Source organism: Danio rerio, chromosome 14, assembly GCF_049306965.1.
Source record: "Danio rerio strain Tuebingen ecotype United States chromosome 14, GRCz12tu, whole genome shotgun sequence".
In the NCBI taxonomy this organism is placed as follows: Eukaryota; Metazoa; Chordata; class Actinopteri; order Cypriniformes; family Danionidae; genus Danio; species Danio rerio.
The window spans coordinates 26,157,846-26,275,752 of NC_133189.1; the positions used below are offsets into that span (position 1 = coordinate 26,157,846).

Here is a 117,907-nt window from a genome sequence, read left to right on the forward strand (position 1 = left end):
CTATGAAAGACCCTTTCAGAAGCTGCCCATGTGGTAGTCCATGAAGGGAAGCTGAAGAGGACAGATATGGACTGATATGGAGCAGTCAGTTTCTCTCTCAGGGTTCAGATACACAACATATCCTTCAGCCGCCAGCTACACACACTTTTCCTCCATCCGAAAGAAAATCACGGTGTAGATCTCCAGAGCTCTCTTACACAGTTCATCTTTTAACAGTGAGTGTCTTTCTCTGTGATGCTTTCCTTACTATCTCTCTCTCTCTCTCTCTCTCTTCTGCTCCTTTTTTTTGCGTATTTGTCGCACTGACACCTAACAACACAAGAATGAATGTTTTAATAGAACTGCGTGTAACGTTGAAGTTGGGAAATGTATTTTTACAACATGTGAACTTTTTATTCCTTTCTCTTACCTTTTTGTTGTGAATTGATTTCCCCCCCCCTCCATCACCAGACTGCAAAAAAAAAGTTTTAAAAAATGACAAAAAAAATCCTGTAACTAGGCTCTTAAGCTTTACTTTTGTTTTTGTTTACTTTTTTATTAGAAAACAATCATGTTTGTGATGGTAACCTCTGATGGTAAATTCCACAAGGTATTTTAATAAAATCCTAAAGATTAAACCTTTGGTCGCTCGCTCTTTCATCACATGAATTGAAAAGACGATTTTTAAAGTCACTGTAACTATATTTGAGATGTTTTGCTTAGACTTGCCAATTTAACTGTTATGCAGGACAAACTCGCATTAAAGAGTCACATTAAAGAATCTACAAATTGTCATGAAGTATCCAAATAAAGACTTATTGTTATTATTATTATTATGGTTTCTACGAAATATTAACAGCTGTTGTCAACATTGATAATGTTGCTTGAGCCCTAGATCTGCAGCATATTTGAAAGATTTCTGAAGGATTATTTGACTACTCTCAAACAAAAACCGAACTGTTTTCATTTTGCCATCAGATTTAAAATTTATTATTGAGCTATTTTTAAAAATGTAATATTTCATAACTAAACTATTGTTGTTATATTTTTATTTAAATAAGTAAAGCCTTGCAAAGTGGAGGAGACCTTTTACCAAAAACATTTCAGCCCTGGATGGTTAAAGGCTGAAATAAATATTTTGCTCCCCCAATTTAATTCAACAAAAACATTCCACACTACCTGACAAAAGTCTTGTCACCCATCTAAGTTTTAGGAACAACAAATAATAACTTCTAGTTGATCATTTGGTATCAGGAGTGGCTTATATGAAATGCAAAGGCCTCTAGATAAAGCTTATTTTACCAAAAATATAATATGATCATGCCTTGATTTTTAATTACTTAATTAGGACAGTAAGGTCTGGCTTTGTTTAGACAAAAGGCTTGTCACTTAACAGAAGTTATGTACTGTAAAGAATAAAAAGTCATGGTGCTGTGCGGGTGCCAATAGGTCTTCTGCAGTATTTGTGATGAATGGGATGCAGTTCAACAGATGTTTCATTGGAAAAATCTACCTTCTGACACTTACAAATGATGAACTAGAAGTCAAGTTATTATGTGTTGCTCTTGCAACTGAGATCGCTGACGACGTTTGTAAGGTAGTGTACATGTTCACTTGATTTATTTGAATTGTTTTCAGTTCGCAATTTTGGCAAACGCTTAACTGAAAGGTGTTGGCTAAATTCTAAATTGTGGCTACTGCTTGCTAAAATATTTTTTTGTTGCCACAATAGTTGTGATAATGTTATGAACTTTTGGCTAAACTTGCATGAACATATACACCAAACCTGGCAGTATTAATTAGATTGTTGGATTAAAAAACATTTGCTGCTTTAATTTTTTTGACTTGCAGTAATTGGTTTTGTCCAATCAACTAAGGCAAATCGTATTTGATCCTTAACTCCAACATTGCAATTTAAATAGCCAGGTTTAGTGTAAATGTTCATGCGAGTCTAGCCAAAAGTTCATAAGTTTTCCAGACGTGCTCTTCAGGTGTTAGTGGTTTGTGTTCATACAACATCTTTGGCCTCAGGGGAACAAAACCACACTGGCTGAGGTGATTAAAGGAAGGAAAGTATTTTGCTGTGTATTTTTAGCAGGGTTTTCCCTCTGAATGTGTCCTGATGGTTGTTTATCAGCTCATGTCCGCGGGTGCTGATGTCTTGCCAATCAGGTTAATGAAGTGTTCAGGGTTTTTTTACCCCCTCTACCTCCTGCTAGCTTAAATCGTTACCAAATGTCTGAGAAACTCCCTCTGCTATATATTAAGTCCCGTTGTCTTGGATTTAGAACAGAAAAACTGTTTTGTGTGCATAAATGAACTATGTAGGATGCAGACTGTGGTTTTTGGCGCCTGTTGTTTGTGCCATTTAGGTCGTTTTTGTTGAAAGCTGAGGTTTAGGAGTGAAAGGTTAGCCATAAAGGTTTGGCAGTAAACATTCTTTATGTCTTGTAAATGATGGAAACCCCTGTGTAAATAGGCGAAATGGTGTAGAAAAATAACTGTGGGTTCTACTATATAGTTGAGTAAAATGGAGTTGTAAGTTTATGCATGTTTTACGGTGTTTGGATAATAAGGTTGCTCCTTTCAGCTGATGTCAAAGTCGAAACAAATGGAGAAAATACTTTACTGCAGTGATTCACTATTATGTCTGAATTCCCGTAAGGATTGTGCAACATTCTTTATGGAGTTGCTGAACTTTTAAAAACATTTAGAGAGTTTCCTGAAATGGCGTCATTTCTAAAACTCCTTTATTGTTCAAGTTTTTTTATAGAGTCGTCAAAGACGAGACATCAGATTTTAAATGAAAAATAATAATGTGTAGAAATTACATTAAATGCAGCTTAAAGTAAAATTTTTTAAGTAACATCAGAATAAATACGTCCAAATAACTTGAATATTTAAACATGGGTGAAAATCAAATGACAAAAATAAAGCTACAGAATTTAAAGCAATATTAAACTCTTTAATAGATTCAAAGCAATGCTTGACCTTTTTTCATACCGTTTCCCACAGTGAAGTGGAGAGTGAGAGTTTTGTAATATGAAAAAATGTCCAGTCAAAACTAAAACGCATCACAGAGAAACAGGTTTGTTGAAGTCACTCTCAAAAATAGTTTTCCAGCTGATGAAAACATTGTCAATAAGAGGACTTTAGTTTAGGTCTTTAAGGTGCTTGAGGGCAAAACTGCAGGGAGTTTGTAATAAACATTAAAGACATTGTCAAGGGTAATACATCAAATATTTATTAGCTTACTGGTGTAAAGAGCTCCCCTTTAAGCTACAGTGTGTAACTTTTGATACTTCTGCGGACCCAAACACTTCATATATGCTATTGTTTGATTCAGGATAAGACCCTTAAATGAAAATGATGGACTTGAATTCGTCTTTCGAGCCAAGTTATATTAGACTTTACTTTTTAAAGGATTTTACGATTAGATTTTAAACTTTATACAACTTGGTACATTCTAATGTTCATTCATTCATTTTCTTGTCGGCTTAGGGGTTGCCACAGGGGAAAGAACCGCCAACTTATCCAGCAAGTTTTTACTCAGCGGATGCCCTTCCAGCCGCAACCCATCTCTGGGAAACATTCAAACACACACTCATACACTACGGACAATTTAGCCTACCCGATTCACCTGTACCACATGTCTTTGGACTGTGGGGGAAACTGGAGCACCCGGACGAAACCCACGCGAACACAGGGAGAACATGCAAACTTAACACAGAAACGCCAACTGAGCTGAGGCTCGAACCAGCAACCCAGTGACCTTGCTGTGAGGCGACAGCACTACCTACTGCGCCACTGCTTCGCCCTAATTCTAATGTTCAATATTAGAATATTTTGCAATTTTGCATTTTATTGTGTTATGCATATGTTGGAAGATGGTTGTAGCTGTTTTGTGAATAATTGAATTGTTAGTAAATGATGAAGATCAAGCGGAAACTATTTGCACTACAAATTTTAGACTTTAAATTATTCATTTTTTATGTTTTTAAGTTGAGTGTGTGAAACATGTTTTCCTAATCTGCATAGGTAGTTTGGCCAGAGGAGAAATGGTTGTGTTTCTTTCAAGGTTTTTTTCTTTCACTTTCATCAATTGGTGAAATTTTGTTCCTCGCCACTGGCTTGCTTGGTTTGGGTCTTGTAGGGCTGCGCATCAATGGATTTGCTTTTAAGTGTTTGAAAACTAAACCACACTGAACTGAACTTCTACTTGAAACTGGACTAACAGTTTCATTTTACTAAAACTTCTATGAAAAGCTGCTTTGACACAATCTACATTGTAAAGGAGCTATAGAAATAAACATAAATCAAAGTGTTAAATGTCCTAAAGTTAACCAATTTGGCCTTACAGACAACATCGTTTTCTCACGTATCCGCATTTCATTCAAACCTTCATCACTTTCTTTCTCTTTTGCTGGTTTGTTGCATAAGCCTCATTGATTGGACAAACGCAGCATGTGATCGATACATGCTACAGCATCCACAAATGTCACGGAGTCTTACATTTCTCCTTAATTGAAGTCGAAAGGTAAGAAGAAAATGGCTTCTTTAAAACTGCCTAGTTTTCTGCTCGACGTTTAACATTAGCGCGTGGAAATGAGGCACAGGTTTGGCGCTAAAATTCGGGTCATTTGAGACGTTACAGTTAAAGACAACATGGCTTTTAAAAACAAACGATGTTATTTTTTTATTGTTTGGGTTGTCTTCAATCTGCCTGTGTTACTGTTCAAGTCTTCTGCTTTATATTTCTTGAAGTCTTCTATTATTGTTGCTTAGGCTTTTATCTGTATGTTTCTTGGGTACAAGTGTGGTCACAGATGTTTGATAAGTGTTAACCCCTTGGTTGCCTATGGCTTACGTGTGACAATAGATTTATGTAATTTTGTAAGCTTAAAACAAACAATAAGACTACCCATTACCCAACACCATAACTGAATGGAAGTTTCAAATTTAAAACTACAATTGTGTTCGTCTGACAAGCATTTCTGAATTTTTTTTTTAGAATTGCCTACTCCTAATCAATCTGTCAGAGTCTGTATTTTGTTTAAAATAAGTACTATTAAGTAAAACACATTTACAAATAAAATGTATACAAGCAAGAATATCACACACCAGACAAATGGAGGCCAGACTTGAATGTAAAGCTTGTCATATTTGAGAATTGTGAGAAATATCTCCAAAAGGCAATAAACTTTAAAACACCATAAAACAAAACCACACTGCCACTCTAGTACTACCATAATGAAGCATTAAACATACAAGTGTCTGAATTAGTTTTTATAAAAACTTTAGGAAATAGAGTAAAAAGAAAATGTACTAGTTATATAAAATTATTATTTTATTCTTATTTACCCCATACATACATACATACATACATACGTGTGTGTGTGTGTGTGTACATATATATATATATATATATATATATATATATATATATATATATATATATATATATATATATATATACTTTTTTTTTTTTTTACCTGGAAGTATATGGGGGAAAGGATTTGCCTAACCTTAAATATGAAATCGGGAGTTAAACGGTTAAAAGAATAGTTTACCTATAAATAAAAATTGACCCATAATGTCCTCAAGGTGTCCTCGGTGTTCAGTACAGGACTTTCTTCTGTCAAACAAACACAAGTTAGTCATAAAGTTTATTCTGATTCTTCCGTGCAATATAATGGTGTTTAATTATTGGCCATTTTATTTATTTAATTTTTTTTAATTATTATTATTTTTAAGCTTCCAAAAAGTGCATAAATTCATCACCAGGGGGGCAACCATGAGACTGTCTAAAACGGGTTGCCCAAACTTTTTTATTAGGAGCCAAAAACCAAGCTTGATTGAGGCTAATGGGCTGAAGGTAATTATAGTTGATATGGGTAATTTCCTAATGTATTTACTAATGTTTAAAAATTGCTAGAAAACATTGCTTTATATTAGCTAATACAGTTTCTTTTACATTTTATAGTGAATTTATTACAAAACAATATCTCATTTATAACAGAATTAAATTAGTTTTTGCATTGATTTGCATGCCAGTCTATTCTGCTTAGTCCTCTATCCATCGTTTTTACATTTTTAAAAATCAGATTTATTTACAACATTTAATTGAAACATTTAATTTCAGTTTGCTTATTTTTTTAGCTCAGCAATAAGACAAACAAAAAAGGTTACGTCAAATTAGAAATGACGATCTCTGTGTTAGAGGCGTTCTTCCCAACTCTCTTCATTATACTCGCTTCTCTTCTCAGATAGGATATTGGGCCAAATCAAAGGTTATAATGGGCCAACTTTGGCCCACAGGCTCTACTTTGGGCATCTCTGGTTTAGAACATGCAATTGGCAGCCAGTGCATGTCACTGATTTCAGTTCATAATTAAAATGTGTGAAATTTTTTGTAATAAAAGCACTTCAGTCTGCTTCATCAGAAATTTGTTATTTTGGTTCATATTTTGGTTTTTGGCTTCATGACATATTTCTGAGCTTTTGGAAGCTTCAGAAAATGAGCCACTATACCAACACCATCATACAGCATGGAAGACCCATAAAATGTTTAACTACTTCCACTATGTTCGTCTGACAGAAGAAAGTCCTGTACGCTGAGGGTTCCTTGAGGCAATGGTTGAGTAAATTGTGGGGTAATTTTCATTTTTGGTGAACTGTTACTTTTAGCACAGTGTGGAAAACTTTTCTAATTTAAGTTGCACTCAGTATTCTGTAACGCAGGTGTGATAAGTGACCCAGACGTGATGTTTTATCATACGGCTACGTTGAACCTCCAGACAAGAAGGTGACCATATATTATGTCTAAAACCGTTAGTTTTCCTCAGACAAGACGTAAAACTATATTCCACTGTTTATGGGAGTCGGTCAGCAGTGAATGACTGTTTATGCTGCTCTCTGTCCCCATGTAAATGTTTTTTCTAGATGATCGTTCCAGAGTTTGCCCAGCTGGACATTGCCTGTTTATTTGACATGGTTTCATCTCCACTCGATCCCGCAAAATAACGTCATGGGTCTCCCTGACAATTTGTCAAAGGTGAAATGATGGGAAAAAATGAGCTGTTGACGTAGACAGCTGCAGTTGAGAAATGCTGAACAGAAACGGGATGCTGAAATTGTTTTATTGTTTTTAGATGGCTAAGCATGAGCTCATTTACCTTGCGTCACTCTTTACCCAAAATCGATCATTGTTGTGGATAACAAAACATTAAGATGGCTGGTTTTGAAACCACAATTATTTCAACAAAATGAAATTAGGTCACTTAATTAAAACCAGAGTTTAAAACGTTTGAAGTATTTCTTGGTGTACCAGTGAAGTATTGTCAAATTGATTGAGCTTTACATATACTGGAAGGCATGTCAGCTTCCAACATCTTAACTCATTAGCCGTTTCCATCAACATTTATCTTCAAAACTCGAATATGACATAAAAGATTTGCGAATAAAGCACCATTTCCATCCAAGAAGTCAAAATCAATTAGGCTGCACGGCGGCGCAGTGAGTAGCACGTTTGCCTCACAGCAAGAAGGTTGCTGGTTAGAACCTCGGCTGGGTCAGTTGATGTTTCTGTGTGGAGTTTGTATGTTTTTCCCTTGTTTGTGTGGAATTTCTCCGGGTGTTTCGGTTTCCCCCAGAAGTCCAAAGACATGTGGTACAGGTGAATTGTGTAGGCTAAATTGTCCGTAGTGTATGTGTGTGAATGAATGTGTATGGATGTTTCCCAGTGATGGGTTGCAGCTGGAAGAGCATCTGCTGCGTAAAACATATGCTGGATAAGTTGGCGGTTCATTGTTGCAGATTAATAAAGGGACTAAGCCAAAAAGAAAATAAATGAATGAGTCAAAATCATCACTTCCTGATGAACTAGCACCAAATTTAAAAAGAAAAAATTACATTTGCTTTGGTTTGAGAACTACGGGCACCTATTTTAGCTTATTTATGTAGAATCTGCACATTTTAGTGTCTGAAGACTCTAGCTGTTTTTGTAACCTGTGGCTTTAAATCCAAATAAGCTGGTTCTCTCCGCTCACTGTTATTTCTCAAGTGTTACGTCCAGTGCTTAATTTGTAAATGAATAATTCCCAGATTAAAACCAGGAAATACCTTGGATACCTTGACCGCTATCCACCAAACAATTTTAGTTTTCCCGGAACATGACATCAATAAAAGATGAAATTGACAAAAAAAAGAGCACATTTCTATCTTTTATTATTTTGTGCCATATAATGTTATAGGTCAGTGTTGGATATTAAAGACATGTAGCTACAAACATAAATTGTATGAACAATCACTATTCAGTTCACCACTATTATGTGCTAAGTAAAAAAAATAATAATAATAATTAAATGACTCACTTATGAGTTCACTTATTTTCATTCTAATTTTCAAGAAGAGCCTACAGTTATCTCTTCTGTCATGTTTTCTGGCTGACTTGAGATTGCTTTGCTTCTGTCTCCTGCTATCCTGATCCATTTATGCCGTTTCACCTTCTCGAGATCAGGCTCATTATCAGATTTACTCGTGTTTAAAAATGACAATATGCTTGTCTACCTCTGCCATTTTAATAATACTACAGTGTTTCCTCTAGGATTTTTTCCAGCTGTGGCGGCAGGCCTTTTTTACTCAGATCTACCTACTACCTGTGGCTTTATTTGAATAAATGTTGTGAGCGCAGTATTACAATTCGAGATCGCATGCGAATCTCTGTGCTTGCACGTCGATTTCCTCGGCTCATGCACAAAATTTCTTGCATGCGCCCTCAAATACACGCTGCTAAAGCGCAGATCTTCTTGCTCACTCTCAAGTAAACGCTGGTGAAGTGCGATTTAGTGCGTTTATGTAACAAGTATGTCCCCAACATTTATTAGATTTGCTAGGAATATTTGTGAATGTCTCTAATAGACCTACAGAGCGACATTAATGCGTCCTGAAGTAAAGTGAAACGGCTATACGTTGTGTTTACTGGCCTCACGCTGCACGCACCTGTCAGTCAGCCAGTCAGTCAGTCAGTCGGCACTTAACCTTAAAGAGTTAAACAAACAGCACACAGCACTACTACGGTTTAATATGTTGTGGTGCAATTATAACCCGCTTTTTAAAAAAAAAAAAACACAACAATGTTTTGAATGAGCAGCTGTAATGTAGCCGTGGTGGGATCAATTTTGGCGTGGTGCCCCGCCATGGAAGAATGAATGTAGCAGAAACCATGTATTATTTAGGTAGGCCACTACGCCATTATTTATTTTCACTGTTCACTGCGCGTGAAATAATAACTAATTAATGAGAGGGATTGTAAACATAAGAAAGCTGATAAGCTGAATATATTGTTGAGGGCCAATAGTTTTGCATTAACTTGTGCCAATCATGAATATCAGACATTTTCTGAAACAGGATCCAGAAAGATCAGACTCCAATTAAGCATTGGTTATGTCGGATAAACAGCAGTCAGTAATAGAGTCAGACACAGATGCAGCTGAAATAAGGTCACTTGTCAAAAATACCAAGTAGGTTTATTTCATGTATTTGTGGTGGAGTCTATTCAAGCCTTTCTGCAACGATGAGTCACACGCAAATAGTGTTTGCAGTACACGCACACACACAAATATATGCTCATTTACTGACACCCTGTGACAGTGGGGATGATCAGTTAAGAATTATGTAGCGATTTTACTGTCTTTATTACAAACATGCTCTGTTTTTAAAACGTTTTAAACTTATAAAACATATTTAAAACGTCACAAGAAGAGTTGGATCAAATATTTTAATCCCAGTTTATTTGCAAAAAAAAAAATTATCTATGGACATGTGTATACGTGTTATTTTAGAAACATGGCGCTTGTCAATCAATTTTGTGTGCTGGGAAAACCGCACTCCTACGTCACATCATGGTGGGCCTCAGAATCTGCATCCTATTTTAATGTAAGTAAATTTTAATCAAGACCTATTGTGTTTATATCACTCCTCCAATATGACAGTGGACACACTATAAATACACACAGTTCTGTTCAAACAGCTTTCAAAAGTTGATTTTCATCATGGCTGCCCTTTAGAACTGAATAAAGCACATAATCAGTACCTGAGCTGGTCATAGTTTTAGGCTGTTGTTCAGCTGTGAGAAAGAATCATGTCCAAAATAGAAATTTCAGGTGCTGGTTATTATCAAAACACCTTTAACATGGTAAAGAGCTATTTTATTGTGTGTAGTTACATGAGACATGCTCATGTTGGTGTCAATCTTGCAGCCTGTGTTTGTGTGGGGCCAGGTGAAAAAGTTTGATTTTGGACTACAATTATTTCAACCACTGGGTGTCTTACATACTGCATCTTTAATAAATAACTTTCTACTCAGAAGATGGATATGAAATGCAATGAATGGCTTTTGGAGGCGTAAGACCACTCTTTGGGAGCGCAGACTCTCAACACAGTTGTGGATGTATTAATACCAAACTATTTTGATAAATGACTTTAGCTAAGTGGTTTTAGAATGACCAGAAGAACATTTGATATGTTGGGCAGTCTAGTCGGTCTGCTGATTTGCCCATTAATGCTATCCCATCACATGACCTGTTAAAAACAGAATCTCGTGACTTTTTTTTTTTTGGATGTGCATGCTGAAATTTATTTGGTAAATGGGTTCACATTTTTTCAAATTTTCCCCAAAGGCACATAATAATTGGGGTATGGAAACAGTTGTAGAAATTGCATCTACATTCCCTTAGGTTGCATGTACTCTCTTTTGTCTGTCCATTGACAGATTTATCTAGGGCTTTTGTCCAACGTAGGTTCACCTTAGGGTCAGTGTACTCAGTGTACATAACACTCATCGAGACACAAACCGATCACTAATTCACTGTAGTTTGCGGCGTCCAGTCCCATCTGCGTCAGTGCAAACTATTCATCGTTCAGTCTGGGCTTTGATGAAGTGATGACTACCCGCTCCTGACGCAGTAAACATTACCAAATTTGATGAATCGATGCTTTTAGATTGGACATTTCCTGTAAATGCCAATCATGATTTATGGAGCCTGGTAAAAAAAAAAGCAACTTTCAGCTGGGTTTCTGCTAGTGTCATTTCGTGACGGGCAAATCAGTGACAAATGTGTGTAATGTTGAGTTGACGTGAGCTCTCACAGGGACTGACTGCTTTCTAACCAGATAACTCCCAGATGTCGTTCACATTTATGAAAACCAATCTCACTGTGCCTCTTTGTGCTGGAGTGCTGCTGGAGATCAGCGCCGTGTAGCTGAAGGACTCAGTGGTTTCAGTGTTCAGATCGTTACTGAACATCAGTGATGTGCATCTCAGATGGGTTGAGCTCCTGAAATAATAAATCATATGGTTCATAGAGTTTTAATATCTTCAAACTCTCATAGACTGACAATGCAGCAGTTTTAAAATGACATGCAACAAATATATAATTTACAGTTAACTCAATCCATTATGAAATGTGATGGGGAACATTTGATCCTGCTGTTGTAAACAAAAAAAATGATGAAGAAGAGAAGAGAACCCAGTCCAGGAGACTTGAACAAGCAGAAGAATTTCTTTATTAAGACGTGTTGGTTAATCTGCAGTCGTACAGCGTCTTCAAGAAGTCCATGTGTCTGCAAGAGCCTACTGGAGGTCTGCAGTCTGCAAGTTTTATCACAAGTCTTTTTGTGATATTTTGACTATTTTAACTTTTAATAATTGAGACTAAAATGCCCCATATATAATGTTCTTAGGAGGATGGGGGATGGCTAAACAAAGTATGCAAATAAAGTTTTTGAGTTAGCATGATAACTGGCATACAGATGTTAAAAACCTGCCCAACTACTGACCACATCAGTTTATCAACAAAAGGTTTTTTTTTGGGTTCACCCGAAGACAAAGACAGAGTTGTTAAAAGCCTGTCCGTAGCATTTGCATCACTTTGGCTTAGCCAGTTAGAAAGACAAAGCTGCGCTGTTAATAAAATGAAATAATCAAAAAACAAAGAATATAACTTTCAGCTATATGTAGATTATTGTTCATTTGAAATTTGATTAAATAAATTTAGATTTCCACACTGCTGCCAATTGTTGTTTAACTTACGTTTCAAATTAAACCACTAATAAAGTTGGCAATAACAGAATTGGCGTTTTTTCACCATTTGGTGCTAGACGTTTTTATTTAGCTCTTTAGTTTGATGCTAACCCTGAACCTCATGGACGTCTAAAACAGATTTGTATGTATTTTCATCAAATTGCTGTGTTTTTAAAGTATGAATGTGAAATTCCTCAAAATATTACAACAACAGATTTTTAAAAATATCTGCAATAGGTGGGTTAATCATTTAGTAGAAATTTAGGAAAATGATCACTGACATGCCTCAACTCTTTCCTGAGATTCCCAGTGATTTCACTTGAAGCGAGTCACATCAGGCCCGTAGCCAGCCTGGTGAAAGGGGTGGTTCTTTTTTTCATAAAAAGTGGACATTTTTGCAATTATTGACCTCATTTTATGTTTAATTATGTTTGTATTTATTAGATTTTTCACTTGTAAAAAAGTTTAATTGAACATTAATGGATAACAATAGTCTGATTAGTATTAAAATTAACTTTAATATGGGCCACCTTTGGTGCTTCACACCTTTTATTGGTCTTCTGAACCACCCGAATCCCCCTGTACATGTTTTTTTTCTATCAGCGATTTAAATAAAGAACATAGGTGGAATTGGTGGAAAATGCCAACTCTGTTTTTGTCAACTATATTATTGGTTTAAAACGTTGAAATGTAAGTTAAGAAAACAATTAGCAGCATGATCAAATGTTTCCCCATCAAATTTAAGCGTTTTACATTATTCTACGTTAATAATGGATTGAGTTCACTGTAAATGATATGTGTTGCATGCAGGGGCATTTAACCAATAAGGAAGGTAAGCAGCCGCTTAGGGCCCTATGAAATCTGAGGACGCCCAAATAATTACCTAGAAGTGTAAATAATACCTATAAATTATATATAACGTTGTTTTGTATCATATTTTGTACGATGGGGGTCGAAAAATTTTTATTTTAATGTAATTATTTAATCAGCGCAAATGTGTCCCCACCTTCAATCCTGGGCCAGTCCAGCAGTCAAATCAGTCAAGATTTAGTTTTAGAAACAAAAGAATTCATTTATTATGTTTAGTTGTGAATTCATCTTAAGAAAACAAATAATTTCGGTAACACTTTAAAATAAGGTTCATTAGTTAATGCATTTACTAACATGAACTAATCATGAACAACACATGTACAGCATTTATTAATCATAACTGAACATTTACTAATGCATTATTAACATTTAAGTCCATGCTTGTTAACAGTAGTTAATGCACCATGAGTTAACGAGCTAACAATGAACTACTGTATTTTCATTAACTAACATGAACAAATACAGTAGTAGATGTATTGTTCATTGTTTGTTCATGTTAGTAAATGCTTTAATTTACATTAACTAATGAACCTTATTGTAAAGTGTGACCATAATTTCAAAAGTTTTACAAGGTGATTTACATTAAGTTAAAATGTAGTAAAGGAGATTGAATTATACAAGAAATAAAACAGTAAAATAATAATAATAAAAAAGTACAAAAGGTGCATTTTAGAACTTTTGGGCCTATTGACTGGAATTGTTTATGTGCCCAAAATCACTAAATCTATCCCTGGTTGCATGTCATTCCAGATAGCGTTGACAGAAAGTTTCTCTGTTGTTCTGAAACTGCTGCATTGTCGGTCTATAAGTGTTTGAACATGCTAAAACTCTTTGAACGGTATTATTCATTATTGCAGGAGCTCAAACCATCTAAGATGTATGAAAATGATGTTCAGATAATGTTGAATCCTTTAGCTGGAAACAAAAAATATTTTTTGAAGTAGCTGAATATAAAAAATCTAGAGGTTAAAGACTAACCCTGACTAGATGGAGCGATTTTATATATACAGTTGATGTCAGAGTTATAAGCCCCCTTTTGATTTTTTTTTTTTCTTTCTTAAATATTTTACAAACATTGTTTAACAAAGCAAGGAAATTTTCACAGTATGTCTGATATTATTTTTTCTTCTGGAGAAACTCTTATGTTTTATTTCGGCTAGAATAAAATAAGTTTTTCATTTTTTTAAATTATAGTTATTAATATAACCTTTATTTTAACAGGAAAGACACATTGAGAACAAACAAAAAAAACAATTAACATGAATCACACATTTACAAACAAACTATTCAAAACATCAACAAACCTGTTTCAATTTTTAAATCGTTTATACTTTTTCTATTTTATTTATTTATTATTCTTTTTTTAAAGCATTACAACATTACTATAACTTTGTTTATAGATTATTCAAAGCAAAAGGTGATGCATATTTAAATGATTTTTCCCCATCTTAGTTCGCTCTTAAGGAACAGACAGTAAATAAATATCCTATGACCAAAGGCAGAATTTACAAATGTAGTTCTGGAGATATGATCTGAGTAAACCCAGTATAGATTTGTAAACAAAGATATGCCAATGCTTGAGCCTATGAATGGACAAAGCAGACCAACCTACCCTAGTATACAACACAAAATGATGAGTAAGAGATTTAAAATGGTTTAAAAGTGCACTATGCTAAAAAGTATCCAATGCATGCAGACTCTGAGATGAAGCATGCATATAGATAACATCATCGTAGTCCAATATCAATATAAAAGTTGCATCAACCAGCGTCTTTTTACCATAAAAAGAAAGGCAGTTCTTAATTCTTAAATAGAAGATTAAAATCCCTTTTAATGTTTTCACCAACTGCTGAATGTGAAAAATAAAAGAAAGTATATAATCATTTAAAATTCCAAGATATTTTTTACTGTATAACTTGCATTTTGTAATTGTATAACAATACAATAACTTGCCTAATTACCCTACCCTAACCCTACCCATTATTTACTGTCATCATGACAAAGATAAAAGAAAACAGTTATTAGAAATGAGTTTTTAAAACTATTATGTTTAGAAATGTTTAAAAATGATTCTCTCCATTAAACTGAAATTGGGGGAAACGTAATGAACCGAGTAAACCAAATGTGAGAAAAAGAGATAAAACTGACAGAGGACAGGAGAAAGAGCATGACTGCTGTGTGTGTGTGTGTGTGTGTGTGTGTGTGTGTGTATACCCTTGCATAGAGAGGTGGGGGTGTCAAATGGGAGGAGAGAAAGGAGAAAAAAAGAGAGGAGGGGAAAGAGAGCATGAAAATGAGGTGTCTTGATCAGTAGTGCACATCTCCACCAGCCCTGTCCTGCTGTCCACCATCACAGACAGGTAAGAGTGAGCTCTTCTCTAGCGTTTGTGTGCGAGTGTCTCTCATGCCGGCTGCTGTGGCAAAGGTTAAGACAAGGGTTGCTTTTCTGCTTCTCCCCTTTTCTGCTGTGCCTCTATATACCACAAGCTTCCCACATTGCTCTTCAGCAGGTTTGACGTCTCTTTGAGGAACAATGCTGCAGTGCTTAACTGTTTTAACACATGTGCTTCTCTTAACAGTTATTTAACCATTTTCCCTGTCTTCTCATTCATTTCTTGCTCTGTCTTAGTCTGCCGGTGTGGTTTCGCATTTGCATGCGACTGAGCCGCATCATTTCTGACCTCTTCTGCAGTACACGAGCGCTGTGGCTTCATAATTGCTCTCCCTGTAAGTTTAAGCTTAAGTGGCAAAAAAGCCGCAAGCTCTTTTCTTTGGCTCTTTTCCGTCTCCCCTGGTTTTATTGTGTCTCGTTCGTGCTGGGAGCAGGGGTTTGCTGTGTCTCTTGGATGTTTGAGAATATGTGAGTGTGTGGGGAGGGCAAACACAGGAAGGTTTGCTTTAGGTCGGTGTTCAGCAGCATCTGCAACCACTGGCAAGTGCAGCGCTGCAGAAACCCATCCCAGCTCAGGACACTGTCAACTGATTTAATTTCATTTCGAGCCCCAGAGATAATGTGGAAAACGTGGGGTTTTTTGCATTTGTACGCGTGCAAAATGTCAGCACAGATGGGAGATCAAAATATTTATAAAGTTTTAATAGTCAGCGGATGATTTTGGGGATTGCTGACTGTGCCGGATAGACAGGGCATTGTTTCTTCAAAGGTCTCACATGAACAAACACGTTTTTGTCGTTTTTGTTTTGAAAACAAGCTTTATTGAGTAATTGTAGCACGTTTGATGTGATGTTTTCATTTTGTTGTTACTTTCACTCACAAAATCTTCTAAACTGCCTGTTTACCTTTTCTGGTGAATGCCACATCTGCTTTTCACACTTTCAGAAGCCTTTTCAGTCCTGTTTACTCATCAGCGAGAAAAAGTTAAAAGTCTGTGATTGGCAATAAGTGGAAATGGCTTTCAAACAATGACGCCAGAAATCAAGAATCTCAAACTGTTTCCAGACCTGTTGACAGGTTATCTAACTTTCCAGATGAAGAGATTTTATGAAATGTATTTGCAAAATGTACACTGAACAAATAACTGCAAACAATTGTTGAAATGTTCAACCTAAATTGCTTACAGCCACTTTTTAACTTAAAAAGATTTAGTAAATCCAAGAAATCGTTTTTGAATATTTTTTTTACAGTGTAGATATTCTTAGTTTTCATGTTGTGCATGGGAAAAAACATAAGAGAACATGATGTCAGAGACTACAATGAAAAAATGAGGTCTGCAAAATAGATGCAAACAATTTATGTGTTGAATTTAAATAAATTACATTTAGTAATGTTCAACTTAATTTGTTTTATTTAAATTCAGCACAAATAAATTGTTTTCAACCACTTAACTTAAAGTTGTAAATCCAAGGAATCGTCTTTAAATAATTTTTTTTTCAGTGTACCCTTGCAGAGCCCTGAGACTCATTATGTCTCTTATAACAAACATGGGTAATTTGATGTTATGATAAGAAAAGATTTTAGGCAGGTGCCAAATGTCATGTGGTGTAAAAAACTAATAGTGAAAAGAAATTATAAATAATATTATGAATTAAAATGTACACTCATGGATTTAACTTGGTTAAACCACATGACATTTACCTTAAAGGGCTAGCTATCTCTTACTGAACAACCATTTGTTCCAAAAACAATTGAGTTACTTATGATGAACAGAAGTAATATTTTGAAGAAAGTTGAAGAACAGTAGCCGTTGACGTTCATAGTATTTCTTTCGTACTATGGATGTAAGTGGCTTCCAGTTTTCAGTATTCTTCAAAATATCTTAATTTTGAGTTCAATGGAATGAACCACGTGAGGCAGAGTAAATGGTAAGTACATTTACATTTTTGGGTGAACTGTCCCTTAAAGGCTAAAAGTGTGTGGTTTGTACAAAAAAAGTCCATAGTATAAAATCAAAGAACAAACTGATGTGACAATTTCAAACTAAATCTGTTTTGTAAATCAGTTTCATGTGGTCACAACAGCTGGCCAAAATGAACTTTGTGGGAAAGTTGGCTGGTAAACATTGAGGAACAACTGGTCTGTGGTGATTTTTCTAATAGGTGGGAGTGGCTCTAAGGCTCCACCTACTCTGAGGAAGAAATCTTCTTTCCCATTTTCTCAATCCCTCAAGGTCAGAAGTCTGTGAGTAAAAGCATTCACACTGAAGAGATGCTTTAAATGACAGTATATCAGTGTGGATTATAGTATAGTTATAAAAATAGCACTTATTTCATGATTAATATGGTAAAGCTGCTTGTGTTGAAGCAGCCTATTTTGCTAATGAGATTTGACAATGTAAGCGAGTTTCCGTAATATTTTACAAATTAGCTTTAAAAAATTACCAAGATGAAGAGTTTAGATGGAAAAACCTCTAAATGGCGTCTGAATTTCTCTTCTAAAATTAGCATTTTTATCAGGCTCCTGAATGTAGGTTCAGGAGCTTTTATGGCAAAGAATAATTCCCTTCCATGGTCTTTGATGGGAAATAACTCAACATAAACAAATTTTCAATGGAAATTTCAGACAACACTTGAACTTTTCATATATTAACAAACTCCTCTATAAAAGCCTTCATGAAAAAGGAACTTTTTTTTACATTTGTTGCAATTGAAATTTTTAGATGCAAATATATTCATTCATTCATTTTCCTTCGGCCTAGTCCCTTATTTATCAGGGGACACCACAGCTGAATGAACCACCAACTATTCTTGCATATGATTTACGCAGCGGATGCCCTTCCAACTGCTACCCAGTACTGGGAAACACCCATGCACTCTTGCATTCACACACTATGGCCAATTTAGTTAATCTAATTTACCTATACCGCATGTTTTTGGACTGTGGGGGAAACCGGAGCACCCGGAGGAAACCCAAGCGAACACGGGGAGAACATCCAAACTACACACAGAAATGCCAACTGGCCCAGCTAGGACTTCAACCAGTGACCTTCTTGCTGTGAGGCGACAGTGCTCACCACCGAGCCATCCCATGTGAACATATATAATGTAATAAACTCTTAAGAAAGGTGGTCTCCTTTGCATATTAGTGATAGGCACAAACACTTGAGCAGATTTCTCAAGTCATAAATCATATGCTTTTTGCTCACAAGTAGCTCTCAATTGTGCACTTTTCTAGCAACGTAGCTTCACAAATTGCCAGGGCTAATTTCTAATCGCACACCGTTTGCTTCAAAGGGAAAAAAAATCTAGTTGGAAAAGTCTCCATGTGTGAAAGTTCAGCAACACTTCAGATTTTCCAAAAGATGCCGAAACCCGATCTGTCAAACATTGCAGAAAGAGACTGTGAGTTCTGCAGGAAAAAGAAAGGAAACCGCAAAGGAGTGCACGCTCAGTCCTCGCTCGTAAGATTTTATCCATGTCCCATTGAACTTGCGGTCTAGCCGGCTTTAAAACAAGAAGCGCTGAGCTGCTCTCTCACTCAGGAACTGTGCCCATTAGACATGAGGTCATTTCTGGTGACTCAAGACCTCTCTGCTCATGGATCTTAATATATATCTGCTCATCACGAGCCACTGTTATAACCCAGTGCGCTGCTTTTCCTCAATAACACCAGAGTCGCCCTCTCAAATATATTTATATGAACTACCGGTCCAGCCTAAACCTACAATAATGGCTTCAAACTTTAACAGGCGAGCATAAAAATACCAGGACTCTGTGAGCCTGTGTCTTTGATCTGCAGGTCTGTCATCTGATCGTGGCTTGTTATAAACTACGGGGATGCAGCGGACGGGGCAACAGTCTGAGCCTGCGGTGATGAACTCCTGGCCCGTGTCACTTTGTCTCTTTATTAAAAGACAGTGGCAGACAGCAAGATCCCAGTATTTCATGCAGTCATGGTTTAAACCTTCAGCCTGCACGTCTAAGCCGGTCTTGCGTAATGTACTCCACACAATCGCAGGCATGAAAATAACTCAGTCACACAACCCTTGCTGTCGTGTTATTTTAATTTAGTTGGGAATAAACTGCAAGCCTAGGGTTGTTGCAATAAGAATGGATTGGCTGGGATGTGACTGGGTATATCTGTGCTGCGGTGATGTTGAGTTCATCACACATGCCTTTAACAGCTGTTAATTGTGGTTTATTTAAAGCATGAAGTAAGTCGAAGGTTTTGTGAAAGTGACTTGCTGCCTTGCTTTAAAAGGGTGGTTCAAACTGAAATCTACTCGCCCTCTTGTTGCCCCCAAATAAATCAAAACGGCAGACTGACCGTCATACAACATACTCATATAAGGAAGATGAATGGAGAACAGGGCTCAAAAAAGAGGCATAAAACTTATGCATGTCCATGAAGTGCCTAAATTATTCTCATTCACAGGTTCGTTATTCTCATTTGGTAGTCTGCTACAATACATTTGCATGAAAAAATAAAAGCTGATGGTGGCCATAGCAAAGGGAAACGGCAGAGAATCGTGAGTGTAGAAACACATTTAAAACGCTAAAGGAAGAAGCACGCGTCACGCTTTCAACATGGTTTTTGGATACATGAATAGCCCCATACAGATGAGAGAAACAGTACAGTCATTGATCAGTAAAAGTGATTACAAGCTGTGTAGAACGGTTACATCTTACAACACACAATTAAATACATATTTTGCAAACAACAGAGAATGAGGCAACAATTCTTATTATACTTACATTTTATGATCTGGAAAAAGAAGAAACTGGTCCATATGAACTGTAACAGTTACTGACAAAGTTACTGTCGAAGTCTAACAAATCCAATTAATTATAGTCTCTGCTGCTCCTTCCTTTAAAAGCAAATAGTCGACGAATCCCACCGTGCAGGATAGGTTATTGTATCAATCATCAGAACAATGACAGAAACAACCACAGAACTAGGTTGGCTGTACTGTGGTATTGTTGTAAAAATGAACTGTAACTGTTTATTTCTCACAACCAAATCTCCATCTTTCAGTGATCGTCATCTTCGTGTCATGATCAGTCCCTTGTTCTCCTACTATTGCTAGTGTCTGAAGGGAAAGGCGTGTTCACATTTTACCGGAACCAGCATTTCATATTTGGTGATGTACCGTATTGACATCGATAAGTTCAGGCAAATCCAAACGCAACATGATTCATTTATTTGACCCTGAGTCGACTGTTTCATTAAAGAATCAATAGTTTTAAACACAGTGCACTTTCAGATTTAACCCTCAGCTGTATGTTTTCATTCACTTAGTGCTGTGATACACACTGCATGAAAGCTCATTTTCAATAACCCATAATAGATGCTCTTTAAGATTGATGCAGCTTCTCTTTCACACTAAAACATGCATTTTAGCTGTTCATTATTACAGTAAAGATTCTGGGGTCTAAGAATGCAAATGTTTGGGTCACAAAGTGCAAGCTATTGCTATTTTTACCATGTAAACTAAAAAATTTTTATTAAAACAATTCCACCCTGGGTGTCAAGGTGGCTCAATGGTTAGCACTGTCACCTCACAGCAAGAAGGTTGCTGGATTGAGTCCCGGCTGGGCCAGTTGTCATTTCTGTATGGAGTTAGCTAGTTTTCCCTCTGTTCACATGTGTTTCCATTGAGTGCTCCAGTTTCCCCCACAATCTAAAGACATGCGACAAAGACATAAAAGTGTATGGGTGTTTCCCTGGGTCTGGGGACTGGGTTGCAACTGGAAGCGAATCCGCTGCGTAAAACATATGCTGGAATAGTTGGTAGTTCATTGCGCTGTGTACTTATTGGTCAGCTTTTGTGATGAATCAACTGCATAGGCCCAAAATATACACTGATATGCACACTATTGGATGTGCAAAGTTGAACACACAGCCTTTCAAAATATTCTTCATTTTGCTCTCTACACGGGCAATGGATTCGTAAATTGTGTCAGCTTGAAACACCTCTACTGGCCTACAGGGTTTCATTCTTGAGCCCTCTTTTGTTATGAGTTATAACTCTAATAAATACCTTTGTATTCTTTCATGTTTAAGCTGCACAAATAGGGTACTGTCTGACATATTTGCACTATCTGTTGTTTTTGTAAGCATCCATTGTCACTCTAGTTTGACTACTAGACTTTGTGAAGTTTTTTTGCCTACCTCGTAAATCAATGCCCTTACACACGGCAGCCACATTGTGCATAAACTAACTGGGGCATTGGCACTGGCTTTATGCACACTGTGTGCTGACCACCATTTTTTTCTTTAGTTTTTTAGCTTGTGCTAAACACAATGTTCCTTGATTAAGTTTTGGTTTGTGTAACCTCACAAGTAATCAATATTATTCCAAAAGCATGTAGATTTTTAAAGTAGATACAATATTTTGCCTTAGCCGAACAAAACATAGTCTAGATTATGGTGAAATCACTTATTTTTGTTTGAGGGAAGGCCAAAGCACCCATTAAAAGTGCATTGTAGGCAATATTCACAGAGAAGTCAAGAAAATGATGTCAAGACTATAAACAAGGTGTTTATGGCAAGTTTTAGCCATTTGAAGTTTCATTCCCTTTGGCGTTGACTGATTGTTTGCGTGAAAAAAAAAACATGTTTTATTACACACTGAAACCGCCAAAACAGTAAAATATGTGACCTTTTGATCGTAGCATGTCAAAAACATGCCTAACAAGGTTTAACGTCAATGACACTCAGTGTCTTAAGGCTGATTTATACTTCTGCATCAAGAACACGCGTATGCTACGGCACAGCCTACGTGTTGATGCAAAGCCCTACACCGTGGCCGTCGATGTCACTGACGTGCACCTCTCAAAAAATTTAACTACACGTCGCAATGACTCATAGCACAAGCTCTCTGATTGGTCAGCTTGGTAGCGCTGACGAGTCTGGGAGGGACCGAGAGCTGCGCGAGGCCGATTGTTTACAAGTGTGGAGTCCCGTGAAGGAGCTCCGGATGGAAAGTTTTGTTTTGTGTTTATCTCATAGTTAATGTTGTTGCACATCCGCCGGTTCCTGCCTCAGAATGAGCGTGTTTGAGCCACTTGTACATTCAGGAAGTGTTCAGGAAAAGCAAAACATCAGTGAAGAAACTCGACACAGAGGAACATTAACACCTCACTGCCAACTAGCGTTTCGTGAAACAGCGCGCAGAAGTATAAATGCACAGCTAATTGCATTGCATCCGCCATGGGTTACACCGGTCAATTGACGCAGAAGTATAATCCAGGCTTTACTGGCTTACACCTTGTAAGATGATACTCAGTGCTAATGCTAATAAAAAATTCAACCTACAGCAAAAGGGATAATAATAATAATTCCTTACATTTATATAGCACTTTTCTAGACACTCAAAGCGCTATACACATTCGGGGATTCTCCTTATCCACCACCAGTGAGCAGCATCCACCTGGATGACACGACAGCTGCTATATTGCACCAGACCACACACCAGCTGATTGGTGAAGAGGAGACAGAGTGTGATGAGGGCAGTTACTATGGGGATGGTTAGGAGGCCATGGTGGACAGAGACCAGTGGGGAAAATTTGATCAGGATGCCAGGGTTAAACCCCTACTCTTTTTCAAATGACATTCTGGGATTTGTTTTAGGGACCTCCATTTAACATCTTGCTAAAAGACTGTGCTCAGTGAGCAGTATAGAGTCCCCATCACTATACTGGGGCAATAGGACCCACGTAGACCGCAGGTTAAAAGCTTCTTGTTGGCCTCAATGACACCACTTACAGCAGCAACCTAGCTTCCACATGTGGTCTCCCATCCAGGTACTGACCAGGCGCTGCCCTGCTTAGCTTCAGTGGGTGAACTTAAGAGTTGCAGAGAGCTAGCTGCCGGATAAAGTTCAGTTTTTAACTTTCATTTCAGAATGTTTTGAAATACAGCCAGTCTAAACCACTTTTACCATGGTACTGTATAATGCCTTTTTTTTTTTAATTTAGAAGTTTAAAGGAAGTCTTTCAAGTTTAAATTCAGTTGTGTTGTATGCAAAGGAGTGCTCAATAATATTTTTTCCCCCCCACAGAATGGAAATCATTCAGGTTTGGAGCAACAAAACTTGACTTTCAAGTACACTGTAAAGTAGAGGTGTCCAAACTTGAAGGAAACCCTACAACCTTTGGCCAAAAAGTGTAATGCTAATGCTGAGGCTATGGCAGAAGGAAAGCAAAGGCCATGATATGAATGGTTTATTTTATAACGGGATCCACAAAAATGCTGTATTAGGCATGCCAGGCCAATAGGTGGCAATGCCACTTTGTAAAGTCATACTATACACCAGTGCTCATACGAGACACCTTGTCAAGGTTTTCATACTCACTGAAAACAACTGAGCCCCAGCTCACATATTATCCATCATAAATAGTTTTTGAAAAAATAATTAGTGTGTCCCAAGTTGTAGTATGTTGAAATAAGTATTCCAAAGTTACCTGATGCTCTACAAATACTAGAAATTCAGAGTGCAGATCCTTGAAAAGTTTAATATTCGCAACACATTTCATCACCAGTTACTCAATCTCAAGGGGTTCTTTGGAATTTCTATCTCCTGTCAAACACAAAACAAGATATTCTGAAGAATCTTGGGAAAGAAACAGCCATTGACCTTCAGGAGAAGTTAATTATGACAGGTTATTATAATTATTTTGTTTTTGGTTGAATCTCCAATTTAGTAAGGATGGTAATTAAATATTCAAAAGAAGTGTGGTGTATTTGACAGGATGATTGACTGGAGACTTAAGTAGCCAACTGAAATCTGAATTAATGATAATCAGATTCAGAATGAGCTTTAATTGACAGGTTTGTGTATAATGAGAAAGTAGTATGTCCTAAAGCTGGGGTTCCCAAACTCAGTCCTGGAGGGCCGGTGTCTTGCAAAGTTTTGTTCCAACCCCAATCAGACGCAGCTGAGCTAGCTAATCAAGCTCTTACTAGGCTTTCTAGAAACATCCTAACAGGTGTGTTGAGGCAAGTTGGAGCTAAAATCTGCAGGACACCAACCCTTTATGACTGACTTTAAGAACCCTTGTCCTAAAGTATGCCTATACTGTTGTGCTACACACTGAAAAGTGTACATCTTTCTGTGCAAAGAGTACATGCATGGGACAAGTAGGCGAATTAAGTGCAGAACTAGTGTTTTGGAGCTAAAATCTGAGGATGTTGGCAATCCAGAAGCAGGATAATGTTGCAATATCGGTTTGTGAGCGTCTTTGAATGCACTCTTATCCAGAGCCAGCTGTAAATGTCAGACCATTCCCTCAACATTACATGAGGATTAAAGTGTGAGAAACCAAAGTATTGTAATTTCCTCCTGCAATACATATATTTGCTGCAGGACTGGAACAGATTTATGATTAGGGCAATGTGTTTAAATACACTTTATCCTAATATTACCAATAAGAATGGGATCAAACAACATTACCCCTGCTCTGTATTTAGCTAATGACTTTTTCTGCTCTTTTTTTTTTCTACCATGATGCAGATGATGTCATCAGAGATCTTGGTTCCCGGTTGGCTGCAGCAGCTGCTTGTTGTGCTGCTCAGATTTACCTTGTCATGCGCAGCCCTGGTGAACTCGACCAATGGGACGGAGTGCAGTGCTCGAGGACCTGCATCTTACATCGTGGTGTTCACCGGACACTGGAGTCCACAGACCTTCCCTAAACAGTATCCCTTATTCCGGCCACCTGCGCAGTGGTCCAAACTCATGGGTAAGACTTTTGCTAGCTTTGCCAGATGAAGTGTCTGGTTGACGTATGCTGGTATAGATGCCAACATCTCAATCTCTAAGGTTGGCTCCATGTGCCCTATGCTCTGTTAAGTATTAGGCTAGGGTTGGGTTTTGATTCAGAGGCCCTGATTCCATTCAATTTAATTAGATTTTTAATTCAATTTTCAATTTGATGAACACAGTTTTACAAACAGTAAATTAAAAAAAACAGTATGAGAACCACAGACTTGATTTTAAAAACATTTACACATACTGTAGAGACAATCCCTAAATCATTCATACCCCGGGGTATAAATAACTGCATGCTTGACTATATATATGGTGAGGTACCACTGGGGTATGAATAATTTTTACAGCTTACAATTTTGTGTTTAATAGACGTCTAATAGACATCCAAACCTTGACAGCTTGGCTAAAACAAGGCTAAACTTGGGCTGTCAGTGAAAATCTAATAAACATCTAAGAAAAGCCCAAAACTAGACTAGTTGTCAAATAAACAGATTAGACAGACTTTATTTGTATAGTCATTCTTTTCTGTTTACTTGATGAGTAGTTTAGTTTTGACCTTTTCCAAAATGTCTATTAGATTTTCACTGACAGCCCAAGTTCAGCCTTGTTTTAGCTAACACGACTATGTTTAGATGTCTATTAGACATCTTTTAAACAAAAAAAGCTTGCTAGGTTTGGCCTTTACTGTACTAAACATTAAAAAACACCTCAGTAATTATGTAAAAATACATAGCCTACAAAACAGTGGTCAGATATTTTTCTTTGACAAAAACAGCTAAAAATTGTGCACATCAGAAAAGTCAGATACATTGTTTAAACAGGATCAGGTTATTTTATATTTTAAGAAATAATCTTGCGGATTTCCCACTATGGTTCCAAACCTTCTACGAAGAATCAGGTACGCATCCACGCAGGTACACAGACAAGATTACAACCGTTCTCTGACTGGAGGTTTAGGTACATATCTGGCCCTGTTGTATAACAGTATATAATATATGAATAATATATGAATAACAGTATATATAATTGAATGAAATAGTTTAACAAACAAAGCCACCATAAGAAATCTGAAATGCTTCCAAACCTCTGCTTTTTTAAAAGGTGTTGTTAATGTCAAGGCTTCACCACCTGCATTCACCATGTTAAACTCTTAATTGCAAAATCAACAACCCAGGCTCATTCTGAATACATACTGCTATATACATTTCTGGAGAGAGAAAAATACATCCCAGGAGCTATGTTTTTTGGCAGTGTTTTCGCAAATCCGCCAGAGGCTGCTGTGTATGTTTTTTGAGATCTGAAATTTTTCTTGCGAGTGCCATTTGCGTCTGCTGTTCTCACGCAAATCCACCAGAGGCCGCTGTCAAGTGACTGACTGACTGATCGACTGACCCACCCACCCTCCTCTTTCCCCTAAACCCAACCAATAGTGTTTTTAAAAGCACAGATTGACCCGTGCCCTCCCACTTCCCTAAACCCAAGCGTAGTGTTTTGAAAAGCCCTCGCCTGATTCTTACCACGGTTGCAGATTTACCACATTCTCACCCTGTTATGTACTTGTTAATTTTATTTTTTGGCTTCTGTTTGAGTCTTGCCTGCTTTCCACAATCGTTCATCCCTGGACTCTAACACCATCGTTGTGGTCAACTCTGTATCTCAAGGCCGCCGGTGTATGTTTCGAGACGAAATGCAGCTATACGTAGCTCTGGCTAGATAACTTACGATGTCCAAAAACTTATATAGGGCTACATTTTCCGAATGACTTAAACATGTTGAAAATCGAGCAAGTTAAGTAAAAACAGGGCAACATATCAGAAAATTTGAATACATTTTAGATCTATGGTAATCAGAGACATTCAGTGAAATCAGAAATACAAAAATAAAAGATTCTCGGCTTTTGAGAATTTTCATTGAATTGAACAAATAAAATTGCCTTGCCCTAGATGAGGCTGTTCAGACTTACCCACCTCTCTATACATCAGGACACTAAATACTCAACAACTGGCCTGTTAACCCTGAGATGTGCCCCGATGACCCCTCAAACATATCCACACATTACCTGGCACACCATGGTAGTGGGGCGGTCTAATGAGGAAAGCAGAACAAGAGGGAGTTTGAGAAGTAATAACCGTTGCCAGATGACATGGGCTGCCCTGCAGGTTCACCCTTTTCTTTTATACCCTCTCTATAAATATACAATGCACGCGGCCTGCAATTGCCATTGACTTTAATTGCGATGGCTCGCATATTCTGAGAATGAGCTCTCTGGGTGTCAACGGTATGCCAGTCGTCACATGCCATGGCACGCGAGCCAAGAGCAGCAGCAGCAGACGTGGACAGCTTCAGCCAAAACATTTACAACCTCGAGATCCTGAAAGTTCAGGCTGTGGCTTTGGAGCACTGAGATGATGTCTGTGCGGTTTCTGCTGCCTCCTGGATGGCTTTCCGGCCCTCGCTTTATCCATTTATCACTGTTGTATCGCAATTATGTTGAGAAACCACACATTTTTGTATCTAATCAAAAGGTTGTGCCGTACATATGAACTCCCTGGTTGAAGGATGAGAAAAGTTGGGGAAAGACGTACACGGAGAGATAAAAGCATGGGAGATGGTTGTGGTTTAGCTGATTGAGGTCAGGGCTCTTCAATTTTTCTGTCCACATTTGGGCCAGACATGCAGCTTGGAGAGACTAGACATGTCAGCATGCCAAACGTGCTCCCTGTCTTCCTGTCATTCTCACTTGTATCTTTTTCTCTCATTCTCCTTCACTCTCGCTCTGGGCTAAAGGCCTGCCAGACCAAAATGGTTTGTAGCTATGAAGAAAACAGTGGGATGCTTAAGAGAGGCTGAAACAATTTCAGAACCATCATCATAGCTCTAAACCTCTGTTGAGAAATCAAGATCTAACCAGTGAATTTAAAACTAGGCACATTCACTGTTAGGAGTAGTAGTTAACCCATAAATAAAGATCCAGACTTGTGTTTACCCATATTTATGCTGTTCTGTGTTCTGTTACAAAGCTCCTTCCATACAGTGCCATTTTACAGTGTCCACATTTACAAAGCTAATGAGTGGAATTCCTTCAAAGCTCCTATTTATATAATGTATTAAATAGCCTATTATGCATTATTAATGGTCATTTTGGTTTCGGAGGTCTCCAACAACAGTCTGATATGCATGCAAGGTCAAAAAACAATTTCATTGTCTTATAATATGCATTTATTTTTACCTAATTATGCCAACAACTCCCATATGATTTGTTTAGCAGTTAATTTATTCCCCTCCTTTGCGTGAAACTAATCTGCACTGATTGGTCCAATTACTGACTGTTGTGACTGGTCGACATGGTTCAGCGCGAGACAGAGAGAAACACCCAGCACGCTTATGAAGTACTGATAACATGTTCTGTGTGTGATAATCATCTTCGTGTCATGATCAATCCCGTGATCTCCCTATCTAAGAAAAAAGGCTCTTTCACGTTTTGCTGGATCCAGTACTACATATTTGGTGATGTACCGCATCGATGTCAACGAGTTCAGGCACAATGTCCGAATCCAACACGATTCATTCAATTAGACTATTTCGTTACAGAATCAATAGTTTTAAACAATGCACTTTCAGATGTAAACCTCAGTGCTGTGTTACACACTACATGGAAGGTCATTTTCAATAACCCACAATAGGCGCTCTTTAAAATGTTTTAATTCTGTCATTAATTACTTACACTTGTGTCCTTCCAATCCCCTGAGACCTCAAGGTACAGAGACACTGAAAATGAACTAAATAATATTGTCAAAACATTCCATGAAACTTTGGTGTTTCAACTGTAATCATATGAATCTCCAAGAACACATTTGTGTGGCAAAATAAAACTGTAAAAACAGCTTGGTTTACCTTTGTCTTTGTTGTCGGCGTGTGCATTTTCTATTGGCACTTTGATACATGCTATTAGTGTCTGCAGCGTAACCCTGTAAGCATGTAACATGGGGTCATTTATTAATATGAAATAGATCAATTTGAACAAATAAAAACACAAGTTGTGGCTCACAATCCACAGATTTGTCTATTATGGTTGGAGCTGCTCCTTCTTTTGTCAGGAGTTTTTTTTAGAAGTTTTTAGCTGAATCCAGCACTGAACTGGGGTAGGTTCTGGAAGCTTTCCTTTGTCAAATGCCAGCTATATCTTTTTTATAATTCTCTGGAACGTAATCAAAATTAAACTGTAAGCAGTTCTGTCTTTGTGTCGTGTGATTTGGAAGCTCAAATACAGAAACAGAAGAAGCTCTGTGGAAAAGTAGCGTTTGGACGGCATGTATTTATTGTAGTCCCCAAACTTTGTCTGGAGGTCCGGTGCCCTGCAGGGATTAGCTCCAACTTGCCTCAACACACCTGCCTGGGTGTTTCGAATATACCTAGAAAGGCCTTGATTAGCTTGTTCAAGTGTGTTTGATTAGGGTTGGAGCTAAAATCTGAAGGACACCGGACCTCCAGGAACAAGTTTAGTGATCCCTGCTGTAAGCTTTGCTAAGCTAACATTGTAAAAGCCAATGTCTCCCTTTGCTTTAAACTTTGAACATATTTCATTCAGAGATGTTGTTTATGCTACATTGCACATGAACTAAAGTTTAAAATTTGACATCATAGTTAACAACTCCTTTAAGACTTAAGGCCTGTGCACATCGAGACATTTTTTGCTCATGTGTTCCGTCAATGTTTAACGCCTCATGACTATATAAAGGGCATCAACATGATTGTGCACACCAATGCGCAAAATGGCAGGCGAAAGCGTAATAAAAAAAAAAAAACACCTCATGCTCGTTTTTTTATTTGACGCGCTTAGTTAAAAGCTTCTCTGCCAATCGATTAACGATTAATATTATACGATTAACGCAAACGAAAAGCGTCCCGGTGTGTAGGAGCCTTTAAAGTAATATTTGCATGCTAGTCTGTGATTATACTTATTTATTCCTGTCCCACGTCACACTATGAATGCTTTTATTCTTTGTTCATATACAGTATAACCATTATGTCACTGCATCATAAATATATTTGGTTGTTGAGTGCAAAAAGCTGAAAATTTAATGCATGCTGAATGTCTCAATCTCAATGACAGTTCATTTAAGAAACTAAATTCAAACAAAAGTTACGTAAAACCTCAACATTGTCCCCTTGCTGTCTACTAATATTTAAAAAAAAATCTTCAATATATTACATAACAGTCATCTCTGAACTTTAGGTGCACACAAGTGACATAGTAGGTCTGGTTTTCCTCACTGAAAGTTTTGTTTTTAGGTGTTTATTCACTTGGCATTGGGACATCTGCATGGCTTTATTTTGAACAGCTCGAGGTGTGTTGAGCACACACACAAGGTGGCAGAGCTGGTTTTTGTGTTTGGTGAAATCTGATGGGCAATAAAACTTCATGGAGTGCTGGGTAATGTTCAGCAGGCCTGAGAAGTCACGAGGCCTGAAAACATGAGCAGTTTCAATGTGTTTGTCACTCAGTCATTGGCTGTTTTTACTTGTGTGCAGTTGTAACCCATAATGAGCAGTACCGGCTGTGGCAGGAGGGGGCGCCGGCGAGCGATGGCATGAAGAGCTTCGCAGAGCAGGGGCTCACAGTGGATCTGGTGAAGGATGCGAAGGAGGCGAGGAAGAGGCGATCGGTGGGTTCCATGTACCGTACGGCTGGAATCCCGTCTGGCATCGGCCACAGTTCCACAGAGGTGCTTCTGACCCCCAGGAGTCCACTGGTGAGAAGACTACAGTCCCAACACCAAAAATTAATCTTAAATTGAGTTTGAATCACGCTCGTTCATTCAACTAAAAAGCCCCAAAAAATTGAGTCAGTGAGAGTTAGAGTTGGAACAGTTTGCAGTTGTGTGTGAAAGTGAGCTAGTAGGTAGTTAGTTTTCCTGTTTTATAATTTAGTTTTATAATTTAGTTTTCCTGTTTTATAATTTTTTCCAAAACATTTCCCGTCAATTATGATTGAATTATGATTACCCTTAGGCTAAAATAATTAAACAAGTCAAATTAAATCATATTACAGAAATGACAACAATGAGGGTTGGTCCTTGTAAGAATTTAAGCTAAATAAAATTAAACTACTACAAATACTTTGCAATATTGTACACATTTTAAATGGATAATATCATTGCAAGTGTGATGTTTAATGTTCCCGATAATCTCTTGTTAGCAGCCTCTAATTTCAGGACAAATACAGACTTAAAAAAACTATGTATTACTGAAGTGTTTTATGAGGTACAATAAAATATTGAGTGTCTTGTTAAACACAGACCTTAGTTCATGTGTTTAACCAAAAATCCATTAAAAAATAACAGGTTTAATTAGACTTAAAAGACAGCATGTAACCACTTGTGTAGTGTTACTTTTAATGTCAAATTTTAAAAATCAATTACACACTATATTTGAATGTCATATTTCGAAATTCACTGAAGTAATATTTAATTGTTCACAGTGGAAAGTGGACTAGTAGGTAGCTGGTTTTCCTGTTTAGTTCGTTCATTTTCTTGTCGGCTTAGTCCTTTTATTAATCCGGGGTCGCCACAGCGGAATAAACCGCCAACTTATCCAGCAAGTTTTCACGCAGCGGATGCCCTTCCAGCCGCAACCCATCTCTGGGAAACATCCACACACACACACACACACACACACACACACACACACACACACACACACACACACACACACTCATACACTACGGACAATTTAGCCTACCCAATTCACCTGCGGTACAGGCAGGCGCAACCCCTTGTTTTTCCTTTATGTCAAAAGGAAAAACAAGATTATTTTGCTTACCCCATTGGCAGATTATTTTGCTTGTTTTAAGAAAAACTCACTTAATTTTGGCATATTATTGCTGAAAACAAGGCAATATGTTTTGCTTGTGTAGAAAATTCTTCTTGATTTAAGAATTGTGAGATATTTGGACTCAAAACTAGACAAAAAATCTAAGTAAGAAAAGCATTTTTTGCAGTGTGGTGACTTTTTTTTTTTTTTTTACACCTTAAACCTACTCATATCACCAAACCTATCCCTAACCTGACCCTTATCTAGGCCCACACGGAATCTGCGCGTACAGAAATTTGCAGATTTTTAGCCCATCATTGAGTTTATTTATTTATTTGTGTATAAATGTGTGTAAATTTATATTCATTCAGTTTTTAAATTAATTTCAGTAATATTACTGACAAGTATGAAAACGGGGCGAAGCAGTGGCGCAGTAGGTAGTGCTGTCGCCTCACAGCAAGAAGGTTGCTGGGTCGCTGGTTCGAGCCTCGGCTCAGTTGGCGTTTCTGTGTGGAGTTTGCATGTTCTCCCTGTGTTCGAGTGGGTTTCCTCCGGGTGCTCCGGTTTCCCCCACAGTCCAAAGACATGCTGTAGAGTTGAATTGGGTAGGCTAAATTGTCCGTAGTGTGTGTGTGAATGTGTGTGGATGTTTCCCAGAGATGGGTTGCGGCTGGAAGGGCATCCGCTGCGTAAAAACTTGCTGGATAAGTTGGCGGTTCATTCCGCTGTGGTGACCTCGGATTAATAAAGAGACTAAGCTGACAAGAAAATGAATGAATGAATGAATGAAGTATGAAAACGTTCATATAATTTACTTACAATACAGGTAAAATACTAATTTCTGTCTTTTAGTAGGCATATGGTAGATATATTATATGAGAAACTTGCTTTGTTTTCCAAATAAATGGATCTAATTGGATTTGCTTTGTAAACATAAAATAAAAGTTACTTTTGTTTTATTACAATACTCTTAAAATCATTCTGCATAAATCCGCAGATTTTGACAATATTTTGCACAGAAATTACTTAAAGTGGCCTGACCCATATCCCATGTCAGTAGCAGCAGAAGTGTTGTGCAATACAGCCTGAATGTAATAAGTAACTTCACTTGATGCCACTGGGCATGTATTAAACTTGTCCATCTTCATTCATTGAGTATATCTTGAAAGCTTCATGTTTTATAAAAAACAGATTATCACCCGGAATTCTTTCACCCATGAGGATGACTTTCTCTCAGCAATTTGATATGAGAAAACAAAAGAAAGATCAAGTGTAAAATTATTGAAGTACTGTATGCGTAACCTGGGAGAATGCATGTTTCAGTTACAATGTTTTAACTCTCTATGGCTGCCTTCAGGCAACAAACCAGTTTTTTGGCCCACAGAACCCCCATTTAATTTTTTTTTATTAAAATAACACAATAGAAGTAAAAAAAATAAGTTGGTGAGCAATAAAATTTGAGGTAGGTGTGTGTTTGACCTGTCTTTCGGGAGCAAAACAGACCTTTTTGGGACAATAGCCTGCTTGAGCACACTACTAGCAGAACGTAAGATAGATATCACAAATATCCTTATATTAAAAATATGTGTGATGTGCATTAATCTGTGAAGAAGCATATTTGATTGAGAAAATACACATTTTGTTAATATCCATATAATAAAATGGTAGTTTTTTCTTTGTTGCCTCGGGGCAACATTGTGCAGTTAGACCACTTTTGTAAAAACAATAACAACCTATGGATGGAAATGTGCAGAAATGTGCAGTTATTACCATAAAAATATATATAGTTTTGCTTTGCTGTGAACTTTTACTCACAGGAAATGGATACTGAAACATTTTATGGAGGTAAAGAACAAGATTGAGCAGTTAGGCTCATTCCTTCCGACAGAGAGCTTGAAGAGTCACATTAGCTATGTTTCCATTCAAATATGCTAATTTAACTTGCAAAAAGCCACAGTTCTGCACAGTTTATCTATAACCCTGATTAAACAAACCTAATTAAACTTATTGAGTACTTCACGCTTGTTTAAACCTACAGGCAAATGTGTTGAAGCAGGGTTGAAACTACACTCTACAAAAATTGAAATATGTTTTCCCCTTAAAACAAAAAGTCATGCCATAGAGGATTTAATAAACATTACACAGTCAGATATTTTAAAAAAGGACACAAATTGCTCATAACAAGATCTATAACACATAGTTATAAAACAGGAAAAGGCATGCCCAACTTAATTACACAATATACTTGAGTACAGCATAAAGACAGACTTGACCAGAGCGCAGGTCTCTAAAACCCACATCCAGGACCTCCTGACCACAGCCCTCGCTCCCTCCCTTCCGGCTCCTGCGCTGCGTTTCCTGCACCCACTTGATCTGCAGATATGGAGAGGCTGGATCCTTTCCTTCTCCGTTTCTGGAATATTTATTTCCTGTTAGCCGTGAGTCAGCTGGTTATGGGGTCTGAAGGCAGCGCTGGGGCTGCTGGTGACCTACATACTGTATCTTTATAGCTGACGTCTGGAGTACAAAGAAGGCTTATTAAAAGTAGCAACTACCCTCAGATGCACTTGGCATTTGCTCCTGCTGGCATTTGACCACAGCATGGCGGGATGTGTGCTGTTTTTAGAGCGGCAGGGCAATGAGGTACGGCTGAGAGCATGAATGTGGCCTTAGGATGAGACACTGCGCTCTCTTCTAGATGTGTGTGAGCTGTGAGGGTCTTTTCATTTCATACTGATGAACTGAATGCTTACAGGATAGTATTAAATGTAAGTAAAATAAATTGAAGTTACTTCTGAGGGGTATTTGTGCCACAAATATCTATGACTTAAGACATAATGAAATTAATTGGAGTTTACTTTTTGTCATGCATTAAATAGAAGGATAAGGAATGAATACGTAATAAAACCTGAATCAACATTGTTTTACTCATAGTTGCTTCTTTCTTACTCAGCAGATATAATAATAATAATAATAATAATAATAATAATAATAATAGTTCCTTATGTTTATATAGCATATTTCTGGACACTCAAAGCGCTATACACATTGGGGGAATCTCCCTATCCAACACCAGTGTGCAGCATCCACCTGGATGACACGGCGGCAGCTATATTGCACCAGTCCACACACCACACACCAGCCGATTGGTGGAGAGGAGACAGAGTGTGATGAGGGCAATTATGCTATGTGGATTGTCAGGAGGCCATGATGGACAGATTCCAGTAGGCAAACTTGGCCTGGATGCCAAGGGTTAAACCCCTACTCTTTTTCATAGGACATCCTGAGATTTTTAACCACCACAGAGAGTCCAGATCTCAGTTTAACGTCTCATCCGAATGACAATGATCACTGAGCAGTATAGAATCCCCATCAATTAGGATCCACGTTAGGATCCACACAGACTGCAGGTTGAGCACCCCCTGCTGCCCTCACTAACAACACTTCCAGCAGCAACCTAGCTTTCCCATGTGGTCTCCCATCCAGGTACTGACCAGGCACAACCCTGCGTAGCTTCAGTGGGTGACTATGTAAGAGTCGCAGAGAGCCAAGATGTGTCAGGATTGCAGTGCTTTGGTTGCATTTTATCCAAAAAGCATCTACGTTTACCAGTCATCATCTTTTAACGCTATCAATTAATTTATGATTTTTTTTTGGTTGAAAGTTATACAGTGTACTTGACTCATTACAGTGGGTACATTTTAAGCATGTTCTCTTCATTCTCCTTAAACTGGAATGGTATAGTATACAACAAATTTATTATTTACAATAAACTGAATCCATTATTCATGTCAGATAACCGAATTGACTATAACAGAGTTGACATTTTCCACCAATTGGTGTTTTAGCTCAATATGCTATCCTCAAACAAGATACATGGCATGTCTCGAACAGAATTCTAGGTATTTTCATCATATCTTTAAAAAGTGAATTTAAAAAAATTAAATAAAAAAATTACAGAAAATCACAATAACAGAGTTGTCAAATAATTGATCTATTACTGATGTATCCTAAACATTTTGCACAAATAAATGAGAGGAGAATAATGTATTTTTATTACTGAAATTTAAAGTAATACAGAAAAATTATAATGTTTATTTCTCTTACTAGAGTATGACACAAATGAGATGGAAATTAGACTCAATGATTTAATGATAACTAAAGCTGAATGTGTGATTAAGGAGGCAGAGACAGTCAAACATAAGAATAGTGAGAGTCTTTGTATATACTTTTAAGTCAAAACATTATTTTTAGAGATAACTTGGTATAATTTGTTATTATTCAAAACTGTTTGATTAACACTTTTGTTTTTGAAAAATGATTAAAGCTTTATCTAGGAAAGACACAAATGTACTCATGATTGTAAAATCTCTCACTTGAACTAGAGAATTTAAATGAGTCACGTTACCTAAATTTTAAATTACTCACATTAATTGAAACTCCAACTGTCATGAATGAAAATTAGAGTTTATATTCTTCATTCATCAATTTTTGTGTTAGTCTCTTTATTAATCAGGGGTCTTCACAGTCGCCGAGTTTAAATTAATTGAACAAATTTATATTACTTCACTCAAATAAAAGTAAAAGGGTGATTATATTAAAGACAAAGCAATGTGTGCAGGGTTTATATTTCTATAACCACCTCAGAGAATATTGTGGGTCACAAGTTACTGGCATTGCTATTTTTGGCTTTTTGGGCTGAAAAGTTTGGGCAGCCCTGCCCTAAATGTATGTATTAGTACATAAAAAGTGCATTTAAAGGTTCAAAAATGGCCCCTTCAGGTACCACACTCTCAGAAATAAATGTACAAAATCTGTTGCTGAGGTGCTACCTTTTCAAAAAGTACACTTCTGTATTATACAGGTGGACAATAGTGCCTTTAGGGTACACTTTTCTACCTTTGACATTCACTTTTGTACTTTAAGTTACTGCGAGGTATACATTTGTACTTTTGAGGTATTAAAATTTACATTTAAGGACCTGTCAGGAACAAAAATGTACCTTTTGAAAAGGAACCATCCCAGTGACAGATTTTGTACCTTTATTTTTGAGAGTGTAGACAAAAATAAATTTTTGCCATGAACCTCTGTGCGCAAAGGCTGATAGGTCACCTAATCTGCTCTCTTGCATCCTTAACTACATGGCGTAAGAGATTGGTTTCTGCCACCTCAGCAGCCAATAAGCTTACTTGTCATCCATTTATATGATCTGCGTTGTTTTACGCTGCTAAGCTGCAGCTCATTTTTGGAGACCCCCTCCACCCCAGCTCCACCTGTGTTAGATCTGCTATAGGGTTACATATAATATGTTTGCAGGAGCAGCGTGTTATATTCTCAGACGGCATGTCTGTGTACTGGCAGTAGCGGGTCTCGGTACTTGCTCTGCCATAATAATCAAAGCAGCAGCAGTAATCTATACTGCCAAGACCAAATACAGTACAATCTTACATCCCGACAGTGTTCATGAAAGAAGTGCTGTAAATTCAATTTAAGCTCTTCCAGATGCAACCCAGTTTGGGGAAACATCCATACACACTCATTCACTCACATACACTATGGGCAAGTTAATTTAATTCACCTGTACTGCATGTCTTTGGAATGTAAGAGAAATCATCTTCAACCAAGGGAGAGCTTGCAAACTCCACAAAGTAATGCCAACTGATCCAGCCAGGACTTTAACCATAAGTCTTTAACCGTTTAAAGACTTTAACCGTAAGGCGACATTGCTTACCCCTGAGCCACTATTTCCTATTTTTAAACAACTGAGTTATTACTTGATAAACTAATTAACTAAACAAACACTTCATTTTAATTAAAATGCAGTAGTGGCCAAATTCACTTCATTAGAATCAAATGAAGTCAGTTACTTCTATGTTTTGTTGTAGTGTGTGTTTCTGAAAATTAAATTAGTCTAATTTACACCCTCATTATTATGCGTCTGTTTGAGTGCCACTACTTTTATAAAATGCAAAAAAATAGAATAAAATACATCTGTTTTTCTATTATGAAGGAACAGGTGACTCAGACATGCTTTCTCTTTCTTACATCTGTATATAAAGACTAATGCACGTCAGAGCAGCATTTTTCATCATCAACATCATCATCATCATTTTTCAAGATAATGCGCTGCTTGGCTTCACCGAACATTTTAATGTGTAATTATTTAAAACACACATGGTGTCAAATTTCCTATTCCTGCTCATGCATGACCAATTCCCTCAAATCAACAGGAAAATAAGTAAATCAAAAACAGTAAAATGCAGACCCAAATTACTCCAGGTTCTTTTGCGTTTAATAAGATCCAGACATTTCTGCGAAGTGCGAGCCATGCAAGAAACCGCAGCGCAAAAGCAGACAGACAGACAGAGAAATAGATGAGTTGTGTTTTATTTTTCCCGACGTGCTGTTCTGGCAAATCAGGGCATTGGTTTGGCACTTGTGTGTTAGTGCGACTCTGTGCCCTGAAGAGAGATTGAGCTCTATTAGTGCCGTGCCGGAACAGACAGCAGAGGATGAGGCACCGCGCGCCTCTCACGCCACTGAAATTGATATAGCAGGAGGTATTCCTGGAAAAGCCGCAGAATGAGAAGAGATGAGAGTAAATCCGGCTCGGAGAAAAGTCAGCCCTAGACTGGATGTTGTCATAAGGTACCAAAATTGTGGCCCAAATATGGATGCAGATTGCGGATGACAAATATATCTGCTTCTGCTTCTGATGTTTGCTTTAGGGAATTATTTCACAGTAAAGTGAAGACTGATGTCCTGAAGGAAAACTTTGCTCTTCCATTTGCTTCGAAAACTGAAGTTGTTCTCAGTCTTTCTGACTTTTAAAGGCCCTTTTAGTATTACAATTCATTATATAATTCATCTTTGTTCACTGATTAATTCTAATATAATTATTTTATTGTTGACTAAAAACAGCAGCTGTTGAGGAGACAGATGAAAATACTAAATCGTTTCCTCACTGAACGTCTTCATTCATGGAGCTTTTTATTAATTTTTTGGTAACACTTTACAATAAGGTTCATTAATTAATGCATTTACTAACATGAACTAATCATGAACAACACGTGTACAGCATTTATTAATCATAATTGAACATTTACTAATGCATTATTAACATCCAAGTCTGTGCTTGTTAACATTAGTTAATGCACCATGAGTTAACATGAGCTAACAATGAACTGCTGTATTTTCATGAACTAACTTTAACTAACATGAACAAATACAGTAGTAGATGTATTGTTCATTGTTTGTTCATGTTAGTAAATGCATTAATTAACATTAACTAATGAACCTTATTGTAAAGTGTGACCATTTTTTTAAATAGAAAAAAATCTATAGATGTGTGGCTATATGGTTAGCACTGTCGCTGCGTAGCAAGAAGTTTACTGGTTTGAGTCACGGCTGGGTCAGTCGGCATTTCTGTGTGGAGTTTGCATGTTCTCCCCATGTTGGTGTGGGTTTCTCCCGGGTGTTTCCCAGTACTGGGTTGCAGCTGGAAGGGCATACGCTGTGTAAAACATATGCTTGATGAGTTGGCGGTTCATTCCGCTGTGGCGACACCAGATGAATAACTCAGGGGGGCTAATAACTCTGACTTCAACTGTATATCTTTAGCTTTTAATCTTTAATCCAGTCCTGCGATGTGACTATTGTGGTTACACACAAAGCAATATTGATGCTTAATTTAGCTTACCCAATTCACCTGTACTACATGTCTTTGGACTGTGGGGGAAACCGGAGTACCTGGAGGAAACCCACGTGAACCCAGGGAGAACATGCAAACTCCACACAGAAACTCCAACTGAGCTGAGGTTCAACCCAGCGACCTTCTTGCTGTGACGCGACAGCACTACCTACTGCGCCACTGCGTCACCTGAAAGTCAGATGATGTTTTCACAAAATTGAAAGTCAGATTAGTGACTTACAATTTTGTGAAAACATCATCAATAAAATATGAATTCAGAATGGCAATAAACAACCCCAGAACTGTGAAAAAGCAAATAACCGCTAGATATAAATCCTCAATCCAGGGAGGAAAAGATCAGAATTGTGTGATGTAAATAAGCCATATTTACCTTTTCTTGCAATTCTGGGTTTATTTCTTACAAGAATTTTTTTAATGGTGAAACTTTACAATAAGGTTGTATTAGTCCATGTTAGTTAATGTATTTACTAACATAAACAATGAACAATACGCTCATTACAGTAATTGTTTATGTAAGTTATGAAAATATGTTAGTTAAAAAAATATAGTTGTTCATTGTTAGGTCCAGATAACTCATTGTGCATTAACTAATGTTAAAAAGCATGAATTTGGATTTTAATATTGCATTAGTAAATGCTTAACTATGATTAAAAAAGGCTGTACGAGGTATTGTTCATACTTAGTTCATGTTAGTAAATACGTAACTAATGAATCCTTATTATAAAGTGTGACAAAGTGTGACCTTTTTAATAAAAAAATTAATAAATAATTAATACGACAAAGTTGTGAAAATAGTCTATAAACTCACAATTGTGAGAAATAATGCTACAAGTCTCGTGGGAAAAGGCAGTATTGTGAGATTTGAACTTGCAGTTTTAAACTTAGCAATAGCTGTGTGATTGATAGTGATATTTTAAGGTGAGATGGATGTACATTCAAAATGGTAAACAGATGAGAAATGTAAAATAAGTTGACTTTTTTGTTGACTCAACTTAAATTGAGTCAAGTACTTGGGTTGAAAGTTGAGTCAACTCAAAAAAAAAACCCTGGAGCAAGCTGCCTTACAATTTTAAGTTGAGTCAGTTTTTTGTTTTACAGTAAGGTGTAAATTATTATAAACTCTACAACCCTTACAAACTCACAACTGCTAAAAACAAAGCTACAATTATGATGAAAAAAGGGGAATCTAAATTCACAATTTTATGAAGAGACGCAAGAATCACAAGATATAAATTCAGAATTGCACTTCCGATGCAAAAAAGAGGAAGTCAGAACTTTGAGGTTCAAAATGACAATTTTGATAAAAATTGATATATGCAAGATATCGAATATTGAGAAATACATTTATCAGATTCATGATAAAGCCCACAACCTCACAACTGTGAGAAATGAACAGTTCTGATGAAAAAAGTTAAGATTGTGACTCATTTAACATGTGAATTTTTTTATTTTTATTTTTTACTAAAACTAAAATTAGTACTTTTCAACTCCCTCCAAACACCTCAATTTAAATAAAAAATAAAAAAGGTATAATTGTGAGAAATATTGTGTAAAAAAAATGAAAGATTTGATAGTCTCAACTACCTGTAATTTCCCAGTACTGGGTTACGGCTATAGGGGCATCCGCTGTGTAAAACATAGGCCGGAATAGTTGTTGGTTTATTCTGCTGTGGCGACCCCTGATAAATAGGGGATTACGCCAAAGGAAAGTGAATGAATGTATAAATGAACTACCTATAATTATTTTTTGAGTCCTTTGGTTTTCATAAAATGTAACAGGCACTACACTTGAAGAAATATTTTTTATGTATTAGCAAAACGGATTATTGGAGTATTGTAGCAGGAAATTACTATTAAAATTGTCAAGTTTAACGGAATGTTACTCACAGTTTCTTTGTAACTGTTTATAAAAGGTTGTCCCAGTTCTTTAGTAAAAAATAAAAATCTCCGCCATTTCTTTGGTCATTTTTTCCTGAAGAGATCAGTGATGGATATCACAAAATCTCTCTTTGCTCTTCTTTTAAGTATTAAAACTGAGCCAGTAAGCAACTACCCAGAACACTCTAGGAACAAAAACAAGTAACCAGATATCAATGCGCTAATAAATCAAGACTTTAATAACCACACAGCAATGAGTGGCCTTGGTGGTGTTTCGCAATTACATTTTATTCAGAGAATATGAAAGTCTACCCTGCTTTCTCTATTGTGGGTCGGTTTGAGCGAAACACCTTAGATGAACTCAACAGACAGGATCTGTCAGCTTTTATTGTCTGTCTGATGAATCGCCTTTGGCTGAGCAATGGGCTTGAAATAGCCGATGTCACTTGTTTGACTGAGTCTTTTCTCAGTGTCGTGAGGCGGCTCGACCGAAGGGCTCTTCCTGAATGAGCTCATAGTCAGAAAGGAAACATTCATCACCATTTAGAGAGGGAAAAAAAACAGATGGTTTAACCTAACATACACAGGAAGAAGTGGAAAATACTGGAAATGGCTACAAAGGAAAGTTTCAGATGTGACTTATGAAGCCAATTATGTTAGCAGAGCATGCTGAAAAAAGAAAGTGCATTGCCAAAGGTAAATGAGCTTTGATAGTGTCTGTGTATTTGTTTTAAAACGAGAGCGACTGATCATGTTGTGTTTACTCTCACAGCCGTCTCTGATAATCAAACTGATATCAAGACGTTTTTTTCTTCATCTCAGATTTTCAAGTTAATATCTTTTCAGCATTGCAACTTTATATTTTACGATTTTTTCTCTAAGCCAAATTGCAAAAATCTTATTTTGCAATTCCGAGAGTAAAAAAATTACAGGATGCATCTTCAGTCAGAATTACAATAAATAGACAGAATTGAGATGATAACCAAAAACTCACAACTGTCAGAAATGCAGAACTATTCTGAGGAAAAAATATTGCAAGATTTGAGATGAAAAATGAGAATCGTAATATATACAGTGCAGGTGGAAAGTATTCATAGCCCTTCACTTTTTCCACATTTTTTATGTTACAGCCTTATTCCAAGATGGATTAAATTTATTTATTTTCTCAAAATTCTACACACAATAACCTATAATGACAGTGCGACAAAAGATTTTTTGAAATAGTTGCAAATTAATAAAAAAAATAAAAAAAAACCTGAAAAATCACATGTACAGAAGTATTGACAGCATTTGCTCAATACTTTATTGATGCACCTTTGGTAGCAATTAGAGCCTCAAGTCTTTTTGAATATGATGCCACAAGCTTGGCACTCCTGTCTTTGGGAATTTTTGCCCATTCCTCTTTGCAATACCTCTCAAGCTCTATCAGGTTGGATGGTAAACAACATTGTTTAGCCATTGTCAGATCTCTCCAAAAATGTTTAATAGGATTTAGGTCTGGGCTCTGGCTGGGCCACTCAAGTATGGAGACAGATAAGACTCATAAGTAATTCACGCAAAAGACACGATGTACACATGCGTAGCCAAATTCACGTACATAAAACCAAATTCACGTGCGTAAAATATTTATTTATATTCACAAAAAAATTTCACATGCACAAAATAAAAATACATTTTCATAAAATATGTTTCACAAATGCAAAACACCATTTGCAAATGTATAGGAGTGTACAAAAAGTTTTGAATGTTTAAAACTTGCGAGTTCATCCTGAATGAGAATGTGCAAATCCACTTTCACGTACGACTCCCCCTGGATACGTGTGTGAGTATTTTTGAGACTTTCCTGCCAGAGGCAGGGCAACTCGTACCTTTCAGCTAATCAGAGGAGAGCTGTAGTCAAGGACACCCTCTCTGCGCTCTATTTGCGCAGACTGTTCCTCGCCAGCATGGTGAACGGAGAAAGCAGCAGTCGCACTTTTTTTCATTTATTTATTTATTTGACCACAGCCTCACTCTTTTTATCAAATTTTTTTGCCGCAGCACCGCTCTTCTTATTTATTGTCTCGCAGCCCCATGAGTAAACTTTAGCCGGAGTGGGACTCCTTTTCAGCCCTGGAGTTTCAAGCCTTTGACCGGCCCACCTCAGTTCACGACTGACTATATTAAAATAAGATCATTTCCAATTCAGTTTCTAATGACACTATCACGTCTTTTTCAAGAAAACAGCTGCTTTAGAACTTCAAATGTTCAACAACCTTACAGTTTTGTATGTCTTAACAATAAAAATGAAAAAAAAAAAAAAAAACACTAACTCAGGTGAGGATTGAACACGGGTCAACAGCTTGGTAACCCTACATACTGACCGCTGGACCACAATGGCACTGATAAGGTGTGTCTAGCCGGAATAATACTTAATCCTCATCATTACCCTGCAGGCTAAAGATTACTCATGGGGCTGCGAGACAATAAATAAGAAGAGCGGTGCTGCGGCAAAATAATGGATAAAAAAAGTGAGGCTATTGTCAAATAAATAAATAAATAAACGAAAAAAAGTGCGACTGCGACTGCTGCTTTCTCCGTTCGCCATGCTGACGAGGAACAGTCTGCGCAAATAGAGCGCAGAGAGGGTGTCCTTGACTACAGCTCTCCTCTGATTGGCTGAAAGGTACGAGTTGCCCTGCCTCTGGCAGGAAAGTCTCAAAAATACTCACACACGTATCCAGGGGGAGTCGTACGTGAAAGTGGATTTGCACATTCTCATTCAGGATGAACTTGCAAGTTTTAAACATTCAAAACTTTTTGTACACTCCTATACATTTGCAAATGGTGTTTTGCATTTGTGAAACGTATTTTATGAAAATGTATTTTTATTTTGTGCATGTGAAATTTTTTTGTGAATATAAATAAATATTTTACGCACGTGAATTTGGTTTTATGCACGTGTATTTGGCTACGCATGTGTACATCGTGTCTTTTGCGTGAATTACTTTTGAGTCTTTTCTGTCTCGATACTCAAGAACTATCACTGAGTTGTTGTGAAGCCACTTCATTGATATTTTGGCAGTGTGCTGTTATTGTCCTGCTGAAAGATGAACCATCGCCCCAGTCTGAGGTCAAGAGCAGTCTTTTAATTCAGGATGTCTCTGTCCATTGCTGCATTCATTTTTCCCTCTATCCTGACTAGTCTTCCTGTTCCTGCTGCTAAAAAAAATATCCCCACAGTATGATGCTACCACCACCATTAATGGAATTAGTCTGGTGATGAGCGGTGCCTGGTCTTCTCCAAACGTAACGCCTGGCATTCACTTAAAAAGTTCAATTTTAGTCTCATCAGACCAGAGAATTTAGTTTCTTGTTGTCTAAGAGTCCTTTAGATGCCTTTTGGCAAATTCTAAGCGGGGAGTGACTTCCGCCTGGCCATTCTACCATACAGGCCTGATTGGTGGATTGCTGCACAGATGGTTGTCCTTCAGTAAGGTTCTCCTCTCTCCACAGTAGAACGCTGGAGCTTAGACAGAGTGACCATGAGGTTGATGTTAACCTCCCTGACTAAGGCCCTTTACCCCCGATCACTCAGCTTAGATAGCCGGCCAGCTCTAGGAAGAGTCCTGGTGGCTCCAAACATCTTCCACTTACAGATGATAGAGGCCACTTTACTCATTGAAACTTTCAGAGCAGCAGATTTTTTTCTGTAACCTTCCCCAGCCTAGTGCCTCGAGACAATCCTGTCTCGGAGGTCTACAGACAGTTCCTTTGTCTTCATGATTGGTTTGTGCTTTGACAGCTATAGACAGGTGTATGCCTTTTCAAATCATGTCTAATGAACTGAATTTACCACAGGTGAACTCCAATTAAGCTGCTAAAACATCTCAGGAACGATCAGTGGAAACAGAATTTACGTGAGCTCAATTTAGAGCTTCACGGCAAAGGCTGTGAACACTTATGTACATGTGATTTTTCAGATTTTTTATTTTTAGTAAGTTTGCAACAATTTAAAAAAATAATTTGTCACATTGTCATTATAGGGTATTGTGTGTAAAACTTTGAGAAAAAAAATGAATTTAAGCCATTTTTGAATAAGACTGTAACATAAAAAAGTGGAAAAAGTGGAGTACTATGAATACTTTTCGGATGCACTGTAAACTACTAGTTGCTAGAAATAAATCAGTTATTAAAAGTACAAATTTAGAGATATGCACTCATGATATAATAATTTTAGTTTTTTTTTCTTCTTTAAAATTGTGAAATAAGGTGGAATTGCAAGAATAAGTTTTATTTCAGTATGTTGATGTACTTCTAACTGAAACTGAATATTGAGTAGGAGGCAGGGGCTTTCATTTTATGCGCCATTCCCTATAGCAAACTAATGGTAAAAGGGGCGTGGTTAAGAATATTGTGGCTGAAGCAGTCAGTGTGACGTCACGTGAATCGGCTTCCAGGTCCAAGCACTCTAAGAAACTGTATAAGGAGACTCAACAAATGGTAATAATAAAAGCTTACAAAGCGATGTAATACTTTTAAAAAGTATAATCACGATATATATATATCCATGCCTAACATCAGATGGCCAGAAAGTGATAAATATTTTATAAATTGTTAAAATGTTGGTGTCTGTGATGCAGCGAGTCCAGAGACTGTTGTGTACAACATGATTTCAAATAAAATTCAGTTCAACGTGTGATATGACTAAAAAGTGGTCATAAAGTAATATTTTCTCTTTTCAAATGAGTAGCGGTTTAGACCTGGAAACAATACTTCAAATGTTATGACCGCCAGAGATGGACCGCCACTCAAACAAGAAAGCATGTGGTCAGACTTTGATAAAAGATGACCAAAACAAACTTTTTTTCAGTGGATTTCACTTTTATGGATGAATTGTTCTCTTAAAAAGTAAAAAAAATGCACAATAGTACGCAAATCTTTAAGACAGATTTTTAAGTTAATACATTTTTATCTTTGGAGCTTTAATGTTGCCACCTTGGTGAATATTTGTGAATATTAAATAACAATATGTGCTAGCAAAATAATCATTGTATATTTTAATTTTACACAGACTTAAAAGTCTCAAAAATTAAATGTTTAGAAGTATAGTACTGGAATTAGTGATAATACTAGAAATTACTTTAAACAAAGTGACTTAAAAAGTGGTTTTGTTACTGATAGAGTCTGTGTTTGTGTTTTAAAACAAGTGTGTTTTTTCCCTCAGCTGTCTCTGATAGTGAAACTGATCCCCAGTCCTGACTGGTTTGTGGGGGTTGATGGTCTAAACCTGTGTGAAGGAGGGAAGTGGAAACAGGAAGTGACCTTTGACTTGCACCCATTTGATGCGGGCACAGACAGCGGATTCACTTTCTCCTCTCCAAACTTCCCAACAACACCTCCGGAAAACATCACCATGGTGAGATGAGTTTTCCATCATTCAGCTGTTTGCTGCTGCTCAACAGTGACATTTGTTTATGTTGCAAATCATTTTTGTTCCAGATAAACTCTGTTCTCTTGAAATGTAATAACCCTCAAAACAAAATTTTCATCTCAGTTCTTTAAAAAGATTTGATCCTTTAGGAATAGTTCTATGCTGATTTGCTGCTTAAGAAACATATTTTAAAGCATTTAAACATTATTTATTCTACTTCTTGTGGTTTGAAACCTTTATGAGTTTCTTTCATCTGTTAAACACGAAAGATGTTTTGAAGAATTCTGGTTGCTGGGACTCATTGACTTCCATTGTGAAGGAAAAAAAATATTATGGAAGAAAATGGCTGCTGGTTGCCAGCATTTGTCAAAATACTTTCATTTGTGTTCAACGGAATAAAGAAACTCAAGCAGTTTCTGAACAAGTGAAGGGGGAATAATAAAAAAAATAGAGATTTTATATATATGAATTTAAATTTATTTTGTCTGTAATGTGGAACACATAAAGAGAAATTCTGAAGAATGTTCCTGCTGCTCTCCTCTATAAAATGACAAGGAAATGGGTACCAAAAGTTCCAAAAAACTTTAGCATATGTCTTACACTGTAAAAAATGCTGGCTTCCACACAATTACTTCATGTTTCCCAACACAAATCGATTAATTTAACTTATATTTAGGTGGACAGAACATGAAACAATTAAGTTGCCCCAAAAAGAATTGAGTCATTTCAACAAGTAATTTAAACAAGCAGCAAAGGTCATTTTTTGAGTGTATAATTGATTTTTGTCCTCCTTATTTCCTTTTTTATTACTTCAAATCACAGCTCAGTGTTTTATCATGTCTCTGCTGTTTTATGTTAATACAGATCACCTCTCAAAAGCCAAACCACCCGGCAAATTCCTTTTATTATCCTCGGCTAACTGAACTCCCACCTCTGGCAACCATATGGGTGAAACGACAGTCCCGCTTGCCTGTCCGTCAACAGAACCGGCTGTCCAATCACATCCTACCAGACGCAAGCAAACCTCACAGGTTTTCAGGTACATCTCCATGCACAATTCAGACATTCATAGGCAGAGAGTGTTTTGACCTTGGTCTTCCACAAAAATTTGCTCTTATTTGTTTATTTATTCATTTATCTATCCTAATTGAGCTTTGTTCTTTCATTTAAACTACATGACAATGGTTTTGGGGCACTGAAAGTACAAATGTTGTGGGTAGTAGTAGTAGTAGTATCTAAATGCAATTTTGTGAAAATGATGTCTCATGAGGGTCCCACTATATATTAAGCGGCCTTAACTAATATGTACATACAGTAAAATTAATAATATGTTACAATGTTTTCCCAGAGATGGGTAGGAAGGGCATCCGCTGCGTAAAAACATGCTGGATAAGTTGCCGGTTCATTCTGCTGTGGCGAACCCGGATTAATAAAGGGACTAAACCGACAAGAAAATAAATTAATGAATTAATGAATGTTACAATGTACGTATTGTGTAAATACATGTTTTTACATTGTACTTATGCTTGATTAAATACCTGCATGTATTTACGGCTGTAATTATTTTTTGTAATCATAACTATGAATAATTTATACATTTAAAATGACATCTTTGACCATCCCTTACACTTTAACCCACCCATAAACCTACCCATACCATCAAACCTGTCCCTATACCCTACCTCAAGAGCACCAGAAGTGGACTGCAATACAGTATGAACACACTGGGCTTTATTTTAACAGTCTAAAGTCTAAAGCACAGGGCGTAAAAGCATTAGGGCGTGTCCAAATCCACTTTCACTATTTTAAGGATAGAAAAATATGGTCACATATATTGCATGGTCTACCAGCGTTGTGCTTATTCTCTCAATGAGCTATTGGTTGGTTTTGAGCATAATGTGCATTAAACCAATCAGAGTCTCATCTTACATTCCCTTAAAGAGTCATCTGCGTCACGCCATGGTGCGTTTGCTATTTATATGGTGACTTTGTAAGTGGAAAAACTGAACGCTTGTTGGTAAGAAAACAGTTAAACGGACCATCTGCAGCGCAAGGATAAAGAATGAGCCTCCTCTTTTTGGCCTCTTTACTTTCTCTTTACTTTACTTTACTTTTACTCTCCATTAGATTCGTGGATAACGGGAAACGGTGTTGTACGTACTCCACTGAAGACCCCTATTAGCCTACATATTTCATTTAGTTTAAGCACAAAGATTTATTTCAAAGCAGGAAAATTAGGGTTGCGTTGGTCTGAAAATAGCAACAATCACACCAAACATGTTTTGCACCTTATTGCACTAAGTGTATGATAGGGCCCATAAAGTACACTGTATTTATATTTTGATGTATGTACACAGTAGTTAAGGACACTTAATACAAAGTGGGACCCACACGAGAATTGGGTTTTCAGTGTGTGTGTGAGTAGTCATGCAAAGTACACTGAAGTCTTTCTTTCTTTTCAAAGTGAAATGAACAAATACAGGGCTGCAAAAGGTTTAAAACGTTTCAGTTTTTAGTTTGTTGTTGTGATGTGAACATATAAAAATATTATTAGTGCATGCTTTACATATGATTTAATAATATTTTAGTTTTGCTTGTTTAAATTCGTTGTTTTATAAATTGCAATATATACTAGGGCAAATTTAAATGATTATACAAAATCTTTTTTACACTTAGTTTTGAGTTTGAGTAGTGGGAGCTTAGGTCATAGATGTTTTGGTTTACTGCATTATTGTGCACCATTGCACTTTTTTTGGGGTGGGAGAAGTAAACCGTTTAGACTTGATGAACCCTAATGCACACCACATGAGGTGAACACTTTTTTTTTTAATTGCTTCCACAAAACTTTATGTGCATTGTTCCACTAACTAACATGCTGGAGTCATGTTTTAAAGAGATTTAGGGTGGGTTGCAGCAATAAGGATTGAATTAAACAAAGCTTTAATGGCTTATCAAGATTTGTTGTTTTAAAAAAACTGATTTAATTTTGATTTAACATGTTTCACCACTTACAAATTCCTACAATTCAATACAAATTAAATTAGCTTCCACAGTTAAAGGATTAGCTCACCCTAGAGTGAAAATTGTGTTATTAATTACCCACATTTGTGTTGTTGCAATCCCGAGACCTTTGTTCATTCTCAGACCACAAATTAAAATATTTTAGTTGAAATCAGATAGCTCTCTGACCCTCCATAGACAAAAAAGTTCAGAGATGTTCAAAGTCCAAAAAATAATCCAACCCATAGTAAATGCACACCTTGACCTGATATAGAAGTTAGTAGAGGTGAGCAAAGTAGTTTTTACAGCTTTTATTTTGATGCACAGAAATGTTCTTGGAGCTTCCTATTATTACAGTTGAACCACTGAAGTCATTGTTTTTGTTTGTTTTTGGTTCTTTTTTGGACTCTACAGTCTGATCTATGGAGGGTCAAAGAGCTCTGAGATTTCATCCTAATTATCTTAATTTGTGTTCTGAAAATGATGGTCTCAGGATTGAAACGACATGAGGGTGAGCAGTTAATAACAGAATTTTGTTTTTGGGTGAACCAATCCTAAACTAATATGACTAAACTAATTCTTAATTCCTGACTAAGATGCAAATGAATGTGTTATATAAAGGAGACACAGAATAAAAGTTAGTGTGTTACATTATTTTGATGGTCAACTTTTTTCACATTTTGTTGAGTATAAGTAACCTTACAGAAACATGTAAAATAAATCTTGGAATATTAGTAGATATATACTGCCAACCATATTGTGTTTGGGGACTATAGTGTAATGCTCTAATGAATACTAGTTGACATAGTTTTATAGTTACTTCCTAGTGGGCGCCTTGATGTCAAAATGACATCAAAAACCATGTAAAAAAATGCAAATCGATTTGATGTCAAAACCTTGACGTCCATTTGCCATTCCACACATTGATGCCCTATTGACCATTAAAATAACACAAAAAATGACATAAGGAACGTTTTTTTATCCTTAAGCAGAGGTGTCTAATCTAGGGCCTGTGGGCCAAAGTTGGCCCAAGGTAACCTTTGATTTGGACGGCATCCCATCTTTCCAAATGGTGTCATTTAATCAGATTTAATTTAAAATGTACATACTGTCACCCGACGGATAGAGCCAAAGGCAGATTCTGCTTGACTAGTGTATTCAGCAGTGAACTGCAAATGTGATTATCACATTATTAAGTTAAAATTTAAAAAGTCATACAGCATTAGTTAATATGATTCAAAGTAATGTTTTCTATTTTTTTTCGAAATATTCTGAAATTAATCAAAATTACCCATGGCAACTTCAATGTAAAGTAGTTTGGTATATTTCTCTTCAGCCCACGGCTATTAATGATATTTGGTTTTTGACCCTTTATACGAAAAAGTTAGGGTATCCCTGGGTTAAAAGACTCAATTCCAAGTTTAAATAGGATTTTTTTATGCATTCAATGCATGCAAACTACCTTGATGTCAAATTAACATCAAACTGACATCTAACATTGGCGTTAAAAATGTCAAAAATTGATTGCAGGACAGTGCTTTAATTGATTTTTGATGCATATTTTGACACCAATGTTAGATGTCAGTTTGACATTAAGGTGGTCAATTGACATCAAATCAGTTAGCATTTTTGATGTTTCTTGATGTTTTTTTTTTATATCAAGGTGCCCACTAGGAAGTAACTTTGAAACTATATGTCAACCATTAGTCATTAAAGTATCAGTAGACTGTCTGCTTATCATGCTAACACTTTTGTTTATTCTCTAAACAAAGTCCTCATTGTAGATCAGCTGTTTAGTTAGGGTTAGCAGAATATGTTTTTGAGGATCTTTTGACATGACTGCGTTAACAATATTAGAATAGAAGATGTAAGTGTAAGCCTTTGGTGTCTCCAGAATGTGTCTGTAAAGATTCAGCTCAAAATACCCATCAGATCATTTATTATAGCCTCCAGAATCTGCCCATTTTGGTGTCTGAGTACAGTGTAGCTGTTTTTGTAGCCTGTGGCTTTAAATGAAAATGAGCTGCATCTCCCTACCCACCATTCCCACGTGGAATCTGCTTCTCATCATGCCTTATGTCAGATAAATAGCACAGCGACAGAGATGAAGCTGAAATACATAGTCAAAAATAAAGGTTATTTGATGAATTTGTTGTGGAGTTTATTCGAGCCTTTTTGAAATGATTAGTCTCACACAAATGCTGTTATTATAGAAACATGGCGCCTGTCAATTAATTTGGTGGGCGAGAAAAAAACATACGTTGCAGTGGGCCTCAAAATCACTGGGATTTGGGTCCTTTTTTAACATTAGAAAATTTTTGAAAGGAGTCTTGTGTTTATATCACTTCAATATGACAGTGGACACGCTATAAATAACTCAAATAACTGTTCAAACAGCTTACAAAAGTTTTCATTATAGGTGCCCTTTAAATTCTAATTTAAGCCATGCTCAAAATATGCTTTTCGTTACCAAAAGTCTTATGTCTGTTCTATAACATAACAATTCTCAAGTGGACCTGAAATGTGATACTGTATACCTATTTTTGAAGCAAGTTTGGTGCAACAGAATTATTAGATAAACCTTGATTCAATCAACCTTTTGGATCCATCAGTATCGGTGCAGCCCACCCTCAGTATTCCAGTTTCCTTTGCATGTTGCTAGTAATTAAGTCTTCAAAAATGATTGCTTATAGATCTACTATGAAATACAAATCTCATCAATTATCTGGGACATCTGAGCTGGCCCAATGGAGCAGCTGCCTGTTTTCTTCTTGCCAGATTGCTTTAGTATTCATCACGAATCGTGCGTGTGTTTCAGAAACGCCGCTGGACTGCGAGGTGTCGATGTGGTCGTCCTGGGGTCTGTGTTTTGGCCCGTGCGCTCGAGGCGGCCTACGCCATCGCACTCGTTACATCCTGCTGAAACCTGCCAACAGCGGTTCGCCATGTCCCGAGCTGGAGGAACAGGAGGAGTGCACACCGCACAACTGCCTGGCAGATCAGTGATGCAAACACTCCTGACGCTGTCCAAAAGGAGAGCCCAGATTAACCTCATGCCCAATGCCGAGTCACTGCGGCAGACAGCAGGAGAGCCAGAGACTGGACGTCCCAGCACCTCTCCTCACTGGAAAAAGAACGGCTTGTATTCTGTTCATAGAGACTTTGATTATGGGTGCTGTAATCGCAGTAATCTCTCTGTATTTTTGCATAATCGCACACTATTTTGCCAATATAGATTTGTGGAATTGATAACTTGCAGTCGGCCGACCACTGTTTGTACAATGACTACATGAATTAACATACGCCTTCCTCTTAGAAGTGCAACAGTTTTGTGTCTTTCTGGAATAGTTTTGAGTTGAGTTTTAAAATGATGGCAGGCTGTACAAGTCAGCTAGCTGTATATTAGCAGATTAAGGGAAATATATGCAAATTACACACATGAAACACAAGTTTATGTTTAGATTTCACATATATAATGTATATCAAACTCAGTTATAGAGGGCCGGTGTCCTGCAGATTTTAGCTCCAACTTGCCTTATCACACCTGCATGGATGTTTCTAGAAAGCCAATGCTGCGTCCCAATTCACATACTTATTCTATACCCTAAAAGTAAGTCGTTTTTTTGTGAAGGACATTTTTGAGTGTGTAACAGAAGAGTATGCAGGCTTTGAGACATACTACTCACTAATTAACAGATTTTTATGTTGCTTAGTTACGAGCCCTGTCAATCCTCCACACATCATCTACATTTCTGTTATATTTAATTTAATAATCTGTCATAAAATTCACGTTGTTGTTGCAGATGAAATATAAGACAGAAAACGCAATTTAAATATTTTCTAGTGTGCTAGATTTTATTAACAGTCATACAAACATCTTTACCGAAGCCTCTCTACTTGACAGTTGGTCACCATGTTGTCGTTTATTTACACTTTTCATCCGCGTTTGTAGTTTTAATCGAATTCACGTCCACGCAATGTACTGTGTGTAGCTTGATTAGCTAGGCCAGGTGTGTCTGATTGGGGTTGGAACTAAACTTTGCAGGACACCGGCCCTCCAGGCCTGAGTTTGGAAACCCCTGATGTATATGATATATATGTTGCATATATGACAAAATTTAGCAAAAATGGCTTCTTACATAAATATTTTTGTAACCATTAGAATTACAAATATATACAGTGCTCAGGCATAACTGAGTACACCCCATTTTGAAAATAAATATTGTTATCCATTTCTCTGTGAATATAGGCAATGTATTTTGGTGCATTTAAACAAAACAGATTTATTAAACAGATATATTTATTCAAATAATATTTTAGTCACCAAATATATTTAGACATTGAAAGATAATACAATTAAATTTAAACAAAATATTGCAAAAATCAATTACAACTTACAAAATTGCAAGTAAACTTTTACATTTTTTTGTTTCTTTTAATTTTTCCTCTTAAATTTGTATTTAATATTTTTCTCTAACATATAAATTTGGGGTGACGCGGTGGCACAGTAGTTAGTGCTTTCGCCTCAAAGCAAGAAGGTCGCTGGTTTGAGCCTCGGCTGGGACAGTTGGCGTTTCTGTGTGGAGTTTGCATGTTCTCCCTGCATTCCCATGGGTTTCCTCCGGGTGCTCCGGTTTCCCCGACAGTCCAAAGACATGCAGTACAGGTGAATTGGGTAGGCTAAATTGTCTGTAGTGTATGAGTGTGAAAGAGTGTGTTTCCCAGAGATGGGTTGTGGCTGGAAGGGCATCCGCTGCGTAAAAACATATGCTGAAGAAGTTGGCGGCACATTCCACTGTGGCGACCCCAGATTAATAAAGGGACTAAGCCAACAAGAAAATGAATAAATATATATTTGGGTGTTCTAGTTTTTGGACTGTTATTGTTATTGTTACCGTTATTAAGTTGTTTTGTTAGATAAGCTCCAGTACTGATTAATCTACCGTATATGCACAAATATATTATTGTACAGCCTCCTATTAAAAATATACATTTAAAAGATAGATTTGTGAGGGGTGTACTTAGACCCTGAGCACTGTGCATATAGGTTCAATATATTAGATATTATTATTATTCTATATATGGCCATATAAAATTATAGCTTATACATTTTAACATACAGTGTTCAGCATAACTGAGTACACCCCTATTGAAAATCAATATTTTTTATCCATTTCTCAGTGACTATAGACAATACTTGTTGGTGCTATTATACAAAACCATTTTATTACTCTGTTATATCCATTAAAATTAGATCAATATATGATTTAAATTCAAACCAGTTATTTCTACAAAATTAAAAAACACTAAATTTCAAGTACATTCATTCTTTTTTTATGTTTCTCTAATTTTTTCCTGCTTATTAAAATGTTATTTCATATCTTCCCCCAACATACTTTTGGAATGTTATCTTAAATAATTTTGTCAGATTAGTTTCAGTTTTGACTAATCTAATGAATATGGACTAATGTATTATTGTAGAGCATTCTATAGAAAATCTTAATTTACAACAGAGATCTGTGACGGGTGCACTCATGTTTGCTGAGCACTGAATCTCATATATGTAATTTGCATATATTGCCGTATATCAGCTTTCTATATGGGTTAGCACCGTAAATCTCATACAGACATGTTCAAAATGCTGTATGTGTAGAGTTTGCAATATTACGTGATGATATATCAAACTTTTACCCTTCATATGTCATTCATCAAATAGGGGACCGCCGAGTTGTTGTGTACACTACCTGTAAAGAGTCAGTAGTCATTAAGAATGTTTAATGTTACTGAAACTAGACTCTTCTGCACACCCACTTGATAAAAAAGATTGTAAAGGCAATAATATTGTGAAGTATTTGAACTTTTTCAAGTGTTTTCTAGTTGGATATAATGATTTGCATCATTGCTCCAGTCTTCAGTGTCCTTCACATGATCCTTTAAAACCAATATAACATGATGATTTGCTGCTCGGGGAACATTAATAATCAATTTTGACAATGACTGTGCTGCCTAAAATGATATATTTTTAATGAATGCCATAAAAAATCTATTTATTTAGTGAGGTTTTTTTTTTTGTTACATTCTTTGAAAGATTAATTTAGTTCCAGAATTAAAGTTTTGCCCCTTGTCAGTCAATAGATTCATTTCTTTATTCCTTCAGTTAAAAAGAGACTTAGGTTTTAGAAAAACACATGCATTTTCTCTCTATATAGCGGACTTCTATGGTGCTCAGTAAGCTGTACTTCTAAATTACAGTTTAAATAATCTACATGATCCCTCCCTGGAAATAAGGGTCTCTTCTAACAAAACAAGACCGAGAGAAGGTTGAAAAGTTTATAAATTAGAATTGTTCTTGGTGTAAAGAACATAATCTTAAAAACTCTTTAAAGAACCTTTAGTGGAATGAAAAGTCCCCATGGATGATAAAGATTCTTCATGTCAATAAAAAAAGGATCTTTTAAAGGGTGTAAGTATTAAAACAGACAGAACAAAAGTTCAATTGTAAATAATAATTCACTATATTACTGGTTTTACTGCATTTTATTTAGTCTTGGTGAGCATGACAGACTTATTTCATAAATAAAAATGTACAAATTCCAAACTTTTGACCAGTCATGTAAATATGTTGTATTTTACGTTTCTTCTAATAATAAACTATGAAATTCTTCCTCAAATCGTCTCAGCTTCTTGCATTTTTGCTGTACTATTCTTCAGTGTTAGTAATAAATTGTGCAAGAAATCAAATAAACTTTTGTACAACTTTTGTCCTACTGTCATTAAAACTAAATGATTTTATTTATTTATATATATTTTTTGCAATAATGTATTAAATATTAGAACAATACTAAATATGAGCTTTTTCATATCTAAAACATCCTGGACTCAAGACCAACTCTAGGACTTTTTCCCATCTCTCTACTTGTATTGACTTTATAAATCACACAAAGAATCACACAGCACTTTAATGAATAATCTACTTTGACAAATCTGTGGATAGAAAAAAAAACATGATCTGCAATTATAATTTGATTACTGCAGCTTGTGGACGAATATTAATCAGTTTGTTAGTACAGGCGAATATTGATGCCTAATGTTTTATTTTGGCAACATTGTCTTGCTTGAATGAAAGCAAATACAAATTTATATTGTGGTAGTTACACTTATTTAATTATCTGGGAAATAATAAAGTGTTACTATTGTGTTCCCTTTTTCTTAATTAAATAAGAGCCATCTTTTGAATTTCAGGGGGAAGTTTAGTCAGGGCGGCGTCTTTGTGCTTTGAAAAGTCGCCATCTTGTGGAGAAAACTGATATTACAGTGTCACAGGTTAATATTGATCACACATTTAAACCAACAAATTTTCCTTATTTGTTCTTTAACGTAAAGCTCAAATTCTATTATTTCAAAGCCGTGAAACACATTCAGAAAGTCAACTTTCTTCTACGTGTAGGTAGGTATATCTAAATATTTTACAAACACACACCATTTGTTTCATGCGTCAGCGTTTGAATGGGTGATCATGAAAAGTTCCAGAAAAGAAATAATTTTAAAGATGTTTGGACATAGTGATGTGTTTATTTTTCTGTTTCAATCCAGAATAAAACATTTCTATTTGATTTGTAATGAGATAGTTGGAGTGTAAATGTCAAACGCTACTGAGTCAACAGTTTAATCAGCTGATGAAATACAGACAGTGCCATTTCTCACATAATAGACTGCTCTGTATTTTGCACCACGTTGCTTTTGACCTACTCCCGGTTGGGATTGATTTAATTTTTTTTTTTTATAATTTATTTCTTTTGCTATTTGGTTATTAATGTATTTTAAGTGCAAAGGCACATGATTATATTTTAATTAATAATGATTTTGGATTATTGGTCAAATGCATGCAGTTCTACCAGGTAATTTTTTAAAAATAAAAGTTTATGTGACAATCTTCAGTAGTGATTTCTGTTATTCAATGCTTTTTATTTGACATTTTAAAGAACATTTATTTTCTAATTTTAACAAATAAAGGCAGTGCTTTCAGAAAAATATTGACTCACTAAAAAGCAGTTGTTTTCTTTTATTGTCCAAGATGTTTTAGCTCATAACCAATTGTTTCGTGCCACAATGTCAGAGCTTAAGTATGATGCACACTGGTTGTTGACATATTTTGTTCATATTAGACTCACGGCCTGACATTTTGTACAGATTATATTCAGATTTTTGCAAGTATTTAATGATTTTGCTCTGAGAGAAAATGTTGGATTATTCAAGAAATATGTAACTCTTCAATATATTCAATATATTGCCTCCATGTGTTAATAATTAAATTAATAAACTGCCCTTTTTATATTCTTGCTGATATAATGATAACTTAAAACTAATCAGCCGATAAATATCAGCGGCCAATACATCAGTGCATCCCTTATTTTTATAAAACCCATTTCTGTCCGTTTTTTTCTTTTTTAAATATGAACGCAGGCTGGTTGGCTGGTTTCATCTGGTCGACCAGCCTGGATTTAGAGGTGTTTTGGCCAGTTCCAGCCTGGTCCTGGTCAGACTAGGAGATGACCAGCTAAAACCAGCTTGACCAGTCTAGCCTGGGAGCCCAGCCAAAACCAGCTATTTCCAGCTTAAACCTGGTTGGTCATGCGGCTCATTTCTCAGCCTGACCAGCTAGGACCAGACTGGAAATGGCCCAAACCCCTTTAAAACCAGGCTGATCAACCAGCTAAAACCAGCCAACCAACCTAGGCTGGTTAAAGCAGTTTTTTTCAGCAGGAAAAAATGTGTGTTTTTTATTAGAATACCTTCACACTCATTTGCTTTCACAAATTACACTATAGCTACAAAACTGTAACACTTATGAACTTGGTTGTTTATAAAAGACTAGACTGATTTTGTGAGAAACATTTTCAACAGGAAAAACCAATGGGGCTGACATTTAAGCATTTCCAGACAGCTTCACTTCCATTTTGTGACATAAAAAGAATGATTACACATATCTGGATCAATGGTAAATAATATTGATGCTACATATTAATAACAAAACAACCAAAAGTCATATTATTCTACAATATGTCTATTAAAGAAAATGTCATTATTCAATCTACATTTTTAAAAATAAATTAAATGCAAAAAGTAAAATGCACAACTTATTTAAATACTCTTGTCTTCCCAGCTCATGTAATAATTTCCTGAAAAAAAATTTACTTCAACGTTATGGTGCAGAAGTGCAGTCACAATAATGTCCACGTTGAAAGGGAAGTAGTTGATACTTCAGCATAACTGAATTTTGAGTAGCAGGGCTTTATAGTACGGTGGCCGAGAGAGCTTTTCCAGCTGGATTTAAGAAAGCACGTGCAATTACAAAAAACACCAGCAAATTAAAGAAAAGATCTTCATCAGTTTGACAGCACACCTGCAGCAAATCGTCAAAACGCAAACAAATAACCAAATGCACTACATTTTCTCACAACACACACATTTTATACGAAAACGGGCTACAATTTGTCACAACACAACGGAAATGTTTGAAGGAGACCCTAAAAAGTGACAGACATAGCTAATTAGGTTATGGCTATTTAAGCTAATAAATACTAAAGACCTGGGAATCAGGATGTTCAAATAAACAAACATAACACTCAATTGAACCATTGTTCTGTAAATTTTCAATTGAAATCAGCACAACTGGAATGGTGACAGCAGGATGACAAAAGGTTCTCCCACTCAGATTTCTCAACAGCTTCAAGTCTGTCACACAAACTGCCGGTGTTGACCAACAGAAAGCTGCTTGATTTAAAACTGCTTTCTGTGTGAGCTGTGCTTTAACATCACTGCACTATTAAAGGCAGACACTGGGCTTTTAGTTCCCACTAATCGGTCACCACATGTATAAAATTGGCCCGGTTCGCTACTGTAGTAACACCTGTTGAAATATAATCTATAAGAGGTTTGAGGAAGCATTTAGAGTTGTGTAAGAAAGACTTCTTCATTTTCAATCTTACACTGAGTAGATTTTAAAATAGTACTGTGATATGAGTCATATTTTACAATGAAATCTAATTCCCTTCACCCTACTCCAGTCCTGACATATGATTTTGATCAAATATTCAGTACAAATAACTATACACAGTACAAATATTCAATGTGGCTCCATAATAATAAACTAATATTACATGAAGTGCCATCTGGACACTAGTGAAACTACACTCTCACTTCTCCATGATGGTTAACACATGATAATCGCAGGGCTATCAGATCCAATCTACCTTATTCTCCAGCCATTGCTTATTTAAACATGCATAAACACCACAGCGCAACCACACACACACACACACACACACACATACTAGCTAGCTGACTTTACAGCGGAAGTCTTTGTCTCAGTTTGTCTTCCCTCCCATCAGAGGACAACGGCACCATTGAGTTTGGCAGCAGTGTGAAGGTAACTTTTGACCTTTATCAAATGTTTCTCTAACATCAGTTCTGCTTATTATCAATGACACTTTCTATGATGTACATTAGCAAATAGTGTTTACCTTCAAGTCTATGCATGCTAGAGCTGTTTCTGCCAATATACACAGTGGCATTTATGTCGGGTTGTAATTGGCTGTTGAATTGGTGCTTATTTTGCTAAACTAAGATCAATTTTGAACAAAATTTATTTGGTATTAAATTTGATCATGATTATGGATGTCTCCTCTTACACACACATACAGACACAGAGATGTCTGTAAAACAAGACCCTAGTGAGGATGAAGAGGGAAATCATGGGCCGGAGGTGCCGCTGGTGGAGACCAACCGCTTTGGCTTCATTATTGGGAATGGAGAAACTGACAGGTCAGTGCTGATTTCCACTCTCACACACATTGAAATTTGGACCACACGTTTGTGGTTGTATTTGTGTTCTGAAAACCCAGTCAAGCACAATATGCCTATTAAATGTTATTATTATTTTATGTTGCACCAGAAATATGAACAATTCGGTCATAATTAAACACAGCCGTTACTTTCCGCACCTCTTACTCTCATTTTCTCCTTCTCAACATCCTGTCATGTTGCTAAAGCAACAGAGTGTGGTTTCCTGTTTTCTGTGTTTAACACTCATGCTTTGCACTGCTATGGAGGTGCTTTCATGTGAGAGTGAGTGAGAAAACAGGGTAAAGGTGTGTTACTCTCTGTGTGACTGTGAAATATGATGATGGGGCATTTTTATATGCTTATCTGTTATTATCTAAATACATCTATGTATATTCAAATAGTTAGGCCTTCTGCTTGATTGTAAATTGGCCTTTAAATTCAAATTGATTTTGTAATTCTAAGTCATATGGTTGTTGAGATTTGCTTTATCGCTCTATAAACTGTTTTGTTTTTTTATTCCAAGTAGGGAAAACATTTTATTCACAATTTATTTTTCCAATGATCAACTATGCCAATACTATTGCCATTTTTCTCAGCGGCTTTGGTCCATTTCTCGGATCAGAATTAACATTCTCAAACCGATTTGTTCAATCTTCAGATGTGTCAGTTGTGCACTTGTTTTCTCTGAACAAGTTGCAAATGTTTTTGTACATCCATGCAAGAGATTGTGCAATTCTCTGCAGTTTCCTACATTATCAATTGCTTTTGTCATTTTCATTAGGTATTATTTTGGTCTCTGTTGAATAGTCTCACCCTTCATAACATTTAATCATTTGTCCATGGCATATGTTTTTACATGCAAAATGGCAGAAGAAGTTGTCTTTATGCTTTTTTCTATACATTTCCATTAGACTTTTCGTTCTAAATCTGTCTAAAATCGGTAAATTTCTCACAGGTGAATCTTGCCTTTTTCTAATGAAGGTGTATCTGAAAGGAGATTGTCCTATGTTTACATTTGTACTTTTGTTTAGTTTTTTATTTGTGTTATGCAGTGCTGTCTTTTCCTTTCTGTATCAGATTGAAAAGATCTGGCAACAAATTACAGTACAAACAGAAAAGAAAAAGAAACTAGCCATAGTTTACATCAGAACAGCCCTACAGAGTACATAATATTGACAACATGACTAAGTAATTTGACTGTCTTATCCAGGGGTCACCAATCTTGGTCCTGGAGGGCCGTTATCCCTGCAGGGTTTAGCTCCAACTTGCCTCAACACACCTGCCTGGGTGTTTCAAGTATACTTAAGCCCTTGATTAGCTTGTTCAGTTGTGTTTGATTAGGGTTGGAGCTAAAATCTGCAGGACACCGGCCCTCTGGGTACAAGTTTGGTGACCCCTGGTCTTATCCATACACAATGACAGCAAGACTTGTCATTCTGATGGCACTGACACATTCATTGACACAGAAATGTAGTTTTGAGAGGTGAACAAAGGACTTTGAGCTAGAGACTGGCTTTTGTAGGTAATCCATGAGGTTGTGCTATTTGTACGCGCTGTTTTAAGAAATGCACTTACTGTTTTGCAAATTTCAATTCGGATCTGAGAAAGGTGCCAAAGCGACTAAGAAAAACTGTAATCAAAAGATTACTGATATTACCTTAAAGTCTTCAAATACTGTTTTCATTTGTTTTTTATTTGGGTTTGTTTTAAGATGTCCTTACTGAACTCATTATCGTAGGTTATATGAATCTCTTGATTTGCTTCAAATTAATTTTTAACTTTTTTTTAGTTTTGTGTCATTGACATCCTCTTATTCTCTTCAACATGAGAATTATCAGAAAAACTGTGAATATATTAAGCTCCATTTGACTAAAATATTCTCTTCTTCTTTTTTAGATCAATAAAGTTTTTTTGCCTTTTGTAATTTATTTAAATTTCTCAAGATAGCCTGTAAATGTCATTAACACTATTGTGTTGTATTGTCTGTGTGTGTGTTAAAGTGCATGTGTGTGCCAGTGGTTTATTTGGTGTATAAAGGTTTTATAGCTGGTGGGACAAAACGTGCCCCTTATATGTCTACAACCTTCGTGAAAATAGAAAATTATTAATTTTTTCTAGTGTTAAGATCATTTTAGAAAAAGTGGGCAAACATTTAGTTTTTTTTTCTGCTGTTATGCTGCCCGCGTCAATTTATGACCTGTAGGCAGGGTTCCCACGCTTAATGTGAAAGTGCTTAAATTAAATTTTGAATTACATTTGTTTATGGTTTCATTTCAACAATTGTGCTCAATTGTCAATTGCAGAAAAAAGTAGATTTTTTTTATTCAAAATTTAAATCTCATACAATAATACTAACAAATACTGCACATTTGATCAATATTTCAGAAACCACATTTAAATATCACCAGTACTAAATTAACAAACTTGTTTAAACATGACTTTTTAAAATAGGCAAAATTTTAGAAAATTATTCTGACATTTTTAATGTAAACCCTGCAGGCACAGGACATCAAGATGACATCTCATTGATCTTGTACTCCAATGTCATAGGGATTTTGGATTTTGCTTGGAAATAAAAATGGAGTTGATGTAAGAACCCAACATCAGACTAACGTCAATGTCCAATTTATACCTAAAATAAACCTAAAATCAACCAAACATATATATCTAATCATGTTACATCTTGATGTTGTGTGGACGTTACCACTATGACATCTACCAGACGATGGATTTTGGTCACTTTCCAACACAACCTAAAATCAATCAAATATCAACTTAACTACCTCATTATTGGACGTCAAAATAAAGTTGTCCTTGGACGCTGGCTAGACGTTGAATTTTTGTCCCCTGACGTCATGACCTAAATCTAACCTAATATAAACATCTTTAGTGTTGTGTGCCTGCTGGGAAATATTAAGTATAAGTGAAATGTTAAGAACAGTAAGGACTTCCATGGTGCTACATATGCTGGAGTATGAATCACAATCCATGATTTAAAGTTAATAGTTATTCAAAAAGTCCTTAAAAGTCCCTAAATGGCTGTTCATGAAAGTGTGGGAACAGAAGGGTCAATTTATTTTCCAATTTGACTGTTTATTAATTATTTGCATACTAATTGTTTGTATTTGTGTGTATGCATCTTAATAAGCTGTTGTCGTGGTGACTCAAGTGAAGGAAGCTGCTTTGTTTTGAAGTGTTGATTAAGTTTTGTCTTATTGGGGCCCCTTTGAAGATTCTGAAAAATATTATGTACAGTCACAGAGTCACTAAAGGATGCTGCACTATTTTAAATGTGTAGTGCTGTATTTCTGCTGGCTGACTGTGTGTATGTGTGTGTTGTTGACAGTGAAGGCCCGTGTCCTGAGTTAGTGAGACATCGAGAGTCAAAGTGGCTCGGCCTCATGACTCAGTGGGAGCAAGTGATGGAGAAAAAGAGCCACAAGGTGTGTTTGTCTTCCTGTTCTTTTCCTGTTAATGAACTATCATATTTGAAAGATCAAATCTGTATATGGTACATTTAAGTTAGACGTTCAGATATATATTTAGAGATGAGAATGTTATTCTGATATTGAGCTTTTTTAGGTTAAAATGAAGAGTCCAAGCAATAATCCTTTATCTGTGTAGACGTCTGTTAAGCGATACATTGCTTGGTGGGAAAATATCAGATACATGTAATCTGAGACTTCTGTTATTGTCAAAAACATGTGATGTTATGGTGGCAAAACTTGCTTGACCATGTACCACTTTTCTCCTTCATTTTCTTCAAACACTTTTGAACTGATCATCAACTTTTAAAAATTTGCAATGGGAAAATATTGTTCTGTTCTGTTTGAAAAAGAAGTACAATGAACAATATATTGAGTTTTTATAAAATCATTATTTTCTTTTAAAACAGGTGTCTTAGTTTTTTAAAGAGTGTATCATGCAGAAATAACATACTTATAAAGAATATACTTGTGCAAACTGGATGTAATGTTTTCAGATACTGAACTGCATGCTTACAGAAATCAAATGAAACAGGTAAACTGTTTAGTAGTTAGCTAAATTACTATTTGTTTGAGCCACTTTTATTATGTCACAATTATCTAGCAATTTATTATGTTTAAAATGAAATTCTGAATGTACTGCCAAGAATTAATGATCAACTAAAATATACATCAGTTTTTCTATATATATATATATATATATCATTATTACACAATATCACACATGCGTAGGCATGAAGCTGCAGCCCAGCGCTGTAGGAAAGTATTGTGTTATATATATTCATACAGGGGTTGGACGATGTAACTGAAACTCTGGCCAATTTAGTGTTTGAGGTTTCATGGCTGAATTTGGCCAGCCTGGTGGCTAAGCTTTATTCATTGCATGTTCCATTAGTAAGAGCAAAGTGTGAAGGTTTAATTAGCAGAGTAATAGCTGAGCTTTGTTTAAATTATTGCAATGTACACAACATTATGAGGGACATATCAGAGTTCAAAAGTGGACAAATTGTTGGTGTGTGCCTCACTGTGACCAAGACAGCAAGTCTTTGTGATGTATCAAGAGCTGAAGTATACAGAGTAATGTCATCACACCACCAAGAAGGATGAACCACATCCAACAGGAGTAACTATGGATGCAAGAGGAAACTGTCTAAAAGGGATGTTCAGGTAATAACCCAGATTGTTTACAAAAAACATAAAACCACAGCTGCTCAACTCACTGCAGAGTTAAATGTGAACCTCCTGTTTATACAAAAAACTGTTCATCGGGAGCAATATACATGGCCAGGCTGCTATAGCCAACTATACCTTGGTGCTAGCAGCAAAAATCTTTGACTGTGGACAATGTGAAACATGTATTGTTCTCTGATGAGTCCACCTACACTGTCTTTCCCACATCTGGGAGAGTTCCGTTGTGGAGAAGCCCCAAAGAAGCGGCTACCCAGACTTCTGCAGGCCCTGAGTGAAGCATGGAGGTGGATCAGCGATGGTTTGAGCTGCAATATCCAGGCATTCACTACGACCTAAAACTTGTGCTAGATGGGCACGCCACTGTCAAGGACTACCTATCCATTCTGGATGACTTTGTGCACCCAGTGGTTCAAACATTGTATCCTGAAGGCAGTGCCATGAATCAGAATGATGATGAATCAGTACATCAAAGACTGGTGACATGGAGTGAAGTGGTTTGATTAACATAAAAGTGAAGTCGAACAACTTGCACGGCCTGGACAGCCACCAGATTTAAATATTATTGAGCCACTTTGAGGTGTTTTGATGAAGCGAGTGAGGAAGCGTTTTTCTCGACCAGCATCACGTAGTGACCTGGCCACTATTCTGCAAGAACAATGGCTCACAATCCCTCTGACCACTGGGCAGGACTTGTGTCTGTCATTACCAAGATGAATTGATGCTGTATTGGACTAAAAAGGAGACCCTAAACCATATTAATGACTTTTTTTGTCTGAAAACAGGCATTTAATTTTCATTGTACCCCTGTATGTCATTCATTTTCTTATCGGCTTAGTCCCTTTATTAATCCGGGGTCGCCACAGCGGAATGAACCTCCAACTTATCCAGCACGTTTTTCCGCAGCGGATGCTCTTACAAACCGTTTCTGGAAAAAATCCACACACACTCATTCACACACTACAGACAATTTAGCCTACCCAATTCACCTGTACGGCATGTCTTTGGACTGTGGGGGGAACCGGAGCACCCGGAGGAAGCCCATGCGAACGCAGGAAGAACATGCAAACTCCACACAGAAACGTCAACTGACCCAGCCAAGGCTCAAACCAGCGACCTTCTTGCTGTGAGGAGACAGCACTACCTACTGCGCCACTGCTTCACCTACTTTTATTTCATTTTTATTTATTTAGCTGTTTTTATATCACTCAAACTTCTTTTCTACATTTTATCTTAATGAAATCTCGACATTTTAAAAGATTAGCTTTCATAAAATGAATTTACAACTCAAAATAATACTTGTTCTTTATATATAAATTTGAATGCTGGATTAATCCATGATTAGAAGTGGTGGACCCGTAATGGTGGGAATTTGTGCCGATGTAATAATAATATTTTAAAATATTATTACATAACATTACATTATTATAATAATATTACATTTTATTTTATATTCAATAATGTTTAATTACATTAGAATTGATACTTTAAGATATTTATTGGGCCCCCAGATTCCTGGGACCCTAAGTGGCTGCTCAGCTCGCTTATTGGTTAAATTCGCACCTTTTAATATTGCAGTTAATATTATCAACTTCAAGTAACTTATAAGTGCTGTGATATATAGTCAAACTATTTATTTACAAGACAAAATACTGTATATTATTAAAATTGTTTTAATTGTATTTTAATATAAAATGTTATAATTGGTCATTATTGGGTTATATCTTAACTAAATATTGTTTTATTGCCCCCAACAAACCATACACCAAAGTTTACTCATGTAATCTCAATGTCCACAGTTTTACACTTAAGATTAGTTTTGTGGCCCAGAGTCACATTTTGATTAATAACTTTCACAATGACCAGTCGCATCACTCAGCTCTCTTTCCTCATCCCAGGTCAAAAGTCAATGTCAGAAGGGCATCCCAGCATCTGTCAGGATAAAATGTTGGCCACTGCTCTGTGGAGCCAAGGACAGGAAAGAGAACAACAGTACACTCTACAATGTAAGCGGCCGGTCATATTTGCATCACATGTTGTTTATTCCTATAAAAAGCCCTGTGTCCTCTCTGTGTCAGAGTTTAGTTGAAGCTCCAGATCATCAGGGATGGATTGAGATCATCAAGAGAGACACAGACAGACAGTTTCCTTTCCATGAGATGTTCCTGTCCAAAGATGGCCATGGGTACATTTGTTTTGGTTTTTCCTCATCTGCATTTTCGGAAGTTGCTGTGTTGTTTCTGAATGCCAGCATTATTCATGTACAGTATATTCTCATTTGTTGTCTGCCTCTGTCTGGTCTCAGTCAGAAGGATCTGCTGGAGGTGCTGAAAGCGTACACTCAGTATCGTCCGGATGAGGGCTACTGTCAGGCACAGGGTCCAGTGGCTGCTGTCCTTCTGATGAACATGCCTGCTGAGGTATTCTCTCATCTATACACACTGGACTGCTACAGATTAAACAGCTGAATAATGCTCAAAAATGTACACATTTAGGCTCAAGGTTTGGGGTCTGTACATTTTTGAACATCTTAAAGTCTGTTGTATGAAAGCTGGGGATAAACCAAATACATGCTTGCAATTGTTTTTATGTCAATTTTGGAAATTTGAATTTTGCTTTATTAAACATATGATCTAATTACCTTTCTAATGATGCGGAAATATTGTCAACAATTGAAAATATTTATATTTTACTCATATGTTATGCAATGTCCTTTGTAGATCTAAAATTGATAAAAAAGATGGATTCAGGCTTTTTATTCCAAACTTTGTTTGAATATTATTTTTAACTATTCTATGAAAGATATAGTGGTCATTCTACCAAAAATGTTCACTTTCACTTATAAAAAAATGTGACTGACCATAAAGGTTTTCCCGTTTTTGGAATGGAATACTTTTTATTTACTGTACGTTTCTGGTAAAAAGTCCCATAAAAGTATGATTTGATTTACCATTTTGCTTCATTCAGAATGTGTAAAAAGGCCATGAGAGAGTTTTCCTATTACACGCAATGCATCTACTCTGTATCTAATTTGCATATTAATGCATTCTTCTGGCAACTTGAAATAAATAAAAAAAATAATAGTTGATAGGAATTTCATTATATCTTATATTATATCATTATATCCCTGCTTCATAACAGAAAATCAAACTTTGATTTGAAACCTCACAATATTTTTAAGATGTTCATTTATGACAAACACATTAAAATTTGTCAGATTTTAATGATAATTTAAAACATATGGTAACTTTTTATTTTTGATGGTCCATTTGTCTGCTTAATATCTGTTGATACTGCTCCTTTAACAGACATTTAACTGACTATAAAAACCTTTGCAAGTTTATGTCAATTTACACTAACCCCAACCTAACAGTCTACTCCTAATCTAATGAGAATTAGTTGGCATGTAAATGCAATGTATCTTACATTCAACAAATGGACCATCAAAATAAAGTGTGACCAAATACATAACCTTTCTATATATAAGAAACGTTTATAATGAAACTTGGTATTTTTGAAAAGCCCTGAATATGCTTACAGGACCTGTGGAAATACAAATATAATATTCACTACAGTGGACAAAAGTCTATTCCTGGGTCTGTGAAGGTTATTAAATTAGATATACAGTGTGATCTATGGGTAAATTAGCACTTACATAGCTTATTTACATTTTGTAACATAACAAACCATGATTTGATCAGTTAAATCTTTGCTGAGTGTGTCAATATCTCATAACAATAAATCTCTGAGTATTGTCCAGCTATTATGCTAAAAAAGGACTCCTATGCTACTTCAAAAATACATGTACTATAGTAAACATTGAATCTTATGTACTGTGAACGAACTATGTTTAACATAATGGATCATTTTCGGTTTTAGGAGGCATTCTGGTGTCTGGTGCAAATTAGCGAGCTCTACCTACCGGGATACTACAGCCCTCTGCTGGTAGGACGTCTTTACTGGCACCACTCAAACAGTTTTCATATGTAAATGAGCAATAGGTTGTTGTTTTTCTTTATTTTTCAGGAAGGTGTGTTATTTGATGCTGCTGTTCTGTCGAGTGTGTTAAAAAAGCTCTGTCCGGCCGCACACAAACACCTGCAGGGTCAGGGGGTGGAGCCCCTCATGTTCGCCACTGATTGGCTGATGTGTCTGTTTAGTCGCCACCTGCCCTTCAACACCCTGCTCAGAGTCTGGGACCTTTTCTTCTGCTATGGTTCGTTCTTTATTTTATAGCTGTCAAACTGAAAGTTTTGTCATGACTATATTAACAGACTCTAAAGCAGTTGTTTGATTGAATAGCAAAAGATACTAGATTCCTTAGTAGCTATATTTGTCCTTTTTAAGTGTCTCGTGAAGTGCTCTGAAATGTGCATATTGCATTCAATGTTTGACATAATCTCAATGAAAAAATGAAGATAGGTTGGGACATAGTAGCTCCTCCTCTTTAAAAAACAGCCAATAGTGTTTAGTTTATATCACAGCTCTGCCAGTGGGAGTGGTTGAGCTCAGAATGCATCAATTAAAAGCAAATTAGAAGGGGCGGGGCATGTCAGACATATGTCAGATAGCAGAGCATTTGATTGGTCAAGTATTGATGAGAAACTGAAGTATCAGGTAATGTGAATAAAACCGTCCATGGTCCATTTAGGCAAAAGTGACTGCAAACTTCTAAACACAAATTTTGTCACTGTTTTGGAGCACACTAGCCTATAGATATTCTCAAAACAAGCATCCTAGAACTAACAACAATGTTTTTATTTTAATTTGACCGGATCTTAAAAAAAAAAAAAGGATTTCATTGTTTATTCTGCAACAAAACATACCATAACGGGAGGATTAATACACTTGCTTTTAAGGAACAATGTGTAAAATAGTTTCATTAGAACAGTGTTATGCATTTTGCTGACTTGTGTACTTAAATTATCCCAGTTGAAGATGACAACTCCCACAATTCCTCACTCAGTAATGATGACTATGCATTTTCCATCCAGTGGCTGAACAAAAACCCACATTTTTTCAGTGGTTCTATGAGTGTTCTTTATAGGACAAAAGTCTTTGAGAAAAAGTTAAAATCAATGAACAAACTGTTTTTTGTGATTTCCTCATCATCGTAGTGATTCTTTGCAGAACAATTGGTAGTATTTTAACAGTGGTGTATTGCAAACACCATGAATTATCAACCCCATACCTCACAATAGATAGTTTCAAAAAATTATTTTACCCAGTAATTTACTTACCCTCAAGCCACCCTCTGTCTATATAACTTTCTTTTTTTTTTTAAATGAAAACTCTGTAGTTTTACATTTTTAATCCTGGCTTTTCTATGCTGTATATTGGTGTTGGTTGGTGCCCTATTTTGAAGATTGCAAAAGCTTTTTTGTCTCTCATGTTAGATCATTATTGGCACATGAGTTGCAGAAGTATATTTAAGAGTTTAGTTTCAGGTCTGACTTGGTTTCAACACAGGAAGACACCTTCATTGTGCAGAATAATAAGTTAATTAGGCTGTTATAAAACTTTAGTTCATCATTAAAAATTCTATTTCTATTCTATTTGAAAGTAATTATTTAAAATTAACTGAATCAACACAATTATTGGCGTTTTGGGGAAAACTGAAACGTGTTGTGTTCAATCCACACAAATTTGCAAAAACAATTAAGTAAACTTAATCGATTTGTGTTGGCACATCATAAAAGAATTGTGTGGAACCCAAAATTGATTTATTTATTTTTTTTACAGAGGAGCCTATATCCTTAAATGAAAACGCCTAAAAGTGTAAAAGTCTGCTGTGACACCATTAAAAACCATTTGTGTAAGAACCGACAAAACTCAAGCGTATTTTTAGTCCAACCACAAACACCATATTTTCATATTAAAATTCTGTAAAGCTGCTTGATCTTTTGTGTAAATAGCTAAGTGTGACGACTAAATTGCAGAGCTTATGTATACATCCACAACACTATCGGCGGATGATTTAACGTCAACCCGTTTTCTCACCTCTGTAATATTAGCTGTATGTTTGTTTTGATATTAGGATGAAAATGTGTGTAGCTTAAATACATTTCTTGTCATGCTCATGCTGACCTTCATTTGAAGTCCATGTCGTGACCACAGCGTGTGTGTGTTTGTCGCAGGTGTCCGTGTTTTATTTCAGGTTGCAGTGGTGCTTGTTCGGCGATGTCTTGGTGATGGACGGTTGAGAAAAGAGTGTGACGGACAGATGGAAACCCTGGAGCGACTGCGAAGTGTTAAACAGCGTGTCCAAAACGAGCAGACCGATGCCTTTATTAATGAGGTAACTGTATTGATCACTGTGTGTGCTCAGCTAATCTGAATAAACACCTGTTCACACGATATGTTGAAACGTTAGACATTCAAGTGGAGACGTTTAAAGTTGAACGGCTGGTATACAGTATTTATGTTAATCTTACATTATAGGCTATAAATATACAGTTGAAGTCAGAATTATTAGCCTCCTTTAAAAACTTTTCTTCTTTTTAAAATAGTTTTCAATATTTTTGATGTTTAACAAAGCAAGGACATTTTCACAGAATGTCTGATAATATTTTTTCTTCTGGAGAAAATCTTATTTGTTTTATTTTGGCTAGAATAAAAGCATTTTAAAAATTTTTAAACACCATTTTTGGGACAATCTTATTAGCCCCTTTAAGCTAGATTTATTCTCAACTGTCTACTTAAAAACACTGTTTTACAATAACTTGCCTAACCTGCCTAGTTTACCTAATTTACCTAGTTAAGCAAATATATTATTAAAATATTATCAAATATTATTTGCTGCCATCATGGCAAAGATAAAATAAATCAGTTATTAAAGTTATTAAAACTATTATGTTTAGAAATGTGGTAAAAAAAATCTCCTCTCCTTTAAACAGAAATTAGGGAAAAAATAAACAAGCAGTCTAATAATTCAGGGGGGCTAATAATTCTGACTTCAACTGTATATATATATATATTATATATATATATATATATATTATATATATATATATATATATATATATATATATATATATATATATATATATATATATATATATATATATATATATATATATATATACTCACAGTATATGTACAGTTAGATGGTTCATGGGTGTGTGTTTAGGTTTTTAATTTAACAAGCTTCTCACTATTTTATTTATTTACTTATTGTCTAATAAATATAAGCCTAATTGTCTGGAATTTCCTAGTAAGCTTAGACATTAACACATTTGTATAAATTAATTATTTGAGTAATAGGAAGAAAAAAGCTCCATAATTGAAGAAAATGTTGATTCATGTAATTTAAAGGGAAGTAATTTCAATGATGTTTTAGAAAACATAAGTGGACATTAACTATATTCTTTCAGTTTTTCTTATTATTTATTTCCAGTGGTGGAAAGTGTACTGAAAAATCATACTCAAGTAAAAGTATTACTTGCCCAAAAATGTAATGCAAATAGAGTAAAGGAAAGAATCTGTTGTAAATACTCAAAATAGGCGAAAAAATTAGCCCTTTTAAAAGTACTCAAGTGTATTGAGTATTACGATGTGAACGGCTTATGCGTTTACATGCAATTTTTGTGTAAATGTAGCAATCTGTAGTGCATTAGCAAATGTTTAAGGGCATTTGGTGATTTCAGTCCTCACACAGTAAACATCCATCTTCTCATCAGTGACATCCAGTCTATAAAGTTTCTCGGCAATTGCTTGTAAAGATTTTGGACATTTTCTTGCACACTTTTAATGCTTTCTAAATGGTTTGTTGCATTGTTTGTTCTCGTTGGTGCTATTTATACAAAATTATTAACATATTTTTCTCCAAGACTTGTTAGATATTTTCAATAAATAGGCCTTATTCAACCAATATACACATGGATACTTTTGGTTTGTGTTCATTTCATGATTAAAGTAGAAGTATAAATTGGGCTTTAGATTATTCAAGACTTACATGCGCTTTAACCCACTGAGGTGAACCATAATAACCTGTGTATTTTTGTTTTAAACATTCATGCTGGTGTGAACACAACAGTAACTTAACCCTTGTGTGCTGTTGGGGATTTTTTCATTCACTCTGAAGTGATTTTGAGTCTTCATTTGGCCACAAATTTCACTTTGTTTCAGCAAACTATATGATTTTCAAATTATATCATGATTTTTTTGGTGACATTTTATTTTGACACATATTTTAGGAAAATGCTTTGAAATTTTTCAAAAATTTAATATTGCACTTTGGGCAAAAATACTACACTTTTGTTATGTCCGTGCATGTTTTTACCCCATTGACTTCCAATATAGTTAAATTCTTTGATAGCAAAGCCCTGACTGGGCTGGTAAAATTTTAAATGTTTACTAGTGATTGCACTGCAAAAAAAGCTTAGTTTCTGTGTGTGAGAGACCTTTGTTAATACAAACCTAACAGATCATTAGGATCTAGTAAATTGGAAAAATCTAAATAGAAAGCTCAGCTCTTAGAACATAGTAAGTGTATTATGCTGCTTTACTCCATAGAACTCCATATAAAAGCCAGAAACGTTTTTGCACAGGCCTATCTAAAGGGTTAATGTTGCCAACTGATTACAAACAGTAAAAACTACACATTATACCTCTTCCCAACATGAGAAAACCACCAACAATCAATAAAAAGCATGAATATATGGTGTCATGCCTTTGCAATCAAAAAATGTCGTTAAAATGGACGTCAATGGGGCAAAAATAGTGACATAATGAAAGGGTGATCAATTTGAACAGTACACCAGGCATATATTTTGTTAGATTCTGTATTCAAAAACGCTGTTTCACCCACAGGTATGTTCAGTGTCCTTGTCCTTGGCGGACTTGCAGAAACAAACAGAGAAAGAGCTGGAGAAATGGAAAAAGGACAGACCCAACTCGACATTTGACCCACGAGGGCGCTGTCACGGACACCGGATGGCATGGGAGAGAGCGCAGAACAAACAAAAGGAGCAGGAAAAGAAGGAGCGACAGAAGGGAAGCTTGACCATTCCTATAATGCGCTCACACTCATCCCTATCCCCTTCACTCCTGCGCAAGAAATGGAGGAAGAGGAGTAGTAAGACTGACACAGAAGAGTGGGATGGAGGAGGAAGAAAATCCACAAGAAGCTTGATGGAGGAGAGCGATGAGGAGGAGATCAGGAGGAGGAGCTTGTGTGCCGTCATTGGGGAGCAAAAAGCCAAACAGGACAGATTATTAGACGATCTCTGCGCACCCAAACACAAAGATCACAACACACATCCTCCAAAGATCTCACTGATAGCGTCCTCCAGTATTGACTCTGATGTTTTTGAGAAAGAACCTTCAGAAATATCTTTAAGGCGACAGACTGGTGATTCAAAAACTACACACGGCAACGAAAAGAGAAGGAGTCCTGGGTGTATCATTGAGGAGAGCATGCAGAGGCATCAACACACTGTAGAAAAAGACAGAAAACAAGATGATATAGACACAGAAGCACAGATCATTCAAAATACAGACGAGCAGACGTGTCAAGATGAACAGATTGTGCAGATTAAGGTGACTTTAGAGCCCTGTGAAGAAAATACACCTGTTGAGAACGAAGATAAACAGACTGACTCAAGTAAACAGGAAGAGGAAATACAGTCAGACAGGGACATACAGGAAGAAGACATACAAACAGAAGAGGGCAAACTAGATGTAACAGAACATGAAGACAGCCTTCAAAATATTCCAGACATACACATAGATGTTATCCCGGAGGAACAGATGAGTCAAACATCAGGAGATCTACAGGACGATCATGAACATCCAGAAGAACTGGATGTGAGCATCCAAACAGCAACAGAGGACGATAAGCAGACTCCACCTATTGGTGAACATCATACAGATGTTGACAAGGAGAAAAGTTTTCACGAAGAGTTCAATTTTCTCCCTGAAAAGACACAGATTGCAGATCCTACAAAGATGGCTGAGGAGAAAGGTGACAGGGGATTAGTGGAAGAAGAAGTACATTTAGAACAACAAAATGATCACCAAGAGGCAATTCAAACATCTGAAGTGGTGTTAACATCGTCATCTTTACAAACTGAAGAAAAGAGTGAAATTGAGCATCCAGACAGATCTGCAGACCTCATCCAGCAATCCCAATTAAGCGACCCAGAAAACAAGGACATGGATATTATCATTATAGGTGAAGAGTTAGCAAACTGTCCAGTGGATTCCACTGTAGGGGATTTGTTACAATTTGGCAACCCAGAAATGAGTGATGCTGGTGGCACAAACCCCCTTGAACCTCAGGAAGAAACAGTAGCATTGAGACTCTCAGAAGATAACAGCATGGCTGCTGCCACTGTTATCGCATCTGATGACACCAGCCAGATCAGTTCAGAAAATACACCAGCTGTATCTGCAAATACAGAATGTTGTGAAATCAAAACTACTGAAGAACTGTGCAACATTACACAAAGTTTGAACACTGATAACAAAATGAATGCCACAAAAGAATCCGTCACCCCAGAGAGCAGTTTAATAGATTCTGATGTTGGGTCCCTGGAAGGCAATGACAAGCATGTAACAACTAGATCTGGCAACCTTGAAAACAACATGACAGATGTCATCACTGGATCTGAAATGCCAGAAAGCAGTGACATGCAAACTGCTGCTGGAACTGACAATTCAGAGACAAATGCAGTGGATTCTACTGTTGAAGACTCAGAAAGCAGCCAAGTAGTTATAACAACTGAATCTGGCAACCTAGAACAAAGTGAAAACCCAGAGAATGAAATAGTGGACTTGTTTGTTGGGTCTGACAATTCAGAGATCATTGAAAAACCTGTTATTGCTGGAACTGATCATGTGTGTAATACAATGCATCAAAATGATGAATCTGGCAACCCAGATGGCAATACATTGGATTCTGATGTTAGCAATCCAGAAAACATCGATGTGGTAACTACAAGTGTATTTGGCAGTCCAGAATGCAATGACATTCTGATTTCATGTGCATCTGATGACTCAGGGAGTAATATAGTGAATTTGGCTGATGGATCTGGCAACCAGGATCAAAAACAAGTGGATGTCACAACTGGTCATGAAAATCCAGAGAGCAATGAGATGGAAATAGCAGTTGGAGCTGTCGATTCAGATGGTTCTAATGTTGAAAAGACAGATAGCAATAAAATGCTTGCAACAACTGAATCTGGCAATGTAGGATGCAATGATATACAAGTCACAAGTGGATCTGGCAACTTAGAAAATAAAGATGTTTCGCTTGTTGAATCTGGACAACCAGATAATGAAAAAGTTGCCATATCTAAATCAGCTCACCCAGAAACCAACAAAAAGCATGTTACTGCTGCATCTGGCAACCCCACTGAGGAATCTGCTGCTGGATCTGACAACCCTCCGAACACTGAATGTGCAACACCAGCAAACAGCCAGGATTTTGAATCTCCCTTTCCAATTCCATCTTCAAAATCCCCACACCCAAATGTCCCACCTAGTCAACTCCGTGTGCGCAGGACTTCCAGCTCACGGGTTTTCTATCCCACAATTCTCTCTGAGGACACCTTCAAAGAGCCACAGCAGCAAGAGCACACACAAACAGAAATGACAGCACACACACTCACAGATGACACAAACGTTCAACCAACCTCACCGACAAAGTCAGGCCAAAAACGCATGGGTCTTTTCCGCCGTTTACGTGGAGAGAACAGTAAAACCCCCATCCCCAAAATCCTCATCCAGGACTTTAGCGAGAAAGATGAGAGGCTGACTTCGAAAGAGAGGAGGAGGAGGAAAAGAGAGAAGGAGCGAAAAGAAAAGGAAGAGAAAGACAGAAAAAAACAAGAGAGGGAGATGGAAAAGGACAAAGAAAGGGAGAGGAAAAAGCCTCAGACAAGAGGAAAGAGCTTTCAGGTGCTGAGCAAGAAGGGTGTTGATAATGCTGAATCTGGGAACAGTGACTTTCAGACATCTCGAACACGGAGAAACTCTGCTCCTTTTTCAGACAGTTATTTTTAAACCATGGTGCTGCTGGATCTGGCAACCCAGGAAGCAAATAGGTCAATGCATACCAGTAAAGTATTTGTTAGAACTGTGACAATCCAGAATCCAGTGATATGTCTGTTACAAGAGGATCTGGCAAGCCAGATCTTTAAAACATGAAGGTGACCATTGCAATTTTACATTGCTGCTGGATCTTGCAATCAGAGAGGAATAAAATAAATTCTGCTGCTGATAACTAGGGCCACACCGAATCTGTGCGCAGAGAAACCCGCAGATTTTTTGCCAATCATGCAGTCTATTTCTTGTTTAAATGTGTGTAAATGTATATTTATTACATTATATTTTATTATATTTTACATACAAATATATTATATTTTTAAATTAATTTCAGTAATATTACTGGCTAATATAAAAACGTTCATATGATTTATTCACAATATAGTTTGCAAAGCAATATTTTTTGTCTTTTAGTAGATATATTATATAAGAGACTTGCTTTGTTTACCAATTAAGTGGCTCTAAGTGGATTTGCATTGTACACATTAATTAATTTTTAAAAACATATTATTTCATATATTAAGTTTTAGTTATGATACTCTTAAAATCATTCTGCATAAATTTGCAGATTTTTTACAAAAGAAAGAGCAAAAAATGTCTGCAGATTCTGTCTGGCACTGCTGATTTCCTATTCAGGATAAAGTGCTTGTAACATTGATCTGGCAACCCATGTTTGCAATAACTTACTCATGTGCCCTTTTTCTGACATTTATTTTCAAATAACCAAGGACTTGATCAAATAGTTGTATTTCACAGTTGGAGTGAGATGCTTTCAAGTTGTGCAATGATTAGATTTGGGTTGTTATGCTCACTGCTTCATCTCTTGGTTAAAATCCATTATTTTTTATAGAAAAATAAAATCAAAAGGTCTAAATAAGTGTGTAAATATATTCAGCAGTCTCTGTGAGGATGAATGTGGGAGTTCCTTTCCACACCGTTCACTCCTGAGTTCATACTGTGGGTGGTTATGATGTTTCTGTCTGATTTTCATCTTCACTGTCGCTGGCAAGCACTTCCTGGCTCTGTATCGTCTGATTGGTTAGAGAGGGAGTGGGCAAAACTGAACCAAAGAAAAGTGAACAAAACTGAAAGGGAAAAAAGGCAGGGGTTAAATATTAGTGAGATCTGTACATGATGATTCATTATTCTTTTCTTCAATGATTACTGTACCTTTTTGTTTGGAGGTCTTTCTGCAAGTGCTTCTTCATCCTCGTCATCACTGGCGGAATGCTTTCTGTTATTGATGGGTTGCGGAGGGGATGTGGGCACATGTGACGGTCCAGGAAGTTCGCTGGTCTCCATTGCGATGAGAAATGAGTCCATGTCGTCGCTCATAAAATCGTCTGGTGGTTGCTCTGCATCAGGGCTAAAAGGGTGAAACGTATAAGTACTAACTGAAGATCATAATAACATCACATGTTCAATATTTGATGAGTTTATGTACCGTTTTGTGTCGGAGTTGACATGGTTCTTTGAATGTGAGTCCTCTGATAGTGTAGCGAGAACAAAATTAGCCTCCAGAACACTGTCTGTCACATTCAGGATGACTGGACTTTAACACAAATGAAAATATACAATGATTCCACTATTAAACCATACTTTATTGTTTAAAGGTTCAGGGTTGGTAAGGCCTGATAAAAAAAATGCATTAATAAAAAATACATTCATAAATTCAATCGATCAAGTGTTCAAATAAATGTCTAAAAAAAAAAAAATTTAAAATTAAATAAATCTTGTTCTTTTAAACTATTTATCAGAGTATCGGTCACACTTAACAATAAGTCTTTCATTAGAATGCTCTTGTAATTAACCTAGAAAAACAACAGAGGAACTCAAGTTCAGGTCCACAACGTCTGATGTATCTACAAACCCTGTAGTTATACATAATGTAAACATCAGACAGGTAGACAAATATAAGTATTTGGGTCTAATAATAGACAACAAGGTTTCATGAAAAGATTGTATTGATAGTGTATGTGTAATAAGATAAAACAAAGAATCTATTTTTTATATCGTCTTAGATCTTTTTAGAGTACTTAATATCGGTACTTAGGAGTTTTCTGCGGTATTATAATTCTGTATGGTATAGGAGTCTGTCTGTGAGTCTAAAAATAAACTTGATGAACCAGATTAAAATCTGTAGATAGTAGGAAAGCCGCTTGAGAAATGATGACCGCTTGTATTACAAGAACCTCACAAGGCTGGCCAGGAACTTTTTGAACCCAAATCTATACTGTAATAAATGTATTGTTCATTGTTTATTTGTGTTAGTAAATACATTAACTAATACAATCATACTGTAAATGGTTACCAAAGTATCCTCAAAAAGTGCAGGAAAACAGCATATTATTTTTATTTCTGATAGATCATGTGACTAGAGTAATGGCTGCTGAAAATCTTGTAAACCCCTAAATATTTGATCAGTAGCGTACCTATATATTTTGTACATTTTAAATAAAGAAAGCAAATTAAAGTAAAGCTAAAAAAAAAGTACACTAACCTGCCCGGCTCATCAAAATACATCGAGATTGGAAGACAAGATGACTCTGCAAATCCAAGTAAACCCTGAAGCAAAGAGAAAAAAACAGCAGCATTGGTTTGATTTAATGTAATATTACCATCTGCTTATTTTTATTTCATCTTGATCAATTTAATCTGTTTTACTTTAATAAATACACAAAATATGTCTATAAGATCCATTCTTAATACCACTAATACTTTCTAATTCTGATTTTTTTTAAAATAGACAATGACATTCAATCAAACTCATATTTATGCTATACGTACAACAAAAGACCTATTTGTGCATCATAAATTAATTATGCTTTTTAAAAACAAAATCTTATCAAGATTTAATCAATTATTTCATAAAAATGAAAAAAAATAATATAGGTTTTAAAAATATAATACTTATATAAAATACACTCACCAGCCAGTTTATTAGGTACACCTGTCCAACTGCTTGTTAACACAAATTTCTAATCAGCCAATCAAATAGCAGCAACTCAATGCATTTAGACATGTAGCCATGGTCAAGGCGATCTGCTGCAGATCAAACCGAGCATCAGAATGGGGAAGAAAGGTGATTTAAGTGACTTTGAACATAGCATGATTGTTGGTGCCATGACGGGCTGGTCTGATTATTTCAGAAACTGCTGATCTACTGGGATTTTTCACAAACAACCATCACTAGGGTTTACAGAGAATGGTCCGAAAAAGAGAAAATAGGTCAAAGGAGAATAGCTAGACCTATACCTAATAAAGGGGCCGGTATGTGTAATACAGTAAATACATTATAATAATTATAATATATAATACATTTACAAGTTTGTCTCATTGTCCTAGATATTTTGCTTCAAGAACACATTCATCGAAAAAAACTGCTTCAAGAGTTCACACTTATCTGATGATTGATAATAAAGCTTGTTTTGGAATGCTGTCTTGGGAGAGAGCCCTGAGCTTATAAAATCATCGAGCCCAAGGCTCCCTCCCATTAGCAGGGTGAGAGGGGAGTTTGAGCTCAGGTAGATCTCGATGAAATGTCCCAACTTATTTTTGACTAATAGCAGACATAATAAGTCTGAGGCAAGTGTGCCGCAAGCCTGCGTTTGAGTGAGGGTCTCGGCCGTTAGATCGCCCCCTGGGGGCTGGCTGCAGTACAAGTCATAAAGCCCGTCTCCTCCGTGTTAATGAAGGAGACTTGAGCCCAAATAAAAAAAATTATTACACTTGCAATAAAATGTCCCGAAAGATGTTCTGGTCGATTAAGGCACTGGTTATTGTGCTGAAATAGGTGCAGATCTTCATTTTTGTAAACAGTTTGATTTTTGCAGTAATTTAATGCTGGGCGTGTCATCGTGATTGACAGCGGTGATTGACAGTTTCTCAAAGCGCGGCGTCTGAGCCTTCGGCAGGAGACTGAAGTAGACTGTGTTATTGTTAGATTTCTGTGTTATTTTACCATGACAAAATGAGTTCAGCAGTAAACTATAGTTTCTGACATACATGATCCTGGTGGAACACTGTTTATTCGCTAAGTTCAGGGCTTTTTTCGGGCTTTATTAGTTTGCTGATACACGCCTAGCCACCCAGATAGCAAAACACAGTTCCGGCTAGATTCTCGCCTGCCGGAGACTTATCTCTTAGAGCTCAGACTGACTACCTCTGCTGGACCTACTCCGGATGCCTGGACTCACTACCCAATTCCAGCCCGAGTCAATCGAGCCAGATGCGGCGGCCGAGCGAGCCGGCGCTGCCGCATGCGAGCCGGAATCAGCCTGCGACGCCGCGAGTAGGTTATGCGCTGCGGCCTGGAGCTGGCGCGATTGAATATATAAAACCCTCATATTTGTTAACGTTTTTACATCCATTTGTGTTGATATGACAGCAAACGCATGCTGAGAAGTTTGGGGGGCGTGGTTGATTTTACATAAAGCGTTTGGTTGGAAGCTCGACTCATTTTCGCGGCTCCTCCTCTGGCTCCATCAGACAATCCTTCTGCGCATGTCAAGGCTCCAATTTCAGCAGTCTTTTGCGACAGTTTGTGCCCGTCAAGCAGGCGTTTTGCCCTCAAGGCGTTCAATGGGAAAAAGGGCTGTCGCGTCGTCCATATTTTTTACAGTCATTGGTCTGAGGAGATATACTGCTTGCAAAGAGCTTGACTATGATGCCAATTCGGTATGTTCAATTTACTTAAGTTTGCATGTTTTCCGGACTGTGAGAGGAAACTGGAGAACCCTGGGAAAACCCACGCAAGCACAGAGAGAACGAACAAACTCCGCACAGAAATGTCATCTCGTTTAGTAGGGACTTAACCCAGAGACATTTTTGCTGTGAGGCAACAGTGCTAATCACTTGGCCGCCATGTCGCCCATCAAGGAAGGAGGAAGAGTAGGGAGGATTCTTCCAGATGAAGATACTCAGATAAGAAACTCATTATTTATAGGGAGTAAGGAATCATCTGATTGAAGAATCAAGCGTTAGCTAATGAGGGACTGAGCTGTGGATAATCATAAGCACATGATCCTCTCGAAATTAGTAAATAAATAAACTTCAAAAAGATTTTGTTTGTCAGTATCTTCTCTTCCTCATCAGGTCATAAGCGTGTGTGTTCAGCAGCTCAATACACAACAGTCATATTGCCCGTAGTAAATGCACACCCTGATCTGATGCAGAAGACATTGGTGAACAAAGTTGTTTTTGGTGCACAAAAGTGTTCTTGAAGCTTTATATGAAACTTTCAAGACACGGTTTAATTTACAATTTCTTTTATGATCTATGCATATTTAGAAGGTCATGTATAGATAGGCCTTAAGAGTAGTTCACTCGGGTCTTTAAGTTTGAAATTGTGATTGTCTGTTTGAAAACACACTCACCCTGAGCTCTTTAAGACAGAAGGTGATGCTGGTCTGAGAGCTGATGGCAAAATGATCAAACTCCTCTGAGCTCAAACATAATTCAGTCATCATTGCTCGTGATGAGTCTGAAAGAAAAAAAAAATTTGATTCATTTTAATGTATAACAGCAGTATAAAGACAAATGACAAAGCTCATACCTGCATCATCCTCCACATGATTCCTGAGCCACACTCGATCGCTGCTCACCGACAGATTCACCTCCTCCAGAGATGGAGGGAAATGCAGAACTGTGTCCACCATCAACCTACAGTGGACAACAGAAAATGCAACAGAACATCAGTAATGTGAATGGGCTGATGTTGAAATGAGAGTTAGATTAGAATAATGTAAACCTGGGTTGAGCTTGTAGAACGTTTGTACAGCTCTCTTTATCAAACACGGCTTGCAAACTCTCACAGTCCTGAAAGGACAAATTGTGGGTTTTCAAGAGCCCTGTAAAGAACATAATTTAGGTTCTCATCCTGTAAAATATGCCACTTCTATGACATTTATACAGAGATAAAAAGCATTTGACTGTATGAGTACATAACGAAGGTTTCTGCAGGTTTCATCAAGTCCAATTTAAGACTTTTTAAGACCCTTATAAGACCATTGAGAATTAAATTTTAGACTTATACAGGATTAAACACAGAATGTTTTTCCGAATGGCCTGGTATTATCATAAGGAATCACATCATTATTTTTTGTTGTCTTTCCCTGATTAGGCTATTTAATTTTAGGCCAATTTGTTGAAAACTTAAATATAAAAAGTAAGGCTTCACTGAGATGTATTGTTGGTGATTGGATGTCACCCCATTTGTCAGCCTAATTGGGAAGCTTTTACAAAGAAAAAACAAAGCAAAACCAAGACCTGTTTAAAATGATTTATCTACGACACCATATTTCAATGAACTTTTTAAGATCTAAATTGTAGTTTTTAAATGTAGGACATTTTAAGACTCAGCGGACACCCTTGTACTGAATAAGTTATTTTAATCATTATTTTACTGGATATGCTAATTTTTGCGATCACTAAAAACATAAACTGTTATTATCAGAATAACAAAAGCTAGATTAAATAAATGATAACATTGAATTTATTACATCAATTCATTCATTTTCTTTTCGGCTTAGTCCCTTTATTAATCTGGGGTTGCCATAGCGTATTGGACTGCCAACTTATCCTGCATATGTTTTACGCACCGGATGCCCTTCCAGCTGCAACCCATCACTGGAAAACATCCATACACACTCATTCACACTCATACACTACAGACAAATTTTAGCTTGCACAATTCACCTGCTTACACAACCTCTTTAAACTGTGGGGAAAACCGAGAGAAAACCCACGCCAACACGGAGAGAGCATGCAAACTCCACACAGAAATGCCAACAGACCCAGCCGGGGCTTGGACCAGCGACCCTCTTGCTGTGAGGTGATTGTGCTACCCACTGCACTACCATGCTGACCCTGAATTTATTACAATTTAAGTCTATTGTATAACAATAATGATTGCATAAGGATTCTGTGACCGTATACAAACCAATGTGTCTCACACAACTTCACGTTTTCAGCAAAGCAACATTCTGGGTATTTGATTTGTATGCTGGTGTCACCCTTGCTTTGAGCTTAGAGGTCCAGAAGCACAGTTTCAATAATTGTGCACAAAAGTATTAACAGGTTGTTACAAAGAGCACATCATAAACGTTTTCACTGTCTGCAAAGGGGCACATTTCAGGGTGTCCGCGGGGTCACCCTGGAATAAAAAATTCGTAAATTCATTTTAGGCCCTAAAAGGTTTTGCATTCACTGAAATATTGGGTTGTAGGTCTTAAATCATTTTAAACAGGTCTTAATTTTCCTATTTCCATGTAATGCTACCCAGTCAGGCAGACATTTATTCAATAACCAACAATAAAGCTCTCAAAACACCTTTAACACAAGTTTAATTTGTTACCTCTGTTTCCCAATATGGTTTAATTATTATCTTCCTTACAATAACATTTGTTAAAAGCTTTGTTTAGAGCTACCTGGTAGGAACACTGAACTGGACAAACTGTTGTGAATGTTTTTAAAACTTGTCAATTAAAAAAAAAAAAGAAAAGTTATGTTGAACAAAATGTGTATATATGCAACTAGACTTGGCTTGTTATGACAAATTGTTTTAAAAATATCACTAAAAATTTATTAAATTAGCATTTTTTTTGATGGGGCAAGTAAAAATCTAGAAATCTAGAAAAAAATCTTGCTGTTTAGCACAATATCTGTCTGGCATGCATTCATAATACTTTTAAAACATCTAAATTTAACTTTATGAAACCTGCAGAAACCCAGACATTCTTCTACATGAAACTTTATATATTGAGTTGTGCAAAAGTACACAAATAATCCTTGTAAAAAAAGTTTTCAGATGTATGTTTTTACCGTGTTTACAGTGCAGAGTAATAGTCAACCGACTCTTCTCACTGTTCAACTGTATACGGCATTTTTCTACAGATCGCTCCAAAGATGACAGTGACTTGAACACGGCCTGAACACTCTGAAGAGGACAAGAAAAATATATATTTTTAAATGTGCTAACAGGAGTATATGTAAATGAGTGGGCGTTATTGATACACATTAAAATTCTATTAAATAAGTGATTAAATAACAGGTATTTAAAGAGATGGTTTGGCCCCCAAAGCAATTATTTACTCGCCTTCATGTGGATCTAAATCTTCACGAGTTTCTTTTTCTTGTTGAACACAAAAAAAATTTTTTGAAGAATGTTAGAAACCAGTGACTTCCATAGTAGGAAAAAACAAACACTAGAGAAGTCAATCTTTACCAGTTTCCAACATTTTTTTAATATAACTTTTTTTTTCAACAGAAGAAGAAACACAGGGTGAGTAAAGATTTGATTTGGGGGAACTAACCCTTTAACCAAACCATAAAGTGCCTGAAATGCATAGACGCAGGAGATGTTACTTTGATGGGCATTTTGCAGCGAAAGCTCTGGTCTGTTGGAGCCTGGTATCTCTGGAAGAAGAGAGGAGACAACTGGAAACTGGCAAAGGCTGAGCGGGAAGAGTTGACCGACCGCAGGGCCAGCTAAAAACACAAGATACAGAGTTCTTTAAGATACCATCTCACATCTGGCTAAATAAAAACACAACTGAAACATTAATGATGTTACCCCATCATCCACAGGCTCCAAATACAGCTCCTCTCCAATTCTCGACAGGGAATGTATGGCTTTTGCTAAAACTACAACAAATGTGAATCAGTTTTCTTGGTCTATTCATAAAAGCATCTTTTAAGAGCTGGATACGGCTGAAGTAAAGTTGGTTTTATATTATTAGCACTTTCGTTCAGTGTCAACTTGTGAAAAGCTCCCTATATTGTTTATCACAGTACTTTGAACATTGGGTCTGAAATCACATGAAAGTATGACTTCAAAACAACATCAGCACTATTTATTTGACTTGAATAATGCTGCTTTGTGCTTTGGTAGTCATTGGCTGCTATTATGATTCCCTTATGTAGAATTTGCACAGAATAGGAAAGTTTGAATGTGAGAATATAAAACCAACTTTACTTCAATCTGTAGAAGTTATGTTGCGTCACATGTTTAGATTTAACTTATTTATCACACAACGCTTTGCGTCCCGGGTGAGCTTTCACTAAATAACATGAGTTTCATTACCTTTCACGTTTGCTCCAGTTGCAACACAATCCATGATATTTTGTCAATAATACTATTTTTAAACAAAGTAAAGCATGAACTATCCACTAGCTCGATCTGTTGATAGTAATGAATCAGGTAACCGGCCACATGACACCAGCGGCGCTTATAATGCGGTGAATTGATCGTAAAGACAGGTTTAAGAGCTGTTATCTTTTATCGAATAAAAAAGACGCATAATTAAGACGATAAACTTATTATAAGAAAATAATTCAAGAAATCGGCAGTTGTGCGACACTGTTTACTTCGAATCAGACATATGGCGCGTATTTTCTGCTCCACCCAATCAGCGCGAGGTCTCAGACACACAGCGTTTACGTCATAACAAAGCGTCCACATACAGAGACAGAGGCCTCCCACCATGTGAAAGAAAAAGCATAGGAAAACAGGTTTTACAGGGTCAGCTTTAGGTTCGTTGATTTTAAATTAGTTATTCTCATAAGTTTAAAACATGAAAAGCTGTTTGAAAACAATTTATGAGCATTCAGTTCGTTATGGGTGTAAAGTAAAACTAAATACCTTCAGTTCAGGGGTTTCCTTTTTTCTTTAGATGCAAGATTGTTTTAAAACATCATCCTCATGTGATATAAAAATACATATCAATGGGCTATATGCACAGCTAGTGTCTTTCTGACAATTATAAACTTCTGGTTAAAGCTTAATGTAACTATTTTCAGTTTTATGAGGTTCCTTTAACAGCATTGATGTTATAATGTAATTCAAATATAATCAGTTAAATAGACTTAGAAATCCATTTCGTTGTTAAAGCATAAAAAGAGAAGAAAGACCATTTAAACGTAGATGCCGTCATTAGCCACAGGCTAGCTCTGAAACTCCATTGAAAATACTGGGGTAAAATAAACTGCCATATTTTAAAGACATGGCGTGGAAAAATATAGTTTAATGCTTCTTGTTTGGTCTGATACTTTATATCGTGTCTCAGCCAGGCAGTGAAGATCGCTGTTTTTTTTTAAGAGCTCAGATCTTAAACTCAACGATTTTGTATAAGATGACAATAAACCTGAAGCCCTGGGGCTGGCAGACTGAAATTAAAAGTCTGTGTGCATATACCCCATTATATGGCTAAATTTAGTTTCTGTTAGCTTTATAAAGACATTCTACTTTTTGCTCTTTTTTATTTATTTACATAATTATTTATTTACTTATTTTAATATTTATTGTTAATATCAATCTGCAATTATATGTTTGTTTTAACTGAAAATGTAGAATGATGTTTTGTACTATTTGCTTTATAATTATTAGATTATTTAAATTAAATTTGTTTCAATTGTTAATTTTTCATTATTTATTTTAATCTTACATTTTATTTCTGTTAATTCAACTATTTATGAGGCGGCATGGTGGCTCAGTGGTTAGCACTGTCCCCTTACAGCAAAAAGGTTGCTGGTTTGAGTCCCGGCTGGGCCAGTTGGCATTTCTGTGTGGAGTTTGCATGTTCTCCCTGTGTTCGCATGGGTTTTCTTCAGGTGCTGCGGTTTTCCCCACAGTCCAAAGACCTTCGCTATAAGTAAATTTTATAAACTAAAGTTCATTCCACTATGGCGAGCCCTGATGAATAAAGGGACTAAGCCGAAGGAAAATGAATTAATGAATAATTCAGCTATTGTTTTAAACATATTTAGTTTGTTTGTACACTTTTATTTTTTTCTCCTAATGCAGACCCAAAGAGTCTTCCATATACAAGTGAATACGAATGTAAACTTACAGTACAATGCATTTAGCCTGCACTACAACAACAATGTACAGTATTTGTAGACGTGCTTTTGTTTAATGCATATTTTCTTTTTCCCCTGAAGAAAATTAGTTGACACCCATTAATTTGAAATTAAACTATTTGAAGTATGAACTGAAGTCAAGTTTGAACTTGAAAGGAAGCAATACTTTACACCATAATTAGATGTGAGATAAACGTATTTCAATATAAGCATATAATGTATTGTATTTTACTTTGTATACACATTAGTATAGATCTGCAGATATCCACCTGAACACCATAATTACTGACGCAGTGATTCATAGAAAGACATCAAAATGTTCTTAACATACTTTCAGGCATAGTTTCTCAACTATTCAGCGGCTGGTCAGAGGGAGTGACAAAAATACAAAATGTTTCACCCTGACACACTTGTCTTACCTGTCCATCTGGGTGTTAGATACGCCTCCTTTTTTACCATTCTTTACACACTTCTTCCTTCTGCACTTCACAAATCAAGAAAATGTTTTGAGAGAACACAAATGGAATGGAAGTTGAGCCAAATTAATAATGGATGGAAATAAACACTTGGATGGACTAACTTGGTGGCACAAATGAAGGATCTGTGGAATCATAACTAAGTTGCATGTAAGTTGAGCCTCTAAAGTCATTCTACCTGTCTGTGTTCATCTATCCAGTATTTGTGAGCCGTCTGTACTCATATGTGCGCATGTGGTTTCAGAGCCCAATGGCGGAGCTGAACCCTGTCTCAGACACTCATGCCTTACTGGAATCTATGCTTCAGAAATTACGATTGAACACTCAACAGACCAACAGCAGTTCAGTCACTGATATGCAAACATGCAGTGCTTCTGAATCAGCAGAGGATTCATCTAAAACAAACCTTTACCAATTTGGAACCTCCATCAGAAGTAAAGAGCAAGATGGACGCAGCTCAGTTTGGAATAACTGGGGGAACTCTTGGACTCAACAGTCTCCTAATTTTGGAAGCGCATTGACTCCTGCAGCTAAAAAGCCTGCCAAAAGGATCACTAAACACTTAGCGTCTTCTGCTAAACCTAAACGTCCACCATTAATATGGGGAGAAAACAAGCGTTTTATCTCAGAGAGATCTAATGATGTCACTTCCAGTGTTGGGAATGAACAGTTTTCCCTGGGAGGGGAGATCAGGTCAAATGTGCCACCTTTATACCAAACTGAAACCTTCAAAAACCCTCCTGACCTTCTCGCTCCAACACTAACGCCATCATCTTTAGTGCTGGACAAAACCGAGGTCAGGGGTCAGTGGAGTTGGGCTGCCGAGAGTGAGAAAAATATAGGTGGAGGATTTATTGAGCTACCAGAAAAAACGACAAAGACAAGTAGGAAGACGTGGGGGGAGCCTAAAAGATGGGCTCAGAGTGTGAAGGAGAGATGGAGAGAGAGACGCAGAGGCACACAGAGCAGACAAAGAGATGATGGACAGACCCAGATGCAGAATAAAGCACAGGTTAGTATTAATTTGAGGATGTTGCATTTAAATCTAAATTTGGTCTCAGGTTTGCAAAACAGTAAAATCATTGCAAGTATAAGCCAGACACAGAAAACCGCCAGATCACAGCATGCTAATTTTAAAGGAGTTCACCCCAAAATGATAGGCATTTATTACCATATATAACCATTTATTCGGGTAGTGCTGTCGCCTCACTGCAAGGTCACTGAGTCGAGCTTCAGCTGGGCTAGAGAGCATTTCTGTATGGAGTTTGCATGTTCTCCCCGTGTCTCCGGGTGCTCCAGTTTACCCCACAGTCCAAAGACATGTATAAGTAAACTGGATAAGCTAAACTGTCAGTAGTGTATGTGTGTGTATGTCCTGGTCTTCCAGGTTGAGGGTTGAGCATTGGGTTAACCTTGTAAAATTAAATGTTACGAAACACCAACATGGTGCAGCTAAATATCAGCTTCGATATAAACGGCCCTGGGAGTAAATATAAATAAAATGTATTCATTTCTTCTTCCTCGTGTTTAAAACTTTAAGTGTTTCTTTCACCCGTTGAACACAAAAGGAGCTATTTTGAAAAAGGCTGGCTGCTGGGACCCATCAGCTTCAATAGTAGGAAAGACATTACTAAAAAATGAAGTCAATATGTTGGCACGGTGGCTCAGTGGTTAGCAGTGGTTAGCAAGATCGCTGGTTGCAGTTCTGACTGGGCCAGGAAGCATTTCTATGCAGAGTCTCCATGGTTTCCAAAGACATGCCATAGTGAATGAGTGCATGTGCATGAATGTGAGAGAGTATGGGTGTTTCCCAGTACTGGGTTGCAGCTGGAAGGGCATCTGCTGCGTAAAATAGTTGGCGGTTCATTCCCTGATAAATAAGTGACTAAGCTAAAGTTAAAAGTAGGGAATGCATGAAGTGAACAAAGTCAATGGGTGCCAACTACCAGCATTGCGCTTAAAACATTTGAAATGCATACATGATACATTTAAAGATAACAACCTAACAACACCACAGCAACTACATTTCACTGTGATAAATAGGCATCCGAAAACAACATGAGGCAATGTGACTTGTTGCCTAATTACCCTATGAGACAGCGATGCTGGAAGCAGTGTTTGTTCACAGACACCTCAAAAAAAAAAAAAGATTTTAGAAAGACTTCTGAGAGAGTACAACTAAATAGAGTGAGCTTTGACCATAACAAAGGGAATATTTGCTTATTAAAAGACATCAAACATTGGTCAAAAATGTACATTTACAAACAAAATGATACCTGAGCGAAGCTCCAATGCTTTTTTTTCCGCATAGCTGTCAGAAATCTAGAAAGTGAAGGACACATTTATGCTGCCTTTGAAATTCGATGAGAAGAAATTACCTCCAGAAAAAGGAAGTGAAGCAGAATTTGGATTTTGGCATGCCTTGGTGTTTTACTCACTTGGTAAAGCTTTCAGACACAGACAGAATTAAAAAAAAAAATCACCAAGCAGCATCAATTTAGCAACTAAATAACTATATCAATAACAGTCAATATTAATATCTAAGCAACAATTTAACACCATACCGTTTTAGCACCTGCATAACACAAATAATTCTTTAGCAAAAATAGCAACCATATGACAACATCCCCCCAATCAAATTTGGCATCTGTGAATGTCTTTATGGATGATCACCAATCAAAGACTACCATATTTTCAAAGCATTTCCTTTTTATTTTTTTATAATATCTTATATTATATTTATAGAGTAATTACTCTTCACTACCGACACCTATTGATGTAAACAACACACCTGCAGCACTTGCTGAGACCGCAGAAATCCCCCAAGTCTTGATCAGCACTGCTCCAGATGAAGACAAAGGCCCCAGCTCACCAAGCTACTTGAGGTAACCACATCAGAAATATTCATATAAGACATCGTGATCATTCCATGGCAGAGATCCACGAAACACTTTCTCTTGCTTGTGAAACTCCTGTCTCATCGACAAGGAATGTGTGGCCCCCAAAGGGTTACAGCTGTAAAAAAAATAAAATAAAAAAATGACAGCTATTTAGAGTAAGGGTGCAACTATTGTGGTTGAGTTGGTTTTGTTTGGCGTTATCTCTAACATTATTTCCATTCTTTCTGTCAGTGACAGTCTATTGGCATTCGACACTACTTCTAACTTAATGGAGGAGATCTTCAGTGGCACAGAGTGGGCTCAGTTTCTCTCAGTTAACCACAGCACGTCAGACCAATCAAATGAGCCACCAAAAAGTATTAACCAATTACACGAAGAAGATTGGACCAGTAAATGGACTTGCAAAGACACAACCGAATCTCATTTAGTTATAACTCAACCATCGTTCCTGAACTCAACCTCTAATAAATCTGTTTACAACCAAGCCAACACATCTCAGATGAGTGATCTCAACACAAATCCAATACAAACTTCAGACAAGTTTACAAACCAGTCACAAAACTTCAATCAACAAAACGAACAATCACAATTGTATGATTTTAATCTAAATGAATTAAAGACGACTGAGAATAGTCATCCTCAACCAATGTCTACTGAAGTGTCCAACCCGAGCCAAAGACGGACGGAGGACTTCATATCTTCATTGGACCTTTCATGCTTAAAGGTAAGAGTAAAAACAATAGTGTTTGATTGTTAGCATAAGTGTTGGACAAGTTACTTTAAACATGTACAGTGTTTCACAAAAGTCTTGTCGTCGATCCCAGTTGTCAGAGCAACAAATAATAACTCGACTTCTAGTTGATCATTTGGAAAAGTGGCAGAAGATTTTTCAATCATCACAAATACTGCAAAAGACCTATTGGAACCCACATGGACTCAAGATTCTCATAGAAATCAGTCAAGTTTGGTTGATCATGGTTTGGGGTTACATTCATTATGGGGGCGTGCGAGAGATCTGCAGAGTGGAGGGCAACATCAACAGCCTGAAGTATCAAGACTGTACATTACAAACCACAGGAGAGGACAAAGTCTTCAGCAGGATAGCGCTCCTTCTCATACTTCAGCCTCCACACAAAAGTTCCTGAAAGCAAAGAAGGTCAAGGTGCTCCAGGATTGGCCAGCCCAGTCACCTAAAATGAACATTATTGAGCATGGGGTCTGGGGTAAGTTGGAGGAGGCATTGAATATGAATCCAAAGATTCATCTCTGGGAGTCCTGCATGAACGCTTTCTTTTGCCATTCCACATGACTTTATTATTAAGTGATTTGAGTCATTGCAGAGATGTATGGATCCAGTCCTCCTAGCTTATGAGAGTCATACACAATATTAATTCCTTTTCCACTGCACCATGACTTTATATTCTATACTGTACATTATTTCTGTTAAGTGGCAAGACTTTTGTCTAAGCAAAGCCAGACCTTACTGTCCTAATTAAATAATTAAAAATGAAGGTATAATCATATTTTATTTTGGTAAAAAAAAGATTAATTTAGAGGCCTTCACCTTTCATATAAGCCACTTCTGATACCAATTGATCGATTAGAAGTTATTATTTGTTGTTCCTAAAACTTGGGTAGACGACAAGACTTGTTAGGTAACGTAGTTTGTTACTAATTCATCATTGAATTGTGTTTAAACTGCTTTCTAATGACTTTGTCTGACTTTAATTACTTGACTTAATAGTACTTAAAAATTATACAAATCTCATAGAATACAGAAAACGAATTGAAGAGTTCAGATGCAAAAACCAAAAAAAGTGCTACCTAAAATAGAGAAATATTTACTTATATGGCAATTTTTTTTTTTTTTTTCATTGTCTGTGATGTAAAATAAATGAAAATAAACACAGGAAACTGAGAGAAATGCTAATTTTAGAAGAAAAGATGGAACTTAGACGTTTTTGCATCTAAACTCTTCAATTAAACTATAAATTTAAAATAAAAGAATTAACACTTAAGAAATGTTAAAATAGATCAACAACTTCAATTTAGGCTTAAAATGAAAACTTAATTACTTTGTAACTATTAATGTAAAAAACGTGTGGAATATTTGTTCATTGCTCCTTTTTGTTTCTCTCAGCCAAGAGACAGATCATCAATAACTTCCCAGGGATCTTTGAGCCGGAAAAGAGAACACTGGACCAAACGGAGAGATCTGTTTGAACACACGACAGAGAACATGGAGGATGAGGAAGAGCAGAGCAGCTCTTTTATAAACACACCATCTTCAAACTCATCTTCCCTCAACTCAGTCCCAGACTCCATCTCTGAAAACCCGGAAACTGCAGTCAAAAAGGTAGGATACTCTGGGTTTTCTTTTGACTGTTATGTCAACTTACTTTGATAAATTAGTTTCTGCTCAGATTAATGACTGCACCTTTGTTTTGGGTGTGAACATGAAGTTTGTCACTACAGACTACAGACGCACATGTGTTGTTGTGTCGAGATGGTTGTAGTTTTAGTGCCATTATTGTATTGATTGTTGGGTGAGGCTGTTTTTACTGTCATGTGACCAAGGCTTCAACAATGCCAGTCACTTTAAAAATTCCCTCGTTGACAGATAATGCAACATCAGGAACTGCTTTGAATAACATCCTCATGCAGTGCTTTCAGGAAGCACATAGTACAGTTTAGGGCATTTTTTTCCAAATATTTCCCAAGTGCTGTTGAACAGAGCTAGGACATTTTTTTATCATTTTTTTTCCTCTAATTCTAATATTCTAGTATAATTCAAATATTCTTTTAGTTTGCTGGAATAAACACAATTTCTTTTTTAGTTTTTAAAATAAGTTTTAAGGTTATTAGCCCTCTTAAGCTATTTTTTGATAGCTACAGAACAAACATCTATTGTCCAGTGATTTGTCTAATTAACCTAATGAACTTACTTAGGCCTTTAAATTGTACTTTAAGCTGAATACTAACATCTTGAAAAATAGTATATACTGTCAAGGTAAAGACAAAAGAAAAAAATAAACTTTTATGTTTAAAAATGTGTTGAAATAGCTTGCCTCTCTTAAACAGCTCTTATAAAGTATTTTATAATGATTAAAATTTCACAGGAAGACTAATAATTCTGACTACATCTGTACTGCCATTCAGATGTTTGTGGTTAGATTTATAAATTTCAACAAGGAATAAAAAGTTGTTTTGAATTGATCAAAAGTGACAGTAAATCTGTTTTGATTTCACATAAATATTCAGTTAGTTTGCTATTTATATGTATAATTTAAAATTTTCAACATATTTCATACATGAATCACATTATAGCCTTTAATTAAAGTGTAATTTATTGTTATTATTTTGACCAAGTACATTTTTGGTTAGTAATTATGACCATGGTCTACAAAAACAGTTTTTGTTTAGTTTGTTGCGTGGGTATATTTGTAGGAATAGCCATACTTTCATTGTATGGGTCAAAATGAAAAGTTTTTTTGTCCAAAATAAATGATTAGAATATTAAGTAAAGATCATGTTCCATTAGGATATTTTGTAAAATTTATACCAATTATAAATCAAAATGTAACTTTTGATTAGTAATATGCATTGTTATGCACTTCATTTTAGATAGCTCTAAAATAGTTTTTTAATATTTAAATTTTTAAACCAGATTTTCAAAGTTTGCCCAAACATTTTTCTATAAGAAATCACATCAATGGAATGATTATTTATTCAGATTTTCGATTATGTAGAAATCTCAAATTTCAAAATCATACACTTATTACCATAGTCCAGGGTGACAAATGTGGATTTTTGTGCTGATCGGGTCAGCCGATTTGAATGTTATCACTCGATTGAATGGGCGTTATCAGTGGTTATCAGCTGATAGATATGGGTCAGTAGGGGCCTTCTGTGCCTACTGGCATGCTCAGAAGGCTTTTATTATAGATATGTTTGTCTAGTGAGCGAATCAGTGGCGCAGTAGATAGTGCTGTCGCCTCACAGCAAGAATGTCGCTGGGTAGCTGGTTCGAGCCTTGGCTCAGTTGGCGGTTCTGTGTGAAGTTTGCATGTTCTCCCTGCCTTCGCGTGGGTTTCCTCCAGGTGCTCCAGTTTCCCCCACAGTCCAAAGACATGCGATACAGGTGAATTGGGTAGGCTAAATTGTCCGTTGTGTATGAGTGTGTGTGTGAATGTGTGTGCGGATGTTTCCCAGAGATCGCGGCTGGAAGGGCATCCGCTGCGTAAAAACTTGCTGGATAAGTTGGAGGTTCATTCCGCTGTGGCGACTGCGGAATAATAAAGGGACTAAGCCGACAAGAAAATGAATGAATGAATGAATGAATGTTTGTCTAGTTTCAATGACTCATCAAGAATGCCAAAACTCATTCATTCATTTTCCTTTGGCTTAGTCCCTTAATTAATCAGGGGTCACCACATGGGAATGAATCGCCTGTGTGAAAAATGATTTTTAAGAACAAATGAGGTTCTTTCTTTGCACTTCTGTTTATGTTCACTGATCAATGTTTATATGTGAATAAAAGCATAAAATAAACCAGTTCATCTTTTTATGAGCCTTTCAGTGGACCTTTTGATTTTCTTATGAGTTTGTAATGTGTGAGTAAACAGTGATTTTGAGAAGAATTAAGTCTGACATAATAAAGAAAAATCTCAATAAGCTGGTCATTTCTAATATATTATAATCATATTCTAAAATTTTAGAAATCCACTGTAATCATTGTAGTGTCCAAATTTCCAGACATCATGTCATTGTTTCTCATGACATTTTTCTCTCCCAGAGGAGGATGGAAGTTACTCGACGAGTTCGATTTGCTGAGGAGGTGATCGTCATAACCGCCAGATACTTGCCAGAATACAATGAAGAAGAGGATGATGATGATGATGATGATGACGAAGATGAGGATTATGATGATGATGACGATGACGACGAAGAAGAAGAGGAAGAAGAAGAGGTTGAAAAAGAGGATAATAATGAACGTTTGGACGAACGTTTTCCTCGACCGTCTTTGCCGAAGTGGATTGCGTCTTTAAGAGGCAAAAGTGCAAAGTATAAATTTTGACTCACTCTGCATTTGAGTCCACTCTTGCACTTCTGCAGCTCACATCAACACAGATTGTACAAACACACCTCACCGCAGGCCACAAACAACACACAGTTATCACATTCTGAAAAAGAAAACATTTAATGAGATTTTGATATGCCAATGACACACTGATATGCCATTAAATTAATTAGTTTATACAGTATAAAACATTTAAAAGGACAGCAGAATTAATGTCACATGTGTGATTTTAAAATGACATACAATTTTAATTCCCAATGTTTTATACTTAAATGAATACCCTGCTGATTTACATAAATAATTCACAATAAACACACAAATCAACCATGAATACTGAATGCACTTTTACTTTCTGAAAATAATATCTTGCTCATTTTATACACTGAATGATTATGGTACTTAATGAAATATTTACTGTTTTTTGTTTACATTATGTGATTTACTGCTGCTTAATTCTGGTAAATGTAGAATTATAGATCAGTAATAAGTTTGTTGAAAAGCATCAACATAAAGTCACACTTTATTTTGATGGTCTGTTTGTTGAATTTAAGTTAAATTGCATCTTCATGCCAACTAATTCTCATTAGATTATAAGTAGACTGTTAGGTTGGGGTTAGGGTTGTGGTTAGGGTTAGTGTAAGTTGACATGTACTTGCAAAGTTACTTATAGTCAGTTAAATGTCTATTGAAGGAGCAGTATCAACAGATATTAAGCAGACAGTCTTCTAATACTCAAATGGACCATCAAAATGTGTTTGAAGTGTTACCCAACATAAAGTTTTAATGTTGTTAGATTAAATTGTGTTCCGTTTTTATTTTTAGTTTTTTATGAGAAAAACAAAAAGACTTTTATACAATTTTACCATGATTTATAGAAAAGAACCACTAAAATGTACAATAAATCACTGTTACAAAAAAAAAAACAGCAAATCTTGTCTGGCATATTTAGCACAAAAACTTTTGATGAAATATTCAGAGACTTTATTTAAAGATCACCGTTGTGGTACTAATTTATTGTTTTTTTTTTTTTTTACTTTTTTACTTACAGCCACTGTCATTCCAACCACTAGATTTAACCCATTTATCAGTAATACATTTTAAATCTTTTAAAAAATAACTTTGAACAGTCACCTAATGTTTAATTTATTTGAATAGATTCATGTCACAATAGATAAGTTGTTTTATTTTTACATGAATAGGCTAAATGTTACACAAAATTAATATACAGTTGGTGTCAGAATTGTTAGCCCCTCTTTGAATTTTTTTCCCTTTTTAAATATTTCCCAAATTATGTTTAAGAGAGCAAGGAATTTTTCACAGTATGTCCGAAAATATTTTTTCTTCTGGAGAAAGTCTTATTTGTTTTATTTCAGCAAGAATAAAAGCAGTTTTAATTAAAAAAAAAAACATTTTAAGGTCAAAACTACTAGCCCCTTTAAGGTATATTTGTTTTGGATTGTCTACAGAACAAATCATCATTATACAGTAACTTGCCTAATTACCCTAACTTGCCTAGTTAACCTTATTAACCTAGTTCAGCCTTTAAACGTCACTTTAACCTTAAAGAAGTGTCTTGTAAAGATCTAGTAAAATACTATTTACTGTCATTATGACAAAGATAAAATAAATCAGTTATTAGAAATGAGTTATTAAATGTATTATGTTTAGAAATGTGTAAAAATGTGTAAAAATCTGCTCTCTGTTAAACAGAAATTGGGGAAAAAATAAACAGGGGGGCTAATAATTCTGACTTCAACTCTATTACCCATATTCTAACATTTTATTTCCACAGAATAATTTAAAATGTAAAGGTAGGCACTTTAATATGCTTTTTAAAATTTGACAGAAACCAAAATAGGACATTTCATCTATGACCTATATATGAATTTGTTTACACTTACTTTTATTGTGTAATTACATTGTTAGTGTAATAACATAATTATTATCGAGTCATATTTATGAACAACATGAGTTCACTATGATGAGGGATTGTTTCTATTTTCTTGTAATGATACATAGCTATTGTTATTACTAAGTTTATGTAAAAAGGACTGTTATAAAGTGTTACCCTGAATGTCATCAGAAAATAAAATGTGATTTTACATGTGCAATATTTGTATAGTGATTTTATCTCTTTGACTTAATAATGTAAATATCTACTGTATGTGTGCTTTCTTGTTTGGTATTGTCTGAATGATGTCATTACTTACTGACAAATCCAGCTCAAATGTTTGACAAACTTAAAACCAGAATAAAACATTTAAAACTTCCACCTTAAGAAATTGCAAGTGCATAAAAATCCATAAGCAGTAATGTTGTTTGAAAGTCTCATTGATTTGACAGACTACATGACTCACTCCTGACGCCCAATAGAAAAAGTCCCCGAGTCATTAGAGTTCTTCTCCAGTGCTTTGATCGACACCTGGCTGCCCTTGTAGAGTATGTTGCTTCCAGACTCAGGCACAACGCCTGATACCTGAAGAAAGGGGACAGAAAGATATCACTACTCACACTTTAAAACAGTAAACTTAGTACATGTGAAATCAAAACTAACCATATGATTTGGTTAGCTCACAATGCTAGTTTTGTGGTGAACAATTTGTCTGTGTATGTCATTTAGAAAAAAAGTTTACCCTTCTAATGTTTAATTGAAATCTGAAAATGCACTTCCTGTATGTTTTTAGTTAAATTGTCAAATTTCGTCTGTCTAAGGTATTTGGTGTGGCTAACAAACTTAACTACTCCCCTCAAACTGTCAGTTTTAACAGCAAACAGAAAGAGTAAGGAGTCTGTTAGGTTGCAGTAACTCTCCTAAAGCCCTTTTCCAAATCATTCTGAATGAAATGCCTACTTATCCAATCAGCTCGCAGTAGAAAAAACAAGCCACGCCTATTGTTTTCTCATTGAATATTCCGTTTCTCTAGGAACTGCTCCACAATACAAAAAAAATAAAAAACTGTCACAACTTCCGGTTCATGTGGACTTTAAATCTGATAAGCATTTCCATACCTCTTCAAATTTCTTTGCTTTGTACTCATCTGCTCCTTTATGAAAGTTCAGAAGGATGATGTCGCAGAATACTGTAGCCTGCAAAAACAAACATCAGTCAGACATTATGTGTGTGTATGCATTTTCCCTCAGTATTAATATGTGTTACAATCATCTTACCAATCCCACTGAAGTAAATGCTGCAACCAAATTAATCAGAAATGGCACCACATTAAACTTGCCTGCCTGCAAATAGATACGCAGAGTCACACAAGCTCATATGTCACATAAATGAACCGTAAAAAGACTTGTTTTCTAAATTAAGTGTACAAGTCATTTTAGGTTAACCTACATTGCATTTACTTAAAGCGCACCTATTATGCCCCTTTTTACAACATGTAAAATAAGTCTCCGATGTCCCTAGAGTATGTATGTGAAGTTTCAGCTCAAAATACTGATGATCTACATGACCTTTGATACTGCCTCTTTAATCAAAATTGTGCAGCTTTGGTGACTGTCGCTTTAAATTCAAGTGAGATTGTGCTATTTTCAAAAGAGGGCGGAGCTACAAACACCTGTGCATCAGCATAGTGGCAGATTTAAAGACAAGACTAACATCCTATGCTAATGAGGGAGAGATCCCACTTGTGGGCAGGTCTTCCCCATCTGATGACATGTATAAAAGCAAAATGTCAATCAAAGTGTTTCTGCAGACCATTTTTATAAAGTGTAATTGTAAAAAATATAATTTTTTTTTTTAACCATTTGAGGCTGGCTATATTCACACACTGTTTCCACATAACTGTGTTTGACCTCTTAAAATCAAGTGCTACTTTTGGTTCTCCTGGATTTTGCCTACCCAAATTAAAAAGCTTCCCAAATCCACATGCAGAGGTGTAAATGCAAATGTTTGGTATCATTTTAAAGAAAACCCTTTGAATTTTTATAAAATACTGTTGAAAGTGATTAAAATAATTGTATATGTTCTGTATATGTTAGGTTCTGTGTGGTCTAGGTTGCTGTATTTAATTTTGGTGGTTCCTGCACATGTTAGTAATCATGGATATATTGGGCCAGTACGGACCATTAAAATTGAAAGAATGCAGAGTTAAATGATGTCATGGACCTGGTATCTAAGGGGTATTTCTAAGGGATTTATATATATATATATATGGTCCTAACGTAAAGCAAGTCTTTTCTCAAAACAAATTACATTTAAAAAATGGGAAATAGCTGCATTTCCATCGAGTTTTTTAAGTGGCTGACTGTAATATTGGTAACCTTTTAGCCAACAGTAAACCAGGCAAGCAAAACAGACTCTTTTCATAAGACAGCGAAGACGCATTTTAACAATGATCAGCATCTTAAGTCTGTGAGTTTTTAATTGTTTAGATTTTATTTTAAACTATGTAACTTTACATTTCTAAAGCTAAAATATACTTTTATTATATGATTTTGCATGCGTTTCTAATGCGGTGAATTAGATTTGTTTTTTCTCTCTTCTGGCTGCCATTATTCAAAGCAATTTGTAGCTTTTCGTAACTTTTTGATTTAATGGCTAATTCGTATAATTTCGTACGATCTAATTCGTACAATGTAGTATGATTTGCTTATCACCCCATGACGATTGTGATTAGGGGTGGGGTTAGGTTCCACGCCTCCTTTTTAAAACTTCTGACTGAACTCATACAAATATATATGAATCATATACGAATTAGTCAATAAACAGACAAAACGAAAAATACTTACGTTTTCTTGTGAGATCAGGCTGCATTATCAGTCCCTTTTTATGAAAGTTGTGAAAACACTATCATAAACCTTTTTTATTTGAGCAAACTAATTTATTTACCACATAAAATATATTTGTAGTACTCTCCCATTCACTGCCTTCTAGTTTACTTATCTATGATGTCTTCCACTGTTGAGAAATCTGAAAATGTGGAAGGTGTTTATTGAGACGTGTCACATGGGTCCAATGTTTGCATGTGTCATATGTTGCATTTTATTTGGCAAATGAGTTTCCCTCTCCATTATATTTGCATTACATTTAAGGTTAGGGTTACAAGTCTATAACCACCTCAAGCAAGTCCAATTTTTCATTTTGCAAATTAAGGGGTTTCATTTCAAATTTGCTATTTCTGTCACCTGTTTCTCATTTGATGCTTCAAAATGTGCATTAACACAGGATGATGGAAACCCAGCTGATAATTGAATAATTTAAAGCGCGACTTTAATAAGCTGAACAATACCCACATTGCCAGACACGATTATTTCAAAGCGGATGGCATAAGCTTTATGAAGCGTTCGATACTCAGTCCCATCTTCCGATTGATAGTATTTAGCAAACCTGGAACACACAAAAAGCAGATGGAGTCAAAGAAAGCATGGGATGATGCATGAGGGTATGAGTATATACTGTAGTTTTTTCTACCTAAAGTTATATCCTTTAGAAACACTGCTGTGTTCAAAAGCAGCATCCAAGCGTGTGAAGAAGTACTTGGGATTGCAGTTCTCCTCATCATAGTCCAGATTACACTTCCAATTGATGTTAATTCCAATCTCTCCTCCCTGAAACAAACAACAACAACAAATCACTTTCACTTTACACAACTGTCAAATGCTTTCAAATACAATAATATGTATACAATAAGCAAATTTAAGAATATTAAAAAACAACAATATTTTCCTTATGTCATCATTATCATCATTATGTTACATTACATTACATCCTCCCCACGAACCACCAACCCTCAAACATGAAAAGAAAATGTATTACAATAAATGACTTTCAGCAGACTATAATAATAATTATAATAATCCCCAAAAACTCTACTCTAAAAAAAAAAAAGTTATTAAATTGTACGAATCACTGAAACAAATTAATCTGGAGGAACAAAATAAGTGAACTCAGAAGAGACCATTTTACTAATGACACAACTGTTACATAGTTTTCTTTTCTTTTTTTCTTTTCTTTTTTTTACTAAAGATTATTTGTAGCACAAACATTTAATTATTTTTTTTATTATTTTACAGTGATTTTGAATAGAAGTTTCCCAAACTGGAAGCACGACCCATAATTTAAAACGTGTTTAGTGCTTCTATGTCAAGTCCAGTGCCACAACTTGAATAACATGAAAACATAATGTCTGAAACAACCACAAACAACATCTAAGGTTAAATATAATGCATGTAAGCGAACATATATATATAAAAGTTAATATACACTCACTGTACACTTTATTAGATACAGCAGTCCAACTGCTCATTAATGCAATTTTTTAATCAGCCAATCATGACAGCAACTCAATGTTAGGCATGTAGACATGGTCAAGACGATCTGCTGCAGATTAAACCAAGAATCAGAATGGGGAAGTTAGTTAGTGGCCGTTCTGTGGCCTTGTTGATACCAGAGGTCAGAGGAGAATGGCCAGACTAGGTCCAGCTGATAGAAAGGCAACTCAAATAACCACTCGTTACAATCGTGGTATGGTGTAATGGTGTGGGGGATCTTTTCTTGGCACACTTTGGGCCCATTAGTACCAACTGAGCATCTTGTCAATGCCACAGCCTACCTGAGTATTGTTGCTGATCATGGTTATCCTTTTTTTATGTCCACAGTGTACCCAGCTTCTAATGGCTACTTCCAGCAGTATAACCCACCATGTCATGAAGCGCAAATAATCTCAGACTGGTTTCTTGAACATGACAATGAATTTAAATGTATTCAAATGGCCTCCACAGCCACCAGTTCTCAATCCAATAGAGCACCTTTGGGATGTGCTGGAACGGGAGATTTGCATCATGGATGTGCAGGCTGACAAATCTGCAGCAACTGTGTGATGCTGTCATGTCAATATGGACCAAAATCTCTGAGAAATATTTCCAGTACCTTGTTGAATCTATGCTACAAAAGATTAAGGCAGTTCTAAAGGCAAAAAGGGGGGTCCAACCCAGTACTAGTAAGGTGTACCTAATAAAGTGGACGATGAGTGTATAATCCAGTGTCTTTCAGCATGTCAAAACGATATCTTGTAAAATTTGAAAATTGTAAACGTTTGTAATAGTGATTAATAGCAAATAATAATGAAGGACATTTCTTACACACAGTATCTGAATTTTTTGGCTGGTGTCTAGTTCTTTAAATAGCTCTCTTTTCACCTCAGCGTCTCTGCCTCACCCCCACCACCTTTTTTGTTGGTTTGTTTTAAACTGTGTTGTAATGTATTTTAGTGTATAAAAATGTATTTGCAATCTCTTTAATAAAAAAAATTTAAATAAAAAAAACCGCGCTCGATCTCGTCCGCGATCACAAAAGCTATCGGGCCTGGTTAGTACTTGGTTGGAAGGAAGACCTCCTGGGAATACCAGGTGCTATACGCTTTTGTTTATCACCTTGAACGTTTTATTATGGATTTAATGGTTGATTTTTCCCTTAATAATTCTCCTTTATTTAGTTTTCTCTGCTTTCATTGTAGGAAAGGATACTTCAACCTCGTTATCCTTCTTTTCTCCTTGAGAGGGTGATCGAGAGCCCTTTATTTCTCTCTTGTCTATGTCCTAAACATTTTTTTTAGCAAACAGAAAATATTGACTTTTGAAACATCCACTTAAATCAATTATTCACCTGCTGCAAAAAGCAATGGAAACCCTCACAGAATTGGTAATGTTTTAAGTGGTTTAATGGTTGTAATGGGAATTGTATTGGTGTTTGGTAGTCCTTGTTGGTCTCTGTTGGTAATTTGTTGTCTTCTGCATGTGCCATTTGATGCGTCTTAAAATACACTCAATAATAGGAAGCGTTAAGGATGGTTTTTATGGATATATCTCTGTCGATATATTGTAATTCAATTTAAAGCTGAATATTTGCTTTCAGCATTTTACTCCAGGTCTCCGTTTCAGATGATTGTTCAGAAATCCTTCTATCATGATTTGCTGCTCTATTATGATACATTATGGTGTTTTCACATTATCAATGTTTTTATTCTCAAAAAAAAAATTTTTTTCTTTCTTTTTTTTGTGTAAACTGTGATTTTGTTTTACTGTCATGTTTGATAAATTTAATGTAAAAACCTGATAAATATAAAAAACTATTTTTTGGAAATGTCAAGTAAATCAAGTTTTCCACACACAAAATTAAGTATGTAAATAATAAAACAGCCAGTTTAAGCATTTATTATAATAAAAATGTTTTTGATCATCTATTTAGCGCGTTTGAATGATACACTGTGAAATTGAAGATTGGGGTAAAATTCAGCTGTCATCACAAAATAGATAATATCTAAAATATATATTCCAATAAAAATCGTAATAATACTGACTTCTTTAACAAAAATTGCAGCCTTTCATTTGATGATTTTTATTAGAAAAATCGATTAAAATGGATTAACACTAGGCCAAGACAAAAATGCATTAAGGCTTGCTCTAACAATCCTACAGCAGTCATCCGAGAGATCTAATGAATCGTTTATAAGATGAATATGATGGAATGGATTTCTTTGATAAATTGAAAGGAAACTAAAGTAGAAAAGCTGAATGGACTTACAATCTTTGTAATATTTTCCAGACTTTGGTTGAGGTGTTTCAGGATATCTCCCACTTTAAAGATGGGACAGAACGGATGGCGCACTGGGTCATAGTTACAGGACTGAATGTAAGACCTGTTTAAGCTTGAAGGGAAATTACCACTGTGAAGTTAAGAGAGAAACAGGACATGAGCAATTGGCATTGTTATTATTTTATCTGTTAAAAGTTTTAGTTACACTTTATTTTAAGGTGTCTTTATTACAGTGTAATGTAACTAATGTAGCCACTGTGTAAAAGTAATCAACACTTACTGCGTGACTTGAGTTAGTATGCGGGTTAGATCTTGGTTAGTTGAATGTAATTATGCATTATTAATTGTCAATTCTATGGTAATTACATGAAACATTTGTAACAAGGACACCTTTAAATAAAGCGCTACCAAAAATTCTGTTGTAAAAATGTTAGTATATTATTTCAATTCAGAGCTGCCAACTGATGAATAACACTAATGGTGAAATTTTTAATTATTTCAATATAATTTTTGGCTGAGAAAAAAATATTCTTAAATTATATTTTACACAATAATTTCTGGTAAATTCATGCACTGGATTAATGGAACTTAGATTACATTCAGAATCTTTTATTTATAAAACAATACATAAAAAAATGACATTTGTGTTTGTTCAAACTACTTATTTAAAATGAGTTGAAACAACATCATTTTTGAGAGTTCTTTGCGAAAACTTATTTGTTTTATGTTTAGTCCACTTAAACTTATAAAAAACTAATAAGTTAACATCTTCATGTTGTCACAACAATTGTGTGGAACCCAGCATTGTGTACAGTGTATGGTTCCCTAAAAAACAGTTAGTTGGATTTCAACCACTAACCTGGATATGGGCTGAATTTAAACAAACTAATTAAAGTTGAACATTACTAAATTTAATTTGTTTGTTTAAATTTGGCCAATACATTTTTTTTTTTTTTGTTAAAACTTGAGAAAAAATTTAGTAAATTCCAATGAATCATATGTTTCACTGTTTGTAATTCTTGTGCAAAGGTCGGAAACTCACCGGGCGACACCAAACAAAGGGAAGCGAATGCTGTTCTTGATGAATATGGTGAAATTCTCCACCTCGTGCATTGGCTTTCTGTGGGTGAGAATTTAAACTATAAAATTTGTTCAAAAGCATATATTACTCATTCAGGGCTCTTAAAATCTGGTAGCCCAAAGTCCCAGGGCTATTGTTTTTTTTTTGTCAGGCTAACAAAATCTATATAGATCTAGATAGACAATAGATCCAGATAGGCCGCCAGGCAGGGGATAGACTTTTCGTAGCCTGACTGAAAAAACAATAGCCCTGGAACTTGAGGCTACCAGATTTTGTGAGCCCTGTTATTTATTAAATACACTTCATTAAACATGTACACATAGACATCACCTATACGCTATAAAATGGCAGGTTAACCATGTCTGTATATAATAACTTATATTTGATTGCAACTTTAACTTTATTTGAGTGTAAATCAATTACATAATGCAATACTGTACACCTTTTGTAAAGCTGCTTTGAAACAATAATTAATGTAAAAAGCACTATACAAATAAACTTGAATTGAATTGAATTACTTCTTACCCAGAAATGGTGTCGTCTTCTGCTGGGCACCAGCCTTGAATTTCACAACGCCATGTATCATTACTTGTTCCATTATCATTCAAGCATTTGCCTGTTATCATACCTGTGAAAAGGCAAAGATACATCAAAAGCAAACACATAAGCACACCGCTCTGCTTTAGAGTTCATGTATAATGAAATCTGCTAGTCATGTTTGCCTTAAGGAAAAAAATGAACCCACCATTTCCAATATTTAAGCCAATTTTTTTCTCACAGTCACCATCAGAAGTGCAACTAAACTTTTTTTCGATCTGAAAAAGGAAGAGTATGCAGAGAAAGAGTGTGTGATAAAGTGCATTTAAAGTCTAGAAATTCTTGTAAGATTGGAGATTCACCTCAGGACAGTATCCTTGCGTCTGATTGGCTGTGACGACCATGTTGGTAATGATAGAGAATGATGAGGCTCCCTGAAAAATGTGCAGAAACATTCATCGCGAGATATGTTTCAGAGATAATCATTTCACTATTAAAATATGCATTTGCTTACCTGTGATGGAATGACATAGTCTGCTACGTCCATCACACGGTCGTTAAAGTTACCCAAACCCTTCACTTTAGTCATGACCGCAGACTCAATTCCTGTGTCGCGGAGCTGATGCGCTTTTTCATGCATAAACACCCAACTAAAAACACAAACACACACATGACAATAAAGTGATTGAACCAACACAATCTCACGGTGATCCATAACTTTTTGATTTAGTGGCTTATTCAGATGATTTTGTATGATTCATACAATTTAGTACGTTTTGCTCATCACCCATTGACAGTTTGATGGGGTTGGATGCCATGCCTCCTTTTTAAAATCGCACAATTTTGTATGTCTGAACTCATACAAAGTCATACAATTAGCCACTAAACTGACAAAGCATAAAATACTGAAGTTTTTTGAATGTGCTCATCATTCATTCATTCATTCATTTTCTTTTTGGCTTAGTCCCTTAATTAATCTGTGGTCGCAACAGCAGAATAAACCGCCAACTTATCCAGCATATGTTTTATGCAGTCTTCCAGCTGCAACCCATCACTGGGAAACATCTATACACACTCATTTACACACATACACTATTTTGCTTATTCAGTTATAGTGCATGTCTTTGGACTTGGGGAAACCGGAGCACCCAGAGGAAACCTATGCAAACACGGGGAGAACATGCAAACTCCACACAAAAATGCCAACTGACCCAGCCGGAGCTCACACCAGCGACCTTCTTGCTGTGAGGCTATTGTGCTACCCACAGTGCCACTGTGCTGCCCTGAATATGCTCTTTATTCTGATAACTGATTTAACCTTATTGTTTTATGTAAGAGCCTTAACAGTCATTGAAACCCTATTGGGTGGAGATTTAATTCATAGCTATAAAAAACCCAGCTCATTATGCTGATTGATGATGCAAACTAATTAAGGTTGTTTTTTCTTATAATATATTTATTGGTTATGTATTATCATGAAAACAATTGTTAGTTTGCAAACAGTTTGACTGTTTAATGCCATTTATTAAAGTCACACTGAAAAAAATTATATCTGCAAAATTGTTGCAATTTATATGCATTGAATTTAAACAAACAAGCTAATTTAAATTCAGCTCTAATGCATTTTTTTTTACAATCGCTTAACGTTAGAAAATGGAGTACATCCAAGGAATTATCTTTGCATCATTTTTTTTCAGTAAGTAATGCCAATGATTGCCTTTCTCTCTCTCTCTCTCTCTCTCTCTCTCTCTATTCAGTTCAATAATTGCGTTATTAGCATGACAAAGGTTACAAATGTACAAATGTATTGCCAAAGCATTTATAAAGTTTTCATAAAAAAGAACATACATATATAATAAAAACTTGGTAAACACCATAAATAGTAGTAGCAAAAAATTATTAATAATTAAATAAAAAGATAAATAATATATCATGTTCAATATATTTTATATTATTCAATCTATCACATTATTTATATGTATTGCTAAAGCATTTATAAAGTTTACATTAAAAAGAACGTACATATATATTTACATATATGTTTTAAAAACATAGTAAACACAGTAAATAGTAGTAAAAAAAACTAACCTAATTAAAAATTATTTTAAACATAATTTATATTAATAGGTAATAAGTGCTGATTAATGAAGAATTTAATAACTCAATAATAACTAATTATTTAACAGTTAAAATCTAATTTCTGCAATTATATATTTTTTGTCATTGCCATGATGACAGTACACAGTATTTTACTAGTTATTTTGCAAGCTATTAGTATTCAGCCTAAAATGCAATTTAAAAACTTAGAGCTTTTATGCTGACTGTGCAAGTTATAATAATTAGGCAAGTCATTAGACAACAGAGGGGAAAAAATAGAAATGGCTAATAATTTTTATCTTAAAATTGTTTTTAAAAATGTTAAAAGTGTCTTTATTTAGACTAAACTAAATAAGACTTTCTCAGTCTTCACAGAAACAAAATTCGCAGGACAGATATTATATTTGAATTTGACTGTTTAACAAGTAAAAAACAATACTGAAAAAATGGATGGACTTCAGTATAGGGTTAAGTTTTACAAGTCTACATAAAATAGATTGTTCAACACATTTCTAATCATAGTTCATAGAATTTCTAAAAAAAAGTTTTTTTTTCTTTTCCATGATGATGACAGTACTTAATATTTTACTGTTTGTTTTTCAAGAAATTAGTATTCACTTTGAAAGGCTTTGCTAGATTAATTAGGTTAACTAGGCAAGTTAGTGTAATTAGGCAAGTTATTGTGTGACAATGGTTTGTTCTGTAGACTACTGAGTAAAAACTTGCTTAAAGGGACTATTAATATTGACCTTAAAAGAGCTTTTTTAAAAATAAAAAACTGTTTTTTGTTTTCATTTTAGCTGAAATAATTTGCACTTGAAGAAAAAGAATATATAGGATACTCTGAAAAATAGCAAGCTCTAAACATAAAGACTTCAACTGTAGATTCAAGTAAAAAAAAAAAAAACAGTTTAAAAGAACATTTGTGAGAAGAAGATATAGTTAAAGCTTACCAGATGAAATACAAAATAATTAACAGCTGAACGATCCGGTTGATTATTCCAACAGACCAGCTCTTCACTACTACAGACTTGGCGGTTTCATAGACGAAGAACCCTTTGATGAAGCCCAGCACTCTGGGAGCCATAGTAGAAGTTTGTGTAGCTTAACGCTAACAAGTGTAATCTGAAGAAAATCTTGAGATGTTTCTTGATGAACCAACACGCTCCTCACTACTGCACATCTGTAGTAAGGGATCTTATTTTACTTGACAGATAAAAAAAAAAAAAAAAAAAAGTCCACATTTTCCCTCCCCTTTTCATGGTCAAGCCTCTCCTCTATCAACCCCCCAGAGTCCTTCAGTGTCCATTTTCTTAATAGCCTGCTCATTTGATCAACTCTCTCAGATTTATTTTATATCTCTCTCTCCTCCTCTTTTAATTCATATATATTTTACAAACCTAATCTTGAGCAATTATAAACATATTACTACTAAACATAGCAGTTGATTTGAGTTTTTTCAGGCACATGTATTGTCTTTAACACTGTATATATATATATATATATATATATATATATATATATATATATATATATATATATATATATATATATATATATATATATATATATACTGTATATATATATATATATATATATATATATATATATATATATACACACACACACAGAGATAAAATATATATATACACAGTTATTTAAAAAAGTCAGATTTTAATGTGACTAAACTTTTTCTCTTTTAGGTAAGTAAGGATTATCAAATTTGTTTCTGTTATGACTTTTAGCACAATAATGAGAGAGAGAGAGAGAGAGAGAGAGAGAGAGAGAGAGAGAGAGAGAGAGAGAGAGAGAGAGATTTTTGAGCAATTGTTATAACTTTTCTTCAGAGTCAAGTTTACATACAATAAGATTATTATGCCTCTAAAAAAGCTCGAATGATGGTGTCAAGTTTTTGGAAGTTTCTGATTGCCTAATTGACAACATTTGAGTTAATTGGGGGCACAACTGTAGAATAGTATTTAAGGAAACACACTGCTTTCTTGTGTGACAACATTGGAAAATCAAAAAGTCAGAATCAACAAAAAAGCCAGATTACAATTTGCAAAATTACACTAGGAAACATAATAACCTTTTGAGACATGTCCTGTGGTCTGATGATTGAACTGTTTGGCTAATGACCATTGTTACATTTGGAGGACAAAGGGGAAAGCTTACAAGCCTAGGAACACCATCCCGAATGTGAAAAATGAGGGCGGCAGCATCATGCTGTGGGACTATTTTGCTGTTGTAGGGACTGGTCCACTTTGGCCACAAATAAGTTTTCCAAACAGACCATGACCCTAAGCATACTGCCAAATTAGTCAAAATGTGCTTTAAGGACAACAGGGTGAATGCTTTGGAGTGGCTATCACAAAGCCCTGAACTCAATCCTATAGAAAATTTGTGGGCAGAGTTGAAAAAGCTTGTTCGAGCAAGACAGCCTACAAATCTGACTCAGTTACACCAATTCTGTCAGGAGGAATGGAATAAAAAATTCTCGAAAATATCTCTCAATTTTCTGGCGTTTAGCACATGTAAATCAATTAGGTTATCTTAACAGAATAATAAACTAAAATAATAAACGTTTAGTAGGATTTACCATCAGACATTTTTTAAAAAATGGTTATGTTCCTTTTTTTAAAGTGTATGTAAACTTCTTTCAACTGTAAATATTAGAAAGTTATATTTCGGTAAATAAATGTAAACCCCTTTTTAGCATATTCAAACAAGAAGTATTAGCCTAAAGAGTGATGTTTAAACTGCTCAAATTTGTGCTTATTGCTTTGTATTTAATAGGCCTTTTCATTTTTATGTTTATGTTGCCCTGTCGTTTCCCCTTATTTATCTCATGCGTTTATTATATATTTAATTATGATTCAATCATTCACTGATTCAAATAATCTGTTCAGAGTGTGTCTGCAGTAAATGATTCATTGATTTAAATGATTCATCCAGAGTGACAGTGCGATCCAGACGGGACATTTCACCCTTCAAAGGGCGCTTTGGAGTGAAAATAAAAAATCATGGCTGCCATATTGAAGTGTTGTTCCAAACCAAAGTGGAATGAAAGTTTAAAAAAATACAAATGATGGAGACTTCAAGCCATCATTGTTTGAGAAGGACTAATCCCTATAGGGATCCCTTTCATAGAGACTTGATCTGAAAGGGGTTCAGGGTGTGAATGTGGTTTCACATGATTTTATTTGATTTATCAGTGTCGTTATTAGAATCAGACAAGTTTTAGTAATTCAACTTTCTTGCTAAATAAACATTCAGTATCACAGATAATATCAAAGATGCGTATAAAATGTATATGAAACTGCCTCCCCAGGATGAACCATCATGTGCGTTAAATATCATTTTAGCAGTGCGCATATTGCAATCTGCATATTCAGAACAGTCCAAGGATGTGCAAAATCATCATTTGCAGTGGATGAAGCACACAAAATAGTATATTGAGTAAAATTACAGATATCCAAATAAAAATATTACTCCAGTAGAAGTATAAAGTCCTCTATTTGAATATAACTCAAGTACAAAGGTCAAGAGTCATAATTCTTATTTTAATTAAGCGATAAAAGTAATTTATAATCTACCTGATGTTCATATCAGTGTGTGAATGTGCTTTCAGATGTTTTCATTTGATTCATCAGTGTGGTTATCAGAGTCAGACAAGTTTTGGTAATTCAACTTTCCCGCTAAATAAACATTCATCAGTAACCTTTAATTTAATTACTTACATAAATTACAAATCAACAATTTTAGTTTTTTAACTTAATTTATATAAAAGGAGGACTTTTTACACTCTATTTTACTCTAGTAAAAGTTCATTCACTGCTGCTCACAGGTGGCAGCTTATGTCCTGTTTGTAGGATTATCCATTTCATGCCATGTGAGCGTCAATAAAGGCAGTGCTCAGCTGTGTTGTTGACTCCGGCGTGTGTAATTTATGGGAAGCTGTGTCCACTTCTCTGAAAGCTTTCCAATTGGAATGATGTGACATCATAATTGACCACAAAGATAATGGGCTCACTTTAATGATGAGGAAATGTGATCTTCGCTTGTACGCAGTTTGCAAACGGCTCCAGAAATGTCCTAGTAGACATCTATCAGTAAATATGGGATATGCAAATATGCAGTTTGATAGCAAACATAATACATACACATCATGTTTAGGTCTATTTTACTTAACTGTCACCTTGGAATTATAAAGTTCTATCTGCATCCAGAATGATTTTGAGATATTGAGCTTCAAAGTTTTTGCATTTCATAGCAAACAGTATGCGTGTAACATTTGTTTTTTAAATAAAAAGTGTTAAAATGTAAACAACTTAGAAAAAGACATCCCATAATGTAAATAAGTTGAAATTTAATAAGTATATGTCAATAACTCAGTTTTGACAAAAATGTCAGATCCTTATAATTCTAAGGTAACAATTTTTTAATTTACAGGCATTAGCTATAGATATTCTTTACTGATATAACAGCTTATTTGGCAGGATAAATTACAAAGACAAAATACATCTGAAAAAATACTATAGTAATTACTAAACTATAGTGTGTTTTTGAACCATACTAAGTGTATATTATTTACACCAGTTTGTTAATGAATTCTGCAGCTACTGTAGTAATAAATAGTAAACTGATGAAGTGTAACACATTCGGTATTATGTTTTAGTTTTTACTATACCGTAAACTGTGGTGTATTGCAGTATAATAAATCATATCCGCTCAAAAATGATGTTTGTTCAAACTGCTTATTTAAAATAAGCTGAAACAACATGATTCTTGAGGAGGTTTTTTGCAACAACTTTATTGTTTTATGTTTAATCAACTTAAATAAAAAACACAAGTTAACTTAATTCCTTCATGTTGTCCCAACACAAATCAATTGTGTGGAACCCAGCATTTTTTACAGTCTAGTGTCATTTGTTTATATTACTATTTTATATAACATATTACCATATTCACATTACCACAACAAACTTTTCTTGTAGGAGGCTGTAACATTTTCTGATTTAAAATGATGGATAAAATGCACTGTAAAAATGGTATCCTACAATTACCACTTTATGTGCGCATATCTAAACCTGAATATCTGAATATCATGCTTTTGAGAATCAAGTGGACCAAATTAATTCAAAAACATGAAATGAAAGTATACGGAATTGAAACACAGGGCTATAAATTCATTGAATAAAGAGAACAGGCAGCAGGTGTGCACAATTTGCAAGTAGGATAAAACATGCAGAAAGTGACAATCAAGATCAAATGCAAAAATGAGTTTTAACGCAAATGAACTTAATGCCACCACTATATGATTCTGAATGATTTTCATATCACGGCTGTAGCTGATCACATTTTCCTTTCCTTCCAGCCTGATAATCTGATTAACAGCTCATATCTCTGGATGCATGATGTACTTTTTTCATTAAATAACCTCTTTCAACTCTAATTTGTCAAGACAGAACTGCTTATGGTTCAGGCGTTTCACAAAATCTCCATACGAGATGGGATTGACGGATTGTGCATGCCAGTATTTTCTAATCTAGTTTCAGTATTTTACAATTTATCTGTAACACTTTCTTAATGTGGGCAAAGCAGTGGCGCAGTAGGTAGTGCTGTTGCCTCACAGCAAGAAGGTCGCTGGGTTGCTGGTTTGAGCCTCGGCTAAGTTGGCGTTTCTGTGTGGAGTTTGCATGTTCTCCCTGCGTTCGCGTGGGTTTCCTCCGAGTGCTCCGGTTTCCCCCACAGTCCAAAGACATGCGGTACAGGTGAATTGGGTAGGCTAAATTGTCCGTAGTGTATGAGTGTGTGTGTGGATGTTTCCCAGAGATGGGTTGCGGCTGGAAGGGCATCCGCTGCATAAAAACTTGCTGGATAAATTGGCGGTTTATTCCGCTGTGGCGACCCCGGATTAATAAAGGGACTAAGCCAACAAGAAAATGAATGAATGAATGAATGACTTTCTTATTGTGTAGATGAAAAGGTCCAGAGGTGGAGAAGTATCTATCGTCCTCAAGAATTATCTAATAGATTGTAAATTTTAAAAAAAACTAAAGTTCGTAGACAATCTTTATGGTGGCTTGAGAAAGTCTAGTCTGAAAGTTTGAAGTAGTTTTAAATGTTTGATAACTGAAGTAGCAGCTGTGTATCTGATCTAGACTTTACCTAAGACTCCCTCTGAACAAATCATTTGAATCAGTGAATCATTTACCAGGGACTCCCTCTGAACAAATCATTTAAATCAGTGAATCATTTACCGGAGACTCCCTCTAAACAAATCATTTGAATCAGTGAATCATTCATTAAAGACTCGCACTGAACTCCATTTAGAAGGGCTCGTCCCTAATCCCTTTGAAGGGTTTACCCTCCGGATTGACAGCTTTGTGCAGGCGTAGGGGTCAAAATGAGCTTTTTTGGAACACACTTCTGAGTTAACTTCCCAACACTATAAAGGAGGCGTGCCTTTGTCGTACTTTTTATCTGCTATAGTTGACACCCACTAATCAGGCTCAGAATGATGAGTCCATTGTGTAGGCTACACCTTATTTATTATTTACTGAATTATTTTTGCATGTGTTTTGTGTGTGCATGTTTGTATGTATTTATATTTTTACTTGATTTGATATTTTATTTATAACTTCTTGTTTTTAGCTATAAATATATAGATATTACAGTAGTTGCCTATAGAAAAAGATTCAAACTCCAAGCCTCCAGTTGTCAGTCCGTGACATCGAACAACTTCTCTGCACAAAAGGTCATGAGTGTCTAAAACGGCTATCTGTTGTACCCTTCAAAATCCTTGACTTCGGTATAGATTGACACTTTAATATGGCGGTCATGTTTGCTTTCACCATTACTGCTGAAAATAGAGATCTTGGAGCACAATATGCCGCCTTCTCTTCCAGGGAACCCCATGTATATTTTAACAAGACAATGGAAAACCACATTCTGCACACATTACAAAGTCTTGGCTACGGAGGAGAAGGACACAGGTACTTGACTGGCCTGCCTGCAGTCCCGAACTATCTCCAATGGAGAGTGTGTGGTGCATTTTGATGCACAAAACAGGAAAAATGTCTTGTTTGGAACACAACATCACTCTAAACAGATCAGTTGATTAGGTGAATTGTTTACTGTAGACTCACTCTGAACGGGTGATTTGAATCAGTGCATTGTATATATGTGAACAGGTGTCAGTCCAATTCACAAAATAATTGTTAAGTGCAATTTTTTAACCAGTTTAACAGGTTAATCGATACAATTTAGTTTGTTTACAGATTTAACACCACTAACTCGTCTCTTGTCTCATAAAACTAAACTTACTCTTTAGTAAATGTGGTGGATTAAAAAGTACAATCATTTGTTAAGGAATTATGTATATGTTCCTAAAATAAAGTACAGTAACATACTGTAAATACCGCCACTGCCCATAACAAACTATCAGAGATATCATTTTGAATTCTGTTTTAAATGCTTAAATTTAAACAGTTTATAACATGAATATATTACTTCTATAGCCTTATATAAATAATAAAGCATCTGTCTGAGAGGAACAGAAATGTATGATATTCAGCTTCACTTTGCATCAAGTACAACTCCACCCGTCTGTTATATTACAAACCACACTTTTTTTTCCAACTCCCCTTTGACTTATAGCAGACCATGCATCTTCACCATGAAGGTCTCAAGCTGTATTAAAAGCCACAAGCTCTCATTGTAATCCATTACTGGTACTCTATACCACTGATGGGGTTAATTTACTTGCCTTTCAGTGCTAACAAAACCATCTTGACCTGGACAAGCACGGGTGATGGGTTGAGTCATCCTATATGTTTGACAGCAGGGCAAGTGTGGAGATGATGCCCTGGGAGAAACCTAAGTAGGTTCATTAAGAACATAATGGGGTTTAATGTCCCCCAATTACAGGATAAGCCAGTTTGAACAGATAAGGTAACTATCCTCATACCTGCAAACAGTTCAAAGAGGGTTGGTCAATCCACATCTGTGACATGCAGCTAATTATCAGAGAAAAGCAGCTTTTTATGAAGCTGGTAAATTCCCATAGGGCAAGACATGTTATAACAGTCCAATCAACCCCTATAGGAAAATATTTTGTGTACCACAGTAGTGCAGCTCTTTAAGGATAGTTTGTCCAAAACCGTAAACTGCTACACCGTAAAAATTGTAGTTCCACACAATTACTTTATGTTGTCCCAACACAAATTTATGAAATTAACTCAACAGTTTTATGAATATAAGTGAATTGAACATAAAACAAGTTATCCAAAAAAAAATAATAAAAATTGTATGAACAAGCAGGAAAAAGTCATTTTGTTTGAGTGTAAGTGCTTCTAAACCTATGATTTGTTTCTTCTGATGAACTCAATACAATATATTCTCAGGAATTTGGGGTGAACTGTCCCTTCATGTTTTTTTTTTCCGAAATATGCCCTGCACTTTGTCCTTTCCACATCTTATGAAGTAGTTTGAGAGATAAACCATCTGTTAAAAACAAAACAATACAGTATTATTTATTACAAAGGTGTTACCAGCCTTCTGTCTGCTGTGTTAAAATACACAATCTCTAAAAAATAAAGCAACAAGGCACAATTATTTTGTATTAAAATGAGTGTGATTGAATACATTTTTAGTAGTATTGTTGGATCAAAACATGTTAAGTTCAAATCAACAGTAAGAGAGCTTCTTATTAAGAGCTTGTTTTACTGACTGCCAAACTCGTATTACCTTTGTAAGATTTGAGAAATCTGTGATACTTTTACAATCATGTGACTCCACAATCCCCATGGAGCAAGAATACGAGAAAAGCTCAATGCTTTATTCACATTAGTCTC

The 117,907-nt window shown here is 36.0% G+C and overlaps 6 protein-coding genes across 18 annotated transcripts in view; 4 read left to right on the plus strand and 2 right to left on the minus strand.

Annotated features, from left to right (window-relative positions):
• The window catches only part of ctbp1l (C-terminal binding protein 1-like), a 25,161-nt gene extending 24,544 nt beyond the window's left edge, over positions 1-617 (plus strand). For all 3 annotated transcript variants that reach the window (XM_073921585.1, XM_073921584.1, XM_005173133.4), the window contains one exon: positions 1-617. This exon is cut by the window's left edge and continues 2,901 nt beyond it. The gene's annotated coding sequence lies outside the window, so the exon portion shown is untranslated.
• Positions 618-15,218: 14,601 nt separating this feature from the next.
• spon2a (spondin 2a, extracellular matrix protein) lies at positions 15,219-56,584 on the plus strand. 6 transcript variants are annotated; one of them, XM_073921146.1, is made up of 7 exons: positions 15,219-15,291; positions 24,841-25,069; positions 30,631-30,851; positions 46,707-46,898; positions 47,778-47,952; positions 52,732-53,390; positions 53,959-56,584. In XM_073921146.1, the coding sequence occupies exons 2-6, from the start codon at positions 24,841-24,843 to the stop codon at positions 52,917-52,919; spliced, it is 1,005 nt and encodes a 334-aa protein (XP_073777247.1). In that variant the 5' UTR covers positions 15,219-15,291; the 3' UTR covers positions 52,920-53,390; positions 53,959-56,584.
• A 622-nt stretch (positions 56,585-57,206) lies between these two features.
• Positions 57,207-78,047, plus strand: tbc1d10c (TBC1 domain family, member 10C). Of its 2 annotated transcripts, XM_073921801.1 has the most exons (11): positions 57,207-57,360; positions 60,305-60,342; positions 60,617-60,737; positions 64,105-64,201; positions 67,330-67,437; positions 67,510-67,616; positions 67,737-67,851; positions 69,311-69,376; positions 69,458-69,647; positions 71,569-71,729; positions 74,243-78,047. In XM_073921801.1, the coding sequence occupies exons 3-11, from the start codon at positions 60,625-60,627 to the stop codon at positions 77,435-77,437; spliced, it is 4,152 nt and encodes a 1,383-aa protein (XP_073777902.1). In that variant the 5' UTR covers positions 57,207-57,360; positions 60,305-60,342; positions 60,617-60,624; the 3' UTR covers positions 77,438-78,047. The 2 variants fall into 2 exon arrangements, with proteins under 2 accessions (XP_073777902.1, XP_005173203.2); XM_005173146.6 differs by lacking the exon at positions 57,207-57,360 and having other exon boundaries at positions 60,278-60,342.
• Positions 78,048-78,174: 127 nt separating this feature from the next.
• On the minus strand, positions 78,175-86,891 carry rad9a (RAD9 checkpoint clamp component A). The gene is given in 11 exon segments (NM_200207.2): positions 78,175-78,564; positions 78,650-78,845; positions 78,924-79,031; positions 79,980-80,044; positions 82,855-82,961; positions 83,034-83,140; positions 83,229-83,328; positions 85,301-85,415; positions 85,844-85,966; positions 86,052-86,122; positions 86,562-86,891. Coding segments are annotated over 11 exon segments (1,146 nt in total). The 5' UTR covers positions 86,596-86,891; the 3' UTR covers positions 78,175-78,444.
• A 53-nt stretch (positions 86,892-86,944) lies between these two features.
• On the plus strand, positions 86,945-98,899 carry zgc:113229. 4 transcript variants are annotated; one of them, XM_073921424.1, is made up of 7 exons: positions 86,945-87,010; positions 88,835-88,962; positions 89,057-89,824; positions 91,558-91,697; positions 91,944-92,436; positions 93,853-94,068; positions 96,508-98,899. In XM_073921424.1, exons 3-7 carry the CDS (start codon positions 89,063-89,065, stop codon positions 96,787-96,789), a joined length of 1,893 nt encoding a protein of 630 aa, XP_073777525.1. In that variant the 5' UTR covers positions 86,945-87,010; positions 88,835-88,962; positions 89,057-89,062; the 3' UTR covers positions 96,790-98,899.
• p2rx3a (purinergic receptor P2X, ligand-gated ion channel, 3a) lies at positions 96,385-110,226 on the minus strand. Of its 2 annotated transcripts, XM_073921575.1 has the most exons (13): positions 110,003-110,226; positions 107,467-107,602; positions 107,315-107,386; positions 107,161-107,230; positions 106,941-107,043; positions 106,377-106,454; positions 105,323-105,464; positions 102,212-102,348; positions 102,034-102,127; positions 99,961-100,026; positions 99,802-99,879; positions 99,150-99,268; positions 96,385-96,895 (listed from the first exon to the last, which is right to left on the minus strand). In XM_073921575.1, the coding sequence occupies exons 1-13, from the start codon at positions 110,134-110,136 to the stop codon at positions 96,889-96,891; spliced, it is 1,236 nt and encodes a 411-aa protein (XP_073777676.1). In that variant the 5' UTR covers positions 110,137-110,226; the 3' UTR covers positions 96,385-96,888.
• Between the last annotated feature and the right edge of the window lie 7,681 nt (positions 110,227-117,907).

What these genes read in the sequence shown, in the direction of transcription:
- spon2a (XM_073921146.1), top strand. Translation starts at nt 24,841, where the DNA reads ATGATGTCATCAGAGATCTTGGTTCCCGGTTGGCTGCAGCAGCTGCTT. An exon ending in TGACCCCCAGGAGTCCACTG is followed by an intron (nt 30,852 to 46,706) that starts GTGAGAAGACTA and finishes TTTTTCCCTCAG; the next exon opens with CTGTCTCTGATAGTGAAACT. An exon ending in CAAACCTCACAGGTTTTCAG is followed by an intron (nt 47,953 to 52,731) that starts GTACATCTCCAT and finishes CGTGTGTTTCAG; the next exon opens with AAACGCCGCTGGACTGCGAG.
- tbc1d10c (XM_073921801.1), top strand. Translation starts at nt 60,625, where the DNA reads ATGTCTGTAAAACAAGACCCTAGTGAGGATGAAGAGGGAAATCATGGG. An exon ending in GGGAATGGAGAAACTGACAG is followed by an intron (nt 60,738 to 64,104) that starts GTCAGTGCTGAT and finishes TGTTGTTGACAG; the next exon opens with TGAAGGCCCGTGTCCTGAGT. An exon ending in TGGAGAAAAAGAGCCACAAG is followed by an intron (nt 64,202 to 67,329) that starts GTGTGTTTGTCT and finishes TCCTCATCCCAG; the next exon opens with GTCAAAAGTCAATGTCAGAA.
- zgc:113229 (XM_073921424.1), top strand. Translation starts at nt 89,063, where the DNA reads ATGGCGGAGCTGAACCCTGTCTCAGACACTCATGCCTTACTGGAATCT. An exon ending in AGCTCACCAAGCTACTTGAG is followed by an intron (nt 91,698 to 91,943) that starts GTAACCACATCA and finishes TCTTTCTGTCAG; the next exon opens with TGACAGTCTATTGGCATTCG. An exon ending in CGGAAACTGCAGTCAAAAAG is followed by an intron (nt 94,069 to 96,507) that starts GTAGGATACTCT and finishes TTTCTCTCCCAG; the next exon opens with AGGAGGATGGAAGTTACTCG.
- p2rx3a (XM_073921575.1), bottom strand. Translation starts at nt 110,136, where the DNA reads ATGGCTCCCAGAGTGCTGGGCTTCATCAAAGGGTTCTTCGTCTATGAA. An exon ending in ATTATTTTGTATTTCATCTG is followed by an intron (nt 107,603 to 110,002) that starts GTAAGCTTTAAC and finishes TTGTGTTTTTAG; the next exon opens with TTGGGTGTTTATGCATGAAA. An exon ending in AAGCAAAGAAATTTGAAGAG is followed by an intron (nt 99,269 to 99,801) that starts GTATGGAAATGC and finishes CCCTTTCTTCAG; the next exon opens with GTATCAGGCGTTGTGCCTGA.